The 144179-nt window shown below is 37.6% G+C and overlaps 2 protein-coding genes across 4 annotated transcripts; both read left to right on the top strand.

The window, feature by feature from the left end:
* The first annotated feature begins 39907 nt into the window (after positions 1-39907).
* On the top strand, positions 39908-112974 carry LOC131033641 (pentatricopeptide repeat-containing protein At3g53170). 3 transcript variants are annotated; one of them, XM_057964901.2, is made up of 4 exons: positions 39908-40152; positions 40372-40480; positions 55505-55895; positions 111605-112974. In XM_057964901.2, the coding sequence occupies exons 3-4, from the start codon at positions 55515-55517 to the stop codon at positions 112703-112705; spliced, it is 1482 nt and encodes a 493-aa protein (XP_057820884.2). In that variant the 5' UTR covers positions 39908-40152; positions 40372-40480; positions 55505-55514; the 3' UTR covers positions 112706-112974. The 3 variants fall into 3 exon arrangements, with proteins under 3 accessions (XP_057820884.2, XP_057820885.2, XP_057820887.2); XM_057964902.2 differs by having other exon boundaries at positions 40372-40543; XM_057964904.2 differs by lacking the exon at positions 40372-40480 and having other exon boundaries at positions 39983-40152.
* Positions 65629-67456, top strand: LOC131873901 (uncharacterized). Its single transcript, XM_059216962.1, has 3 exons — positions 65629-66071; positions 66196-66607; positions 66718-67456. The coding sequence occupies exons 2-3, from the start codon at positions 66457-66459 to the stop codon at positions 67044-67046; spliced, it is 480 nt and encodes a 159-aa protein (XP_059072945.1). The 5' UTR covers positions 65629-66071; positions 66196-66456; the 3' UTR covers positions 67047-67456.
* Positions 112975-144179: the final 31205 nt, after the last annotated feature.

Raw genomic sequence — 144179 nt, 5'->3', positions numbered from 1 at the left:
GTTTAGATTCATTAGTTTAGTTTCTTACACCTTTACCTATGCTTTGAGCTAGTTGAAGGCATCTCAAATATTGGTGAGCTCTTTATCCCTCTTCTCAAGTTTACAACTAAGCTTCACAAGGTCTTTGTCCCTATTTAGGAGCTTACCTTTAGATGAAGCCCATATTTTGGTCCTTCCTACTCCATAGATAGCCTATAGAAACAAGAGAAATTAGATAGTGTGTTTATTTAGCTTACTCGTTTCTTGGACTAAGAACATGATTGATAAAGAATAAATTTAAAATGTTAATCCCTAATTTAGTGTGAGAAACACTTTACTATTCATGGTAGGATAAAGAAGATGATAACTCCACAACACCAAAAGAAAATAATAAAATACACAAAAAAATGAAAAGAAGTTAAAACACAAAAAAACTAGTCTTCACAATGACAATTGAGGATGTTCAAAAAACCAAGGAGGTGTAGTGGGATGTTGGAATGCTACAATATATTGTGTAGTTGGAGCCCAATAGTCATTTCTAAAATGCAAAGGTAATAATTCAACTTAAAAAAAGTTGGGTGACCAATGGTTATATTTAAGAATATTTGGAAGTTGAAGTGTCATTATTTGGAAAGAAAATAAATGTTGTGCAACTATACAATTAAAGGATAGTAGTGTACAAACTATTGTTTATGTGCTAGGATAGTGTCCAAGTACAACTGTTACCTAATTTCACTTCCAGCTCAATCAGGTAGAGCTAGAGTAGCATTTACATTGAGAAATTAAAGGTACATATATGATTGTGCTAAGTATTAATACAATCAAGAGATACTATCAAATGAATAATAGATTCAATGCAAGTGTTTTCGAGAAAGACCAGTTTACAAGAATAATGCATTTTTGAATAAAAGATTGCTTTCTTTATTCATGAATATAAAAAGTATAGTGTTTGTAATGTCCCCACTCTAGTCAGTATTAGTTTTTGATGGGTTAGCCTATTACTTGGACTCTCGTAGGCTAATATGTTTGGATAGAGAGTCTTAGTGGTAATTCCACTTCTTCAATTCAGTCTTGGGTTTAGTTCTGGGCCTTTGCAGTCAGTGTGTGGGCTTAGTTCAGGGACTTACTATTTATAGTAATTCAATCTGGCAGTGGTATTATTTTTGGTCAAGGCACTTAGACACATGGGGGTTATACAGTGTTGACCCCAACTTCAAACAGCACGTCAAAAGATTGAATATTGAGGGAGATATTAATATTTTAGTGGTTAAGTTATTTAATTAACTTATATGAATATTATAAAGTCATAAAGTGACTTTATAAAGATTAAAAGACACTTAAAACATTATAAAGTGATTTTTTAAATCAGTCAAGTCAAAAAGTACACCCAAGTTGAATTTAAACTATTGAAAGTAATTTAAATACATTTAAATGTATTTAAATTGGCAAAAGTCGTGATTTTTGGGTATATGAGGCAAAGCAAGTTGACCTCAATTCATTATTGATTAGTTGGCATGGCTTTTCTCTGTGGTTTTATTTGAGACAAGGGTTTTAGAGGTTTACACCATTGAAGAACGAGAATTCTTTGTGGATCTGTAATCTTGAGGCTATGAAAGATCAACTGAATCATTGCAACTGTGAGGGATTCATTCTAGAGTCTTATTTTGCTTCATCAAAGTTTCTTTTTATTTAGTTATTTTAGAATTCTAATAAGGAAGGGGGTTCTTTCCTAAGATGCCTTCAATCAGTAGTAGTTTTCATTTAATAAGAAATCCATACATTTCCATCTGGTTGGTCGTACACTATTAGCTTGATACATGTGGACCTGGAAGGGGCCGTGTGATCTGGAGGGCTGAAACACCTTCCCTCTTTGCTTTTTGATTGCTCCATCTTGGATTCCTATCCTACTTAGGCCATTCCATCTCTTTTCTGGCTTGGATAAATTGCATCCTGGACTTGTACGTCTTGTTTGGTCAATTTCACAGTTTTGGCTAGCAAGTTCCAAAATTCTTTAATTTAAATAAGTTGAGGACCTCCGAGTATGAAATTAGTATTAAGTTCAATTGTAGTAGTTTCTTGATTCATAATATAGTTGCAGTTGCTCTTTACTTCTTGTCATTTCAGTTTTTTGTCATTTCTAGCCTAACATACTTCTATATTTTTTGTTTAAAATATTTCAAAAGCATTGAAAATACAAAAAAAAGACAACTTTAGCATCAGTAGAAGAGTTAGAACCATCAGGGTTCTTACCATTGTATCAGAGCTTTGTTCTTGCCTTCTTGGAGGGTCAGACATTCTTATGCATCAACATCAGTTTGGGCCTCACGGGTTTCACACAAGCAAGAGACCTGATTTATAGAGAAACTAGTACCAGTTTGAAGAGATACCATTGGAAAACATAGGAGACAAAAATGATGGTGATTAACAATTAGGACCAAGAAGCCAGAGTTATTATGAGGGGTCTAGTAGCTGGGCAGGAACAGGTAGCAAATGTGTTGCAGCAGTTGGCTACAACCATACAACAAATCGCCATTCCTAGGGGACATAACCTGGATCAAGAAGAGAATGGAAGTAATGTTAGTCGCCTGAGGGTAAGAGTGACTCCCACACATACCTATGATAGGCCTTCATGCCCTACATTCATGAGAAATGAATCTGAAGAGGGGGATGTGGCTGAGGGGGAAGATGAGGTGGCCTTTACAGATAATGTGTTGACACTTCATGATGACTGGGATACATTATGACCAAGAGTTAAGGAACATCTTAAATTTGACAGGTTCATGAGTCAAAAGAGGGAACATACCAAGAAATGGAATTGGAATGATAGGAAACCATCAGAATAAGACTAATGACCTTAAATACGTAATCAACAAGCTCACACTCTCTACTTTTAATGGCAGTGGTAGAGTCATAGCTAGATCTTGGATTAGCAAGTTAGACACCTTCTGACCCTACATCCTATGTTAGAAGAAGACGCCATTAAGTTTGCAGCTTTGCATTTTGATGGGGTAGCCCATGACTGGTGGCACCATGGGATGGTTACCTTACATCATGATCTTATCACTTCATACCAAGAGCTCATTGATAGATTAGTTGAGTATTTTGACAAAAGAAATCTAGTGTTGTACTTCACACGTCTAGCTCAGCTAAAACAAATGGGTAGCTTGGAATCTTATATAGGTAAATTTCAAAGGCTCTTGGTCATGGTCACAGGTATCTCAGAGGGGAGGCTAGTCATACTATTTGTTGAGGGTCTTTTATGAGCCTATGAAGGGTTGGATCAAGGCCTTTGACCTCCATACTTTGCAGGAAGCTATGAGGAAATCTCGTAGCATGGAATTTACAGCTCCACATAGTAAGTTCAACTCAAACAACTCAAAACCATCTTCATCCTTTAATGACAACAAATTAGATCCAAAGAAATCATAATATGTTGACCAAAAGAAAAAAATTGTAGCCCCTTTGGATAGGGAAACAATTAATGATTTGCGAAGGAGGAAGTTGTGTTTTCATTGCAAGAGCCCTTATGATAAAAACCATGATTGTCCTCTTAAGCCTAAGGGTCAAAATAGGCATATGGAGTGGTTTTACGAGGGTGAAAACATGACTGATAACACAGACTAGCAAGCTGATCAAGAGGATTTAGTGACAGAAAACTCTAAAAATGGAGTTGAAAATGAAGGTTAATTGGAGCTATAGGAAGCTCATATGTCTAACATGCAAAGGAAAGGCTCCTTTAGTTTGCGTGGACTCTTGGATGGTCAAAGAGTCATTTCTTTACTTGATATAGGTGCATCTCACAATTTTATAGATGCACGGTTGGTGGAAAAGCATGGAATTCAAACTCAAGAGTTTGAAGGGATAAGGGTAAAAGTTGTTGATGGTAACACTCTCAATTGTGAGAGAATGATTCTGGATCTACCTATGAAACTCAATAACTATAAGTTTAAAGAAAAATTTTATGTGGTTAACATGGGAAACATGGATGTGGTTCTTGGCATGAAGTGGCTTCATGCAATTGGTGAGTTTACACTCAACATTAGGGAAATGGAAATTAAATTTAAGGTTGATAGGACAAATCATGTACTTAAGGCCACCAAGGACAACAACGTGAAATTCATAACTCTTAGAAAAATGGAGATACTTATCAAACATGATATGGTAGAGTGGGCAGCAGAATGTAAGTTGATGCCTTCATATAAGGAGCAACATAAAACACCCTATCATTCATATGTTCAGGAGCTTAGAGTTAAGCATGCAAAGGTGTTCAATGACATACCACCTAGTAGACCTCCTGATAGAGGCATAGAGCACATCATTGAGCTGGAAGAGGGCACCAAGCCCATCATGATTACACCTTACCAATGCCCAAAGTGTTTGAAGGATGGGATTGAGAAAGCCATCAAAGAACTCCTTGCTATGGGACACAGAACGTCGAGTAAGTCTCCTTTCACTTCATTAGTGGTTTTGGTGAAGAAGAAATATGGTACACTTAGGATGTGCATTGATTATTGGATGTTGAACAAAAGAACAAGTATCCCATCCCTCACATTGGTGAGTTGAAAGATGAGCTTCACGAAGCTTGTTATTTCTCTAAGATTGACTTGAGGACGTGATATCACCAGATCAGTGTTAGAGAACAAGATATTGAGAAGACAACATTCAAATGTCATTGTAGACACTATGAGTTTTTGGTTATGCCCTTTGGCTTAATCAACGCACCAGCTACTTTCCAGTCCACTATGAACAGGGTCTTCCAGTCTCAGTTGAGGAGATTTTTCCTGGTATTCTTTGATGAGGTTTTTGTTTACAAAAGATCTTGGAAGGAGCACTTGACTCCCCTGGATATTCTTTTGGCCATACTTGACATGGAGTCCTTGTACGCCAAGGAGTCCAAGTGTGCATTTGGCATGGCAGAACTTTTATATTTGGGTCACATAATCAACAGAGAGGGAGTTCGCATGGACCCTGATAAGGTTCGTGTCATTATTGATTGGCCTACTCTTGAGACTTTGACTCGGCTTATGGGATTTGTTGGGTTATGCGCCTTCTACCATTGGTTTGTTAGTGGTTTCTCACATCATGTCGCACCACTTACTGATTTGACAAAGAAAGGAGCATTTGTTTGGACACCTCTAGCACATGAGTGTTTCAAGAAGTTCAAACAGTTGATGACTACATGCCCAGTTTTAGCTTTGCCAAATTTCACCAAACCTTTTGAGCTTCATTGTGATGCATGTGGAGAGGGTATTGGTGTAGTGATCATGCAAGATTGTCATCCTATAGCTTTCGAGAGCAGGAAGCTAAGGGGTCCTAAGAGGAGCTACATCATTTATGATAAGTAAATGTTGGCCATCATAATGAATATCAACAGAAGTGGGTGAGCAAGTTACAATCTTATGATTTTGACATATCCTATGTCAAAGGGACTCAGAATGTTGTTGTTGATGCCTTATCTAGCCATCCCCATTTGAGCTCCATGGTAGAGGTTTTCAAGGATTGGAAACACTTGATCTTAGCAAAGTATGCCAAGAATCCATGGGCTATTGGCATTATTGATGGGATAGTACTGGACAACATGTACTCTCTTGTGAATGATATCATCATTTACAAAGAAAATATTTTTAATCCCGAGTTCAAATATGAGGAACAAGGTATTGAGGTCTTTACATGATTCACCTATGGCTGATCATCCCAGATACTTTAAGACTTATAGGAAGGTATGGGAGAGATTCACTTGAAAGGGTCTCAAATTTGATGTTCTTCAGTATGTCAGGGAGTGCTCTATTTGTCAGTAGAACAAGCAAGAGCATACTTACCAGGTTGGGTTGCTTCAACCACTTGCTATTCCTGAGAGGAAGTGGGAATGTGTGTCTATAGATTTTATTACGGGCTTGCTGAAAGCTCAAGGGAGAGACAACATTTATGTGGTAGTTGATCAGTTGACTAAGTATGCACATTTCTTCTTGATCACAACTACTTATTCAGCTACACAGGTAGCAGATCTTTTCTTTCATGAGGTATTCAGATTGCATGGGTTACCTCAGAGTATTGTCAGTGATAGAGACAGTAGGTTTATTGGTAACTTCTAGTAGGAGTTATTTAGACTATGTGGGACAGATCTCACTCTGAGTACTAGCTACCACCCCTAGACTAATGGGGAGACAAAGATTGTCAACAAATGGGTGGAGGGATACTTGCAGAACTACATTTATGGGTAACAAAAGGCTTGGGTGAAGTGGTTGCATCCTTGTGAGTATTTCTATAATTCCACTCACATGACTATCTAGATGACACCTTTGAGAGCTTTGTATGGCTATGATGCTCTGAATTTCTTGGATTTATTGTTGAGCGATTGCAAAGTAGCGAGTGTTGGGGACTTGTTATAGGAGAACCAGGATATCATGAGAACTCTTTGTGAGAACATTCAAAAGGCTCAGAATCAACAAAAGCAATATGTTGATTAGAGGAGTGTTGAGCAATCATTTGAGATTGGGGATATGGTGTATCTGATGTTGTAGCCCTATAAATAGTCCTCTCTTAGGAAGAAGGGCATGGAGAAACTCAAGCCACACTATATGCTAGGATTAGTGTAATCAAAATATGAAAATTAAGACCAAAAGTTAACATACCAATGAAACTTTCGAGTACAAAGACTAACTAAACTTAAATTAATTTAAACGAGTTAATCCCCAAGATGTGTCTCATTGTTCTCTATCTCATAGGATTGCTCAATTCAATGGTTTCTCTTAGATCATTGAGGAATTGACTTAGGAATGACAACTCCAAGAACGAGTGATAAATATGATCTATGTGCAAGAATGCATCTAAGATCTATTAGATATGATGATTAGGATTAAGATGTGATACTAAGCTATGATGAAGATGAAGCTATGATAAAGGAAGTAAAATAAGTTATGCTAACATGATGTATGATTTAAAATCTATGCTATTATATTCCTAAATGATGTAAATGCTATGATAACCAAAGAGAGGCAAGATGATTGATGTAATGAGACTATAGTGTAGATGCATGAAGACTTGGATCCTTTATAATGAAAGAAATGAGACCTATTTATAGAAGAAATGGGCAATTGGATGGTTAAGACCGAGTAATCTTAACAAGGGCTAGGATTGAATGATCTTCAATCCATGTTTACAATTTTCACCAATGAAATGGTGACAATTGTCAACATGTGATGGCTTTAGAGGAGAGAGAAGAGGCATTAAATTCCTGAGAAGATATGGTGGTCACTCTAGGGGGTAAGGTTAGGATTGAGTTATTGGATAATGCTTTTACCCAAAGGATAAACTCTTGTGCAAGGGTTAATGGGATAACCATAGTCAAAGCAATGAATGCTTGAAGAGACACATGGGTTAGATAAGGGTCAGGTAGAAGAGAAAGTCTCTAACCAAGGGTTGAGGTTGAGTTAACCATTAATGGTTATGAAGTCTTTGAAGGTTAGTTTGTTGAAGACATAAAGCCTTTAATGGTTTATGAAGACTTTGAGGGTTTTTGAGAAGTGACATTCTCTTAAGGATTGTGCAAATGCTTAAGGGGGGGGGGGGGGATTAGGCTAATTAGGATGGTTTAGAAGAATCTAGAAGATAACTAGTCATGCAAGTGGATTTATAGGAGAATGCATGTGGGAGTATATTTTTGGATTTAATTAAAATAAAATGATTTATTTCACAAATGTGGATGACAACTTGTATTGGAGGAATATTTAAATAAATTTGATTTATTTAAATGGAAGAGGGTTTTTTTAATTTTATGTAAATTCAATTAAATGGAGAAGGGGAATTTAATTAAATAAAGGTGATTTATTTAATTAAAAGGTAGGATGTGGCCAGATGAATTAAATTAAACAAATTAAATAATTTATTTAATCAAATAGAGGAATGTGAGGGGCATTAATTAAATATGATTAAATCAATAAAGGAATTTGATTAAATGGATTAAATAAACATTAAATATTTAGTTAATCAGATGGTCAAATTTATATGTCTACATTTTGCCCCTCTTTGAAGTGATGTGTGTGCGCACGTTAGTTCAAAGAAAAATCGCTCGATGAAAAAAAATTGATTTTGCCCCAGATGTTGATTTGATGCAATGATGCCCCCTCGGGAGATGAATTGGGGATTTTTCGATTTTTGAGAAAGTTTCGTCAATTTTTAAGTTTTTAATTTTTTTGATATGATGGTGTTGACGATTTTGAATGTTGGATATTCGCAGATTGATTCATCTCCCAAAAAATGATGTGGGTTAGGTTAATAAATGCAAAAAAATGAACAAAGTACGTGCCCACTTATTAACCCTCCCTTTAACCCCCTTAAAAAGGTGAAAAAGAAGATTCATTTGCACACTTGTCTTCTTGTGATTGGTGATTTGAAGCTCTTACGAGAAAATGACGATCCTTTATCACACTCATCGATTCGAGCGCGTCAGGCGGTACCAGCGACCTGCCACATATGGACCACCGGTAAGTGACCAAAATCCGCATATTTTTGTACAATTTTTGTTGGATTTTGTCACGTTTTTCAAATTTTGGGGTCGGTTTATACGGTTTACTGCCTAGGATTGAACTTTTAGCACATACGCAACATAGAGTAGTGCATAGACACCTAGGGTTTTATTCTAGCACATACGAATGATAGATTAGCGCTTATGCTGGATAGGTTAGCGCATAGAGCTAGAATAGCGCATACGCAAGGGTTTTTAGCGCATTCGCCTGGTTTGCTAGCGTATAGGGTGTTTTAGCGCATACACAAGGGTTTTTAGCGCATTCGCTTGGTTTGCTAGCGCATAGGGTGTTTTAGCGCATACGTCCCGCAGGTTAGCGCTTTCGATGTAGGTTGTAGCGCATAACACCATTTTCGTGCATGTGTGTGAAAGTTTAGCACATGTGAGCGAGATTTTAGCACATATAGAGAAGTTTAGCGCTTGTGATGTCTGTTTTAGCGCATTTGAGCGGGAATATATAAAATTTGTTTTGTATGAATTGATTTTTTTGGATTCGGATGAATTGAGGTATGGGTCTGATTGCTCAAATTTATTGATATGGGTCTAGATATGGGTCTCTGATCTGATTTTCTGATATGGTTCCTGATATGAGTCACGATATGGATCATTGATATGGGTCACTTAATGGGTCATGATATGGGTCGCTAATATGGGTCACTGATATGGGTCACGACATGGGTCACTGGATATGTATTTTTGATATGTTGCTCTGATCTTGATTTTGATGTGTTGATATGATGTCTGATATGTTGTTCTGATATGATGTACTTTTATGATGTCTGGTATGTTTTTCTGATATAATTCATTGATCGTTGATGGTGATTAATAATTAGATTCTGATATTACATTTGTGATGTAATTATTTGATTGATTTGATTTGATAAATACAATGTGATCAATGATTTGTTTAACTTGATATGGTTTTAAAATGCAGGTGATATTAGGTGTTCTTTAGTCTCGGGAGCGATTCCCAAAGACATGGAGACCGATCCCACAGCTGTCATAGGCGGATAGAGATATTATTGAGAGATGTGGATTATCATCTCTATTGGATATGCCTCGGCATATGATTAACCAAGGACTATTAACAGATTTGGCAGAGAGGTGGCATAGCGACACCAACACCTTCCATATGGCGACGAGGGAGATGATGGTGACACCTAAGGATATGTACAAGATCTTGCAGATTCCTGTTGTTGGTGACCTTCTTCCATATGAGCATACAAAGGAGGGTGGTACTGAGGCTTTGCGATGGGTATTTCAGGATGAGAAGATTAGTGGATATGAGATCCCATGGCAGGAGATAACAAATAGTTATGCATCACAACCTTCTATTCTTGCAAGTTTTATTGGAGGATTTTTGTGTGTCAACCATAGGTCGAAGGGACTGGCAGTGGGATGGGGACTAGTGCTGGAGGACATGGTGATGGAGGGTAGGAGATTTGCCTAGGGGTCATGCATGTTAGCTCATTTGTATAAAGAGCTCCATCAGGTGGTGTACCTAGAGTACACGATCTTATTAGCAGGGGTTACATTGCTACAGGTATGGGCCTAGGAGCACATAGCAATTACACAATCGCTAGCAGGCAGAGACAGACCAGTCGACCACCCTTATGTTTTTGCATACATAGGTATTGTTGTCCGATGTAAGCTGGGAAAACTAGAGTATTGTGGATACAGTCATCTAGAGACTATATTTGGATTGTGAGGCCTGGCTTGAGGACACACGAGAGATGCCATATACTTTTATGTCACAATATTTGATTGGTCGGACGCCCTTCATCATTGAGAGACTCTTACACAGTCGAGTATACTGACAGTATGGCCGACAATAGGGTATGCCATAGGGAGCCTTCTTATATGCTCGTCACCAACAGGATGTTGCAGAGTGGGGTCCGACCATATCTTTAGATGTAGCATTGGCAGGGTATTTAAGCCTGGGTGTGCAAACTTGGGATTATGCGACTAAGGTTATTGATGCTGGTATGAAAATGAAGTATTCACAGTTTTGGATATCCCATGCAATGCCGTGGTTGTCCGATCTAGCGGAGCCAATGCCAGATTTTGATGATGAAGATGAGGATAGACCAAAGGGTCAAAGAGGGCATAGACACAAAGAGGATGATGATGGAGATGATGATGATGAGAGGAGGACGATGGTGGTGGTGGTGGTGGTGCAGTTGCGAGGGTTAGCCGAGAGACATTGAGAGGAGTTCAGAGGAGGAGATCAGAGATCCTCCCTCCACCAGTTACACAGACAAGGGTAGTAGGTACCTCTTCATAGGTCGCTATTCAGATTTAGGTTCCCATGTAGCAGAAGGATGCACAAATCAGGGCATTTTAGGTCTCTATTCAACGATTACAAGCACAAGTGGCACGACAACAAAGCCATATTGTAGCACAACAAAGACAAATTGCCTAGCTACAAATGGAGAGGGATACTACACTTGAGCGACAGGATCGAGCAGAGGCCTTGGTCGATAGCTTAGATAGAGAAGCAACAAGAGCCCCTCTTAGAGACACTTTGAGAGAGATCCAGTACTCAGCCAAAGAGGTCGAGTACTATAGGCGATTATATGAGGATTTGGTCCCCAGAGAGAAGAGAACACCAAGTTTTGCAGTTGTGGCTACTACGAGATCAGGACAGAGTCACACCAAGACTGACAGTAGGGGTGTGCTAGGGCCATTACAATGAGACCCACCTGGTAGAGATCCCGGGGTAGGGACATCTGGTGGTGATACTGGTGCTGCGAGACCTTCCGCCTCTAGAGGTAGTCATGCCTGATTGTAACATTATAGATCATTCTTTTTGATGTATCTTATATATAGACATGATATCATTTGTATACTTGACTTTGATTTTGAGATTCATATGAGATGAGACAACTATTTTTCTTAGTTCCACATGTGATGCTTATACATGATGATGTGTGTTTCATATGATGATGCTTATGGATGTCATGATTTCTATTTGTATGCTTACATATGTCTATATGTAATGATTCTTGTTCATGAATGCATATGATGTTGTGATTGATTTGATGATGATCGAGCATGGTCTTTTTGATATATGTATGATGATGCATGATCTAACGTATATATTGATGATGATTTTTAGATGTTATGTGCATGTCTACAAGATTCTTATGCAGATGGTGTCTAATGTGGTGTGTGCTTTCTATTTGATAAGTGATTTATGATGATGTGATCTATATGTTTTGAAGGTGATATATCCTTATATGATGAGTTTATGATGTATTTATGATGATGCACAATGTGATGTATTTTCCTATGAATGAATGCTTATATGTTTTGTTGTAATGAATGGATGTATGAAGACGTTATGATGCAAATGCCCCTAATTTTATAGATAAATGATGTTTGTGTACTAATGTAATGATGGACGTGTATTTAGGTGAATGAATGTATATGTAGCTAAAATGATAATGGATAAGTGTTTATGAATGATAAATACAATCCTAATGATATGATAGGCAATGATTTGAAATGATATGCAATTAATGTAGTGATTTAAAATGATATGCTACTAAATGCAAAGATAAAAATGATATGCAATCTAAATGCGATTAAGTGTAATATTTGAGCACTTAAATGCACTAATGATAATGAATGTAACTAAATGCACTAATGATAATGATCATTGCAAGTCTAATTGTGCATCATTGTCATTTCGTCAGTCAATTGTTTGTTCATTTTAATCATCATTGAGCTTTTAAATGTTGAAAGTTAATACAAACATCGATGGTGTAACTGGACCATGATGACCCAAGTATAACTTTCATGAATTTTGATATGGCAATCTGACACAAGCGTTGAGGTATATGTGAACCAAGACGACCCAAGTGTCATTTGCATAAAATAGACAAGAGGTTACCAGTGAGTATATACAAATGTGAAATGTCCTTGATGATATGTTTCTAACCATATCTCGGGACAAATTTGTACAATGCTAATGACTGACTCACAGATAGCAAACAAAGAAAATATCAAACTCCGTCTTTGCTTCTCTAGTTCAAGACATCGTTGAGTTTCTCTGAAGATCTGACAACCAAAATGAAGATACAAACAGTCAAATCCCATGCTAAATTAATCAAACCATGATTCAAAATAGATCATCCATCGTGTTTCATTTTTTATCAATCCTAAAGTTGAGTTTGATGAGTGGTTTGAAATGTTCTTGTAATTATTTATGTCGAGTTGCTTTTGGATTTGAGTATTTTTATGTTCATCATTTGAGTGGTTTCATGATCTTTGTTTTGTAATATATGTCTTTGTTCATGTGGTTGTTGCTTGCTTTTAACCCAAAGGGTAAATTGCCCCTAGCGAGGTCAGGATTTTTTTTGTTTTCCCCCAGCCCTAAACACAACTGTCGATATGGATATAGGCATTGATTACCAAGCCATGGTGAGATATGATGCAGATAATTGTTCGGATAACCAAGGACAGTGACTTTGCTAAGTGTTTCCATGTTTATGTTGCATTAAAAGGTTTTGCGATGGTCATTGGTTTAACTCAGATGGATGTCAAAGATATGATACATGCCCCCATAGATGGAAGAGTCTATCTATCACAAATAGCGCATGTTGCCAGGTTTTCAATACTTGCTTTTTTTGTACATTTTGATTTTTATTTTAAAAAAATTGTATTTTTCTTGATTTTTTATTTTATCCATGCATTGGATAACTTATGTATAGAAATTTTTTAGGCGAATGTTGTTGATAGGTTTGTCAAACAACTCCCCTTCTGATGTAGACAACTTATATGCCCCTAATCCATAAGCCGATATGATGACAAAAGGACCTAGCCAATTTGGTTCAAATTTACCCATCTTTTCCCGATCCTATTGATTGCGGGGATTTCCTTCAGTACCAAGTCACCGATTTAAAATTCCCTTGGTTTTACACTGTGATTGTAGCTCCTGCACATGAATTTTGGATATGCTTTGAGGTGATCAAAAGCACATTGTCGACGTTCATCTAGCAACTCTAATTCTTGCAGTCTGTTTACCTGATATTCCTTATCCGAGATGAGTCCCTTCAATGATACTCCGAGTGATGGAATCTCGATCTCAATAGGTAGTATATACACCTAAAAATGGTCTGAAGATAATTAATTAAATAAGCAATTATTTAATTAATCCCCCTTTCATCTACTCATTAATAAATCTAAGGATTTATTTAATAGGTTCATTTCAATAATCCCCTTTAATTAATTAATTCCCCCCATCAAATTCATTTCTTCTAAATCCCCTAATTAATTAAAACAAATCGATTTATGAGTTGTTGAGATTAATTAACCTTTTCCTATTATTTGAATTTTTAAATTCAAATTCTCCTAACTTCTAACCACCTAACCTAACCCATTCCATCTAACCCTGAGTTTAATTAACCACCCTAGCTTGCACATCCTGACCACCATGTCCCCTTTCCTTGGACACTTTACCCTCTCATGAGCAAAGCTTTGTGACACTTGTCACTAAGTGTTCTCTTTCATCCAACCTCTTCTAGAAGCTTCTTGACACTTGTCGCCATGGAGATGGCATTGTCCCCTTTCATCCAACCCCCTCTCCTACCAACCTCCAAATGTTCCCTTTAATCCAACCTCTTTGCCAACCTCCTCCAATTTAACCATTGATATCTTCAGAATTAATCTTGACCATTGATTCTTGCCACCTCACCCCTGACCTTGGAAATCCTATAAATAGACCCCATTTTAGAGTTCAAAGGATCCCGAATCCCATCTCATTTGCATTTCAAGCATTGTTACTATAGGCATATGCAATCTTAGTTTATTATTTTATCATTGTTATCACGATCAATTTTAGCTTAAATCTAGCTTATTTCTAGCTTAATTTGATTATCATGTAGCTTAATCATTATCATTGCTAGCTTAAATGCATCATTTATCATTTAGATCCTCTATTTAGATGTAGTCAAGTCATTGGAATTTGCATAACCATATCTGAGAGCGAAATTCATACTTGCATTTACTAAGAGGCGATAGATCGATTAGCTATGGTTTATCTTTCTTTGCCTTATTTGCTAACCATGCTTATAATGATCTATTGAGTGTTTTGTGTTGTAGGAACATGTATACACTTCACGGGCATGATAGGTAGAATAGCCTCTAATCCATACATAAGTGAGTATGGTGTAGCTCTTGTAGGCATGCAGATGCTAGTTTTGTAGGCCCATAATGTTGGGTTGATTTGTACATAATTATGACTAGCCTCGTTCACTATTTTATTGAGTATTTTTAGGATGCTTTTGTTTGAGGCCTCCGTTTGGCCGTTTCCTTATGGATAGTAAGGTGTGGAGAATCGATGTTGGATATGGAATCGTTCGCACAGTTCTCTCACGTCTTGATTCTTGAATGGTCTTCCATTATCAATGATAATAGAACTAGGAATGACATACAGACAAATGAGATAATTTAGGATAAAAGAAGATATTTGTTTGTCAGTAACCATAGTTTATGGGATGATAAACTTATGTCCATTTGATGAGGAAGGATGAATCTTTCCCACTAGGTCAAGTCCCCATTGACAAAATGGCCATGATGTAGTGAATGGTTACAACTCCTATGTTGGTGCATGTATAAGATTGCCATGAATTTGGTATTTTAGAATTTTTTTTGGCAAACTGGTATGATTCATTTTCCATGGTCGGCCAATAATATCCCATCATTAGAAGTTTCTTAGCGAGATTAGGACTACTTGAATGTGTGCCAGAAATACCTTCGTGAAGTTCTTGCAAGGCAATTTCAGATTCGTTACGATCGAGACACCGAAGAAGCATACCATCGAGACCTCGATGATAAAGTGTGTCAGTGGTTAGGGTGTAATGGGCTGCTTGATGAATAAAGTTGCATTTCTGGTTTCAGGATAGATCTGGTGGAAGGATATTATCTTTTAGGTATGCATAGATCTTTCCATAGAGTGGTGAGCTGGAACTGACTATGTGACATATGACTTGGTATTCAGAATTCTCAAAGGCCAGTGAAAACAATTGCTCCACCAAGAACTCATAATGACTTTGTTTCTTTGGTATTTGAAGGAGTGAGGCAATAGTTGCCATGGCGTTTGCAACTTTATTATCCAACCTAGGAATCTATTCAAATTTGATGTCCACAAAGTACTTCTTGAAGTCATCTACCATTCTTTTTTAGGGCATCAACTTGTCATCCTTTGTTTGATAATCATCTTTAACCTGATTAATGACCAATTGGGAGTCTCCATAGACTTTTAACTTTGTGATCTTCCATTCTATGACCACTTTGATGCCTGTTACTAGAGATTTGTTCTCAGCTATGTTATTTGTACAAGGAAACATCAATCTGTAAGATCTTGGAATAGTGTGTCCTTTTGGAGTGATGAATAGGATGTCGACACCTGATCCATGTTGTGTGTATGATCCCTCAAAGTATAAGACCCATGGTTGCATCTTTACTGTGAGAATATTTGTGTCTGGAAATTCAACATGAAGTAGATGATTATCTTGTAATGGAGCTTCTGCCAATTGATCTATTATGGCTTGACCTTTGATACCCTTTTTGTCTATGTACCGGATGTCAAAATCGCTCAGAATCATTACCCATTTAGCTATCCTTTCTGTGAGAGTGACTTTGCTAAGAAGATATTTTAATGGGTCAATTTTTGCTACTAGCTTGATTGTGTGAGCTAGCATATAGTGTCAAAACTTTTGAGAAGCGAACACCACAGCTAAACAAGCTTTTTCAATGAATGTGTAGTTGATCTCGTAACCATTCAATGTCCTGCTAATGTAGTCTATTGCTCATTCCTCGTTCACTGAATCTTCTTGTGCTAACAATGCTCCTAGTGATACCTTTGTAGGTGATATGTAAAGAATGAGAGTTTTGCTTGCTATTGGTGGTACCAAGATAGGTGGATTCATCAGATATTGCTTGAGTTGGTGGAATGATTTTTCACATCGATCTTCCCATCTAAAAGGGACGTTCTTGTGGAGTAGATGAGTGAACGAAAGGAACTTGTTAGCTAGTTGAGCAATGAATCTTCTTATGGATTGTAGTTGTCCCTGTAGATCTCTTAATTGAGTGATATTTCTGGGAGGTGGCATCTCCATGATTTCTTGTACCTTTGCAGGGTCCACCTCAATTCCCTTTTATGAGACCATGTATCCCAAGAGTTTGTCAGATGTTACACTGAAACCACACTTTTAGGATTTAATCAAACATTGACTTGCTCTAGTCGCTGAAAGATTTTGTCAAGAATCTCCAGATGCCCTTCTCTTGTAAATGATTTGGCCGATAGGTTATCTACATAATATTCCATGAATGTATATATCATGTCATGAAATATTGTAGTCATTGCTTGTTGATACATCACTCCCGCATTCTTCAAGCAAAAAGGCATGGCATTCCAATAGTAAGTACTCCATGGACATATACATGTTGTTTTATCTTGGTCTTTTGGTGTTGTTTTGATTTGATTATAGCCTGAGAAATCGTCCATAAGTGATAACATAGCATATCCTGTTGTTAGATCTACAATTGTGTCAATGCTGGGTAAAGGAAAATCATCCTTCGGACAAGCCTTGTTGAGATCCCTGAAATATGTACAAATTCTGATGCTTTTATCTGATTTGGATATAGGTACAATGTTAGAGATCCATTTCGCATAATCTATGGGTCAGATGAATCCTACACCAAGTAGCTTCTTTAGTTATGCTTTAACCAAAAGGGTGACATGTTGGTTCATTTTTCTTCGTTTATTCTTGACTGGCTTAGCTCCTGGAGCTATAGATAAGTGGTGCATGATTAAATCTGGATCTAACCCTATCATATCTGCATAGGATCAAAGAAAATTGATTTGCTTTTCTTTGAATAAATTGGTGAAGTTGGGTCTTTCTTGTTTTGTTAATGATTCTTCTAGTTGTATGATCTTTGTTGTTGCTTCAGTGTCGATGTTGACTGATTGAGTTGGTTCAATCAAAATTGATGATCTCTCCTGATAATGTTCAGGAAGAGTGTCAAGTCTCTCATCCTTTGGCACCTCAAAGAGGTTTTCACCATTGGATCAATTTTTGATTTTATTTATTTTGTGACTAAGAGACTTGGAACTCTCCTGATTGAGAACTTCGTTATGAGATTCATTGGTGGAACATGTTTTTGGGTTTACTAAAAAAATGTAATGAACAATAGTGTCATCATTTGGGAAGATAGGTATGTTGAGTTGTTCAAGATGTTCCCAGTCTATGAGTTCAGGATGCATGAGGGGTAAGGAATCGTTAGGTGGATTTAGGTCGATAGCTATAAGGGTCATGAAAGAAATATTGTCAAAGTTGTCAATAAAATGATTAAGGTCTATGATTATACCCTCTTCAGGATTTTCTATTTCATATAGACGCTGCTCGTTCTCACTAGCTTCGTAGATATGTTGCGATCCAAATTCAAATGATCTAGAACCCGAGCTTTGTCCTTTCCTCAGGTGTGGGTGTATGTGTATGGATTACATCTATATCAATGTCTTCAGTTACATCAGAACAAGTATCCCATTCATATTCATGTGACTCTGTTTCAGAATCACTCTCTAGGACTCTATTGCTGTGTATTACATGGATATCTTTTGGCGAGAAGGGTTTGTTGACAATTGGTATATATCATGCTTCTATCTCTGAACTAACTTGCATTTTGTTTGAATCAAGCTCTTCACTTGGTTGCAATCTATTAATCTTCTTATAGAAGTCATGAGAAGCCTCCTCCCTTTGTATGGCAAGCTCTTCTTGTTGTTTTTCATACTCTTCTTCCTTGTGTTTTTGGGTTGCCTCATCAATTGTTTGTTGTTGTACTAATTCCTATTTCTTTTGTTGTTTCCATGTGGTTTCTTGTTGGCAATTTTGTTGTCATGCAGATGCTTGTTGTCGATTATGTTGATCAGGTTGATGTTGATGTTGTCCATATCCTAGTCTAGATTTGTCCTTGGCAAGTTGTGAATGTGTTTGAATTGGTTCTATGATACCCTCTTGCCATTTGCTGATAAGACCTTTTGCCGAGTATCCCATCTTTTGCATGATTCTAAATATATTGCCAAATTGCTTTGTTGGGAGGGTGACACTTAACATTGTTGCTTGTATGTCTTTGTCATCCTTGTACAACCAGTTCAAGACATATTTGTCTTCTATTTCATCTACTAGTGTTCTTGCTTGAATAATCATACCATCAAAGAGTTTGATGGGTTGCGAAGATTTTTGTTTGGATGTTGACGATTGTCCATGAGAATTTGGTGAAATTGGTAATTTTGATGGTTCAAAGGAATATTCTCCCATTCCTTTGTCTTACAACTTCATACTTTTCTCAAATCTATGGAGAGATATTTGAGCTAATCTTTACTATTTGATGATGTGGAAGCGAGAGCTTCCCTGTTGTGTGGTATAAGAACATTCTAAGCTGCTTTCAGATTGTTGCAATACTAAAAGGGATATGTGTCTGCTGTGATGGAAATTTCTTGTCCATCATATGGGAATTTCAGGCATTGGTGGTAGGTAGATGGTACTACTTGCATTTCATGAATCCAAGGATGGCCCAAAAGTATGTTGTAAGATAAGTCTATGTCCAAAACTTGACATAAAGTATCTCTCTGAACTGCTCCTACTTGAATAGGTAATACCACAAGCCCTTTTGATGATCTTTTTTCATCATCATATGCTTTGGTTTTTATATTTTTCTTAGGATAAATGGCTATTTATGAGAAACCCAATGCACAGATAAGTTTTAGAGTACAAATATTTAGATCGACTCCTCCATCTATTAGTACTCGTTTCACTTGATGTTTGTAGATCGGGACATCAATATGGAGTGGGGTATTGTGCGGATGATTCAAAGAGACGTCATCATGTTCAAAAAATGATAGGTTATGAGGCATGGTTAAATGTCTCACCATGGCTTGGAATCGAACAATATCCAGGTTATTTGGAACCGTAGTGTCAACAAGGGCCTTCTCCAGAATATCCTTGTGTGTTCGTGAGATTTTGAGAAGCTCTAATATGGATATGTGGGCTGGTGTTTTCTTCAATTGATCTACCAAGTGATATTGCTCTTTTAGAGGAATGGACATGTTGGAAGTGTTTCCTTTCAAAACATACTTGTATTGGGTCCATGTAGTTACATTTACTGGGACTTGCTCTTGCTTGTCCTTGATCTTTATGACATTCATTTGATTGTCGTATGCCAATATGTGATTGATGACATTGTTGTACACATGATTTATATGGGCCCCTTTGTTGTTTGAGGATGGTGATGCGCCTTTGTCATAATTTGGAAGTGGATTCTTGAAGGCCTCATGATCATCATTGTTTTATGACCGTCTACCATTATGTCACCTTTATCTACTAAGTCTTGAACCAAATTTTTCAATCTTAGGAAATTATTTGTGTGATGCCCTTTATTTCTATGATATTCATAGTAGTGCATGTTATTCCACCATGATGGTTTGACTTTTGGTTCAAAATTCCTTGTGGTTGGAAATGTAATGATTTATTTGTCAATAGTTCTCGAAATGCGGATTCAAGAGTTTGTCCCAAAGGTGTGAAATTTTGTCGATATGGTGCAGGTTTTGTGTTAGTGTTGTTACCTTGGTTTTTGTTCCCTTGATAGATGTTCCCTTGATTGGTTTTTCCTTTATTGTTGTGTGGTGGAGTAGTACCTGATAAGTTTAACACCGGTTGTTTTGTTTTAACATTGTTAGTGTCAACTACACCATCATTGACGACATTATTATTCCTTGTCCAAAATTTGGATTTGTCTAAGTTGTTGTTGTTGTAGTAGTTGTTGCTAGATTTGTTGTTCGATGAACTAGCACCTTCTTTGGAAAATTTCAAAGTTCTCTTTTTGATTAAGGCCTCTTCTATCTAGATGCCATTGTCGATCAACTTTTGAAAACTAGGTAGACATTGTAGTTTAAGTTGATAACTCATCTCGTCATTTAGATTGTCTATAAAGATTTCCATTTTCTCCTTTTTAGGTACAGTCCGGGGATATCTAGAGATAAATTGTCTCCATTTCTGCAAGAACATCATGAATGGTTCATTGTTCTTTTGTTTTGTGTTGCAAAGGTCAAGCATGGTGACCTCATGTTTAATGTTATAAGAGTATTGTGAGACAAATTTGTTTACCAACTCTTCAAATGATCTAATGGGAGGTGTGAGTTTTGAAAGCCATTCCATTGTTTGTCCTCCTAGGCTTCATGGAAATAACCTCATCATGTAAGTATCATTGTGGGCGAACTCGAAGCTCATTGTGCAAATTTCCCTTATATGATCGTGGGGATCACTCTTACCATTGTATTTGTCATACTTTGGTATTTTAGAGTTTGGTGGGAATGGTACCATCTTTAAAATTCTATCAAAGGGATAAGGACAAATATCCTCTAAGGGATATCGCGTTGTGGTCCCTTGGTGCATGTCTTGCATTTGTTGTTGAAGCGCTTGTAGTTGTTTTGTAAGTGTAGTAAGGGGATTGTCTTCATTGTTGGTATCACAATTGTTGGTGTTATCTTTCTCATTAGTGTTGTCTTGGTCATTGGTTTTGTAGGTATATGTTCTTGATTTTGTCCTTTTCATGCATTTGGTTTACTTCGATTGATCCATGTCAAAACCCTCAAGGATTTTAACACCTTTGCTAGATAGTAGGAGGAAGTATTTTTATTTGTCTGTTTCGATGTCTTTCCACGAGTTTTTGTTGGCTCGGGTCTTGTTGGGCCTCCTCGATAATGTCATTCATTATATCTTCCTCGTCTATATTTAGATACTTTTTCTAGGAGTTAGTTTCTCTCTGCCCCATGCTTGATTTAGGTTGGTCATCCCACTCGTTGTTTTTATAGCATCGTGTAGAAACTGGCATGATTTGATTTGATTTAATAAATGATTGGATCCTTAGGTAGATAAGCTAAGTTGTTATTTCCTCCTTTGTTGAGGCATTGAGAGAATGCTAACTTTTGTTCGAAGGTATGTGCTTGCAAGGTTTCCTCATCAAACTCAGTTCCTTTACCGCGTAGATATGAAAGCGGTGTAAGAAAGTACGATGTGTTAGGAAGAGTTTACAGTTTATGTAGAGAAACTTCCTTCTCTTTAAGATTTTAATTTGGCTTAGGTTTCTTTCTCTTCAAATTAGTTTTCTGACAAAGATTATTCCTCTTTAAGTGTTGAGAAGTGGTCATACAATTGGTCAACATTGATGTTTGTTTGATAGGTTGATTTGATAACAAATACCCCATTTGGATACTCAAGTCTACTAAGTCGAGTAGAGGGTTTGATTATGCCCCCTAGTGATATGACTGAGTATGTCAAAAGATGTGATGAAGTTTCCTGATGAAGGACAATATATCCTGATAGTGGAAACTAAATTTGTTTTGACCAACTTGGATAATTCATAATAAGTATTTTGATGTTTGATTTGATTGAACTTTGAAACTAAGATCACTAGTTGATATCCTTGGAATTTTCTTGAAGAAAACTTGTCTGTGATACTTGGATATGAGAGAAGAGCTCAAAGGGTATCTAAAAATGAAGCTAATTTTGCAAAAACGTTGATAACCTGCTCTCTATCCAAGCCAAAATTTAAAACATGAAGGTATGTGCTAAAATATGAGTTATATGCGTTAATTTGTTTGGCCAATGCACTAAGTTGTCCCTCCAATATGCTACTTTGTCCTTCTATTTCGCTACTATTCGCTATTTATTCACTAATCTGGTGTTTGTCTGATTGTTGGAAATTTAAAATTTGTTTTGAGAATCACGTTCTATTGTTGGATATGTATGCACTATTTTTTGACTCCTAAGTGCTACTAAATGTGTGGTACGTGCTAACATGATCTTTAAATGCGCTATTATGAGTTGTTGATGCGCTAAGTTGCCCTCATTTTGGCAAAAAAATTATAATTGACTTGTGTTTGTTAAAATTTTGTTTTTGAGATGGAAGATCTTCTGACAATGATCCGAAAATATCGCAGCAAGTAAAAAGACGGTTTGCATAATCTAAACAATGAGTGTATGTTCAATAGGATCTTTTCGAATCCTTGCTTGTTTTTACTAGTTTGAACAAAAAATACACATCATGTAGACTCTCTTGATCTCAAAGGTCATTTAAAATATCAATAGCCCACACTTGATACTTTGTCAGCTCAAACAACCCTGTCACACCCTAAGGTGTGCCCATTGTTTTGCCTTTTGCCAGAAGTTGACCCAAAGAGAATTGCTTGTCAATTGGATCGTTTTCTTGGGAGATTTATGGTGAGTGTCTTGGGGGTAGATTCTTCCCCACCCTTGCACTATGATATTATAAATGTCTGGCTAAACTGACTCGGCAAGGCTTATAGTTCTAAAGTTTGTAATCAGGCTTCCGTTCGGTCTTCAATGATAAACTCCCATCGGGAGGCTTCCCAACCTTTAGAACAAAGGCTTTACGTATCTCAAGGATACTGGGGGAAGGCTAATGACTAAGCAAAACCGTTGAATATGATTTTCATCACATCCACATTTAATTAGAGTGGGTTGGAATACTTGGCGTTAGTCGTCCCCCACTTAGGTCGTTCTCATCACACTGGTTAAAGTTGTGAAATAAAACCTCACAAAACCCAACGAACACCTGTATGTAAATAACCTGTCACAACAATGGAAGATTCACAAAACACAAAGATTGCTTTGAAAACCTAAAGCAAAAGAATGCAATAATAATAATCAGATAATGAATTACAAAAGGGACCAATCTTTATAAAAGGAGATCAAACCTAAAAAGGGAAAACCCTAAAAGCAATTAATAATTAATAATAAATAAATTATTAATATTCCTATGTTTAGCTTCCCAAATTTAGCTTAAGTGAAATAGATAAAGGCGACTTAATTATTAAATCAATATAATTTAATTAATTAAGTAAACTAATACCTTTTACTCTAACAACACTGGCCTTATAGGCACCTTGGGAGGGTAGGCCTGTTAAAGGTTTGATCTTATTGCTAAAATTGAAAGAAAGCAAGTAATGGTGATTTTGGATTTTTGATCACCCAATTAAGGGGAGAGCATATACCTAACACCTTTGAATCATGGAATGCACTCTCTCTCTTTTTAGCCAACATTGCAATTATTATCTAAATGCTAACTTGGAGATGTTGCTCCAAAAGACATGTGGTTCTTTTTAAACCAAGATAGCAATGACCTTCTAAAAAGGAAAATCATGGCCAACAAAAATGAATCGCCAAAAGATAACAATGATTTTGACTTTGAAAGCCTTTGAAGTAGTATACAAAGTTATCTCGAGATAGTATTGACACTCTAATATTCACTTGATCCTATAGTTCATGCAACTCCTAACTAACCCCATGAAATGTGTTTAGGCCCTCATAGACCATTGGATGGCCCCCACTTTCATGACCGTTACTTTTGTCCTGTCCATCTGTCTGGAATGAAGAAGAGGACCTGTGAGAAGTAGAAGAAGTAGGAATATCAATGTTTCTCTTTTGAAGAAGAGTTGTCAAATCTAAAACCTATTTTGTATATCCATAAATCTTCTTTTCATAGCACTGAGACTCATCAGGATTTGGATTGCTACAATAAGCACACTTAGGTCTATCTTTCTTTTATTTCCCCCCCTTAGGAGGAGGTGGGCCAAATGACTACTATGAACTAGAATCTTTCCCAGGCTCTTTGGTCTTCGACTTTTGTTTTTGCTTTTGTGGCTCCTGAGATGACTGTACAACCAATGCATGGTTCTATGATCCGGTGTGAGAATCCAACTGGGATATTTGGGCCTTCTCATGAGTCAGATGATCACAAAACACCTCAAAAGTGGGCATGGTATGACGTGCCCCCATAGCATCCATGGTGGAGAAAAAATAAGAAGAGAAAATCTGAAAAGGACCTCGAAGCTTAGTGAGAATCAGGTAGATGCACTCTGCATCTGTCTTCGTAGTACCAACACCCTCCAATTGAGATCACAATGATTTGAACTTCATTAGGAAGTCATCAATGGTAGAAAAGGAATCAGGTGCCAAAGAAGTCAACTCCGCCTCAATCTGTAGAGCTTGAAACTTGTTGATGGTGCCAAAGAGAGTCTAAAACTTGATCCACATGGCCTGAGGTGAAGTGAAACCCTCAAGGAGGAACAAAAGACTATCTGAAATATTCAGGGAAAGCATCCCCATGGCCTCATCCATGTGGTTCTGGTGTTGCATGATCTCAAATGCACAAGTCAACTGAGGCTGAGCCTCATCCAAACAGGACCATAACCCCTTCACCATGAGAAGGTGAGTCATATGTGCTTTCTAGGTGTGATAATTTTGTGGAGTGAGCCACTCAATAGAGGAAGGATCTGCCATGTGAAATAGAGGAAAAATTCCCCCCATAATACATAAACCTAAACCCCAGCACAAATTTGAAAGCTGGAAAGTGTGAAAAAACAAAAAAAACAAATGAATGATCTCTGTATACCTGATGAATTTTCTAATAAAATTGACTACAAATCTGAATAAAGCATTCCAACACCTTTCCAATGCCTATTTGTTTGCAAAAAATGGAGTCCATTTGTAAAAGATATGCCCTCGAAAGTGCCAAAAAGTAGTTCTGACTTTGACTAGAAAAAACAAGTGCAAAACAACAAAACTATAAAATATTACCTCCAGATTTAGATCTATCTTGGAAAGATCTTTCCAAGGATATATGATTTGTCCAATTTTGCCTCTGTATGCTCAAGATATCGTGAAAAAACCAACCCTGAGTCAAATAGGCCTTGAAAAAAAAATACCACTCCTCTGGGTGGTGCCACTGAATGTGGCTGAGCAGCAGTGGCGCTGAGGGTTAGAGCGGTCCGTGGTTGGGCAGTGATGACGCATAGGGAGTTGTGAGGCTGAGCGGAGTGACGCAGTAGCAAAGCTGGTGATGGTGATGGAGGTCGGGCTCTATGCCGGAAGATCCCGACCGGTAATAGAGACCGACGACCGAGAAAATTCGGGTGGGGCTGCCAAAGTCAGGGGGGGCCCATGGGCCTGCAAAAAGTAGGTACTGTGGGTACCCAAAAAATAAAAAAGTGCTATGTGCTTTAAAACAAAAGATTTTTTTGTTTTTTTTGTGTACAAAAAACTTTTTTGGGTACAAAAAACTTTTTTGGTCTTGGCAAGCCGTAAAAAGGCCAATTTTTATTTTTTATTTTTTTATTTTTTCTGACGGAAAATCCCGTATGGTACGGCCTATACAGATGTGAAATTAATTTTTTTTGCCTCTGAGATCCCTGCACTGAAAATAGGCAAATTATATATCAAAATTCATCGAATTGGCCTCTGAAAGCCAATCGTGATGTCCTTTTTTGCCCAAATTGCTGCAAAAAATAGGTGCCCCCTGGATCACAAAAAAGCTGAATTTTCAAACCATCACATATCTGATTGTTGAGATTCAAATTGACCCAAGATGCACAAAAAACCTTACTGTAAGGAAAATCTCAAATTTGACGAACAAGGTGTGTCGAGTCTGGAGCTCTGATACCATGTTAGAATTCATGATTGATGAATCTCATAGTGCCCAATAATCACTTGCATGCAAATACCTGCCACATGCAAGAGAAAAACCTACAAACAAGAGAGTGCAAGAATAATTGGAGACAATTGCAAGAAGAATCATAATTGAATTAACTTGCTAGAATGAATAATTATAATGAGATCAATATTTTAATAGAGGAGATCAAAACCCTAAAGCAAACCCTAAGGGTTGAATGCATGAAATAAAATAATTATTAAATGCCTAAAAAAGCTTCCTAAATTTATCTTAAGTGAAAAAAGAAAAGGTGACTTAATTAATTAATCAATATGATTAAATTAATTAAGTAAATAAAACCTTTACTCTAACAATGAAAACTATACAAAAGAGCTCTTAAAGAAGTATGAGAAGGACAAAACCCCATGTGAGGAAAAAGTCCCCCCATAAGAGAGAAGAAGAGAGAGCAAGTAGCCCCCTTCAATGTAGAATGTGCACCAATGGTAGAAGCTCCAAACTGAATGAAGAAGCTACTGCATAATCATCAAACAACGTTCCTCCCCTTAGGAAGAAACAAAACCAAAGGTAAATCCATGAAGTCTCCCCAATCATGAAGGGAAGATGTAGGAAAAAACTCGATGCTGAAAGTTACCCCCTCGAAATTAGGTGTACGGATTCACACTATTGAAAAAGACAATCCAAAATCTAGTAGAGATGAATGTAGAACATGATCTAAAGATTCACATGTATCCTCTAAGGATAAAGAGACCTCCTCTAAGTGTTGTACATAAGAATCCACCATCATGTCAACCTCGAAAGAATGATCATGCCAAGAATGAACAAGAGGGTCATAGTGTTCCCTCGCAACAACTGAAGAAGGATCATCTTCATCAAAAGAAGATGAATATCATCAATGATGTCTCCCAAATTTGCAATGTAGGACTCCACAAACAAACCTACAATGTTTGTCAAGTAGTCATCCCAAGGAAGATAAGGTATATCCTGCTACATTGAATTGCAAGAAGGCAAAACTGTAGCAACATCTGCATCATTAGGTGCAATAGGAGATGTGATATCAATAGGAGAGATGAAATGCAAGGCTCAAGAATGGGGTCACATGTGAGAATCCCCAAGTTCAAGTACCCAAAGTTCTCCTTGATATCCAAGTCAACACAAGAAGTGTGATCATCATGTGAAGAATCAACCTCATCAATAGGAACAAAATCTGCAAAGGAGTACAACTGCGATGCATGATCCACCACCCTTGTAGCAATAATAGCTCTAGTCTCAAAGTCTCTAATGATAACTCAATCAGGTGTGAACTCCACATTTTTCCTTATTGCTCCATGAGTGATCTGATAAATGGAAAGAATATTGTTTGTCAAATGGGGTACACACAACACATCATTGAAAGAGTTATCCCCAATGACAATATATCATTTCCAATCACATTCATAAATGTATGATTTCCCATCAAAATTGGTGGCATGTTGCAAGGCTCAAATGAAGAAAACATAGACTGCGAAGATGCTATATTATGAGAAGCTCCTGAATCTAGAAGCCACCTCCCTTAATCATGACTTGTAGTAGCACAAAGATCTTGTCCCTTACCTTTTGATTGTGAGGAAGGGGAAGGAGATGAATCCTTCTTCTTGTAAGCGGATGGAAAATCAACATCGTTCTTCTTGAGGATGTTGGTCAACTCATCAATCTACTTAGTGTGTCAACGATGCTCATCATGACCACTTTTTTTGCAATATGACAATAAAGCCTCTCCTTATATGATTTTACCTTAGGTGAGGAAGTATAATCCTTTTGTGGCGGAGATGAATATTGTGCTCTATCTTGTTGTGTCTTAGGCTTGAACTGCTTCTACTTCTTGTTGGAATCCTTTCCTTGATTCTCTTGATTAACCACCAAAGCCATGGACTTTGAAGACTTGAGAATCCCCATGCTCATCAACTTAGATTGCTCTAACATCAACATTTCTGTGAATGCATCAAATGTGGACATGGTGAAGGAACTACCCACTGTTAAGTGATGGGTTTGGAAGTTAGAAACAAATGCTGCATATTCTGGTGGAAGCTTTCCCAATAAATTGTAGACCAATTACGTATCCTTCTTATCAATGTCACAATCCTTTAGTTGTGCTCTTAGATCATTTTCCTTAGTGACATAATCTTGGATTGTATCAAATTTCTTGGGATCCAACATGGTGAGATCATTATCAAGTTGATAGCCTCAAATCTCATATATTTGACCATACAATTTTCCCAAGACATCCCATGCATCCTTAACTGTTTTACATTTATCAATGTGAAAGATGAGATCCTTTGATATATACTTCCTCAATGTCCCAATAGCCATAATGTTTTTAGTGAGCCATTCCATGTGAACATTAGGATCTTAGGATCAACTGGTGCAGTGATAATTCCATCAATATAGTGAGTTAATCCCTTTTCCATTAGCTTACTCCATACATCAATTTTCCATGAAGCATAATTATGTGGAGTTAAAAGTAGAAATTTAGGAGAACCCATAGGAAAAAAATGAAAGAGCAGTAATAAAAAGAGAGGCACAATCACACAAGACAACCCCCCAAATTCACTTAATTAAAGAACACCCCCCCCCACCACAAAATGACAATGAGCCACTTGCAAAAAATGGCAAAGTGGACTTCTGATTTCAACTTTACAACTGCCTCAAATAGGCTATAAGAGACTCAAAAAAATATTGCAAGTGATCTAGACTGAGATCCAAGCAAATTACAAGTACCAAATAGGCCAAAAATGATCAAATACTGAAAGTACACTTTCTACTCAAAATAGTGAATATCTTATAACATCACGTGAATGTAGATGAAAAATTATGCACTTTAAAAAAAATGACACCTAAAATGGAGGTCGTATGAGCCCGAACGAAGCCTTTGAAGTTGCAAAATTGAGGATTGGATAGTTACAATTGTGAAAAATTGAAAAGTTAAAAAAAATATATCCACCAAAATTAGAAAATGCCACCACCACTGCAGAGAGCACAAAAAATTAGCCCAAATAAAAAAAATTGCACTAAAAAAGGAGCTAAAACAAGCAAGTTATGGGCCTCCAAAGTTTGCCTCTAAAACCAAAAAGCTCATTGGAGAGGGGCTATTTTTTTTTTTCAAAAACTACTAATGCAGATTGATGTAATCATTTTGTGAGTCTAAAATTGATGGCTTTATGACTGTCACTAGACTTTCATACCCCTAGAGCGTTGTGCGGAATGATGATGTCACCTGTTCAAAAAATCTGATGTAGCACTATTCATAATCGACATGTGGTTGTACGGTGATGATGTGGCATTGACATGTGAACTGATCGTATGCTGAATGGGGAAGTGATTAGGTGTTGAATGTGCATAATTCTATCCAACTAAAGCTTGCCACGTGGTACCTGCAGGGTAAATATAGAGGCCACATGGACAAATTGTTGACCGCTGCGTGGCAACGTCCACGTTGAGGTGGCGATGTCTACAGAGAGATGGTGGATGTTGCATGGGTGGTTGAGATGCCGAGTTCGGTGGGGGTTGAACAATCGAGCACAAAATTGTGGCAAGGAAGGGTGGTGAAGCACGACGCCTCAAATAGTATACAGGTCACCGATAGAGTGTGTAGGTGGCAAAAGATGACAAGAAAGCGGTTGCCAAGTGGCAGCGGCTGAAACAGAAGTCAGAGAATTAGGAGCATGATGGAGGTACGAGATGTTGAGCCTGCAATAACGTAGGCGTTGTACAGTACGAGGGTCAGGGTTAAAGAAACCCCCCCAAATATATTATTTTTTTGATTTTTTTATTTGAAAATTAAACTTTTACATTCAAAAAATAAATTGCGAGATATTTAAAAAAAAATTGAAATTAAAAATAGGGAAAATCTTAAAATGGCTCTGCAAAAGTTTGCCCAAACCATGAATAGTGGTAAATAGAAACTAGCGATTTGGAATTCACATCCAGCTGCGAAGTCCATCCTTCGCCCAAAAAGAAACCATGGGACAAAGAGGAAATCCCCATGGCAAGCTAATTCATTTTTACAGAATGCCCACAAGAACAAGGTGGGATCAGTGAACAAATTTGGAGCTCTATCATCTATGCAATCCTGCGTTACGGGAGCAAATTTGATCCCGATTACTCCGAATCAAACCTGCAAGGATGCGGCTAGGGTTCCAAGGGCCCCCCCAATCAACCAAAATAAATCTAAATTTACTATAAATAAAGATATCTCTGCATCCGCCGTAGTAGATACTGAATGGTCGGGGAAACAAAGGAACCCTAGATCGGCACTGGAAAACTACATGGATCATCCGATGAGGAAGGACAATTGGTGGCCACCACAAGGACTAACACGATATGCTGCAAATTCTATTGCCATAGGAGCAAATAGGGTAAAACTAGGAAAAAAAAGGATTCACGTGGAGTATTTGCCAAAGCCACCAATGGCCCTTCCTCATGCTATTAACTTAGCAAGCAAGACTCAAAATCATAATATCGAGAAGAAAGCCAATTCTCATATTAGCTCAAGTCAGAATATAATTATCATAAGTAATCAGTATACAAACGATATCTGGGAGGATTACAAAAGATAGGGTCTTTTTGGCAAATGGTGCGGATACGATGCTTCCACCCAAGAAATTATCCAGTGGTTGATCTCTGCAACCAAAGGGCAGGTAAGTATCACAACCCTAGAAGACAATTATATGTTTATTCATTGAAATTCATCATAATTAAGGGATAAAATACTAAATTTTCAACCTAGATTCTTTAAAGGATATTGTTTCTCCTTCTTTAAATGGCAACCAATTTTTTCCCCTAAGATTTTCGAAGAACATTCTGTTCCAAGGTGGGTAGAGCTACCTAACCTCCCAGTAGAGCTTATTAACGAACATTGCCTTGTTAGAATAGGTGACTCACTTGGGGGTTTTGAAGGATTAGAAGAAAATTTCAGAGATTCTGCAACCATCAGGATCATGGTTAAAATGCCAATCAAAACTATCAATATTGAGCCTATTAAAATTCTAACAAATCACTCTTTGTATTGGATTAAATCAGAATTATTTAAGGGTAGAGTGGATTCAAAGGAAGTTATCTTTCCAGATCTCACCCTTCCCAACCCTAAACTGGTAAAAAAGAGTCCACCTTTACCCCCTAAGGATAAGATTGTCTTAACTCTCAATCTTGAAGGAGGAGGCTTCACCATAAATACTATTAAGGAGGCTATCATAGATAAATCGGACCTCGGGAAGAATACAATGGGTAGGATAGAAAAGGATACCCTGATTCAAGAATTAGAGGAAGGGGAAATTGCCTGCGGAGATGGTGGCATATTTGAGACACCCTCACTTATGGACATAGACACCCATGTTCCTCTCATCGAAGAGCTTACCCTCTTGGAATGGTGAATAGAGGGATCTCCCAGGGAGAAATCATAAATGACAATTAATGGAGGGGATATCGGCCAGGTAGATGGCAAGGATTGCCAGCCTTCTGTTATGAGCGATAAAGCTTTTCCAGAATCACAACTTAAAGACCCCCTAAGTATGGAAACCAAGGAAACTGAGGAGGAACATTTAAAGAGAATTGAAGAAGAAAATAAGATCATCCTAGAATATGTGGGCAATGAAACAGTTAACTATCTGATGGATACTTTCATAGTAGAAGTTGCTGATGATGATGAACTAGCTTATCAAAAAAGGCTTCTTATGTCAGGGCTCTTGAAGAAAGATATTATGGTGGATGTAGTTCAAAAGGTTATTGATATCATGGAAACATAAAAGGAATTAGACAATGGCAACCTAGGATTAGCCAAAACCATAGAAGATATTGGATCCCCAGATTGCGCCAAAGAAATTAAAAGGAGGGGTAGGAAGCCCATATCGAAGCTTCTCAACGAGGCAGGTAAGGTAGAAGGCCAAACTAAATTGACTAATCCTTTTATGTAGGGAAGGGGAAGGTCCTTCCCAAGGAGAAATGAGGCTCTTTATGTGGAATGTTAGGGGCCTGAACGCCCCTAACAAGCAACGAATCATTAAATGCTGCATAACAAAATTTAGCCCAGAATTAATTTTAGTACAAGAATCAAAACTAAATAAGGATGATTTAGAAGCATTTAACAAAAAATTAGGGATAAGAGAAGTAGTGGGGCTCCCAGCGGTGGGGGCTTCTGGAGGATTAGCAGTAATATGGGACCCTAGGGCAGTCTCCCTTGAATTAATATATAAGTCTCCCAACTGGATGTGTGGAAGGGTTAATAGTAACAAGAGTAATTTAAAATTCCTCTTGATAAATGTGTATGGGCCCATTCAGAACAAGGATAAAAAGAAAACCTGGGCTGAAATCGAGCAATTCCTTACTTCGGTACCAGATCAATTGTGTATTATAGGAGGGGACTTCAATGCCACAGCGGATCCTTTGGAGAAATGGGGGGGTTTGAATAAAGTTTCCCAGGCCACCATAGATTTTAGAGAATGGATTATAAATAGAAATCTAATGGAAGTCAAAACTGAGATGAACTCTTTTACTTGGAATAATAGGAGAAAAGGATTCTGCGATATTGCAAAAAAATTGGACAGATTTTTCTTATGGGGAAATTTGGCCAACATTTCGAACACCTTTGAAGCAAATATCCTGCCATTATCTGGATCAGACCACTTCCCAGTCCAACTCAACATCTTAGAAGTCATCCCTACTACCCGGAGCCCATTTAGATTTGAGCTAATGTGGCTAAGAGATGAAAAAGTCTTATAGTTAATAGAAAACTGGTGGAAGGAATCCGAAGCAACAGGTTCCAAATCCTTCAAGATATTTACCAAATTAAAAATAATAAAACAAAATTTAATAGCTTGGAATAAGAACCATTTTGGAAATATCTTCAACAAAAAAATTGAAATAGAAGAAGCTTTAAAAGAAATAAACAAAGAGGTTATTAGGAAGGGTATGGACAATTACCTCTACCTTAAAGAAAGATCCCTACTAACAAAATCTGGAGAAATTTTGGCCAGAGAAGAAATTTTCTAGAAACAAAAGTCAAGGGAACACTAGCTAGAATCAGGGGATAAAAATACCAAATTCTTCCACAATAGTACCAAGCAAAAAAGAATAAGTTACTTCCTAGGCTGATCAATGAGGAACAAACTGGATTCGTGCCAGGCCGCTCAATCTATGATGGAATTATCATTTCCCAAGAAGCAATACACTCAGTACAAACTAATAAAGAATCACGTATGCTTATTAAGTTAGACATCAAAAAAGTCTACGACAAGGTAGATTGGCATTTCTTATGCAAATGCCTAGAAGCCTTTGGCTTTGCAAAACAATGGATCAACCTTATTTACGAATGTATTTCCACACCTAGAATGTCAATTCCTGTGGGATTTTTTGATATCTCTAGAGGGCTCAGGCAAGGGGACCCTATATCTCCCTTTCTCTTCATTTTAATGGCTGAATCTCTGGGTAGACTGTTCAATAGGGCCAGGGAGCAGTCGTCTATCCAGGGCATCAAAATTACCAGTGGACTTGAAGCCACCATGCACCAACAATTTGTAGATGAAACTATGCTCTTTGGACATAGTGACATGCTAGAAGCCAAGTCTATCAAACAAATTCTAAACACTTACTCATTGGCTTTTGGCCAAGAAATCAATACCCTAAAGTCAAATATATTCTTCTTCAACACAGAAGAAAAACTAGCAAATAATATATGCAACATCCTCAATTTCAATAAAGGTAATCTACCCTGCAAATACCTAGGTATACCCTTGGATGAGGGATGTAGATCCTCGAATTTATGAGACCAAATTCTAACAAAAATTATAAAAATAATAGATACTTGGAAAGGAAGGCAGTTTTCCTCAGCTGGCAAGGCAATATGATAAAATCAGTTCTATCTGCCATGCCCATATACCAACTCTCCTGTATTGACCTACCTATATAAAAAAAGAATGAACTGAACAAACACCTAAGGACCTTCTTTTAGCAAGGTGCCAATGAAAAATTCATAATGCCCCTGGTGGCATGGGATAAAATTTGTAAACCAAAAGAAAAAGGGGGGTTGGGGTTAAAAGACATAATTCTCTAGAGCAAAGCCCTAGGGGCAAAGTTGGTTTGGAGAATGTATAATAACTCCCATTTAAAGTGGGCTAAATTTCTTTATAACAAATACCTCCAAAATTCTAATCCAATCAGCATCTTTAGAATTTCTTCCTCCCCAAAGGGTTCAAGAATTTGAAATTTCATGATGGACTGTAAGGAAATCATATCAAATAAGCTTACATGGAATCTAGGGATGGAGAGAAAGAATTATTTTGGATGGATTCTTGGGGAGGCTACCCTACAATCAATAGAGAACATAAATTCGATACTGCCAAAACAATCCTAGAGAGACAGTGGGGAGATAAGGTTTCAGACTATATAGAGGAAATATCCGTCGATGGCATTAAAAGCTATAGAGGAAATATCCGTCGATGGCATTAAAAGCTGGAAGTGGAAATCCTTAGGAAACTTAGATCTCCCAACTAATGAGTTAAAATAACTGGAAGTGACATTGGCTTCAAGAAAAATCTCCTTTAGTCAAAAGGAGGATGGATTAGCATGGGATGGATCTAAGAACGGTAAACATAGCACAAAAGAAGGCTACAATGAACTCATTAGAAAAGGTCAAATCAAAGATACATACATCCCACTAAAACTATGCTGGGATAAAAGATGTCTTCCCAAAGCTGGGTTATTTGCTTGGCTGGCACTACAGGACAAAATCCTGACAGCTTCCACATTCAGAAGAATGGGTTTCGAGGGACCAAGTAGATGCCCACTCTATGAGAAGATGGAGGAAACCACCAACCATCTATTGCTGACCTGTGATTACTCCCACAATTGTTGGGGTTGGCTTAACAAGCAGATGAATTGGTACGCCCCCATCCCTGATTCATTCCTAGCCACGTTCCAAGCATGGCCAATAAAAAACAAAAGCTATATACATGAGGGTTTATGGGTTATAGATCCCTCATTAATGATTTGGGAGATTTGGAAAGAAAGGAACAGGAGGATCTTTAAAGATTGCAAGATGGACTGGCCTCAACTAACAAATAAGGTTGAGGCAACCATAATTGAATTAGTCAACTGTCACTCTATGAAGGGTCATACAAATTTGGAAATGACTGAATGGGATGGGAAAATGAGACTAAAATGGATTGGTCTGAAAATTCCCCCATATGTTGGAGATGGGCCATCCATCAACCAACAAAAACGTAAAGAGTGCAAGTGGACCCCCCCTAAAGATGGCCGGATTAAGCTCAACTTTGATGGGGCTTCTAGAAGAAATCCTGGTATTGCGGGAATTGGATGTTGTATACACAATTCGAATGGGGAGGAAATTGCAGCCCTAGCCTCACCAACGGGTATAAGATCCAACAATGAAGTTGAACTAAGAGCCCTACATGAAGGTATAAAATTATGCAAAATCATGAAAAATAGGAAAGATCAACATAGAAGGGGACTTGACTATCATTATTAATGCCCTCAGAAAAGGAAATATGCCTAATTGGAAACTCAATGCTACCCTTTCAAACATCATGATTGATATTCGATCCTTTTATGAAATCACCTTTAACCATATTTATAGAGAAGACAACTCTAGAGCGGATCAACTAGCAAATAAAGGTGCAGATGGCTACTCCTTCATCAACATTATGCTAGGCCACCATCCCTAAACTTATCATTATCCCCTGATGTATCCTTCAAATTCAAATTTTATCCAGAATTATAACCTTTAGTCTTATTAACCTTTTTTAAACTGAGAGGGGGTTTGGATCATCATCCTCATCAACTCTTAAAGTTAGCCTTATCCTAAGATTCAGCCTTATTTAGAGGGATGTTTTTAACTATGTGTTCCTCTCCCCTTTCTTCGAGTGTGTCTAACACATAAATCATACACTTAAGCTATTGGTGGGCATAAGTACCAGTATGCAGTTACTACCTTGATCTTTAATGATTACAAGACTCTGTGATCAACAATAAAGCTCTGTCATAACAATAATTTCAAATCTTAATTGCATTGGCATATCACCCAAAATCTTAAGAAAATGATCTAAGTGTCACAATATCATTACTCCCAGCCCTCGTTATTACAAATGCATCGATTCTCCCCTTATTAAATAAGAGTTCACAGACCGGCCATTTCAATTTTCTCAGGCTTATCAGAAGTGAATTCCATCCATGGATACCTGATTAGATTGAAAAGTTTTAAAAGACAGATGGCCTTTTGTGGGGAGATCACGAAGGATAGGTTGAGAAGGATTATCCATTTCCCTCATGAGGTGGTGATTTACGCAGTCGAAAGAGTTCTAGGGCAAGAATATCTCATTAACGAGGACCGCACTAGGGCCAACCAGGATATAGCGGCCATGTTCCTAGCTGTGACAATGTATTTTGAGAAAGACAGAGAGGTTACGACTGCCCTATGCAAGGAAGTCTTCAAAGCATCCATTATGGGGGAGATGGAGAGGGTTCTTGCCAATATTAGTGATGAACTGACCATCCCAAGGCCTAGGCATTATGACATCTTGATCATTGATAACAACCCGGTGCCTAGGAAGCATATTCTGGTTATTGAAGACCCAACCGCCTTCAATGCTAGAACTGAAAAAATTCGTAGGAGCCTTGAGTGTTAGGATTCCCAAAGATACTGAGAGGGGGGGGGGGGGGGGTGAATCAGTATTTGACCGGTATAATAATTTTCTTAACTTATAACATGAAAAGTGTATCAAAACTATGTACCGGTAAACCAAAAATAATGCAGTAAAGAAGAATAATAACCACAACATAAGAAACACAACATAACACAATATTTTAATGAGGAAACCCGATGTAGGAAAAACCTCGGTGGGATTTGTGACCCACAATATTCACTTACTGGCCAATAAGAGAATATTACTGCTTACAATAGGGGCCTGCACATGCAAGAAGGCCAAGTGCCTAGAGCTCACTGCTCAATTACAAATAAGTCACACATTGACTTACTAATGGATTATACAAATCCAATGTCTTGTACTGCTTCAGATCAACATCTACTATGCTAGATTCGGTACCAGTTTAAGCTCTGCTACATACATAAACCTTTATCCAATATCTACCTTATAATTCGCATATTAGGTCTGCATTAATCCTTCCATCTCTCTATCACTTAAATGATCTACAATGATCTCATACATATATGAGTCATATTACAATCCGCTAAGTCGGCTTACAAAAGATTTTACAATAAATTACAAAATATATTTATACAAAATTCTTGTCGGTCAGGGTGCTGGTAATCTTTCTTTTGGTGTCAGTGATCTGTATGCTGGTGTCGGTGCCTGTGTCTGCCTGCCGGTATCACATGATTGTAAGGTTGCCATAAATGACAATACCTTCAATCACCTACAATTTCTCATTGGAGTGTGCATTTGCCAACATTGAGTTCCTCTTCTGCCTTTTTCACCTTTGCACTCCAAGCAAGGACTCCTGGTTTGAGGATTACCTGAAACTGCAGGGTATTGAGTTGGATGGGGGGCCTGTAGTCCCAAACTCCCAAGGACAAGAGGAATAACTCTCGCCGCTTTGTCCTCTTGAGGACCCAAAATTTTGCTCGATCTTGTGACATTTAGATTCTACCACCCTGTAGGTTGTTATTATGCTATATTACTCTTTACTTCAGTGTGGTCTAGGTTATAGTATAGTTGTTTCAAAGGTCTTTTCAATCTATTAGTCTCTATTATCTAGACTTAGTATGGGTTTTTCAGTTTGTTGGGGTCCATTGATTAATATGGGCAAAACATGCTTCATTCGGGTCTTATTTTTTGGCTGTGTCTGCTTCAATTTCAATTTTGATTAGGCAGTATAGACAACTATGGTTTCCAGGCCGTACTAATGTTTTCTTAATAGTCGAACTGCTGTTAAATGTAGGAATGACATTTCGTTGGTTTAAAACTAAGAATTGTATAGATGGGGTAACCTATGATAGATGAAATACAAGGATTATATTCATATGTAGTTATATGCTCTGTATTCGTCATTTTGTGGACGAGTGGTCTATGAATCATATTCTAAATTTTATAATTCTCCTAAAATTTTTCCTGAGATAAATCCTCAAATTAAAATGCCTAATTGGAGCATTTTCTGATTATCACTATATCATCCACTATACTAGGGCGGTCCAATTTCCTTTATTCACCAAAGTGTTGCTTAATCTCAGACTAACATATGCTGACATGTTAATTTAAGATGTATGGCAGATTTTCGAGTGCATGGTTTTGTGTTTTTGGGGTGGTAGGTCTGTTTTGCAGGGCAAGGATACCATGAAGCAATGATCGATTCTTTTAAGCCACACCCCAGGATCAAAATCAGAAAACAAAAACAATGCTTCCAAAACTTTCAAAATTCCACAACATTTGTATAATTTTTTAAGATTTTTATTTTAACGGCAAAATTACCAAGCAATGTAAGGTAGAAATACCATCAAAGGATTCTGTATATTTTTCTAGGAAGTCAATCTTCTTTGGGCTAGACTGGAGGTTTTCTTGCCTCGGTTCTTTCCTACCAGTGCTCACACTGAACCGAGATGTAAAATATTTTATATTAATAAAATTCTTTTGGCCCTTGGCCTATTACCTATAAAAATAAAAATAAAAAAAACTGAAATTGAAAAATATATTTCACAGAAAAAAACAATAATTAAAAAATAAATAAATCATATCGTACACACCCAAATTGGGTAAATTTTCCCCCAAGGCACAAAAATTGATTTTCACCAAATATAGGCAAATTTATACTTAAAATTCATGGAAACAGCCTTTCAGACGCAACAGTGAGGTTGAAATCTCCATAGTATGCCCCCCCAAAACGTGCAGCTCCCCAATTCCAAAATATGAATGCTCCAAAATGTCTCCAAATAGACTACTCAATGAAGCTCCAATGGCTCTGATACCATATAAGAATTTGTCAAATATAGCCAAGATCTAGAGCACAATGAATAACACAAGAGATACAAGATATTGATAAGTATAAACTGTATTCTAATCAAGATGCAAATACTATCAATTGGACCATTAAAAATTACATACAATGTAAGATGAGCCTGCTTATAAAGGCAAGGCCATATAAAGGTTTTATTGATATTTTTTATAAAAATATTATCATATAAAATTTATTTTATTTTATTAATATACATAAAAACTAAAAAGTCATGACAATTAATCTTGAACTATGATCTATTAGGAATTATATTTTATTTTTTTAATATATATAATTTATCATATATTTATAATATTAAATAAAAAATTCATATTGAAAATTTACTTGATAACAAAATTAATATAAAAATTAATAATAAATCAATTTATTATTGTAAAACGTAAGGAGAGTAGAGGTCTTAGCAAAATGAAATACTAAATATTAGCTCATGATTGGATTTTTTTTTTTTTGGAAAAACATCATTTTTAGGAAACTCTTCAAAGTTTATACAAGTAACTTTGGTCCCCATTACAAGTCACAAACAATAGCTAACGATATTTTAAAACATCTTTTATGCATATTTGTAACATTGATAATATTGCTAAGTATCTTACATCCAATATAGTTTTTCAGGACAATTCAAGCTCTCAAAGAATGGCTAGACTAGTAAGTACAAATGCAATAAGACTTATGCATGGTGAAAATTGTATACCAAACAACACAACAAATAGAAACAAATGCATTTGATGTAAAATCACTTATATTGTAAATGATTATTGCTAACAATGTGAATATTCATTTCTTGCCACTCTTCAGCGGTCTAATATACAACTCAAATTATTTAAGATTTCAATTACACTCAATTAAAAAATGAACAAAGTCAAGTTCTCGCCACTATGTGGCACTTGTTTAAATTTTATATTGAACAAAACAATTATATAATTTTACAAAATTATGTTCACTCTCTTTGTATAGACGGACCATGACACGTTCATGTGCTTCTGAATATTTATCCCCAGGTTTAAACGGTGAGCTGCTATTACTTCATCTTGCCCGAGCAACATTAATACAGCAGCGACATCTGCATAAGGATAATTTATCGCTGAGAATGGTTTAGAATGAGGGTTTGTTAGCCTAACTTTTCTGTGAATCATCTTTCTTGTCATTTTTGAAATCACGGTGTACCTTTTCGCATTTAGTTTTTCAGAAATTGCCATAAAGTCTTTATAATACTGCAAAATCATTGAAGTATTTGGGAAAAAGCTGTTATGTGTGGTAAACTCTGCCAATTATTTCTTTATTACTAGGGCGGTAACACGCCTATTTCATTGTTTTTAAAATAGGTAATTGGCAAGGTCTGAGAATTATAGGCATGGGTTTGTGCAAGATATATTTCAAGGAAATTGGCATCGGACATAGCGCACATTTACATTGAAGCGGTATTCAAGTGGGGTATATTCCTAGGACTGCTGTTTATTTCCCGGGGCCATTTTCAAAAGTTCCATTGTTTTCAAGGTTTAGATAAACAAGTTTTTTCCATTCTCTAAAATAATTGAAGGCTGGGTAAATGCACATGATAATTGCAACTGGTTTTGGGCTCTATTTGATGGTTTCCTGGGTTTTATATCAAACTAAGTGCTTATGTATTTGCAAATTGTGGTGTGTGCTAGATTTGTCTTTGATTCGGATGTCTTACGTTGGCTACCATGTCCCTGGGTGTGTTGTATTTTAATTTACCTGCTATTTGGTCCTGGTTTCGGATTTTGTGTATTATTTTTACTGAAGTAGAACCAGAAAGGTGCAGTCCCAACTGAGTGTACAGTACACTGTTTGAATAGTTTTGTACATGGTTACTATGTGTCACTCACATAATGTTACATATCAGAATTCGTACTGAAATTTTATTCTTGTATACACATTGTTCCTAAGCTGTGTAAGTGGTGCCAAAAACTAAGGCTTGTGCTATGCTTTGTTACTTGAGCATGTGATATCTATGCTCATGTATAGTTCACCGTCAGTACTGTGGTCTATGAGTTCTTAAAAATCTTGTCTACCTGTTATTTTGCATGTGTTTAAAGCCTGTTGTTTGGATTATGCTCTATATTTTGTATACATACTAATATCACCATAGAGCACAGCTACCAGACTTGGACTTGTTATAAACTTGGTAAATTAAAAAACACCATGAAATATAGAGATTTTCTGATTTTGTAAGGAATAACGTTGTTTGCAATGGAAAATTCTTTAAATAAACTTTAAAGACATAAAAACTAATCAATTACAAGCTACTTTGATCACATATACACTTGTATATATCGAACAAATTAGTACAAAATGGTTTTGAGCTGAAGGAAACAAGGTTCTTAAACATATTAATATTGTCAAGTATTTGTGGTAGACAAAATTCATGCATTATGAAATCCATGACATCAAAAAGAAATTCATGACACGGAGTTGTAAACAATGGTAGGGAGGAACCTATATCACTTGGTCTATTATCACAAGCTCTATTCTGTGTTTTCTGCTCGTGTTTCAGATAGGTCCTTTTGCTGCTGCAGCCATAGTAAAGCATTTCTCAGGAATGAGATTGACTTGACAAACCAAAAGTTTGATTCTAATTCAATGATTTGGAATTTATTGAGGAAAAAATTGGGAAATAGGAAATTGAAAAATGCCAAAAAATTCGTAAAATAGGGTACAGGCTCCATTTTGTCGTTTAATCACAGATAAAGGAAACAAATGCTGCAATTCCATCCAATTTACTCCAAAACAATGTTTATGTTTTCTTTTCTAAAACCAGTGTGGGGGTTTTGGGGCAGCAGCCCCCAGTGGGGTTGAGGGGCAGTGCCTCTTGTGGGATCTTTTGACGCCACACGGATCTTCATGCAAATATGCCATTTTTAATAATTTTATCACTTTTAACTTTTGTTCCATGGTACTTGAGGACAAAGGGATGCAGGGATTTTTTTCAGAAATCTGGGTAGAGCTGGGGGATGACAATGCAAGTATAATATAGTACTTGAAAAATTAGTTATAAAAGTTTGTAAAAGAAATTGCAATTTGTCTTTTATGTAAGTTCAAGTGTCAACACGATGAAACAATTGAACCAGCAATGTATTGAGAATTTCAATTGTCAACTTCTTATTCTATTAAAAATCATGATTTCATCAACTTTCAACTTTCAAGTACAATGGGCCAACGCCACAATGATCTAATAATCATCCACCAAATGTTGTGGTAAACTCCTCATTACTAGAATTGTTGGACCCATCTACCCAACATTCCTCCAAATGGACAACAACCAACCTTGTTTGTGCAACTTGATTAACATCAGTTTATGCTAGCTCCTTTGGGTCTACACCCACTGTGCTATTGGACTCTCCTTGTACATAGGTGTCTCGCGGTCCTTGAGATGCAAGGTACTATGTACAACCACAAGCTTCTTCGCACTCCTATCGTTAAGTTTGTTCCTCTTGATAGAGTAGATGAAGCTCTATGTGGACTAGTTTTTCTCATCAACAAAGGGACTTTGAGCTTGTGATAGGAGGTGAACAACTAGTGTGGTTATTTGTGATTGAGGCCTATCCAAATACCCCATAGCATTGGGGTTTTGCTATGTCATAATCTCCCTATCCAACTTTGCTGCATTCACATAGCCCTTGAGTGTGGTGAATTTGAAAGCTCATGACGAATGATGTTGGTATCTTTTGCATTGTACATCTTTAGAATTATCGTTATGAAGCCTCTCTTCACCCCACTATTTGCCACAGGAACAATTCTACTAGGCCTTTGCACATACCACTTCATGTTCAATGTGTGGGCAACCACATGCAAGGGAGTGTTGAGCTTTTCCTACCTTCATTCATGATAGGTGCTCATTATAGAACTACAAGGTGGGGTCCATCTTTTGCACAATGATCTTCATTTGGATAAAAATGCTATCAATGCACTCACACACCTCACCAAGGGTTGGAGGGTTAGAGTCCTCATATTTGATCATTGTGAAAAATAGAGGATATGATGTAGATGATCCATTTTGCATCAACCTAAAAGTGTTGCTCTTCACCACTTCATTCAACCTCTTCCCATGTGCTTGGACTTATCTCACTGATTTCATTCCGGTACCATGACCATTAGTTGCAAGAGCTCTTGTAACAAATCCCTCTTCAAGAGAATGAAGTACAATACATATTTGGTCTCAACAAGTTTGAGAAATCCCTTCTTGGAGAAGACCCAAAATAGTGCTTGTGATGTGTGTTGATTGCAAATAAACTTTTGGACATCTCTTGCATCAACAACAACCTATTTGATCTAATCAATTTTTCTCATGTCCTCAAGTTCATTGCATTTGCTCAATGCAAATGCTAAATTGATGATGATGATTTCAATTGAGGGTGGGTTGTCATGTTTATAGTTTTTTGGGGGCCTTGCACATTACAATTACAATTTTCACTTTAGTTTGTTTTAAAAGTGTTTTTTTTAATAAAGTGGGTGTTTTTTGAAAACGTAGGAACACTTTGTCAAGACCTTTTTTTAAAGCATTCGGAGCTTGGTCAAAAGCATTGATCTACAAGGATACAACCCCTGTAAAAACCCCACGATTCTAAGATGGGGACATGCTTAAGATAGTAAGACAAGAATGGTCCCTAGGACAACTCAAAGTAGATAGCAACCCCAACAAGGTGTTGACGTGTATTTTGTACACAACCAACACAGAATAAAATACCCAGAGGTATCTTATCCTCTCTTGAGCAAAGTTCCCGACTGCTGAAGATCTCGCTGAAGGATCAGTCGGAGTAACTCCAAGGTTCTGTTATGTAGGATCTCTACTCATGGATAAGCTCTCTGTGGTATGATGTGATTTTGCTGGAATCACAAGGGGACTTACACTTGACGACCTAAACGTCTGATTTGCTTTGAATATTGCTGGAACACAGGATTTCACTAGCCTAGATTTTTGAAAAAGGGAAAAAGGGATGAGAGCAAGGAAAGGATCTAATTCTGACGCTAAGAATGTAGGAGCAATGAATGATCTTTGATGAAATTCTAACTAAGTCTTGTTTTGACATCCCATGACCATCTCCACAAGATTAGTGCGATCTTCGAAGGAAAGCTTTATGATGTTCAAATCATCGGTACAGGCATAGACACCATCAGGTTGATGCATATCAGTGAAGAAGCGACAATTGAAGTTAAGCTTAAGCTGAATGATTCCAGTTGACTACACAAGACAAGTCTGCAATCAACAAACTGCTAGTAGTATGGATAAACAAATTTCACCGTCAATCAAACACATTTCTTCCACTCATCTAATAACATGAAATCAAATCTGAGAAGTATAAAGACCATGCAAATTGTTGAATTGACCCATAGATTTCACCATTTCTTCAATGAAGTTTACAAGCCTTTTACAACAACATCTTGGCAACAATCTTTGCCTTCTCTTGCTATTCTACTCTAATTGCTATTCTATCAACTGACTATTCACTATTAGCTAACTATTCACCTACTATCAACTATTGACTAACTATTCTCTATTAGCTAACCACTGACTAACTATTAGCCTTTACAAATGAGGAGCCAGGGCTTATATAGTGCCCTCAATACAATTCAATGGCTTAGATCAACTTGAGATCAACGGTCGAGATTTTACAATGAAAACCCTAATTAGGGTTTGTTACAACAAACTCAATTTTGGCCAATGAAATAATTGCATTATTTGGACACATGTCTTCTCTGGAATATTCGACCAATGGAGAACCAGGGTAGGTACATTGAAGTTTGTGTCGTCTTTGATGAGTCAGGTACATTGAACCTGGACACGCTGAGGTGGACCAACCCGACTGGAGGAGTGATGATTGGGATGCCACCTTGTCTTTCCTTCAAATGTTGGACTGGAAAAGATCGTCCTTGATGAGGCTGGGCTGGAGAAGGTCGTCCTTGTTGATGCTGGGCTGGAGAAGATCGTCCTTGTCCTGGCCTGGTCTTCTTTCATTTGCCAAAACAAACCAAAAGATGATTAAGGACACATGATAAATTCATTTCGACATAGCATTTTCAACTTAAATCATCAACAAAATGATATTAACATGAAACTTGCCCAAGATTTTCTCCAGGAATAGACCCTATAAGAATTTCGCCCTGGACCCTTTGGAAGGGTCAGGAGCGAAATTCCAACTTTAGCTCAAAATTCACATTTTTGAAGGTCAAACATCTTTTCAAGGCATTTCAAATAGCTTCTCTCATCCTAGTCTAGGCCTGACTTAGCACAAAATTTGGAGAAAAGGATGGTTTTAGTGTTTTTCGCTCTGGACCCTTTGGAAGGGTCAGGAGCGATTTTCAAGTTTTGAGCATGTTCCTCCATCCTTTCAACTTCAATTCACCTCCAAGACTAAGGACACATTGCCTCACTCCTGTCTAGGCTATAGAAATCAAAATTTTAACTTGTCTTGCAAAGAAAGTAGGTGATCCTAGGATTTTCGCTCTGGACCCTTTGGAAGGGTTAGGAGTGAAATCCTTGGTTTGGGCTAATTTCCATCATTTTTCAACATCAATTAACTTGAAAAGGCAAGAACATGTCTCCTCGCACCCATCCAAGCCATGAAAACCTAACGTTTGACTAGACTTGCAAGGAAAATAGGTGATTTTAAGATTTTCGCTTTGGACCCTTTGGAAGGGTCAGGAGCGAATTTCTTCCCCTAGCCCAAAATCATCATTTTTGGAGACAAAAATCCATTCAAGGGCAATCTCAAGGACCTCTACCATCTTTGTCTAGGCCTAGCTTGGCATAAATATGAGAGGAATAGATGGATTTTAGAATTTCACTCTGGACCCTTTGGAAGGGTCAGGAGCGAATTTCTTGTTTTAGGGCTATTCTTCCATCTTTCAACCTCAACCAACTTCAAAAGGGCAAGAACATCAATCCTCACACTCATGCAAGCTATAAAAACCCAAGTTTGACTTGATTTTGCTAGGAAAATAAGGGATCTTAGGAATTTCGCTCTGGACCCTTTGGAAGGGTCAGGAGCGAAATTCTCATTTGGCTTCAAAATTTGCATTCTTGGCGACCAAAATCCACTCTAAGGCAATCCAAATGACTTCTCGCACCCTTGTCCAAGTTTAATTTTGCTCAATTTTTGGAAGAAAAGATGGTTTTTAGGATTTTCGCTCTGGACCCTTTGGAAGGGTCAGGAGCGAAAATCACTTTTAGGCTCAATTCCTTCATCTTTCATGATTTCTAGCAACTTAAAGTCACTCTCAGGGGCAACTTCTCCTTGATTTTACTTTATCCCACACTTGATCTAGCAAAAAATTGATAGCAAAGAGAGGTTTTGAGAAAATTCGCTTTGGACCCTTTGGAAGGGTCAGGAGCGAAATTCTCATTCTTGACCAAAAATCATCATTTTTTTAACTTGAAACTTCATTGCAAGGTAGAATCTCATCCTTCATTGCCCTAGGAACAAGGTTTCATGTCCAAGAAAGGTCAAAAAGTAGGCTTATAAGGAATTTCGCTCTGGACCCTTTGGAAGGGTCAGGAGCGAAATTTCCTTTCCTAGCTAAAATCCTTCATTTTCACCTTCCAAACACTCTCAAAGGCAAGATCATGTCCATTTCCCCTTTCAACATGCTTTGGACATCACAATTTGGTCAAATTGGGAAGGAAATGATGTCTAGGAGGATTTTCGCTCTGGACCCTTTGGAAGGGTCAGGAGCGAAAATCATGATTTGGGCTTGATTCTTCCTTTTTCCAACTCAAAATCACCTCAAGAGGTAACTAAACATCATCCTTCACCCAAGGGATAAGGTCTTAAGCCAAAACAAGGTCAAAAGATTAGGTTTGCAAGGAATTTCGCTCTGGACCCTTTGGAAGGGTCAGGAGCGAAATTCACCTTCTTGGCTAGAATCCTTCATTTTTTCAAGGCTTTCAAACATTTCTAAAGTCCAAACATGTCCACACTTCCCTTCAAGATGCCTTGCAACTCAAAATTTGGTCAAATAAGGAAAGAAATGAGTCTTAGGTTGATTTTCGCTCTGGACCCTTTGGAAGGGTCAGGAGCGAAAATCTTGATTTAGGCTTTAATTGCTCATTTTTCAAACTTCAATCTTCTCTTGGAGGCAAATATAGATTGTTTTCCACTTGAGGAACCAGGCTTTAAGCCCATTCAAGGTAGCAAATGAGGATTATAGTGAATTTCTCTCTGGACCCTTTGGAAGGGTCAGGAGCAAAATTCCTAATCTTGGCCAAAATCCTTCACATTTCTACGCTCCATCACCTCAAAAGGCAGAGACATGTTATTTCCTTCCCAAATTCGCCCATGGAACAAGGTTGGTATCCAAAACAAGGGAGCAAATGAGGCTTATAAGGATTTTCGCTCTGGACCCTTTGGAAGGGTTAGGAGCGAAATTCCTCTCCTGGGCTAGAATCCATCATCCCAAGGTCTAAAATCTCCTCTCCAAGGCAAAGTTGCATCAAACCTTCTCAATTATGCCTCAAAAGTCTACAAACTTGGTCAAGCTAAGGAGAAAAATAGAGGAAATATGAATTTCGCTTTGGACCCTTTGGAAGGGTCAGGATCGAAATTCACCTTAGGCCATGATCCTGACTTCATTTTTTCGCATTTCTTCATTCTAACAAGTGCTTTTGCCTTCATTCAAGCCTAGGAATGCGTTAGTTCTAGGTTTTGGTCAAAGTAGAATGTCTTATGGAGAATTTCGCTCTGGACCCTTTGGAAGGATCAGGAGCGAAATTCGCTTTGGACGCTTTGGAAGGGTCAGGAGTGAAATTTGACGTTTTGAACTCTCCGTCAGGATCATTTTATGGAATATAACATTTAAGTATAAGAAAGAAACTTATACTTTAAGTTATATTCCATATATACTTTCAAGATGTTTGAGAGTGGTTTCGGACCTCCAGGAGTTATATTGCAAAATCTAGTTTTTGGAGGATTCTTCAGTTTTCCAGACTTAGTCAAATTCCAGGATCAGGACATTCCAGACTTAGCCAAATTTCAGGATCAGGGCATTCCAGACTTAGCCAAATTTCAGGGCATTTGAAGATCAGGATGACATTCCAGACTTCATCACTCACCAACTCGACCTAACTCAGACCTTCAAGAATGATACCCACTCACAAAGCAAGACACAATTAGCAACAAGAGCAAAACCAGGCCCTAAAGAAGACTCTCAAAGAAACCCTAATTCTGGGGCTCGAAAGACTCACCTCGCTCAAGCAAAGCCTACCATCCTATTGATCCCCTGGCGACACTCAAAATGCAAAGGCTAACAGACAAACCCTAAACACCTAGAAAGCGAACCCCAGAAAGCAAAAAAAAGTAGGGGTCCCCATTTGCAATGGGGCGATGTGTGAATACCTCACAACACAAGGGAGGGATACTTCTCCTTTGAGCTGCCATGGGGACCATCCTTATCTTGTTATTTGAAGGATGTCCCATCTTACAATTGTGGGGTTTTTACCGGGGGTGCGTCCCTATAGAACAATGCTTTTAACCAAGCTCCAAATCCTTAAAAGAAAGGCATTGAGGCCATAAAGAAACAATTAGGCTCTAGTTTATTGGGAATGAAACAAATTTTTGTTGAAGAATGAGTGCCCTCAAGTGTGCCTTAATTGATCCACTATTTGGTTTCTTCAATAAAATCCAAATTTACTTTAATAAGATCCAAATCTGGTTGCTTTTTTTGTATTTTTTTGGTTTTTTTGTATCTATTGGCTGATTAAGTCTGATTGGTAGGATTTGCAGGTCTCGATGAGTTTTTTGTTTGGCAAGTTTGCAAGCCTTGTTTGGCCTCCTTTGTGTTGGGATATGATGAGTTTGTTGGGTATTTGGTGTGCCCCATAATTATGCTATGGAGCATGTCTTGAGTCTTTATCATGCAAGCATGGATGTTGTCATAGTTTGAAAAATTGTTGATTGCTTGTGTAACGTGCAAGTCCTCATGAGTTGGGTGTGAGTTGCTATGAGTACCCATCGGACTTGGTGCATCCTTACTTGTGACAAGTTGCCATATTTGTAGCGAAAATGCACTAAAAATATGCTAAAACACTATTTTCCCTTTTTTTATGACTTGCTACCTTCACTTGTTAGTAACATAGCAGTTAATCTTTTTTGGGTTCTTCTTGTGGCGATTTAGGTGATAATGGAATTGAGATTTTGGTGATTTTGAAAAATCTTTAGGTATGTTTCTTTCATTTTTTTCTCCAAGTTTTTTCAAATTTGTTTTACATTTCTAAATTCTTCCCTTACATTTTCATTTGTGTCTCACATGCATTGAAATTAATCTACACTAGCTATTGCACCTAAAAATTTGTTTTAAATTTTTTTTAAGGGCCCTACTGTTCAACAATTTTTTTTATGCTAGGCTCTGCTGCAATTGAATTTGTTTTTTCTCATTTTTTCAATGTTATGGTTCACACTTTGTATTCAATGTCATCAACTAGTGGAAGTGAAAGTGTTGACAACTAGGATATCACTTGGAAGTATGTTGTACTAGGATTGACAGTTGTGGGTTGAAGACGAGTAGAGGCATCAATTGCCTCAAATATCACTTTTCATAGATTGTTGTTCATGATGTCAAATTATATTCATATGTTGAGCCAAAGGTTATATGGGAGATGAATGTGACCCTCACTTTGAGAAAGCAAAAAAATGGAAAGGATGAGAACATTTGCAACAATTGTACTAGTGGTGAATCCCAACATGATGTAGGAATCAAAGATGGATATGACAAATATTGTGGCTCCACTCCTCTTCTTCACAAAGTGTTGCATCCACTTCATTGACCTTCATTTGGATGTTGTCATAGGGATTTTTCGTTCCATGAAACATGCCATGTTCACAACCTACACTTGAACGTACAAGTTAGAATAAGGATAAGCATGAAAATCTAAGCATGATATGTGTGAATTTTTGGTACTACAACAACCTTCCTATTCAACATGGTGAGAAACCCATATTGAGTGTATTTGATCACAACCTTGACCTTTGTAGGGAAAGTGTTCAAGGCTTGTAGCACATATGACTTAATAAGCCAGTGCTCCATAAAGTTGTGGCAAATGCAAAGGCAATTGTGGAGGAGCAAAAGAAATATTGGTGCGAGTATGGATACACCATATTATTAGATGGGCAAACAAATGGAAGGACTAGCACACTCATTTGCATTTTAGTGGCTTCAAATGGTTATTGAGGTCCATTGATTTGTGAAAGAAAGTCAAGAATATTGAAAATTTGAGTCTAGTGTTGGAAGACGTTGGTATAGATAATGTTGTCCAAGTTTAGATAATGCAACATTGTATGTCGGGGTAGAGAGACTACTTGAGGAAACACTTTATACTTATTTGGACCCCTTGTGCTGCCCATTGCCTTGATCTTCTATTCGAGGATATAGGAAAACTTAGACGTCAAGAACATCACTAATCACCGTGGGGTGCTTAGCTTGATGAGAGAGCACACCAAGAAGGAGTAGCTTGTGCAAGTGGGTGCCCCACAATTTGCAATTAACTTTGCTACTTAGTAGAGTATTTATGGCTTGTTAACACCTCTGAAGCACATGTTTGTGAGCCAACATTAGGTGGATTCTTCTTGTTTGAAGAAGATAGATGGAGAGGGAAGAATAGAACAATTTTTGATGGTCTTTGCATAGAGCACTAATGAGATCATTAAAGTAACTTAACACTTCTATTAAAATTTTAAATTGTATTCTTAAATTTTGCTTCTTCTATATTCTAATTACTAGATATTGTTAAATTTTTTGAGCTTCTAACTTTTAAGTACAACTTCAATTTTTTTGTAGGTGTTGGGGATCTTAGTTAGGCTTTCACTTTTGATGGATGGGGAGCAAGACTGTATAGGGTGCTTTTATGAGACCATGGATAAGGCCAAGGAGGCCATCCAAAACTATTACAAGGGAGATAGAAGAAAATGTGAAACCTTTTGGAACATTATTGATTTGAGATGGAGCAATCAATTCCACCAACCCATTCATGTAGTGGCATGCTATGTCAACCTTGAATTTTTCTTTGCATATAACTTTCGGGATGTTGATGGTGAGAGGATGTTGCTTGACGTTGTGGTCAATGACCTAATAATTGAAGAGTTCTAGAGATACAATAGGTTGATAGAAGATTCTTCTCATTCCCACCAACAATTCGAGAGAGAATTGCCCAAGCACTAGGTACCAAAATATCTTAGTCTCTACTTCACTTTAAATACTCTACTTGGTTACCTTTTAGCTTGCTTGTTATACAATTATTGCTTACAAACTTGTTAATGTCTTCTTTGTAGTTGCTTGGTGGGAAAATTGGGGCAAAACTTCCAAATATTCAAAAGCTACTCCTCTGAAGTTTGTCCTAACCTTATAACACTTCTATATGCTAATGCAATTGGACCTTATTTGATGCCATTCAGATGAAGAAGAAACATGTCATTCACATGAAGAAGCAACACGTTGACACAAAAGTGTCTCAATGTCCTCTTCTTTGTGTAATACAACCTTCACCCAAAAAAGGTGGAGGGTGTTGGAGTTGATATTTAACCCCACAATTCCTAGAAATCACCTACAACCAAATTTTTTATCACATATGAAGAGAAAAAGTCATGATTGATGCTATGCAACCTTGAGAGAGATTTGATCCAAAGAGGAATTTGATATTGAGATTAACCTATAATAACTTGGATAGATTACAGTGAATACAATAAATGCTTAGAAAAGCATAAAGATAAAACCCTAGGAGAGGATTAAGTTAGAGCATGACAAGTATCTTAATCAGGACTTGAGACAACTTGGCCTATAATTAGCTCAATCTAATAATAGAAAAGCACTCCAAGTTTAGCTTAAGTGTAATAAAGTAATAAGGGGCCTAAGTAATCAATGATTGATTAATTAATTACTAAGGTGATATCCTAATTACTCCAACACCCCCCCTTAAGATCAACTTAGGGAGAAGTTAAAAACCTAATGATGAATGCAATGATGGATGCATGGATGGGTCCCAGCTACAAGGCCTGATGAGATAGCCATGTACAAACAAATGCCATCTCTCATAATTGGAGATAAGGGGAAAACCACATGCGAATAAACTCCTCCAAAAGAGAGAAAATGAAATAGCTACACTAGTGAGAGAAGGATAGGACTTAGTGTGACCCCCTAAGGACTGCTTCTATCAACATAAGTACAATATATGCCCCCCCCCCCAGGAGAGAGAAAATTAGGATAGGAATCCCCCCGTAATGAAGTAGCTCTGCCTTTGATACCATGTTGGAGTTGATAATTAGCCCCACAACTCCCAAAAATCACTTGCAACTGAAATGCCTATCACATTTGAAGAGAAAAAGCCATAGATTTGATCCAAAGTGGAAGTTGATATTGAGATTAACCTGTAATAACCTGGATAGATTACAATCAGTACAACAAAGGCTTATAAAAGCATAAAGATAAAACCCTAGGAGAGGATTAAGTTAGAGCGTGACAAGTGTCATATGATATATGATTAAGACATTTGTTGTGCTCTAACTTAATCCTCTTATAGGGTTTTCATCTGGGGTTTTATCTTTATGCTTTTATAAGCATTCATTGTAATCTATTCAGGTTATTACAGGTTAATCTCAATATCAGATTCCTCTTTGGATCAAATCTCTCTCAAGGTTCAATAGCATCAATCATGGTTTTTTCTCTTTAGATGTGATAGGCATTTTGGTTGCAAGTGATCTTTGAAAGATGTGGGGTTAAGTATGAACTCCAATAGGGGAGCTAGATATTCTTGATGTGATTGACTTGGATGATGTTGATACATATAGTGACTGACTCCCTAGATGAGGACCACATGTTTATAGAAGACAAGATTGCATTTTTGAGAGGCAAATAGAGAGGGTGTAGTAAAGTTAAAGTAGAAGGCCATGGATTTGATGACATCTGGGTTGAGGATGATGGTGATATCAAGGAGTCATCATTACCTTCTATTGCGAGGGTGGAGCAAGCATCACAACCAACACCAAGAGTAGGACCCAAGTAGGACCCCAACCATCTCTAGGATGTATACATGGAAGAGAAAATTGTGAATTCATGTAACTTGGATAGATTTTTAATTTTGGATTATGATTTTCTATCATCATGAGACTAAATATGTTATTAGGTCTTGTGTTCTCATATCGATCCGATATTGCACTCTTCATTTTTTCAAATGTATAGAAAACACTTCCCGAAGGTTACATAGACTTATTTTATATCTTTTGCTGTATTTTGCATGAATTATATGCCTTTTATTAGGGAATTCAGGTATATTTTTTTAATTGGCTAGGTTTTTGCTGAGTTCAAGTTAAAATTGGGTCTGCCAAGTTTTCCTGAGTTGCAAGTTTTTGAACTATGGATGCTTTCTCATAATTAAATGCACATGTGATTGCATTGCAGGCATATCCATCTATGAACTTTGATATGCAGCATGCGGCTGCAGTGTTATTGTTTCTTTTCTTTTTTGGTTGATTACACCTCTTTTGCCTTCTTTATTTGTAAATGGTATAAGCCTATAATAATTATGTGTCTAGGCATACTTTTTTCCTTTATAAATCAATAATGTTAGGAGATATTCTCGGACATTTTATTGGTCTTTTTTCATTTTTTTTTTTGTTAAAATATAATTATGTGTTTCCAGCTGTGTTTGCCAGTAATCCCATGAGATTTAGGAATTTTGTGGCTGTTAGTTGAGAAATGCCAAAAAATGTGATGATTGGCCTTATAAACTTTACTGCTGTTCCATCTCTATTTTCTAGTTTTCCCCTAGATTTTTTGTTTTGTTGACATAATGAATGATCTGAGTTGACATCCATGTTTGATTTGCAAATTCTGTTTATTACATTGCTATCTTATCGATTTGTCAGCCTGCAGGCTTAGATCTGGGTCTGGTTCTAGCACTGTTCAGATTCCAATTTAGTTTGCCTGTGGAAATGCACAGGGTCCTGGAAAAAAGACATGGATTTGTCCCAACTGAACCCAGAAAGAACTGAGGCAAATAAAAAATGAACCTGTGGGAAAAAACAAACAATTTTTTATTTAAATTTTTTGGTCCAAATGCCAATAGGAATTGGTTCTCAGGTCATCCAAATGCATGTATGCAGAACAAATAAAATATGCCTTGTCTCTTGTGACCATAATTATTCTGAGAATGGAGATGAAGCCTCACTTTCCAGATTTTCATCAGGTTTATCAGTATTTTTGTTTCCGTATGGGATGAAAGGTTTTGATAAACAAGTTTGGTGGAAGCCTCTGGTCGAGTAAATATTTTCTGTAGAGACTGTTGCCTGTGGTCATCTCCACCCCTGCAGAAAGAAAACAATGGAATGCCTCGTAAAAGCTGCTGATATCCATACCTGATGCCATCTGTGTTCTCAATGGTGGTATTTTGGTGGTGATGTTATAATTGTTGCGGCTGTTGATATAGGTCTTGAGAGGTTTTATGGCTTGTGTTTTTAAGGCAAGTCTTGGAGTATATTTTCTGCTGCATCTCTTTGTAAACAACAATTATTACTGGCCTAACGTTATTTAAAAAAACACATGTTATACTTTTTAGTACCTTTTTAGTGTTAAAACAAAGGGGGTTACAGCTTTTAATAGTAAAGACCATGGGATCTTATAAATCTGTTATGGTTGTTTTTTGTTTATAATACATTCTTTAGACTGTCAAAATTTAATTTTGCTTTTTAAGTTAAAATATGTATATATTTAGGATATATATATGTTTTTTTCTACAACCGAACCCAAAACGAACCCAACATCAATACTTTTTTCCGCCTTATCCTCATATCAAACTCTGGTATCCGAACTGGAACTGGTAAGTTAGTTAAATATATATAATAGAAATATTTAATGAGAGAAATCAGTCACAGGAAGTGGAATTGCTTTAGGTATAGTATGACCAGATACATACATCTTAGGAGAACCAACAAGACATCACACTAACATAAATACTTATTTAAAAAGTAGGGAATACTACTTTGAGTGAATTTGATTTGTTTTGTATTTGGAATGCATGCTATAGAGTATAGAGTAACCCTTGCCCGATTTACCCCTTCTCTTGATTTTTGTATGCCAGAGAATACTCTCTTTTCATTTATGTCAATTTTTAATCTGACAATTGATAAAGATATTTATGTCAAATGGGATGATCCAATATTCCCAATTTGAAAGAAATCTTTGTGTTCTGATGTTGGCGCATTAGCTCACAATGCTTAATTTTTTCTTGGAGGCAAAAATTGATTTAAAATATTAAAGCTTCTTTTATGTATTGTGGTATATTCAATTGGGAAGATTTAGAGTTACAGGGTTAAAAATTAAAATGCAAGGCTATATTATGTTTCACGTGAATTTGCATTATCATATGATATACGATGCATTTGGGTTGCTTGTGTTAACACTTCGCTATGCAATTAATTTTTGACTGAGAATTCAATCCAATCTACTTAACTGCAGGATTAGAACCATGGATTTGTTGTGGGGCATCTCTCTTTCTTCCCACTCCATGGGACTTTCACATGCGCAGCCTCCATTATTCCCTTGCAAACATACCAATGAAAAAAGAAAACAAAAAAGAAATGAGAAGAAAAGGCCTGTTGGAATCGTAGTCTGTGAGAAGATAGCAGATCCTAGTACTAGTACAAGTACCAATGAAAGGCGAGAAATTGTAAATGCAAAGAAGGCTTGGAGAAGAACAACATCAGCCATTCTCAGAATGGAGGCTGCCAAAGCAGGAGTTGAAAGGAAGGCCAAGGCAGCTAAAAAAGCCACAATCCTCTATCCAAAGGCTCTTCTTGAGGCACTCACTGATAGGATTCATGACAAGCAGTGGCAATCTGCTCTTCAGGTATGCATGCTAAATTGCTTAATGAATTATCATGTCAACTTTTATGAGATCCATCTGGGGCTGTCAAAATACATCTCGTGTGTTGTAGTCTTAGTCCTTAGATCATATTATTGACATGAATAAGAAGACTAAATGTAATCTCCCCAATTTTCGAAGTGACCATTAATTAAATTGATTTTTATTAAGTCATCAAAAAATAAATTAAATATTTAAACAATGACTTAATATTAATTAATTTAATTAAATAACAATAAAGTAATAAAATATTATTTTAAGGTCACTTTATTTAATAAAGTTCCCCAGTTGGCTTGATCTTCTAGACGTTTCCTGGAGGGATTTATAAGGAGGTCCAGGGTTGTAACAAGGGCATGCTTTTGATTTGATAAATGATTTAATATTTCTGGAGACGAAAACCTTCAGGAGTATAGAAGGGCTGGACGGAAACCTGGTTCTTCCAAAGGAGTGGATTCATGACAGGGTTCACAGCTGGGCCAAATTTGTGAAGTCTCCATTGGAGACAAATTTGTAAGGGTTTGTTTCAGAAGTAGAGATATTTGCAAATAAATTATATTCTGAATCTTGTAGGGTATATCAAGATTAGATTTCTGGAGGCGAAAATATTATTATTCAGGAAAATAATAGTCTCATTGATTTGCCTCAATATTTGTATTGCAATATCTTCATATCTCTGGCTTTACAATAATCAAGTGATTATATTATTTGTTGAGCTCCAAACATTTCATTGAAATAGTGGCTGGAGGAGTATCCTAGGAGCTTAATGAATCGACTCTTTAGGAGTCTCATATATAAGCTTGATGGTGCGGGTAAATATTTATGTGGACTTCTATTATCGGTTCAATAAAGAAAAGACTATTCTTCGAGCCAAATATTTCTTTGAACTTTGACATCGGAAATAATACGAAGGTTGCCAAATATCTCGGTGTTGTTACAATTGCGCTTGAGTCCTGGTTGCATTGCTTAATTCGAGTGATCCCTTTCTGGAGCCGTAAGGACTAATTTTGCAAGCCAAAGGCATTCCCACGATTCCCGTGACGTGTTGAGGTACCCTGCAAAGCACCGCAACTCAGAATAAAGGGCATAAATTCTTATTGAAGGTGTGGTGTTTCCTGTCAGTGTGTGGATATATTTGCTGAGCGTGGAATTAAGATATTGAAGCCAGTCTATATCAGTGTTGAGTGCCAATCACTAACCTGGTCCTATTATTATCAGAGAGGGTTGCCCAAATGTAGAGAAAAGTTTGCGCCTTCAAACGCAAACCTTTTCTAATTCTATATCGCATCAAACTGTTCTTTAAGATTTGCATTCTCTATTTTCAGTGTTCTGCATATTTAGCATTGCTGGGTTATGTTGCTTGAATCGAATGATAAGGTGGTCATTTGATACCTGATTCTCAATACATAGCTGAATGTCTGTTCATTTTAATACATTGAATGACATTGTGATGCCAACTGTTGGTTGTACTAAATAATAGATTCTGCAATCTGAAATTAGTGTAGTGGCAGATTTAATCTGTGGTAAGTGAAAATTGTATGTAGTGAGGAGTGAAATTTGAAAGATATTGTTATTTTCTATTATTTGTACTTGGGGGATATTATAGTGGTATTACTGTATTAGAGCCAAAATCCTGCCAGCCTGTGGGATGTTGAGATTGTATACAGAAATGAAGGAAAAGAAGATGCTAGAGATGATTACAGAAATGGAAGAAAGAGATAATGAAATTGCAGCCTCTAAGATTGCTGAATGGTATAACAGATATCAAAGGATGGAGGATCTTCTAACATTTCAGGAATTTCAAAGTCTGTCAAGGTTGGCTATAGCTGTGAATGAGGATGTTATCAGAAATTTTGATGAGTATTTAAGTGAACCTGAGGAGGTCAAGACTATTGAACTTTTTGATAGGTACTATATAAGAAAAAGGAGGGCAGAATTGTATCCTGAAACAGAAACTCAATCAGAGTCAAAGAAAGATCAAATTGTGCCTAATCAAGAGAAAGTTGATTCTTGTGGAGAAACTGAAATGAATGAGAAAAGTAAAGAGCTGTAGCCAAAAGAAAACTTAGATGTCTTCATTGAAGAAAGGGAGGATGAAGCTATGTTCACAAATTCACTTCAGCCATATGAGGATATGAACCAGCAAGAATCAACCATTGCACCTGCTAGTGGAGAACATATAAATCTTCATGTTAACCAGGTTGAAGAAAATGCTATATTGGGGTTGGCCAACCCAGTATTGATTGATCAGCTATGTGAAGGTATGAATCCTACTATTGTTTTTATGCATGAACCAACTCTACATCTTATGGGTAAGGAAACAATTTGTGATTTGGATGGTGATGATATTCAAACATATGAAAGCAATACAGAAATTTGGCTATGTAGTGAGGTTGATGTCCCTTGTTTCATACTCATGATTACATTGGAGAAATTCTTGTTAAGGTCATATGATGCATATTGTCTTAAAGAGCTGATTGTAGAGACTGAGAGATTGCCCAATGAGAAGGTCCTATAATTTGAAAATGTTTGGTTTGTCATGGGCACTTCACCATGGAGTTTGATGAAGGCAAAAAACATAACAGCTAAGGAAGTGCAGGTAAGGATCGGTTTTATGACAGCTAAGGCAGCTAGGAGGACATGTGACTTTCAGTTGGACATACCCCATATACCAGCACTTATAAAAAAGCAACCTTACCAGGGAAGAAGATGCAATAACATACAACGGAGACACTTTGAAGAAGCATGAATATGATTCTGAATTTCTGGGTTTGACCAGAAGTCCTTGGTTATTACATGAGCCTGGCATGGAGAACACTCAAGAGTGGATTGATAAGTATGAGGTAAAAGATAGAAATTCAGATTGTGTACAGTTAGTTTGTTTCCGTATCAGCAGTTGAAGAAGAACATTTAAATGTTTGTACTCATAGTTATGTTAGTAATCATTTGATTGAGCATGATGATGGCCTAACTTCATAATATGAGTTTTGCGGAAGAGTTGTTGTGAAGGGAGTTGTGTTGGAATGGCACGAACGTGAAGACAAAACTTCTATTTGGAGATGTTAGAGCTCAAGAGTCACGTCACTTGGAAGATCGATTGATGTTTAAGGAAGACATGATTATTTTATTTCTAACTCACATTGGTGATACTCATAAAATAATGGTAGATTATTTGTGGAAAGCTCAAGGGGAACACAGAAGCCTTGACGGTGAACTATCTCTTGCAGACTTACAGGAGCTTAGAGAAGCTTTGGTTGTGATGAAATCAAATTTCTTACACCGCCTTTCAGATAGAGATCCTCTCTTCCAGCCTAATGGGATATATTTTGATGCATTAAAAAGAAAAGGTGGTCGAGTAGATAAGCTAAACTTTGAGCTAAGGCTATCATGGACTCCTTGAAGAGTACTCAAATGGTCCTTCGGGAATCAAAACATTAAGTTGATGAGCTTTGTTTGAAGTTGAGTTTTACTCATTCTTCATCATCTGAATCAGAAATTCAGTCATCTATAGCAGCCATATCTAAAGAGCAACAACTTGATATGAGGATTGTGAAGAGGAGACATAGGGATGAAGAAATTCTGGGACAACAATATGAAGTTATTAGTGGAGAAGACAAAGATATAACTTGCAATTATGGGACAGAAATTACAGATGGTGCACTTGGTCTTCAATTTGAGACATCTCTTGAACCAGCACTTCTAGATAATCATTCACTCATTAAAGGAGAATTGATCAAGATATATGATGCCATCACGCAAGGGCTTGAGGAAAAGACCAATTTTCTGATTTGGAACAGCAGTTCCTTATCTTTGCAAAATAATGAGTTGGTAGCCCGTCTACATGAATATGTTGATGGAACTCAAGATTTGAAATTCAAGCATGAGGGATTTGTTATGGATTCAAACCACAAGAGGTCTGAGTTTGCACAGTTCAGCATGGAAGTTGTAAAAAAGACACAAAGTACGTGTGATGGATGGTTACAAAGAGCTCAGGTGGCAAAATTGTTGGCTGCCCAAACAAGACAACATTTACAAGGTGTCAAGGGATGCTGTAATCATATAGATCAAGCGAGACAACAAAGAGAAGCCTATCTTCATTCACGATTTCTTCCAAGTAAAGAAGATATGGAGATGGAGTGTATAGGGGATGATCCTCTCGAGTGAAGCAAGCAAGAAGAACATTCAAATTGGTGTGAACAAGAGAAGAGGTATGATTCAGAAATTTTTATTGGTGGATCTAACTTGGGTCACGAGGTTCATGAGTTTCCTCTTTTAGGGAATCCATTGGAGGCTCAAATCATAGAGGAAGATGGGATAATTGAGTACACACTTGGTGGATAAGCCACTAGTGTTATATCAACATATGTTGAGGAAGGCATAAGTAATTTGGTTGGATCTTTAGTCATTCATGGGGAATTTGTGGAGTTATCTCACCTAGCGGCTTTCATGTTAGAGCTTTCACTTGTTGGACCAGCCTATGAAGGAGTGTACATGGATGGGGGCATTAGTAATTCAGCTTTGTTTAAATATGTGGACACTTTTGGAGAGGCTCTTGTTACACTTCTACTTCATTGAGCTATCCAACTCTGAATGTATGAAGCGTGCATCATCAATGTTCTTCATGATGAACGGTATTTACTTGGAATGGATAAGCCTCAGCTGAGCTTGGGTACATGGCAAGCCGAAACCACAAAGATTTCAGGGACAGCTGCTGATTGGAGGAGTTGGGAAGGATTGTATTGTCTTTCTTTAATTGGAGGTTGGCTTTTTGATGAACTCCCAACATCCATTGTCCTTGGAGTTACTTGTTGCTTCACTTGGTGTGAGATTCTCAGTCAAATAAATGCTGTCCTCATCTACAACAGCAACATATGGAGTGTTGTCATATCTGATTATACACTTAGGATGATCATTGATCACATCCTTGGGAACTCATACAAATTTAGATGGACATTGCATGTTGATGGCATGATAAGAGACTTCTATCCCTCCACCTTTCATTGGTACGAGAGTATGATGATTTGGGATTCGTCAATCAACTTGGTAGCCCGAATGCTTCGGGATAACAGAGTTGCAAGATTCAGCATTTCTATTTGCATCAAAGTGGAGCAGCGGAGTGATGCAATATTTTTCATATGGCTAGTTCAGGATAACAAAATCAGATAAAAAATTCGAACTAGACAGGTGTGAGATGAGTCCGAACAAACAAGAAAGCACAGATCCAAACATTCGATCTAAATAGATATAGGACAAATCTGATCAAACATGACATCAGACAGCCTGAACAGATACTTGCAACAACAAAAATTGCCAAGTGGACATCAATGACAAAATTACCAACAATCTCCCCCTTTGTCATTGATGGCAACCAAAACTGAACCAAAAAACCAACTTCAAAAACAAATGCTCCCCTTGTCTTAATACTCCCCCTTTGACATCAATGACTAAAGCAAGTCTGTATACCTGAAAGCACTCTGCATAACAGAAAATGGGGCATAGAATATGTCAATAAACACTCACTGTCATGTCCCCACCATGTCACTAGATCGAAACAAGTAAACCAATATGACATACCCATGAGGAAGCTCCTTATATTATCTTTATAAAATATTAATAGCCAATACAACAAAGACAAGAGATTCAATCTGTCCGCCTCATAATGAAGATATAAGGGCATATAGTCTATGAATATACACAATGAAAAGGTAATCATAATAAATAACTCTTATATCAATCTATAATATCTATCATACAAGAGAAAGACGATAAGAGACATATTGATCCAATAAACATGACCAACTAGTGAGGGTCATCAACCAGTAACAGATCAACTAATCTGCAATTACTAAATAAAGATTAAGTAATCAAGGATCCATTTTGACGTTCAAGGGAGGAGAAGACAAAACACAACATAGATGGATATAATCGATTGTAGGATTAATGATGATGGTCAATAGCAGTCATCAAAGGTTCTCACATCATCATGACCGGCTCGGGCACGAAAGATAATGTTTGGTTCGATATCTAAATAGCATTATTCATCTACTATCAATCTTGACATGGGAAAAAACAGTGATCAAAATGCATAACAGAACTATCATATGTATGACTAGATAATCTGATAGATGATTATGATTAAGTTGTGCACAATAATCAGTAGTTACAAGTCTGGGACTAATCTCAATGTAGAGACACGATGATAGCCCAGATTAATAATGAAAGGGTGAAATGCTTTATCATGTTAAGGATGCGGTTATCATAAGAAGAATCCGATCAAGAGTACAAAGTTAAATGGCGCGATTACTAAGTATTATGAAGGAAGACGACCACCGAAAGATATGAGACATGTCTCATCATGCCAAGTGCATGATATAAGAGGATATTCACAATCTCCCAATTCCAGAGGAAAAACGGTGAAGGAAGAGAGAATTAAGGAAAGGTAGATACATGGGAAAAAGAAGAGAGAATAGTGACGGTGCAGACCTTGTTTGCTGTCTCAGACCGTGTCTGCTATTCTGGTCCACATCTACCATTTGATCAAGTTCGATTAGGCCATAAACAGTTAAAAGAATTTCAGGGAAAGACTGTTTCAGGTTATTATGAATCGGTGGGCTGATTGAATGGTCCCCACGTCTGACCATGGAGGGCCCCGCTTGGCCAAAGGGTAGCAACCCCTCATAAAGCACTACCCCAGGGAACTGACGTGGCTTTCCACCACAATGATGGGCAAAATAAATGCCCCCCCGTGTAATGTCCCCATTTAGGATTTACGTTAATTTGGCCCTGAGACAACAATTCCAACTCAATGTGAGAATTGTAAAATATAATTTCATCAATTCTAAAGACATTTTATTATAATATTTAATTTATAATACTAAGAATAGTTTGAAAGATGAAACTTATCTTGCTAACATTCTCTGAACTAAAGATATTTTTATTACAATTAACTTAAGATTCTAAGGATAACTTAAGAATAGTATGGAAGATAGCACTTATGTTGCTTTATTGTAATAACCATAATAACCTCTTTCCACGGTCTATTGTTCCCTATAGGTCTTAATGCAAAGTATATACTGATATCACTTATAGTGCTATGTCTGTCCCTGTTATGAAGATTTATGATTGCAATAATGATGAATGATGTTGTCTTTGATCGCATCGATCTGTATTTACCACACTGTCGTTGTCTCTGATATTTCCCTATATACAGACCACTGTATTATTGGCACAGAATCCAATGCTCCATTTCAGTGATATAAATAAAAATCTGTATAAGATAGTAGAACTCCTAATAGTTGTATCTCTTCTTAATGGTGTCTTTCCGTTCACGTCCTTTCAATCAGTTTGCTTATCATAATCGCCTCTCCACATAAACTATTCTAATTTGTTGTCTTATTTATGATCAATCATTCAATTAGTCAACTACTCAATATCGATTTGCTTCAGCTTATAGACATATTCGATCTTCTTGTGCCTTGATGATCTAAGGATTTATTCATTCGATATACTGCTTGGGAATCACGTTATGCCGAGTCTAATGATCATAGTTATCTCTGACTTTGCTGTGATATCAAGTCAAATCTGATGTTAACTATTGTTCGACAATGTTCATTGACTCCTTCAATGGATGGTTTTGTCTAACCATGAATCATCGAATCCTCTTTGTATCACCCCTATGGGAATGATAAGAATATTATTGCATTCGTCCTCCAGTGACGCAGTAATGATTCTTCCTATGAGTTGGATCAGAAATAAACCACGATTGTTCCTTTTTTTTATTCCTCCGATCTTTCTCCGCTTAATTGATATTTCCTTCTTCAATAAATATTCTAAGCTCCGAATGGTTGTATCATACAGAGCATAGATGACACACTGGCCGAACACTCGGCGAGTGACAAAAACTCGCCGAGTTTTTGGACCTGGTGAGTAGTAACGACTTCTACTCGCCAGGAAAACTTGCCGAGTTTTTGCCAAAAACTCGGCGAGTTTTAACCAAAAACTCACCTGCGTTTCCTTATCAGCCGAAAACGGCTTAAAAATGCTTTCATTTTTTGTTTTCCAATATTGTTTTGGGCTGAGAAGGGGGAAACTCACTTGGAAGGGCTTGCAAGGTGATTTGGAGTGATTATTGAGTGATTCCAAGTGGATTTGAAGGGGATTTGAAGGGAAAATCAGATTCTAGGTAAGTTTTTTAATTTTTTTTTCTATGCTTTTTTAAAACAATTTGTTTATTTTTTGTTGCATTTAGATTGATTACAAATGATTCCTAGGTAGTCTAAATAATTTCTAAGTTATTTACACAAGATTTAACACAAGTTTTGTTGAAAATTCACAATTTTTTTGAAGAATCTAGTTTTCAAAAAAAAATTCAAACCCTACTTTAAAAAAAAAAAACTTCAAATGATGTCTAAATTTATTTAAACTAATGTAGATAGTTTGCTTAGTGCTAAATTGTTTAACTAAAATGTTAATTTTTTTTTTCACTTTGTATGGGTAGGTTAAGTAAGCTTTAATCATGGCAAGGGAGCAATGGCCACTAGATCCATGCCCATTTGGATTTATAGGCACCCGTCCTAGAGGTGCTAGAGATGGGGCATGGAGGTATGCCTATGAGGGACCCGATCTTGAGTCAATTATATGCATAAAGTGTGAGAGAATACTTCATGGAGGCATCAACCGCCTCAAATACTACCTTGCAGGAATAGATAGGCATGATGCTAGAGCATGCCCTGGGACCAGTGAAGAAATTAAAAGACAAATGAATGCCCTACCTGTAGCTGGGGAAGAGAAGAAATTGCAAAGGGAGAGGGCAAAGCTAGCCATGAGATCAACCATAGCTGAATCTCAAGGTGTTTCTATTGACCTTGAAGAGGAAGAAGAAGCACTTGAGGGCATAGTGGGCTCTCGGTGTGGCCCACGTATCCGCAAACCCACCATCAGCTCGCCCATTGCTTCTGCTTCCTCTAGTAGAGTACCTGGCAGTGTTCCACTTCCATCACAACGATCAGGGTCGATAGGTGATTATTTTGTGCCCAGAAACACACCTGGAGCACAACCATCATTAGAGGCTAGTGGATGGAATAAGGAGGTACATGAGAAAACTGACATTGCAGTTGCTGATTTTTGGTACTTCAACAACATTGCATTCAATGTGGCGGAGAATGCTTATTGGCTGAATTTGGTGACTGCTATGACAGTTTTAGGAAAGGGGTACAAGGCCCCTTCTCGTAGGGATTTGAGTGGGAGGTTAGTAAATTACTACATAGTCCACTTGATTTCATTTTTAATTATTTTTTAGATTTCTTGTTTATTAAATCAAAATTGTGTACTAAGACCTAATTTTACTTTGCACTTACAGGTTGCTTACAAATGCAGTTGCTAGGGCAAGAGAAGTGATGGAGGATCAAAAAATTGATTGGGCAAATTATGGCTGCACCATTCTTTCTGATGGGTGGACAGATGGCAAGAACTGCACCATCATCAATTTTTTGGTCGCTTGCAAGGACAATGTAGTGTTCTTGAAATCTGTTGATGCCTCCAACAATGTGAAAAATGCAGAAACATTGGCTGGAATGTTGGAGCATGTCATCATGGAGGTGGGGGTAGAGAATGTGGTGCAAATCATCACAGATAATGCAGCAACATATTTGTCAGCAGGTAGAATCCTTTTGAATTATCACCTTTAGGCATTAGCAATATTCTCATCTGTTGTGGGCTTTGTTTTACTTGGTTGCATATTTCTTAAGAATAAATTCTTCTTTTGCAGGAAGAATCCTCCAAGAGAGGCACCCCACTCTTTTTTGGACACCTTGTGCAGCACATGTCCTTGACCTTCTTTTGGAGGACATAGGAAAACTTGAGTGGGTGACTCCAGTTGTGGAAGATGCAAGGAGGATCACCAAATATATCTACAATCACCCTTGGGTCCTAAATTTGATGAGACAACACACGCAAGGGAAATATTTGGTGAGAGCTGGTGTCACAAGGTTTGCAACGATTTTCTTGACGTTACAAAGCATTCTTGCTGCATTGACTTCTTTGAAACAAATGTTTGTGAGTGGAGAATGGCTTAACTCACCTTATTCAAAGAAGCCCGAAGGAGAGGCTGTCGCATGCATAGTCTTCGACAACCAATTTGCACAAAGGGCTGCAGAGATTGTGAAGGTTGTTACTTCAAAACTTTAATTTTTTCAATTTTAGTTATTCTTGATTCAAGTCTCTCATTACTAATTTGTAACTTCATTATTTAAATTTTGATCTTTTTGTAATTTGTATTTTTCAATTGTAGGTGTCAGAGCCCTTGGTTTGAGTTCTTCGCTTGGTGGATGGGGATAAAACCCCAATGGGATATCTTTATGAGGCCATGGATAGGGCCAAGGAGTCTATCAAAAATTACTACAAGGGGGATAGGCTCAAATTTGATCCCATTTTGGAAATTGTTGATAGGAGATGGAACAATTAGCTCCACCAACCCATTCATGCAGCAGGGTACTTCCTCAACCCTCGTTTTAGGTTCGGGGGTTCTTACTCAGATTCGAATGGAGAAGTCATGGAGGGCCTCAGTACATGCATTGAGAGGATGGTACCTGATGTTGAGGAGAGAGACCTCATTGTGAGTGAGCTCCAAAATTATGAGGGAGGAAGGGGTAAGCTATTCTCTTCAGAGCTGGCTAGGAGAGGAAGAACCACTCAAACCCCAGGTATAACATTTGCCATTTGGATTTTGGGATCTAAAGACTAAAATGATTGATAAATTATGTTTTCTCTTTTCTCTTTGCTTTCTAACTTTTCCATTTTATTTATTTTGCAGATGCTTGGTGGCAAAATTGGGGTGGAAACACCCCACATCTCAAAAAATTTGCCCTCAGAGTCTTATGTCAGCCTTGCAGTTCATCCAATTGTGAGCGCAATTGGAGCTTGTTTGAAGCAATCCACACGAAGAAGAGGAGCAAGTTAGCGCAAAAACGGCTCAATGACCTTGTTTACGTGCAATATAATCTTCGATTGCGCGTAAAGAAGGTAGAGGAACTAGAAGGTGGTCCAATTGACTTGGATGATATAGATCCTTACAGTGATTGGACATCACAGGAGCAACCTCCATTGTTTTCCGACACTGACATCACTGATTTGGAGAGGTAGGGTATGGAGGAGGGGGGTGGATTTGGTTTCAGGCTGGATGACATTGAGGAGGATGAGGATGAGGATGAGGATGAGGATTCATTGCTAGTGCCAGAGGTAGGTGGAGACATAGCTTCATCCAGGATGGAGGATGAGTCTCAATCAACCATACCGAGCGAGGAGGCACAGTCACGCCCAGTCCCACAACAGACTTATACGACTAGACAGTCTAGACCCTCTAGTTCTACCTCTCCCCATGTTTTTGCTAGAGTTGGGAAGAGGAAGTTGTAATTGTAATTTGTAATGATGTATTTACTTTTGTTTTTACAAAAACTATTTAGTAATTTACTATTTTGCTTCAGGCTTCCAGCCATCAGCATTCCTCATGAGGATGCGATTTTGTAGACACTTTGCATTTAAATATATCTAGAATCAGCTTGTTTCTTTTGTGTTATCATTTATTGACTCATTGGATGCATCTTCTCATTAAAAATTGCAAAAAAAATGCATTTTTTACTAAGTTTAAGCGTGTTTTTAAGTTGCCGAGTTTTTCGTCGAGTTTTTCCGAGTTTGTCCTGAGTTTTCGCTGAGTTTTTTTCCCAGGGGCTTGGCGAGTCGAGCCGAGTCGAGTCGCGAGTAGTTCAACTATGATACGGAGAATAGTCATGCCATTTAATAATGATTAATTAATCCTTATCCTTTCTGTTAATTGCCTCCTTATGATAGTCCATAATAATCATAGGTTTATTTTTAATAATCATTGGCTTTTAATTAACTGATTAATCACCGTTCTTAATATTAGTTTAACCGTTGCCATTACCAATCCGATTCGTGCCTCTTTATAGCATAACCTAATCTGTATTAACATAGTTGCTGTCTTCCTTCGATACTTTGAGGATTGGCATTTATTAATTATAACTGGTATTGATCCCTGATTAGTCATCTTCACTTATTGCTGCCCTCAAGATAGTTGGCTGATGTCTCTATGTACGTATGTCTTATGTTGCAAATGGTGGATCGGTACCGCCCTCCTTGGCTGGGATACCCTGGCCCAAGCTATCTTGTTATATACTCCAAAGCAAAAGGGTCACACCTTTTAATTATTTATGATATTATCCCTAAACCAAGTCAATTTTGATTAATTTTGATTATATTACTGAATATTTCTGTCTATTGTGAGTGGACAATCTCTGACACAGCAATTTCTTATATAATTAACTTTATTTATTGTATAGGATGATTGCTATCCTATTATATATTGTTTTTATTGAATAATTGTTCTTCTGAATTTATTTATTATTATATTTGTTTTCTAATTACTTTGTTATTTTGTCAATAATATAATATTGTGTTGGTGTCTTTTTTATGCACATGCAAACACAAAATAAAATACCAAAGTATCTTATTCTCTCTTGAGCAAAGTTTCCCCGAATGCTGAAGATTTCGCCAAAGGATCATTCGAGAAGACTCCAAGGTTCTATATGTAGGGTCTCTACGTGTGGATAAGCTCTTGTGGTATGATGTGATTATGTTGGAATCACAAGGGGACTTACATTCGACTGCCTGCTGGAACTTGAATCCTATCTACTAGCTAGAAGATAAAGAAATATCAAAAGATACAGGGCTAAGAAAGACTACTCTAAGACCTAGAATGCGAGAGGATGGATGAATGACCAGGTGGAGTCCTACTGGGCTGGGTCTCACCATCAGGTTGAACAATCCGACACCAACTTAGTGCGATCTTCTAAGGTAGTTTTGAGGATGTTCAAATCATCACTATCAAACACTGATCACCATTCAAGTTAATGCATGAACAATAGACTCGTAATGATTCGAGATTAAGCTCATTCAATGCCAGTTGATCACGCAGAGCGCCCTTATAGTTAGCAAGAGGCTAGTGGTTTGGACTAGGCGGATTCCACGCAAGTACAGTCAACAATTTTTTCCATTCAATCTAATTATTTACCATCTCATACGAAGATTCAACAAGAGACCATGCATTTTGTAAAGAAACGACACATTTCACCATGAATTAATGAAAATGGAGTTTATTTACAATCGAGGGCAACAATTTCTTGCCTTGTCTTCCTAATCTATTCTAATTGCTATTCTATTCAATATTCTAGTGACTAACCCTTGACTAACTATTAACTATCAACTCACTATTAACCTTTACAAATGAAGAGCCAGAGCCTTATATAGAGAGCTCTTTACAATTTGATGGCTCTGATTTATTTAGAATGAATGGCTAGGATTACAAGATGGAAACCCTAATTAGGGTTTGTTATAAAAAACTTCCTTAGCCAATGAGAAAATTACATTCAAGGAGTGTGGACCAATAGGAAGCAGGGGTAGGTACACCGAAGTTTGTGCTATCCCCGATGAGTCAGGTACATTGAATCTGGACGTGCTGAGGTGGACCAATCTGGTTAGAGGAAAAGTGACTAGGATGCCACCTTGTTTGACGTTTGTGCCTTGGTTGATCTGTTTTCTGTCTCAATTTGATGATGCGATGAATGATGTACCTCTTTGACTTCCATGTGCTTGATGAGGTCTCCTCACTGTCAAGTTTTTTCTTTCTTTGGTAGCACACCTCGCCTTGAAGTGTTGGTAAGGTCATTCTTCTCTATCATCCTGTGGTCTTTATGTGGTAGAATGGAGTCCATGAGGATAGCTTAGAACTCATTGGACACTTCAAATCTCCCAATGCTTTTCTTGAACACTTGAAGTCTTCCTCCATGCATTTGGAGTGTCCTTGATGATGATGGGACTGGAATAGGTCGTCCTTGTCTTGGCCTGATCCTCCTCCATCTGCAAAACAAACCAAAAGATGATTAAGTACACATGATATATTTATCCCGATCATAGCATTTCTTACGTTAAATCCTTACTCAGAAGGCATCAAAATGGAATTCGCTTAGGATCCTCTCTAGGGACAGGCCTTATAAGACTTTTGCTTTGGACCCTTTGGAAGGGTCAGGATCGATTTTTTTGATTTTGCTCAATTAGACCATCTCTTTCAACATTCACAATCCTAGACTTAATCTTCAAACCTCCTCCCATCATGATCTCACAACTAGCCTTTTGCCCAGCTCAAACAAGGTGAAAAATAGAAGTTTCAAAGGATTTCGCTCTAGACCCTTTGGAAGGGTCAGGAGCGATTTTTATGACTAGGTCCAAATTCCATCATTTCTTTACTCCAAATTGCCTCCCAAGACAAGCATACACTAGTCTTCTCTCCACCAAGGCCTAGGAATCCATATCTTAGCCTCCATCATGAGCAAATTAGGTGATTTTGGGAATTTCGCTCTGGACCCTTTGGAAGGGTCAGGAGCGAAATTCATGGTTTGCTTGCTTTCCCTCACTTAGCTCTATCTTTGCTACCTTGTTTTCCTTTGACTCTCACCTTTGGATCCCTCTCACATGAAGACAACACTTGTTTGATCCCAAGAAAGGCTTGAAAGGAGAAATTCGCTCAAAACCATGGCCAGGGACAGGACCTATTTAGAATTTCGCTCTAGACCCTTTGGAAGGGTCAGGAGCGAAATTCATGCTCTAGCTCAAAATCTTCACTTTTGGTGGTCACAAGTTATTCAAATGCATGCCTAGGGACATCTTTAAGTCCAAATCACCTTGGTCAACGTTTGTCTTGACACAAAATTGGAAGAAAAAGGAGATTGTGAGAATTTCGCTCTGGACCCTTTGGAAGGGTCAGGAGCAAAATTCAAGATTTAGGCTTGATTCTTCATTTCGTCAACTCCAATCTACCTCAAAAGGCAAGAATACATCACTCCACTTCTATCCACGCCATAGGAACCAAGGTTTGGACCTCATCTAAAGAGAAAATAGGTGTTTTCAAGAATTTCGCTCTAGACCCTTTGGAAGGGTCAGGAGCGAATTCATGTCTTGGACGAAATCCTTCATCTCCTTCACCTTCAATCACTTCCTAAGGCAAGAACATATCAATTTACCCCCATTATGTCCAGGGAACAAGGCTTTTGGTCAAAACAAGGAAGAAAATAGTGCTTATGGAGAATTTTGCTCTGGACCCTTTGGAAGGGTCAGGAGCGAAATTCTTGTTCTAGGTTGATTTCATACCTCTTCCATTCAATCCTCCTTCAAACTTGATCAAACTCACCTCTCTTCACCACAATCAAGTCGATTTGCCATCCACTTAGCTCAAAATCCTCACTTTTCAATGTCTTAGGCAAAATACTGTCAAATTGAGGATTTCGCTCTGGACCCTTTGGAAGGGTCAGGAGCAAAATTCCTAGTTTGGGTTGATTTTCACTACTCCATCGTCTCAATTCACCTTTCAAAGGTAAGAACACATCAAAGTCTTTCCAACCATGTCTTAGAAGTCCAAAAACTTGGCCATAACAGAAGGGTCCAGAGCGAAATCCCTAGTTTGGGTTGATTTTCACTACTCGCCTCAATTCACCTTTCAAAGGTAAGAACACATCAAAGTCTTTCCAACCATGTCTTAGAAGTCCAAAAACTTGGCCATAACAAGTAGGAACATAGAGGCAATGAGAATTTCGCTCTGGACCCTTTGGAAGGGTCAGGAGCGAAATTCACCCTTAGGCTCAAATCTTGACTTCATCTCCCACATTTCTTCATCCAAACAAGTGAATTGCCTTCAATAATACCTGGGACATGGATTGGTTCATAGTTTTGGGCAAGGTAGAGTGTCTTATAGAAGAATTCGCTCTGGACCCTTTGGAAGGGTCAGGAGCGAAATTCCTCTTCTAGGCTCAAATTGACTTCTCTTCCACTTGGCTTTGCCTTAGACTCAACCTTTGATCCCTTTCCTTGCCATGTATGTCCATTGTTTGATGTCCTTAGTGAAGAAATAGGTCTTTTGGGGAATTGCTTTGGACCCTTTGGAAGGGTCAGGAGCGAAATTTGTCTTTAGTCTCTCTGTCAGGATACATCTGGAATATAACATTTAAGTATAAGTGACTTATACTTTAAGTTATATTCCATATATATTGTCAGGATGTTTGAGAGTGGTTTCGGACCTCCAGGAGTTATAATGCAAAATCTAGTTTTTGGAGGATTCTTCAATTTTCTAGACTTAGTCAAATTTCAGGATCAGGATGACATTCCAGACTTAGCCAAATTTTAGGACATTTGAGGATCAGGATGACATTCTAGACTCTTTAAGGAGAATTCGCTCTGTCCTTGATGTAAGGGATGGGACCTAGGAGGACATTATGCATTCAACCAAGGTTTGATTTAGCAACTTGAAGTGTGACCAAATAGTACACAAAAAACACCCTAGGAATGATCTAAATAACCCCTAATCACTGAATTGACCTGACCTCTTGAGGAGATCCACCTGACTCAATCCCTTTTACTTAAGCAGAGCCTGCTATCCTAATGATCTCTTTGACAACTCTCCAATGCAAAGGCTAAAAGCCAAGACCAGACAACCAAGCAAAGAAAACTAACCCTAGAAAGCAAAAAGTAGGGGTCCCATTTGCAATGGGGTGATGTGTGAATACATCACAACATATTGTAAAATTTATATTATTATTTGATAAATATGAAATTAATATTAATATTAAATAAATATAAATTATATATTAAATCTTGTTTATTATTATTATTATTAAGATTTTATTTAGTTCATTTCATTCATTTATTTGGTTTTATATATATATATTTTTATATTCTAATTTTATTATTATTTATTTTTAGAGTGGGCATTTATCATATTTTGATTGTTTAGATGGGGACATCACACCCCGTGTGCAAGTACGGATAGGAGGAAAAAATAGGAGAGGACTCGCCTAAGCCTGCTAGTAAGGAATAGAAGGGAGCACGAAAAGGAATTTCCTAGTCTGTTAGTGGGATAAGAAAGAACAGTCGGAGCAGTAACATGTATGTATAAGCATGCATTTTCTGAATTAGCATTAAAATAAATATATAAGCTAGTATGATATACATATTTAAATTCTGATCTGTGCATCAATGAATATAAATTAAAGGGTGATGTTCTTAATCAAATCAATGATAGTTAATATCATATTAAGTTAAGAGGGTAAATTTTATCTATTTATTCAAACAACATTAAAATAACAATAGTGTTAGACATAACATATAAATATATGTATCTGCACATAATCTCAGGAATACATAATACAATCAGATTCAGGTTACACAAATTATGTTAATACTGTAAATTCTTATAATATAAGGAATAACAAACTAATTATGATGGAATAGTGGCAATGAATGGTTAATACTGATACAAGGATACTAACAAAAAATGTTGATGATAACACAATACAAGATACTAATGTAATATAATGAGGTAATTATATCAGATATAATGGATTATCATAATGTAATGAATTGAATAAATATAATAAATGATTCATTGCGAATGAGGGGCTCTCTTAAGTACGCCACTCTATAGTGGATGCCTAACACCTGCCACATGGAGCCAAGAGGGGTGAAGCATCTGCTCTTGGGCTTAAGAGAGAAGGTGGTTGTGATGAGGGGGAACGGTGATAGAACACCTCGCTGAGTATGCCACTCCATGATGGATGCCTAACACCTGCCACATGGAGCCAAGGGGGATATGGTATTCCACCCTTGGGCCTAGGAGGGATGGTTTCTTGGACATCCTATCCAACTAATGGACTGAAGGAATTGATTAACCGATTTACAAACTGACTTTATATAATAATTTAACCTCATTTAGGAAATATAATAATCTGATTTTATCCAACAATTATAATTCTAACAACAATTAATATAGCAGATTTGATATTATTTAATATAATTCATATTTCAGTTTTAAGTATTATTTCATATATGTTCTCTAATTTTGTTGCAAGAAAAGAGTATACAAAGGTATGCCTATAAAACTCAATCACCTATTTATAGATTTGGCCAAATTTAGGTTAATTTAAAGTATAATTAATTAGGGGACATTACACTCCCCCTGAGTTGAAATTGCATATAAGTGATGGAGTGAAATTACTTCTAGCTTCTGCCTTAAAAATTCAAATGCAATCTGTTCTTTAGAGGACACATATTCCAACTTAACTTGCTGATTAGTAACTTGCTCTCTCAAAAAATGATATTTAATAGGAATATGCTTAGTCCTAGAGTGCATAACTGGATTTTTTGAAATATTAATAACACTCGTATTATCACAAAAGATGGAACTGGGGTGATCATACTCAACCTTTATGTCTTGTAATGTTTGCTTCATCCAAAGTACTTGAGTGCAACAAGATACAACTGCAATGTACTCTGCTTCAGCTGTAGACAATGAAATAGAAGCCTGTTTCTTACTAAGCCATTAAACAAGATAGCTACCAAGAAAGAAAGCACCGCCACTTGTGCTCTTTCTATCATCAACTGAACCTCCCCAATCTACATCAGTATAGACTATTAGTGTAAAGTCTTTACCTCTAGGATACCATAAACCAAAATCCATAGTACCCTTAAGATATTTGAAGATCCTTATTACAGCTTGAACATGAGTATCCTTTGGTGTTGTCTGAAATCTGGCAACATAACCAACAACCTGCATAATGTCAGGTCTAGTAGTTGTAACATATAGCAAACTGCCTACTATAGACCTATAATAAGTTTGGTTCACATTAGGAGACTCATCATCTTTATTAAGCTTGCATCTTGTTACCAGAGGTGTACTTATAGGATTGCAATCTTCCATCCTGAACCTCTTTAACATCTCTTTAGTGTACTTGGTTTGAGAGATAAAAATACCATTTTCAGATTGAAGAATTTGTAGCCCAAGAAAGGAGGACAGCTCACCCAAAATTGACATTTCAAATTCCTTCTTCATGTGAGCAGCAAAAACTTTGCACATATGTACACAATTTCTTCCAAAAATCAGATCATCAACATAAACCACTACAACCAAAATGTGCTTACCTTCTTCTTTCACATAAAGGTTGCTGTCTGCCATTCCTCTTTTGAATCCTTGTTGCTATAGATATTTATCTAATCTATCATACCAAGCACGTGGGGCTTGCTTAAGGCCATAAAGCGCCTTTTTCAGCGTACACACATAGTCATGTTTCTTTGAGAAAACAAATCCACCAGGTTGTTCTATATACACTTCAGTCAGATTTCCATTAAGAAAAGCAGATTTGACATCCATTTGAAAAATCTTAAAACCTTTGAAAGAAGCAAAAGCAACAATCTAATTGCTTCAAGATATGGAACTGGAGCAAAGGTTTCGTCAAAATCTATACCTTCCACCCAAGCATATCCTTTGCAAACTAACTTTGCTTTGTTCCTTACCACTTGGCCTTCTTCATTTAATTTGTTTCTAAAGACCCATTTTGTGCCCATCACGTTCTTATCCTTGGGTCTAGGTACAAGCTCCCATGTTTCACTTTTTTGTATTTGGTCAAGCTCTTCTTTCATGGCTGCTATCCAATGCTTATCTTCAACTGCTTCTTCAAAGCACTTAGGTTCAAACATGGATAGCAAAGAAATATCCTCATCTTCAAAATAATTTACATTTCTTCTAGTTGCTCTAGTTCTATTCTTAGGCAGAAAATGATCAATAGGATGATTCTTTTGTACAAACTTAGGAGTCTTAAATGTAGTCTTACCATGATCAATATTTGATTCATTTTTAGAAAGAGTACCTGCTATTTCAAGTTGAATACTTGAAGAAGTGTTTGTTACCACCAGTTGAACATTTTTAGGAGTATTCTTTGCATTACAACTTGCTGTCCCAGCTTGTACATGAGAGGAAGAAGGTTGAACAACACCTTCTATTTCATCTTTTTGAGCACTGCTTTCACCATTTTCATGCTTGTCACAAGTGTTAGTAATCTCATGAATTTTTACATTAACACTTTCTACAATTTTACGTAACCTTTTATTCAAGCATTTATAAGCCTTACTTTTAGAAGAATAGCCCAAAAAGATACCTTCATCAGCCCTAGGATCAAACTTACCCAGGTTGTCTTCTTCTCTTTTGATATAACAGGGACTACCAAAAACTCTAAAATACTTAATTGTAGCTAGTTAACCTTTCCGAAGCTCATATGGTGTTTTATTAAGCTTTGCTCTTAACATTCCTTTGTTCAGAGTATAAACAGTAGTATGAACTGCCTCTCTCCAAAAAATATCACTCACCTTTGACTCATTCATCATACTTCGAGCCATTTTTTGGACTGATCTGTTTTTTCTTTCAACAACACCATTTTGTTGAGGTGTTCTAGGTGTTGAATATTGTCTTCTAATACCATTTTTCTCATAAAAATTGATAAACTCGTTAGAAGTAAATTCACCTCCATTGTCAGAGCGTAAACATTTTAATTTTCAGTCCTATTTCATTTTCAACTAGAGCTTTGAAAGTTTTGGACTTTTCTAATGTTTCTGATTTTTCTTTTAAAAAGGTTATCCAAGTCATGCGTGAATAGTCATCTATCAAAAGCATGAAATATTTCTCACCTTGCACACTTGCAGTCCTTGTAGGACCACACAAATCATTGTGTACCAGCTCAAGAGGTCTAGTGCTAGACAATTCCTTTGATTTGAAACTAAATTGTAGTTTGTTTGCCTATCTGACAATCTTTACACACAACATCTGAAGGCTTGGCGAATTGTGGCATGTCTTGAACAATTTCTTTCTTGCTGATTTAGATTAGATTTTCAAAGTTCATGTGCCCAAATCTTCTATGCCATAACCAAGCTTCTCAAACAACACTTCTCAGTTCTCACCATTAGTATCATCAAAAATATACAGATTGTTTGCAGCTCTACTTGCATCAGCAACATGTTTTCCATTTTTACTAATAACACAACAATCTGAATTGAAAATCAAGTTATGTCCTTGATCACACAACTGGCTAACACTCAATAGATTGTGTTTCAGCCCTTTAACATACAAAACATTTTCAACTTTGGTTTCACCATTATTTAACACAAGCGTGCCTTTACCTGCAACTCTTGCAGAAGAATTCCCATCAAATCTAATCTTACCTTCATTCATCCTTCTAAGAGTTAGAAATTTATTTTTATCTCCAGTCATATGTCTGGAGCAACCGCTGTCAACACACTAGATGTCCTTTTCATTTTGTGCAAGAAACGCTGTTTGCACAATCGAGGACATTTCCGTACTTTGCTTCTCCCACACTTTAGTGCTCTCTTTTGTGTTTCCCTTTGCATCATCCTTCTTAGAGAAATCTGCCATGCCACTGTTACACACTTTTGCAGAATAACCAAAGTTATTGCATTTATAACAAATGATATTGTAATTTCTCAGGGGCGCAAATGGATTCCTATTTACAAAATCAAAATTTCTGCTAGCAAAAGCTCTACAATTTATGGCTTTGTGACCAAAATAATTGCATGTAAAACAATATCCATAAAAGTAAGAGTTGTTTGACCTGAACATATGAGTTTGTCCATCAAAAGAGAACCTTTTGAAAGCTCTATTTCTGTTTTTAGAGAATGAATTCCTTGTTTTATCAGCCTTGAACTTCTACTGTTAATTTTCAGAAAATTTTGAGCATTGACCTTCTTCATGGCCAACTCCACACTTGTCATAAGACTGTTTTTGAGAGCTAAGCAGACTATCCAAAGTTATAGTACTTTTCTAATCACACTTTTCATGATTCAACAACTGTGAAGATTTATATACTTTTCTCAAGGACACGACTTCAGCTTCAAGCTTCTCACTGTTTTGTTCTTTGTTCTTGAGTTGACTTTTGATTTCTTCCTCAACTTTCTTTGATTCTTCAATTTGGAGCTTCAAATCAGCTAATTGCTTTTCTGCAACTTCTAAAGTTTGAGATTTTTCAGATTTTTCATTATTCACTTCTTGTAACAACAACTTTAAATTCTGACTTTTCTTTCTCAGCTTCCTAATCTCATTTAGAGCACTAATAAGTTCTTGCTCAAGATCAACTTCAATGTCTTCCTCATCAAAAAAATCTTCTTCTTGTTGATTTTCAATGAGGGTGTCTTCTAGAGCCATGAATAGGATTTCGTCATTCAAGGACTGTTCTCCACTTCCATCTGATGAACTACTTGCCTCTTTAGAATAGAAGCTTTTTTTGGAATTACGAGACCTCTTTCCTTTCCTCATAAACTTCTTATTGTTATATTTAGGTTCCCTCTCACAGCTGCTATCCTCTTCTTCTCATACAAACATTTTGATGCAAAGTGTCCTATCTTTCCATAGTTGAAACATTTTAAGGGCAGCTTGCCCTTATATTTACCAGAACCTCTCTTTAATTTTCTAACAAAGTGGGCTTCTTCACAATCAAATTCTTCTTCTAAACTTTCACTAGATTACATGTCCCATTTCTTTGCTCTTCTTCGAAGCTTTGAAGGTAGTTTCTTTCTTTGAAAAGGTTTCAACGTTCTTTCTCATTTCATAAGTGGTCAGAATACCATGCAACTTGTCAAGTTCAGCCATCTCTTCAATAGCTGAAACTTTAGCATCAAATCTCAGAGCCAATAAACATAAAATTTTTGGAACAACAATTTTATCCTCATTTTTTTCTCCTAAGCCTTTAAGAGAATTCACAACTTCATCAACTCTCAAAGAGTAAGAAGCAATACTTTCTTCTTCCCTCATTTTAAGACTTTCAAACATCATCTTGTGTGTTTACAACTTTGCAGTTTAGCATTTTTAACTTTCTTATCTCCTTCATAAGCAATCTGAAGTTTTTCCCATATAGCTTGAGCTGTATCGTAGTGCATAAGTTTTACAAACTCTGACTTAGATAAACCACATGGTATTGCATTCATGGCTTTTGTATTGTTTTCAAAAGCCTTCTTCCCATCAGCATCCATTGGAGGTGTAGTATAACTATTTACAACACTCATCTAAACATCAAATCCCACTCATATAGCACTTACAAGCCCAATCACTTCCAAAATTATGATCGATTTAGAGGAGTCACACTTATCAAGAGAGTATCGGATACTATTGCTCCCAAGGTTACCGACCTGATGGCGAACGCTACTCTATTCACCAAGGCAGTCACAAACAAGCTACACACTAGTCATGAGAAGTTGAAGGAGGCACATATGCAAAAGATAATAGAGAATCAACAACTTCTTAGGAGAATTGAGATACTAGAAGCAAGAGCAGTCCCTATGACTCAGATACCTGCCATTCAAGCGCCTGATTTCTCAGATAGAGAATCTTTGGTGGTAGAGGTTAAAGAGCTGAAAGATGATTTGGAGAAAGAGAAGACATCCAAAAAGCAATTCACAGTGGATGTAGTGACTAGTCTAGTCAGTCATAGATTGTCAAGGATTAGTTAGAAGATAGATGATGCATACAAGGGATATTGAGACCTTGTCAATGGAAAATTAAAGTTTGAACTAGATGTGCAAAGTTTTGATCTTCTTAAGGAACAGTGGCTCAACAAAACCCAAATTTTGGCTGACATGAACAAAAGGTCAAAGCATGATAAGGATAAGCCATTAGAGTTGAAGGAAACTTTTGACAGTATCAAGATCCTTGAGGAGGTGGTGTTGGCTTCCATGAAGTTGAAGGTGCAATTGGAGCAAAAGCTAAAAATAATTGAGCAAATGGAATGCAAGGTGTTGCCAAATATGAAGGATGATCAAGGAGGTCCAAAGTCTTTGGACCAATGAAAGTCAGAGGTGAGTTCACTGTTGGTAAGAGCAGTAACCATGATGTTTGAAGATAAAGAATTGAAAATGGAAAAGTTGAATCGGCTGCTAGATGAACTCTATGCTTTTGAGGTCATTTGTGATAACTGTCAGAAGGATCCGAGAACAGTCCATATCACATATATCTGTTAGACACAATGTGCCACTGAGAGGGGGGTGAATCAGTAGTTTACAAACTTTTCCCTTTATCTATCCTATGTGTGTATATCGGTTATTAGAGCTAACAGAAAGCAGACTTACCGGTTAGATGGGAGACCATCTCAAATGCAATCACATGAAAGGGACATCACATAACACCAACATATACGAGGAAAACCCAAGATGGGAAAAACCTCGGTGAGAAATGCTGCTGGAGGCTACTGCTCCAATCCAACCTCACAATGAATCTCTGATTACAATGTTTAAGGCACCAATCCAAGGAGCACCAACCCCTGCATCGAGCTCCAACTCAGTGATCTTGAATAAACATAATTAGTTATACAAGTTATAGCCTTGTTACAAAAGAAGCTTTGTAACTCTTATGCAACTCTCTACCGGTTCTTTTCTCTCCAATTCTCTGCCGGTTCTCTTCTCATCTCTCAGCTGCAACACAATCTCCTGAAGCAACTTACTCTCTGCTGCACCCTTGTCGGTTCAACCTCTTCTCCTTCTCTGCCGATTCTGCTCTCTGCCGGTTCTCTCTTCTTTCTGCTCCACTGCTGCTCTCCACCACCGGTCTTGATAACTTAATCAGATGTCTACCATTTGATTCCTGCCGGTTCTCTCTTGCCTTCTCTGCAGTCTTCTGCAACTCTTCTTTGCCGGTATGGTCACCACCAGTTTACTCCTTTGTCAGACTCAATGGCTGACTACCGGTAGCCTCGCTGATGCTGGTTGAACTCTTCAGCCTTGTTCTTTCTCACACTCAATCTCTTCTTCTCCTTTCCCTCTTGTTGAGCACTTGACTGAATTCACTTCTTCAATAGCAACACCCTCTCAATCAGCCGCAACCTTCATAGATTTTGGCTTGCATATTTATAAATTGGTTTTCCCCCCAAAAAACAATTCAAACTTCAGGCCGTTAGGGTTTCTTCACTGACCTCGAGGAGAACCAAATCCAATCAAATCTCATCAGATCTGATCTCCTTGATTGATGAACTTCAACTCATCAATCAATGCCGCCATTGTCGTGCCTTCCAGAACACGTCTTCCTCATTTAGCAATCTACTTTTTAACCTGTCAGCTGATTTCTTGGTCGATCGCCAAGAATGGTTTCGCGGTTTCCTTCACCTACCTCGATATGCTCAAATAGTCTGTTCTGGATCTCTGTTGTCCGTTTGACCTCAAGCCGCAAACCTTTACTATGCATCCTATGAATCACGTAGTCGACATAAATGTCGACCTGTCGCCAACTACCTCACCAACACATCACACCGACTTGTGCATGCTTGCCACTTCACCTCCACGTGGCCCCTTTGTCGGCATCCACCTTTGCTAGGTCGGTTATGTTGGTCCAGACAAGATCACCGACCAACCACTCACTCGGGTTATCTACCGGTTCACAAAATTTGCCGGTTATACCCTAACCGGTCTGCCATCACCTTGCACTTGGCTTTTCTTCCGGTGGAGCACCTTTGCCGGTTGCCAAACATATCATTCCACCATATGCTCATCTTCGTCAAGAAGGAGCACATCACTTAGCCTTTTTGCTCTCTTACCGGTTCTCATACTTACCGGTAGGCACCCTTGATGACACCATGTCATCAACTTCAACTGTTTCCATCTGAGGGATCTGCATACCGGTTGCACTCTCTATCTGCAACTGCTTAGCCTTGCCTTCTTCATCATCAGCCCAGACCATATCTCAACCAGTTTGTCAAAGTGACAAACCCATCACTTCTTTACTCTTCCTTTTTTGTCCCAGTAGCACAACATGCCAACCCTTTCTGATCCAGTGCACATCTCTGATTTCTTGCACCTGAGGCACCCTTTTGTTTCACTGGTAGATCTGGTATGAGCCTTCAATCACCTGCCTTTTACTCTTCCCTCTTTATCTCGGAGGACTATGATGCATTCCATGCATAATAGGAGATAAGCTCCACTTATTGGTGGGAGTGGATCCTTGTCATCTGCATCCTGCAATGCACCAAAGTGGCTTCACTATTTGAGCAGCACATCTTCAAACAGGCACATGTGATCCGGTTGGGGCACATTCACTGTCAGACATCTCTTCAAATGGTGACTGCACCTTTATCTGGTGGGAGTCTGTTGATTGACATTCACGCAGCATGTTGGTGGCTTGCACATACTTTACCTCCGGTGTTGATGTGATTTAGATAACATTCCCCCTCTTCATCACAATCAACTGACCAACATCTAGCTCTCATACATATGTCATCATTTACCGGTTGTTATATCATACCGGGCTCCTGTCCATATCTTCAACACAAGTCTAACACTAACTTGTGTACCGATGACTCCAATGGCCTTCTTTCCCTTACCGGTGACCTGCCAAGCTAGGTGACATCAAAGACATCACATCCGGTATGCATCAATGACAGTGTTGCACATACATCTCTTATACCGGTAGCCATCCTATACCGGTCGACATCAATGACAACACAATGCCAACAATATCTTGACAAGCTGAAGAGGATGATGGACTACTCATGGACGGATGATGCTACATTTGCCAAGAGGGATGATAGATATGGAGAAAATTGACTTTAAAGTTTAAACCCACAAGTCAACATGCTTTTTTGAGGAGTAGCCATCACTCTCTTTCAAGGAGTGGAATTTCAAAATTTTGTAACTGAATGTAGAATATTCTTCCTCTTCGACTTCTTCTCTATTTACATCCTAATTCTTAGGATGATGGTCATTTATGATCTTTAATGTATGAATGACACATGTACAATGGGCTTGAAGCTTGTTTTGTTCCCTTGTTTCTATAAAAGGGAAATAAGAGCCATTGTACTTCTTCTTCGACATAGTTTTGAAATTTTGACCTCTTCAAGAACTTGGAGTAGTGTTGTATTAGGACCTAATAGTAGAGATAGACTGATCATTCTGCTACTATAAAGCATATTTCATATCTGATAATGAAAATGGAGTTAATGAAAATGGAGTTGAAGACTATTCTTTAAAGGGTTCTAGGAAACTTCGCTGGAAAACACCAACAAGGCTCATAAAAGTGTTGACCCACTAATATTAATCACTTGAGATACTACTTCCAAGCCACGAATTCAAATATTAATCACAAAAATATTGTTTCACCCACCCAAGTTGCCCCCCAATAAGGAATTCATGACGATTCTTCCACAAATAATTCGAGCCCTTATCTTTAGGAAACTAAAATATGAATCGGCCTCCACAATAATAATAATTGCAAAATAAACCAACCACGACCAATAATGATTATTCGAACAACAAAATATATGAAGAAAATTGGGCAATATAATCTTTTCACCTTTGATAGCCAGAAATATTAAACATTCAAAAAACAATAATTTTATTTCTCAAATAAGCAATAGAAACAAATATCATTATTTCTCAATCTCTTACAAATTTGTCTCCAATAGGGACTTCACAAATTTGCCCAGATGTAGGCTTCGTCATGAATCCACCTGTTGTAACCTAATCACACATCACCCCATTCCAAAAGGGGACCCCGTACATTTTTTGTTCACTTGGTCTTTTGGTTACGAGTTTTTGGGTAGTCTGGCAGCAATTTCCTCGATCTCCTCAAGTGCCCAATTGTTTTGGTGAAATTTGGCTGTCTGGAAGCATGTATTGTCTATTTTAGGGGTTTTTATCCTTTAGACTTAGAAATGAAGTCAACAATCTAGGGCATAGTGAAATTTGAGCTAAGCGTTGAAAAGAGAATCCTTCAAGGAAGCTACCAGTGAATTTTGAGCGTTTTTTCAGGACTTATTATTTTTAGTAAGTTCCACTGCTGTTCAGATTGGCCTAATTTTTCGTTTAAACAAACTTACTATTTTTAGCAGTGTCTATTTTTAGTTTCACTATGTCCCGGTTTGCCCTAATTTTGTGTTTGGAAGAACTTACTATTTTTAGTAAGTCTATTTTTGGAAAGTCTATCCTTGGCAACTGGCAAAGCACTGATTGTAGAATGTTCCTGAATATCTAGTTCTAAATCCAGAAAAGTAGAAGAGCGAGCGGGAGATCAAATTTTGACTGTCTGGAAATCTTCTTGAAAAGGACAGAGCAGGAAGAAATCTATTCGTGGGTGCATTTCCCAAGAAGAGGAATTTTCCTCTTTTCCCAAAATCTTCCTCTACCTCCAAAATGCACCCAAGATAGCTTGGTGGGCGCAATTCCCTAGACAAGGAGGAATTTTCGAAAATTTCTAAAATCCTTGACCAGGCCTCTAGAGCGCTCAGACAGCTTCCTTGGGCACATTTCCTAAGGAGAGGAGGATTATTCCATTTTTTCAAAATTCCTCCTCACCCAAAGTGCACCCAGACTCCCTCCTTGGGTTCAAATCTCAAGGCAGGGAGGATTATTCCTTGAGAAAGAAATTCCTCCTTCAGGCCCAAAATGCGCCCATGCATGCTTGGGGTCTTGGAAATCATGAAAATGGTTAAGTATGAAGAATTCTTCCTTCACATTAGGAATGCGCCTAGGTTTGCATGAGACCATGGAAATGTCCTTCAAATCCCCCAAATGTGCCCAAGCACTCTCATGGCATGGAAAGGATGAGATTCCACTAATTTAAGAAGATTCCTTTCCTAGGCCCCAAATGCTCCCACCTCCAGGAAGGAAAGAAAAGATCATGGAATTTTTCTAAGGCAAGAAAATCCTTTAGGATATCTCATATGCGCCCAGGATAGAAGGAAAACGTGTGGAAGGAAAGTTTGAAGCATGCAAAATGGAATATTCTTTATTAATGACGCACAACTCAAGACATAATGGATGTTCCTATTTTTGAAGTTGAGTATGATGAACGAGGTCCACCAGAATGACAAGTCATCTCCTCCTCTTTAAGGAAACATGAAGTTTGTTAGGAATGGAATTAATGCAGTTGCTAAAATTGTCTTAGTGCCAACTTAGCAACTTGGTGGATGAATTTCGTTTTTAAACAAGGCTTAAGATTTCATTCTTCACAACACGTTTATTGGGAATTCAAGCAAGAGCAAGACGTGAAGAACAGCCAGGGTGTGGTTTTTCATCATCCAGAAGTTCTTATCTTTCGAGGTTTTATTTATTCCAAGTTTGGAATATGCCGCATGGAATTCTTCTGCGGGTGGATTTAAGATTTTCTTAGCATGAATTTAATGTTAATTATTTTATTTTGCAGGGATGTGTTGTGACGTTTTCACACATCGCTCCATTGCAAATGGGGACCCATGTTTTTTGCTCATTTTTGCTCGTTTTCGCTTTGCTTTTTTTTTAGGGTTTTGTTAGTTTGTTAGTTGTCTGGATTTAGGGTCAAGCCTTAGGGTTTTAATTACTGTCTTTTCGGACCAAAATCCAGTCGGTTTTGAGAGCTTTTTGAATTTCCTTTTCTAGAATGCAAATTTTGAATGCAATGAATTCGCCAGAATGGTCTAATTTTCAATTGGAATGTTGATGCAGAGCCTAAATTTGTCTAAGTATTGAAGATGAAATGTGAATTTTTGTCCAATTGAATATTTTTGACCAAATTTTGACATTTTTGATTTTTGATCCTAGGCATTTCAAATGATTTGTTTTCGCCTTGTGAAGTGTTAAAATGTGTAAAATCATGTTATTTTGGCCTGTAGGAGCAAAATCGCTCCTGTCCCTCAGTGAAGGACGGGAGCTCGTTTTCAAATATTTTACTATTCATGTAGGGTCAAGATGAATTACGAATTGGAAGTGATGGAGAAAGGCGAGATCTTTCCATTGAATATAAATTGAAGATTTTCATGAGCACAGAAATGCCTCCAGGGGAAAAATCGCTCCTGTCCCTCAGTGAAGGACCGGAGCTACAAATCCAATTTTGCTTTGTCCTTGCAAGATTTTAACGTCTTGACGATGTGAAAAGGTCCAAAGAGGTGCATTTTATCAAATGAATATAACTTGAAGCGCTGTCGGGGAGATCAATAGGGTGGCAAGTCCGGCTTGAGTGAGGTCCTGATCCTGAAATTTGGCTAAGTCTGGAATGTCCTGACCCTGAAATTTGACTAAGTCTGGAAACTGAAAAAACCTCCAAAAACTAGATTTTGCAATATAACTCCTGGAGGTCTGAAACCATTCTCAAACATCTTGAAAGTATATATGGAATATAACTTAAAGTATAAGAAAGAAGAAACATAGAAGGAAATGTCACTTATACTTAAATTATCCTGATAGAGAGTGCGAAAAGTCAAATTTCGCTCGTGTCCTTCTCCAAGGGTCCAGAGCGAAAAGCGCTCCTGTCCCTCTCCAAGGGACCAAGGCGAGTCGCTCGTGTCCCTCACCAAGGGACCAGAGCGAAAATGCTTAGTTGAGCCATTCCTGACCTTGTTTGGACGAATCGAGACATCAAAGGCAAGGAAAGAGGCGAAATGAACGCGTTTAAGACAAATTGAAGATTACCAAATGCCAACAAGGGACCAAAATGCCTAGGTTCGCTCTTGTCCCTCAGGGAGGGACCAGAGCGATTTGCATAGGATCCTTCATTTTCCTTCAAATGCATGTCAAGGCAAGTTTACACAAGATCAAGGACGTCCTTTAAGAGGCAATGAACGAGGAACCAAAGTTGAAAGATGACGCATTTCGGCTAGAGCTTCAAGATCGCTCCTGTCCCTCTCCAAGGGACAAGGGCGATGATCCTTCCAGACATCCATACGCCTTGTGGAAGCCAAGTAAGACAAGCATGGAATGAAGAAATAACACTAATGTTCGCCTTATGAGGAAAATTGGAGATCGAAGATGCAAAATCAAAGAGAAAGCATGAAGTTCGCTCCTGTCCCTCTCCAAGGGACCAGGGCGATATCACCACAAAAGGACATTCAATCGCAAGGATAAATCAATCAAGTTCGAAGATCCCAAGGAAAATGGCAAATTCAACGTAGAAATGAAGACCTTGGGCGTAAAAAATGCAAGGATCATGACCAAGGTAATGGATCGCTCCTGTCCCTCAACCAGGGACTAGGGCGATAAGGTTTGCATTTTTCATCTTTAAAATTTTGGCGCTCAAACACATTTTTGAATTTATTTAAATGCTAGGAAAATCGATATTTAATTAATGGCATTTAAATTTAGCGCTTGGTATTAATTGATTATTTTTGCCTTGTAAGAAAATCGAATTTATTAATTAAAAATGAAGGCATTTAATAATTAATTATTAATTCATTAAAAAAATTAAATAGAGCGCTTGGTATTTATTTGTTTTATGGAGGTCGGCCCTTGTTATTCATTTAAAAATCGTTTAAATTGCCTTATTTTTACAAAAGTCGGCCTAGAGGGGATGGGTGGTATGAGCGCTTATAAAGGGAGGTGAAAGATTTTTATTTTCACATTATCATTTTTATCATCTCAAGTGCGATTTAAGGAAGACAAAGGGAGAAGTGCGAAGTTGTGTTCAAGGTGGTGCGAATTTCATTTCAAGCTAGGAGGTGCGAATTTATATCCAAAGGAAGGTGCTGGTATTATCCAAGGAAGTGCGAACTTGTCCAAGGCATTGGAGATCACGTCAAAACTTGAAAGGTGGCGAAATTGCTATTTTGAAGGGAGATCACGTTGAAGACCATCTTATTTCAAATTTTGCCTAGGCGAATTCCTTTATTTTTAGAGTTAAGCTCTCAAGTAAGGTATGGCAAGATCTCTTGTTTTAATTTCGAATTTTGATCGTCATTGCCTTAAGCTTGAATTTTGAATTTTGAATTGTATTGGCTCAATTGTTTTTTAGGAAATAATAACTCAAAGATTTATTATGAAGTTTCCTAAAAATTAATCTAATTTATGTTATGTATTGCAAATCATGTTACTAATTTTGAAATGTTGTGTAGGCATCAAATGGAGATCTCTTCAAGGAAAATCAAGCCGGATCAAGGACGGTCTTCTCCAGGACGATCAAGTAAGGACAAGGGCGACCTTTTTCAATCCAGCGTTCCAAGGCGAGGTACATCATCTTCTTGCACATCAAGGACACAAGGAGTTAGAACAAGGGCTCGTTGAAGAAGCAAATAATTCCAGATGAATTAATTAAAGATAGCCTCTCAACGACATCAAGTTGAATATCTAGCAAGCTACAAGTGTCAGATGAGGTGGCATCCCAGTCATCACTCCTCCAGTCAGTGTGGTCCACCTCAGCATGTCCAGATTCAATGTACTTAACTCATGGAAGGTGGCACAAACTCCGATGTACCTACCCCGGCTATCCATTGGTCGATTTTTCTAGAGAGGACATGTGTCCATGCAATACAATTTTGTCATTGGTCGAGCATTAAATGTTATGTAATGGTTGTAACAAACCCTAATTAGGGTTTTCATTGTTGAATCTTGGCCATTGATCTTGAATTGATCTGAGCCATCGAATTGTATTGTGGGCACTATATAAGCCCAGGCATTTCATTTGTAAAGGTTAATGAGCAATAAGTTAGAGATAGCATGTAAATAGTTGGAAGAGTTAGAAATTGATAGAATAGCAATTAGAGTAGAATAGGAGGACAAGGCAAGAAATTGTTGCCATTGATTCTAAACAAACTCCATTTTCATTGAAGTAATGGTGAAGTGTGTCGTTTCTTGCAATTTGCATGGTTTCTTGTTGAGTCTTCAATCTTAGATGGTAGATGATTAGATGAATGGAGGAAATGTGATTGATTAATGGTGGAATTCGTACATCCATACTACTAGCAGTTTGTTGATTGCAGACTTGCCTTGCGTAGTCAACTGGAATCATTCAGCCTAAGCTCAATTTCAATTTGTCGCTTCTTCATTGATATGCATCAACTTGGATGGTATCTATGCCTGCGGTGATGATTTGAACATCATAAAGCTTCCCTTAGAAGATCGCACTAGTCTTGTGTAGATGTTCCATTGATGTTAAAACAAGACCTAGTTAGAGTTTTGTCAAAAATCAATCATTGCTCCTACATTCTTAGTATTAGGATTAGATCTTCTCTTCGCCCTCATCCTTTTTCCATTTTTTCAAATCCAAGTTAGTAAGAGCCTGTGTCCAGCAAAGCAGATCGGAAGTTCAATCATCACATGTAAATCCCCTTGTGATCCCAGCAAATCACATCGTACCACGAAGAGCTTGTCCACACGTAGAGACCCTACATCAAAGAACCTTGGAGTCTACCTAACTGATCCTTTACGCGAATCTTCAGCAGTTAGAGACTATTTTCTCAAGAGAGGATAAGATGCCTTTAGGTATTTTATTCTGTGTATGATGGTGTACAAAACACACGTCAACAGGATGGTAGAGTCAAGCAAGGTGGCGAACACTTCCAGGCAGACGCAGATAAAAAATGAACATAAAGGATTCCTCCCCGAGTCAAAGATCATTTCAAAATGGAGGGAAGTCAGTGACACCAACTTAGGAACATTCAAGTTGGAAGAATTTAGGAAAAGGATATTTGGTCATGATGGACATGCTCCATCAGCTGTCGCCAAGAATATAGTTAGAAGTAGAATTGTAGTAGTTGTCAATTTCCCTCCTGCCATCTAGTGCCTGAAGATGATCATTGAATGTGCAAAACATTACGACGCCGAGAGAAGAGCAATTGTGGCACTTGATGGCAGACTCTTGGCAAATCTCACCGCTGAGGCAATTGGTGAGGCTTTTGGAGTCCCCACATTCTAATTTATGATGTTCAAGAATAAGGAAAGGGTGGCAATGCTTTATGACTCCGGGATAGAAAGGTGCGCTGGAATCATCAACAAAAAGTGGATGCAAAAGCCAAAGCCTCACCATATTAAAATGCCCAAGTAGCTCAACAACATGGACTTCAAGCAAGAATACGGTGACCTTGTGTTGATGATGAGTCGGATTATAGGATGTCCACAGGCATTCATCTTCGAGCCATGGATGTTTTACTTCATTGAGGAGGTGATGGATGTGATGAAGATGGTGGATTGGGTGAGAATGATCAGTAACAACTTGGACGACCAGTTGAAGAATTTGAAGCAGTCCCTGTCCTTCTACATGAGCTCATACATTGCCTACATGTTGGCTAGAATGGGAAAGTTCAATGGATTATCAAGCAATGGAGTCATGGGATGTGGTCCAGGATAGTTAAAAGTCCACAAATGCTATCCACAGTTGCACTTGTAGAACACTACTTATTTCAGGAAAGCAAATGACACCTTCACTATGCACATTGCCCGATCCTTACAAGGCGGTGTTCACACAAGGCTATCACAAGAAGCGAGGAAGTTGGTAAAGAAGTACGGGGCTTGGTACATCCAGTTTCCGTGGTTCACATACATTCAGGTCTAGGGATTCTCTTCCCAACCCTATAGGCTCCTAAGATACCCAACAAATAAAATGGTGTTGCTTGAAGTAACGAGACAATTGACTGCCTATGATAAGATTCAATCAAAGGAGAAGAAAGGTGGGCTCTAATTTCCAGTTTTCATGGAAGATTATGATGAATTTTGCCCATCATTGGCAACAACAGAGAATTTAGTAGAGGAACTACTATTCTACCACCTCGCACCCCACACTGCAAGATCAGATTTTGATCCGTATGATAAGATAAGAATGGTGGATGGCATGAGGCACATGCATATTGGGCTAACACCAAGGATGATTACGAGATCAGAAAAAGAATGTTTTCAAGGTTGCCTCTAAAGATGATAAGGATATGCAAAATCATCCAAGTGCCAAATTAGGTAGAAGAGGATGTAAACACCATTCACCCTGATTATGAAAAAGAAAAAGATAAGCCGATCCAAGCACTTAACTGGTCAAAACCATAAATTGTTTATCTGGATATCCTAAGCCAGCCAATTACAAAATTCATGAGGCATTAGGTTGAACGTCACATCAAAGGCAAAGAACGCCCGCTTGACTTACAGTTTGATGGGAGACTTGGAATCCCAAGATGAGGCCATTGAGGGGTCATTAGGAGCTCAAGCCAGAGAAGAAGCAATTCCACAGGAAAGGACAAATCGTGGAAAGGAGAAAAGTGTTCTTGGGGATTTGTGAACGAAGAAAAGGCAAGAGGCTCAAAGAGAGGAACCACAATAGAAAAGACGAAGGTTAGAAGAAGCGCAGTCACTTGACAACTCTTCAAGTGTGTAGGAAGTTGACATCTTCACAAGAGAAGTATCAGGAAATCAGCCACAAGAAGAAGGCCAAGACATTTTGCAGGCACAAGATATTCTTAGTGTTAATGCTTCCCGAAGACCTATTCATCAAAGAAATGAGGAGCATGAACTTCCCTCGGATACAAAACAACATATTCAGGATTGTTTTAGAGAAACAACAATGGGCGACTTAGGACCCGTTGAGGAAGTAACACAGGAACATGAACAACTAGAGACACATGATCAATAGACAGCCACTCTAGATTGGCTAAAAGAAAGAATGAAAAAGGAGCCAGAGGAAGAAGTTGACCCTGTGCTTGAGATTGAAGAATTTTTGAGTTGGATAAACAAGCCAACAAAAAAGGTGGCAAAGAAATTCTCCAAAGTCATGAAAAACTAATTAGGATCTAGGACTTTGCTTGTGGCATCACCCAGGGTAGACAAGGACAGAAACGAGATCACTCCAGAGGAGTATGATGTTACAACAATTGATTGAGGATGTGCTACTAGGGCACAAGTGATAGAGGATTTTGATGATTCCTCTCAGGCACTAAAGGAACGGATGAAGGAAATGGAAGAGAAAAAAAGAAGTTGAAGAATGAGAACAAAGCTTTATGTGAATACGTGCGATGCTTAATGCGTCCGTTCAGATAGGAATATCAGAATTTTGTTCCTCCCTCTTCTCTTCCAAAGGAATCAGTGGATGGACTTGAAGAGATAAGGAAAATTGCCCAATGTTCTAAAGAATGGGTAGAGAACATTTTCATTGCAGCATGTAAATCATTGAAGACTTGGCTCAGTTATTGGAGAATCTTGTCTATCCTTGGCAGATTGGAAAGTGTGGACCAATCATTGGAGGACACACACATCTATCAAGACATGTCTATTCCACATCTTGATGCGCTAATGGAAATCCCCAAGCAAGCGTTGATAGATGGAGAAGTCATTAGAGAAAATGAAGCATATGACTTCCCTCAATGGTACTATGTGGTAAATACTGGGAAGGAATTCTTCGAAAGATCAAATATGGAGTCAGCTCTATTGAGGGCGATGGTCAAGTAATTTTAGGAAGAAATCCTCAATATTGTTGAGGCATTGTTTGCAAAAAGACTAACTAATGAGGCACTGACAATGGATAATTTGAAGGATAGGCTGCATGAATTTTTCTTCGTGGAATCCTTCTTAGAGGGTCATTTGGAGAATGTTTCCTTATTCTCAAGCATAATGCACAAAACCTAGGAGACAATGCCAAGATGGTAGAAGGTTTTCTCCAAGTGAGAAAAGGCTATTGCTATTTTGGAGTATAAGTTGGAGACTGCGCCAAGTGTCTCCGTAGGGGAGCTCAAGGCCACATGACTAGGTTCATTGCATTCCCTGTAAGAGAGAGAGATAATGGTCGCCCTATTTTGGGCGAGAATCTATGAAATGCATGATGGAGGCCTTATTTGACGTGGTGGGCTATTAAATGCATGATGGACGCTTTGCATGGAGTGATGGCCATTTAATGTATGGTGGGTGTTTTGCTTGGAGTGAGTGGTTATTTAATACAAAGTGGGCGTGATTCCTCATTTATTACTATGCCCCCACTTGGTGCTCATATGGTCATTTTGGGTCAAACCCTAATTAGGGTTTTGCATGGGGAATCTTAGCTTTTAATTTCAATGTAAACGAGGTTGTCCATTTTCATTTTGGGGCCTATAAAAGGGGTTCACCCCTTGATTTGTAAGAGGGGGAGAATGAGATTGTTGCTATAAGCTATCAAGATAATAAGAGTATTACATTGGATTTTGATGTTTACTTGTGTTATTTTGAAGTTTGCATGGTTTCTCTTCCTCAAGTAGTTAGATTTGTTTTCAAACAATTAGATGAATAAGACAGATAACTTTGTTTCATGGTGAGATCATTCACTCATACCTTTTGCAAATAGATGATTTCTATTTGCAGTGCAAGATTGGATGGAGCCTCTTAAATGTGTATGTTTAACTACAATTATCGAAAGAGCATTGTTCTTTGATGGTGTTTATTGTTGATATGAAAATCTTTTGCACAACCCTTGAAGATTGCGCCTCCCTTTGTGTAGTTGTCTAGAGTTGGTGAAACAAAGTGTGTTCGATTTCACTTGAGCCTTTGTTGTCTTTTGAGTTCTTTACATTTAGATTAGAACCTCTCTAAACCCTTTCCTATTTACTTTCTGCATATTTAATTGAGAAAACGTTCCAAAAACACTTATCATTGCTGAATATTTCGCTATACTTCCTTGAAGTCTAAATTTGTTAAGTCTCCTTAAGGATTGTTCCATTTTACGAAATGCCCCACTTGGATTACCGGCAAACATCAAGCCAAACGAGCTTGTATCCATCACAAAGTCGCAAGTTCGCAGTAGGAACCTTGGAATCACTTGTATGATCTTCCACAATCTTAGCATACACGGGATTTTGCTCAAGAGAGGATAGAGTGACCGTTGGAAACTTTATTCTGTGTTGGTGTGGTCATAAAACACCCATCAACACCACCCTTTTGGAAGTACCAACTTTTTGTCTAGCTCTTTTGTCGAACTTTTGAAGGTTTCCGTCTCCAGAAATCATAAAATGTTTATCAAATCAAAGCATGTTCTACTTCCTCCATTTAACCTCCTTATAAAGAACTCCAAGAAGCATCTAGAATATTAGGTAGATTTAGCTTACTTTAATATTAATCATATTTGGAGAACTTTATTATTTAATTAAATTAATTAATATTAAGTCATCATTTGAATCATAGTTGAAAAACTCGGACTCGCCAAAAAACTCAAGAAAAAATCGGCAATAACTCGGCAAAATTATCAAACATTTGAAAATATATATTTTCTTAAAATATTCTAAAAAACACACACCGAATTTTGGAACATATATTGATTTTTTCCCTTCAAATTGTTGCTATCATATTTTGTATCCTGCCTTTAGAACTAGATAACATGTAAAACTTTCAATTCTCTTACCTGTGCATTCTTGTTCACTCTCTTGCCTTGATTTTTTGAGAATATAGTTAATTATTTAAGATATTTTAATTTATTAGTTATCATTTATACTGGCTAAGTTGAGAAATATATTTACAATGTTAAGTTAACAATTTTAAACATATTTTTTAGCAATTTTAAATGTTTTTTAACATATATTTTAAAAATGTTAACAATTATAAAAAAATTAAATATACTAAAATTGTTAACCTAAAACAATTATAAAAACTTTAAATGTAACAAAATTGTGAACTTTAAATATATTAAAATTGTTTACAATAAAATCGAAACTTTATTGTTGAATGTTGAAATCAAGATTCGATTTTTAAAAATAGAAAAATTGTGTGATTGTGCTAGACGAATCCCTTCTTAGTTGTGTCATGCCCTTCCAACCGTGTCGTGTATGTTTTTCCTCCGTCCCTAGCTGCATCATGAAGATAATAAAAACCAAAGTTACAAGACTCAGACTCGGCTCAGACTCGGCAAGCTGATTTTTGACTCAGACTCGGACTCGGCGCCGAGACTTAACAAATTGAAAAACCCAATAAATTCAAAGATTGTTATCGATTTTAAACTTCTTTCATGCATTTTTTAATAAATAAACATTAAAGACACAATAATCTCATCAAATAGAAGCACATACACAAGTTTACATTGATCACATAAGTATAAATGCAAATTTTAGACTTGGGCTGAAGGAAATAAGCTAAACTAAATAACACATTAGAAATATAGATAGTGTCAAATGTCTACAAGATTCATGGAATATGAAATCCATGTCATCAAAAGTTCAAAACATATATCAAGTTCAACATTAAAGCTAGAGCCTAGAAGTCTAAGGCTCAGAGGAGCCAATATCAGTCGACCCTGCAACTGTCCTACGTGTGCGCCTAAGATATAGGTCTCGGAACGTTCTATAGCAGATTAATTATTCAAGATCCTTTTTGGTTATTAAGGGCACTTGTGGCAATTTCTTGGCAGACATAACTTTGTTGCTGGTTTTTTAAGTATTTTATAGTGAGAGTTCAATGCTGAAGAGTTTGTGTTATACAAAGCCTTACACAGACACAATTCCCAGCTTATATTCTCTATCAGTTTGTCATTTTGTTCTTATATATTAAGTTTCTCATTTGGTAAACTATATAATATCTCCTTGACTAACTTTTATACTGTAATTACTTCCACGCAAATTAATGTAACAAATAAAAAATGTGTCCGAAGAGATTTCTTATAGAATTATAAATATTCCTTTACACAATAGATGATACTGCGCTAAATATATGATGGTAATGTTCTTAATTCATTTCTCTAAGTCTAGAAATCAGATTCTTGGTTAGTTGAGACTTCGGATTTTTAATTGTCTCCTTCCAGGCACACACTCATAGTTTTAGAAATATCCTTTTAGTTTTAACTATTACTATCAATTAGATGTTGCATAATTTAGATGAATAATTATGAAACCTTTTATTAATAATTCCAATTTGTAAGTCTTAAGTTAGCTGTGATTATTAGAGCTAAGTGTTTCTTTGACCACTGGAGTGCAGGCCCATGTGCACTTTATTTTATTTTATTCACTTTTTAGTTGCTGCCTGGGTGGCAGAGTCTAGCCCACGGGACTTGGCGAGTCTGCCAAAACTCGGCCAGACTCGACCGAGTCCGAGTCCAGAGGCCATTGACCTTGGTGAGGGTGACCCGCCTCGGGACTCTACGAATCTTGTTCAGACTTGTAGAGTCTTGTTACTATGATAAAAACACTTTTGGTGAGTTTCTTGCGAGTATATTAGCAAGAGACTTGCCCATGGATTGAACCCGTGACTACTTGCGATTTTGGCGAGATTTGCATCTATGGGTAATATCATACTTCAAACAATTGCTCATTGATTAGTTCTTACTGGTATTTCATGTAATTCCTTTCATGATATCAAAGCAGGTTCTACTAATCATTTCTTTGTTGGAATAGGTGCAATCGTATGGAATAGTAAGAAACAACAATCTACTTCTCTTGGCTCTACATATGCTGAATATAAAGGTTGTACCAATGCATCCAAAGAGGCACTATGATTAAGAAAGTTACTTGAAGACTTGGGTCTACCTCAAGAGGCTCCTACACCTTTGTATAAAAAATTCAAATACTTAAGGAAGGTTTTTTTGCTTGTTTGTGTGCTATGTTTGCATTTGCAGCTATCATTCACATTTTCGACTAAAATAAACTAAAAACAACGAGCACTAGCAGCAGCAATGAGGGTAGTGAGGGTTAGAAATTGAAATTGAAATTGAAGAAGCATGCCATGGTGATGGAAGTTCTTCAAGGAGTGCAAGTGTTTCAAATAATCCATTTCAATGCCCTTTTAAGCTATTGAAAGATATGCAAAGGGCCCATTTAACCCAAAAAACCACCTCTACAATTTGCAACAGCCATAGATGTCAAGACAAAAAATTGGGGGGGGGGGGAGAGGGGGGAGTATAGTATGATTGTGTCATATTTGCAAGTAGACCAATAGGGGCAGCTACACAACAATTTACTCCCATCTTGTAGACGTAACTTGTCAAGGGGTGAAATTTTGTAAAACCATAACATTAGCTTAGAAGGCTGATGTGACTTGTTTGCACATGAAGGGTGAAGCCAAGAAAAGGGAATATCAATTGTTTGCACATGAAGGGTGAAGCCAAGAAAAGGGAATATCAATGAAGTCTTTGTAGCCTAATATGTCATTGTTTAGTGTTGATGCTAGTACCACTGTTGAGCCTGAGAGTCAAAGAGGAAAGAAAAGGTTCACTAGTGTTGCAAGCATGTTTAATAGGTAATCATGAGTTGCAGTTGATAATTTTGTTGCCAAATTTTTCTATGCTAATGCCATAGAATTTCATGTGGCACACTCTCCATATTTTAAACAAATGTTTGAAGATGCACTTCCTGTTGATCCTTCATATGTTTTCCTTGAAGATCATAAGCTATGCAACTCCCTCCTTGATAAGGAGCATTCCAAGGTGAATATAATGATGGAGGAGACGAGACAAGATTGGATAAGGTATGGCTGCTCTATCATTATGGATGGGTGGACTAATATTAGACATCAGCTACTCACCTGTGTCATTGTCACATGTATCGCAGACTCTTATTTTCTTAAAGCTATTGATTGTTTGGGGAAGAGGAAGGATGCAAGTGTCCAATTTCAGATTTTGAAGGATGCCAAAGAAGAGTTGGATCCTCTAATGTTGTACAAGTAGTGAACGATTCGGCCCATGGATGCAAATTAGTTGGATTGACAGTGGAGGGTACTTACAAGCACTTTTTTTGGATCCCATGTTGTGTTCATGTGTTGAACAACACATTAAAGGACATTGGAAAAATTGATTGGGTGAAGGAGGTGGTGTTGGATGCTAGAGCCATTTAGATGTTTATTTGCAATCATCACACGTCACTTGCTTTGTTTAGGATTTTTTTGAGGAAGGAATTCCTCAAGCCTGTGGATGCTAGATATGCTAGCTACTTTATTTTGTTGGAGAGAATGATTGAGGTGTAGGAGCCTCTACAACCAATGGTAGTTAATTTAGAGTGGACTAGATGGGCAAAGGCAAACACATCCAAATGAAAAAGTGAAACGAAAAATTCTCAACAATGATTGGTGGTCCACAATGAGGTAAGAGATTGTTCTTTTTAAAATTTTAATGTATTGCCAATTTTAGTATTAAATGCTGATTTTATTATTAACTAATACATCGCTGATTTTATAATTTTTATTGTTTCTAAATTTCTAAGTTTCTAACTTGTAAATTTACTAAATTATTTTCATTCTTTGTAGATATATTTTCTCCATCATCTCACCTATTGTGGGTCATAAGATATGCCGATACCGATTCTCCTAGCCTTGGAGAGATTTATGAGACATTTGATAGCATGTTTGGACAAATGAAGCATGCAATTCATAGTAGGGACCTGTTGTGACGTATTCACACATCGCCCCATTGCAAATGGGGACCCCTACTTTTTGCTTTCTGGGTTTTTTTTTAAAGGTCTTTTAGGGTTTTGTCTGTTAGCCTTTGCATTCTGAATGTTGCCAGAGGGATCACTAAGATAGCAGGCTCTGTTTTAGCTAAAGGTGAGTCAGTGGATGCTCCGGGTTAGGGTTTCTTTGAAAGTCTTCCTTAGGGCTTGGTTTTGCTCTTGTTGCTAATTGTGTCTTGCTTGGTGAGTGAATATCCTCTTTGAAGGTCTGAGTTAGGTCAAGTTGGTGAGTGATGAAGTCTGGAATGTCATCCTGATCTTCAAATGTCCTCAAATTTGGCTGTCTGGAATGTCGTCCTGATCTTGAAATTTGACTAAGTTTGGAAAATTGAAGAATCCTCCAAAAACTAGATTTTGCATTATAACTCCTGGAGGTTCGAAACCACTCTCAAACATCCTGATAGTATATATGGAATATAACTTAAAGTATAAGAAATCTTTCTTCTTTCTTATACTTAAATGTTATATTCTATATATGAATCTTGACGGAGAGACCAAAATGTCAAATTTCGCTCCTGACCCTTCCAAAGGGTCCAAAGTGAATTTCAATTTCGCTCCTGACCCTACCAGAGGGTCCAGAGCGAATTCCTCTATAGGACATTCTACTTTTATCCAAACTTAGAACTAACTCATTCCCAGGCATTATTGAGGGCAAAACACTTATTCGGAGTGAAGAAATGTGAGAGTTGAAGTCAAGATTTGAGCCTAAAAGAAATTTCGCTCCTGACCCTTCCAAAGGGTCCAGAGCGAAATTCTTAGATGACACCTTTTTTCCTCCTTGTTTGCACTAAAAGCCTTGTTCCTTGGTCATGGTGGGGGTAGATGGATATGTTCTTGCCTTAGGGAGTGACTAAAAGTGAAGGAGTGAAGGATTTTAGCCTAAAATAGGAATTTCGCTCCTGACCCTTCCAAAGGGTCCAGAGCGAAATTCTTCATAAGCCTCATTTGCTTCCTTGCTTAGACTACCAACCTTGTTCCTTGGGCGTATTTGGAAGGGAAATGATGTGTCTTTGCCTTTCCAAGTGATAGAATGTGAAGGAGTGAAGGATTTTTGACCAAGACAAGAATTTCGCTCCTGACCCTTCCAAAGGGTCCAGAGCGAAATTCATATTTCCTCTATTTTGCTCTTTAACTTGACCAAGTTTGGAACTTCTAAGGCATGGTTTGGAAGACTTGGATGCATATTTACCTTGGAGAGGAGGTTTGAGGTGATGAAATGATGGAAATCAACCTGGAAGGAGAATTTCGCTCCTGACCCTTCCAAAGGGTCCAGAGCGAAATCCTCCATTTGACCTTCTTTTTGCCTTAGGCCCTAGAGTGACCTTGTCTGGAGCTAGTTTGATATCAAATTGCCTTGATTAGGATGAAAGGAAGTTGAATTGATTGTGTTTGAGGAAGAATTGGATGAATGAAGTGTAAAATCAACCTGGAAAGAGGATTTGGCTCCTGACCCTTCCAAAGGGTCCAGAGCGAAAATCCTTATAGCTCTTATTTTCTTCCTTGTTCTGGCTAGGCGTTGGCATGTTGGAGGGTGGATTGGTATGTTCTTGCCTTGAGAGGTAGTTGGACGATGTGAGAGATGAAGATTTTGCCTAAAACATAAATTTCCCTCTTGACCCTTCCAAATGGTCCAGAGCGAAATTCTTTATTAACCTCATTTGCTTCCATGCTTGGGCCTCAAACCTTGTTCCTTGGGTGAAGAGTGATGGAATTTTACCTTGCAAATAAGATTGGGATTGAAAAGATGAAGAGTCAAGTCTAGAATGAGAAATTCGCTCCTGACCCTTCCAAAGGGTCTAGAGCGAAATTTCACAAAACCACTCTTTTCCCTCAATTTTATGCCAAGTCTAGGGTGGTTCAAGGTGAATTAGGATTGGAAGTGTCCTTAGGTGTGACTTTGACTTGCTAGTGATTATCAAATTTGAAGGAATTGAGCCAAATCAAGAATTTCGCTCCTGACCCTTCCAAAGGGTCCAGAGCGAAATTCTCAATTTCACCTAGTTTGCTCATGATGAAAGTCAAGAGATGGATTCCCAGGCCTTGGTGAAGAGAGGACTAGTGTATGCTCACCTTGGAAGACATTTTGGAGTGGAGAAGTGATAGAACTTGAGCCTAAATGAGAATTTTGCTCCTGACCCTTCCAAAGGGTCCAGAGCGAAATCCTCAAAAACTTCATTTTTCTCCAATTTTGCATCAAGCTTGATGTTGGTTGAGATTAAAGGGATCCTTAGACATGCATTTGAGCAAGTTGTGGTCACAAGTTGTGAAGGTTTTGTCCTAAAATGCAAATTTCGCTCCTGACCCTTCTAGAGGGTCCAGGGTGAAATCCTTTGAAACTCCTATTTTTTCATCCTGTTTGAGCTAGGGAAAGGGCTAGTTGTGAGATTATGATGAAATGAGGTCTAAATTGGCTAGGAATGCAAATTTCGCTCCTGACCCTTCCAAAGGGTCCAGAGCGAAATTCTTATAGGGCCTGTCCTTGGGGAGAATCTTGAGCAAACTTCATTTGATGTCTTCTTGTTGATGATTTAAGGTAGAAAATGCTATGTTAGAATGAATTTATTATGTGTCCTTAATCATCTTTTGGTTTGTTTTGCAGATGAAAGAAGACCAGGCCAGGACAAGGATGACCTCTTCCAGTCCATCGTCATCAAGGACGTTCTACAGGCAAAAGGGAAGACTCAAGGTGCTTTGAAGCATTGGAAGACTAGGGGTGTTCAAGGAGTTTGAGTTAACCTCAAGACTTCATTCTTTCACAAGATGACAAAGAAAAGGCTTTGCCAGCACTTCCAAAAGGAGGTGTGCTATCGGAGAAGAAAGACTTGACAATAAGGAAGCTTGGTCAAACAAAGGAAGTACATCATTCATCATGTCAAAAGACTGAAGAGGATCAACCAAGTCACAAGCGTTAGACAAGGTGGCATCCCAGTCATCATTCTTCCAGTCGGATTGGTCCACCTCAGCATGACCAGATTCAATGTACCTAATTTATCGGAGGCACAAACTTCGATGTACCTACCCCTGCTTCTTATTGGTCCTCACTTCTGAAATGTAATTTTCTAATTGGCTAAGGAAGTTTGTTGTAACAAACCCTAATTAGGGTTTCTATCTTGTAATCCTAGCCATTGGTTCTAAGTCAATCAAAGCCGTCTATTTGTAAAGGGTTCTCTATATAAAGCCCTGGCTCCTCATTTGTAAAGGTTAATAGTTAATAGGGGGTGAATAGTTGGTTAATAGATAATAGTTAGAGATTGATTAATAGAGAATAGATAGTAGAATAACAAATAGAATAGCAATTAGAGTAGATTAGGAAGAGAAGGCAAGAAATTGTTGCCTTGATTGTAAATGAACCCCCTTTTCATTGAAGATATGGTGAAATGTGTCGTTTCTTTGCAATATGCATGGTCTCTTGTGGAATCTTCATTGTAGATGATAAATGATTAGATTGAATGAAAGAAGTTATTGAATGCACTTGCATGGAATCCCCCTAGTCCAAACCACTAGCCTCTTGTTGACTGTAAGTGCGCCTTGCGTGGTCAACTGGCATAGAATGAGCATAATCTCAAGTCGTTACACGTCTATTGTTCATGCATTAACTTGAATGATGATCAGTATCTGATGGTATCTGATTTGAATATATTTGAAGCATCCCTTAGAAGATCGCACTGAGTTGGTGTGGAATTGTTCAGCCTGATGGTGAGACCCAGCCCAGTAGGACTCCACCTAGTCGTTCATCCATCTTCTTGCATTCTAGGTCTTAGAGTAGACTCTCTAAACTCTGTACCTTTTGCCATTTCTTTATCTTCCAACAGTAGATAGGACTTGAGTTCCAGTAGATCAAATGCTCAGGCAGTCAAATGTAAGTCCCCTTGTGATTCCAACAAAATCACATCATACCGCAAGAGCTTATCCACGAGTAGAGAACCTACATAACAGAGCCTTGGAGTTTCTCTGATTGATCCTTCTGCGATATCTTCAACATTTGGGAAGCTTTATTCAAGAGAGGATAAGATACCTTTGGGTATTTTATTCTGTGTTTGGTCGTGTACAAAAGACACATCAATAGGACCCTAATTGGGGATTTTACGAGGAGTACTTTAGGTCCATTGTGATACAGTAGTGGAACACTATGAACACCCTACTTCATATGACAGCCTACACTCTAAATCCCAAATGGTATGTAGATAGACCTACAAGAGTGCCTCCATGTGATGATGAACAGGTGAAAGAAGGCTTAACAAAAGCCCTTGCAAAAATGTATACTGAGGAGTCTAGCAAACTTAGAGCATAGTGGCTAGCTTTTGTGAATCTTTGTGGCCCAACTTTCAGTACACCGGAGGCAAGGATGGATAGAGCTAAATTAGCTCAAATGATTCCATTGGATGGTGGACATGGCATGGCAAGGATGCACTAGAGTTGAGGCTACTTGCCACTTGACTCCTTTCACAAGTTGCTAGTTCCTCTATTGTAGAGAGGAATTGGTTTACATATAACATCATCCAATCAGTCAAGAGGAATAGGCTTACCTCTAGACAATCGAAGAAGGTGGTGCTATACATAGTGCCCTGCGGCTCTAGGATCAACAAACTCTAGCTACACATTGGGATGTTGATCTCGGAGATATTGAACAGGTTGATGATGAGGAGGGACATGATGTATTGCTTGGGGTTCCATTGGATCATGATGAGATAGCCTCTCATAGTGGTAGTTGCAGATTCCTATTTTGATGCAACGTTTGGAGATGCTGATTAGGGACAGTTGCATAGTGCATATTTTTATACTTATGTCATTTTGTAGTTGAAACTTGCAGCCTTTGGGCATTTTGTTGTAATTTTTATATAATACATATGCACGTTACTTTCTATGAAATGAAAATCTCAATTGAACTCTAATATTATGTAAAGTGTTGATACATGATAGCCTTGGTAAGATAAATGATTGAATGAGAGATAAATGAAGTCTCTCATTCAATCATCTATCTCATCGATAGACTATGATAAGACTTCAGTTATCTTATATATACACATGAGATTATGATCATGATTTAGTTATTATATATTTTTCATCGATTGTATGCATGATATACGATCTAGCTATGATCGTATCCCTCGATTCATATCTATAACCTTGCATATAAATCCCGATTAACAATTGGGTTCTTAACTAATGTCTATATACCGATTAACATCGGTTACTAATCATAATGCACAGGATACCGGTTGGTATCGGGTTTATTGTTAATACTAACACACCGATTGGTATCGGTTTTAATGTTAAATGCTTACACACCGATTGTATCGGGTTTAATGTTAAATGCTTACACACCGATTGGTATCGGGTTTAATGTTAAATGCATACACACCGTTTATCGGTTTAATTCGATTAAGGTTTGGAGAGGCATGATCAAGTAATATCTTGATCGGTCATGTCTAATAGACATGACCGGTCAAGGTATTGCTTGATCTCCTATGTTTGCATATATATATCAATTGGTGAAATGTAGGAAGGGCATCGAAATTTATAATGCTCTTTCTCCATCTGCAACATACCATATAAATCAGATTTATTATTTTGCGAATTAACATATACTTGATAGGAAGAATAACTTGAATATAACTTGCACCTTGAATTGAAAATTGAATAACATTTACATTAAGGTTCTATGATTTACATGATGATTCCCTTATCAATGCTATCATATGAATATTTGGAATTCTCTATATTTTAAAAAATTTCCCTATTTTTTCAACAATCATCCCCTCATTGCCCCCAAAATATGGCTCGCTCATGTCCTCATCCCTAAAACGTGTCCCCCCATTTGTGTCCCAAAAACTTGGGTTTAACATAGGCTCAAACCATACTTTTCTCCACTTTTGGAGCTAACACAATCTCGCATCTTGTAGTTTTTGATCTTGCTAATAATATCAATGTAGTTGTGACGGATGAGATCATCAACACTAGGACGATTCATACTCATGTTGGTGGGCATTGACTATTCTTCATGATCAAGACTAGGTAGTAAGCTAATCATGCCAAATGGTATAACTTGTAGCAACTACATGTGCGATTTCCTCATCTTAGCACTGATATAATGAGGACTGGTGCTTTTCAATAATGGACAAATTATCTAGGTGCAACCTTCATGCAAGCTTACTTTCTTACATTTGTGCAGGCTTAGTCTCTTCCATTCCATTGAGCAATGCCACATATGTGCACATCTTCACTCAATGCCACATAGTACTTGCACGCAACATTGCCCTCGTGCATCTGTGCACAATCCTCACTCACCGTTGTGCAACAATACTTGCTTGCACATTACAGCCTTGCATGTAGGCTTAGTCTCTTACATTTGTGCAGCCTTAAGTCTCTCTTCCATTCCCTTTAGCAATGCCACTTACGTGCACATCTTCACTCACTACATGCCATGCAGTACTTGCACACCATGCAACACTGTCCTTGTGCATTTGTGCGCAGTCCTCACATCCCATCATGCAACACTACTTGCATGCATATTACAGGCCTTACACATGTTTGCACATGCCAACATTCCACACGAATGAGTGCAAAATGTCGAACATTCATACCTGTTGTGACCTTTTCACACATCACCCCATTACAAATGGGGACCCCCACTTTTTTGCTTTTAGGTAGGTGTTTTGCTTAGGTTGTCCTAGTTTAGCATTAATTTCCTAGTGTTTGCCTTTGCTTATGAGAGGTTGTCATGCCAAGATGCAAAAGGTTGTTGAAATTGCAAGGAAATGATCCTAAGTGTCAAGTTGCTTTAACATGTCAATTTGTCCTTCTGAGGTCAATTTTCCACTTTGCCTTAGAAAGTTTGAGCAAAAATGGTAAAATTATTGCAAATAGATGTGATTTTTGTGAAAATCCAGATGGACTATGATTTTCCACTCTTGGGGACTCAAAACAATGCGAAACAAAGTTAAAAATCCTTAAAGTCCTGATGGAGATCATTTTTCCACTGAGTAGTTGAGTTCAAATCCATTAGTCCCGATGGAATGGGATTTTCCGCTTCACAAATGAATGAACAAAGTCAAGTTTGAGCAATGGAAGTCATGAAAATCTGCTTTTTCTCGATGGGAGGCGTTTTTCCATTGAGGTATTAAGGTAAATGCACCTTGTCTCGATGAAGGTTGTTTTTCCCCTCCATTTTGAGCACCAAATTACCTATTTTGAGTTTGGGACATGCGTTTGAAATGTTTAGTCCTGGTGAGGTTTGTTTTTCCACTTGGAAAGAAAGTTTACAAGGCAAAAAATACATTAGTCCCGATAACCCATGTTTTTCCACTCTTGGGACTTGGTTAATAAAGGAATGAAGATGTTCGGATGGAAAGTCCCGATGACCTTGGATGTTCCACTCAGGACAGAGCAATGAGTTCATAAGGACAAAGAGTCCTGATGGAGGTCGAATTTCCACTCCAGGGACTTAGCTTACAAGGAGGTAAAGTGAGTGGAATGTAGAGAGTCCCGATGACCTTGGAATTTCCACCTTAAAGGCAAAAGTCCCTATGGACTTCGATTTTCCACTTCAAGCAATATTTTGTCCCACATGCATCACGATGTTGTAGGAAGTGGAGGAAAAGTGAATAAAGCTGCAAGTGGGTGAATGAGTGAAGGTAATACAAATATTGATTAGTCCCTATGACCATCAAATCTCCACTCAAGGACAAATCAAGCAAATTTTTTACAAGGAATGAAGTGTCCCAATGGACCTCGATTTTCCACCAAGCTGATATGACATTTATCCCACATTCATTGTGGAGTGGAACAAAATGAGGTAAGAATGATTAAACATGCAAGTAGGTGAGCAAAAGTAATGTAAGTGTTTCAAGGATGAATTTGTCCTTATGTCCATCGATTTTCCTACCTTGCTGGTTTAATATTTATTTATCCCACATTTGCTGTGTGATGAAAACAAGAGGTGAAATGCTGAATAAAAGCACAGGCCAGCAAGCAATATAATATCATTAAGTTGCTGATTTGCCTTCAGGTGAGCTGGAAGGGAAGAAGGATTGAGATTGTCTAAGGTATAGAGGAGATTGCGCCACCATTGGAGACCATGTGGCGCCACCATTAAGAGAATATAGAGCCACCATTAAGGAGGTTTTTCAGCACCATTGAAGGCGACACCATTACTAACTGAAACGCCATCACTTCAAAGGGAAGATCGCACCATTTCCAGCCAGCATAAAAGGCCACTTGAATTGCATAAGGAAGGAATTTCCAGCTGGTCAAAGACCAAAGCCCTATTGATTGCAAGGGGGACAATTTTCAGACTTTGCCTCAGACCTTTGATACTCAGAAATCAGACCCAGATAACTGAGCTTTGCAGATTTATCATTCCACTTTCAGAGCTAAGGAATTAGTTTCAGATTTCTGAGACATTATCAGACTTTTACACCCAGAAATCAAACTTGGACACTGAACTGGATTGTAACATCATTCAATTTTATTAGTTTGAAGGATATTTTAGACCTGCAAATTAAAATCAGACCGTTCTTAAGTCTGAAAATTGGGTTTCCTTAAGGCAAAATTTCCAAATTTAGATTGAGACCTTCACATTTTCCAAAATTGGTGTTACATAGTTCCAATTTTCTGATTGAAATTAGAACCTAAGTTAATTCTGGAAAATTAATTGTTCAAATTACCTATCACAAGCTGGGACAATAGTTGGGAGCAAAAAGTCCCTATGAGGTTCAATTTTCCACTCAAGAATAACAATCAACTAACCCATCGAGAATGAGATTGAAATGTCCCGAACATTGAAGTGTCCTGAACATTGAAGTGTCCTGATGGGGTTTGAATTTCCACTCCATCAAATGGTGATCAAATCAACACAAAATTTTTAGGGACAATGAGTCCCGATGAGGGTCGGATTTCCACTTGAGGGCAGAATTACAAAGGAAGAGCATAAGTCATGAAGAATGAGGAGTCCCTATGGAGATCGAATCTCCACTCCAAGAGTAAGGCATCAAAATGAAGTGGAATTCGCTAAGAGCAAGGAGTTCCTATGGCCTTCGAATTTCCATCATGAGAAGTAATCATGTAGACAGTGATGATAAATTTCAAGAACTGAATTAGTCCCTACAAGGATCGATTTCCCACCAAGGTTGAAACAAGGTTTATCCCATGGGTGTTGATTCAATATTTGTTTGTTTTGCAGGTCTGCTACAAGGAAGGGAAGCACGATGATCAAGGCTTGCAAATCAGCTTGCAGGGATACCAAGGGCTCAACACTTCAAAGCAAATGATGAGGGATTAGCTCCAAGAGCATTTCAAGACAACGATTTTAAAAAGCAAAGATGAGGACTAGCTCAAACATGAAGAGAAATTCAACATGATGGTGCACAAATGAGGGAAAGACAAATCCAAGACGTGATCACATGGAATTCCATGCATCATGAAGATTGTTCAAGGCAAATTGATTAAGTCTACAAGGTAAGTTGAGGTGGCATTCCAATTATCATTCGTTCAATCAATGGGTTCCAAGTCAGCATTCATTCAAAGATGGAATTAGTGACATGTGGCGCTACATTAAATATTATTTATCTTACCTATCCTCATCTCTCATTGGCCAATGTAATGGTGGTTGTAACAAACCCTAATTAGGGTTTCTATCTTTCAATCTTGGCCATTGATTGTGAATCAATCTGAGCCATTCATTGTAATAAGACCTTTATATAAGGCTCAGTTTTCTCATTTTGTAAAGGCTAATGTTCGAATAGTAGAAGAATAGTTGCTAAGGCAATTGGGAATTAGAAGTTAGAGTAGAGTAGAGTAGGAGAAGAAGAAATTGTTGCCAAGACTTGTAAATAAATATACTCTTTTCATTGAAGATATGGTGAAATGTGTTGTTTCAACAAGTCGCATGGTTTCCACTTCTCATTTGTTTTAATGTTGGTTAATTGAATGAAAAATCTTGTGGATGATTAATTGTGGTATTTGCATATCCATACTACTAGCAGTTTGCTGATTGTAAACTTGCCTTGTGTGGTCAACTGGAATCCTTATTCAAGCTTAACTTCAATTGCTATTCACACATTGATATGCATTGCTTGGATGGTGTTTATGTTGTTGGTGGTAATTTGAACATCATATATTTACCTTAGAAGATTGCACTAGCTTTGTGGAGTGTTCATTGATGTCAAAGCAAAGTCTAGTAGAGTTTCACCAAGTCATTCACTACATCCTACATTCCTAGGATTAGATTAGACTCTCTAAACCCTTTCCTTTTGTTTTTTCTTTGTTAGATGAGTTAGTCCCAAGTTCCAGTAAACATTCAAGCATTCGTATGCAACGTAAGTCCCCTTGTGATTCCAACATTATCAGATCAAACCATTGAGCTTATCCACACGCCGAGACCCGACAGTAGAAACCTTGGAGTCTTCCAATTGATCACGTAGTTTAGCATTTGGGAAGACTTTGTTCAAGAGAGGATAAGATACCTTGGTATTTTATTTTGTGTTAGAGGTGTCTAAAAAAGATATCAACAATACCCACATGAAATGCAACTATATGTGGCCGACCTATAGCTGTGCCCACACCACATGTTCATGCCAAACAATTGGCCCCATAGAGGTTTGACACCTGTCATCACCCAATCCATATGATAAGAGTGCACCATTCACGTATAACACCTGTCAGCTAATTGTGAAGGCTTAGCTGATCACCCATTTGTACAAATTCCTGCACCATACAAGGTACAGGCAGGGAAGAACCTAGTAGCATCTTTTCTGCGCATTCCACGGTACATAGTTTCTCCAATGTAGAACTTCCCTTTCAAAATTTTCTGTGCCAATCAAACCTGATTCAAGCTTAAGTTTCATTTGCATATTCTATAAATGTGGTGATTATCTATGGGTTTGCAGGTTTGCCTGCTGATCCATCTGGGCATTAAATCACTTATGGTATATGCACAGATGATGTGTACATGTAATGTTACTTATGTGTGCTTAGGGTACTTGCAAACAATATGTACATGTGGGGTACTTTATGGTACTTGATATTAACCTTTTATAAATCGATATTACATGTCTGTTAAAAATGCTTTAGGTACTTTTTGTTGAGGCATCATTCTTTGAGGCTATGGTTTTGTTTTATAAATGTACTATTTCTTTAAACATTGACATGTTGAGCACCACCTCTATTGACAGTGAGCATTGTCAGGTTAAAGAAGCAGAACCATTTATGAGGAGACTTGACCTGTCTTATGAAGATACTCAAAAAACAAAAGGTCTGAAATGTGCATAACTTATTATCCCTTGGGATGGTAGTTTTGTGCTTCATTTTCTTGAACTTTGAACAGCTGTATGCATTTGAAAATTCCTTCTGGTATCAGGCAGGGTTTTATAATTTTATTTTAAACTTTATTTTACAGCTTAATGCACATCTGTTATCTTTTACGTAGAATCTGCTTGTCAGAACTCAATTCACTTCCATTTTGCCAATCTTATGTATCTGTTTCTGAAATACCCCATTATAAATTATTGTACCTAACATATTTGTCTTAAATAATTGAAGTAAACTGTAAATCAGATTTTAGAATGACCATTTCGAGGAAGTACAGATTTATTTCTGTTGAAACCTTATAAATGAAGACTTGTACAAAAATAGTAGAGAACTCTATCCATTCAGGCATTTTTGAAGTATTTTATGCTGTGTTCCACAAGGACATGTCCCTGGCCCTCAAATCCCTGTCCCCATCCCCAATATGGTGGGACAGCAAGGGATGTACCCTAGCTGTCACCAAAAATAGGAAACACTGCAGGGATGTTTGGCCATCCCTGAGACGGCCAGAGACATATGAGACATTCCTCACCTGTCCTAGGAACAGACAGACGTCTCCAAAGCAAAGCACTTTTTAATAATATTTAAAAAAGAATCATTCATAACATTAAAAATAACTGTTAATGGTTAAGCCTTGGCACAAAGATTTCAATCCCTCTTCTGAAACTTTCAACAAGATGCCTATTTGGGTTAGGCTCCCTAACCTTCCACTTCATCTTTGGGTGGATTCTCTTCTGGAGGAAGTGGGTGAGGCTCTTGGGGACTTTCTGATGTTTGACGCTGTTTCTTTTAATATTCGTCATTCTACCTATGCTTGCATTTTGGTGGACATTGATGTGTCTAAGGGTTTGCCTGCAGAGATCAAGCTTAAGTCTTTTAAGGACCATTGGATTGAGCCTTTGGACTATGAAGGGATTCCCTTCAGGTGCAGAAAGTGCTTTAAAACAGTTCATGTGGCTGCTAAATGTGACCTTGGTGTTACAAAGAAACGTTCTGTGTCTTGGTGGAATGGTGCTTCAGATCAGCATTATGTTGTTGTGAAGAACTCTTCACAGCGAAGTTTCTCCTAGGTGGTTGCTCAGGCTAGCTTGGCTGCTACTGTGGCTCCTTTGGCGGACGGGGTGGCTCCCTCTAGGGAGGGTGGCTCTGATTCTTCACGACCTTTGGTGGTTGCTGGGGCTTGTGGATCGCAGGCTGGTGGTTCTTTTGATGAGGTTGTCCTTCCCATTGTTGACAGGGAGGAAGTTGATACTGCTGGCTCTTTGGATGCTGGTTCTTTGGGCTTGGATGAATCTTTCTTGGGTCCTTTGCACCCGACTTCTTGGATGGATTCCGCTGCGAAGGTGGAAGAAGGGTGGATTTCGGTGAAAAGGAGAAAATCTAAATCTGCTACTGCTTTTGATATGACCCTTCGTTCCCATAAAGGGAAGAAGTAATGTGTTATTTGTTATTTTCTGGTTGAGGGAGCCAGCTAAAACCCTCGTCCCCCCTGGTTCAGGGTGCTTGTATTTGGGATAGTATCTTGCTATCCTTTTTCTTGTGTTGGTCAGAGTTGCTGGTGTTTTATGTCTATCTATTTGGGCAGCCTTATCTGTTGGGTTCCAGTCCCTGGTTCTCTTTTGTAAGGGGTTTCGGGTCCCCTCAAAACCTGTTTTTACCTTAATCGAAAACATTAAAAATAACTGTTAATATATTGTGACAGCATTATAACAGCGGTATAACATGGCAGCATTAACAGCAGCAATAAATATATCATGACAGCATTATAACAGCAATTAAATTAACCATGACAGCAGTGACAGCGAGATCAGTGGTATAACAGCAATGAAAGTCATGATTCAGATTCATAGCAAATGATATAAAATTATACGACAGTTAACACTTTCAGCAAAAATTTGGATTTCTCATTTATTGTTCAAAAAAGGCTCACACTTTAAAATTCTTGATATGGTATTAGAGCTGGTTATTATTGTCAATTGCAAAAGACATTGAAGGTGCATTGGCCATGGTCTGGTACAACGTGGTATTGTGTGATAAGTGCAGATAAACAATTTTTTTTCTGGAATGTGATTGGTATGCAGGCTTCTGCAGACATCATCCTACATCATTTTAACCGTGTCATGTTATATTGCTGTCCAGTAACTTGTATACATGTTTTGCCATCCCCCAAAAATGGCTCTCTGACTGCTGTCCCGAAAATGCATTCCCTTCCATCCTGCTTTCCTGTCCTGGAAACACCTTGGAATATAGATTTTAACAGATCTTGTTAAGAGTTATTTGAATTAATTGCACCAAACTTGGAAAAGTACCTTGCCTACTATACCTTTGCTATTTTTAGTTGTTAATAACTTAATATAGTCTCTCCATCAAATTATTCTACTTCTAACTGTGATTTCAGTTTGGCATTGACAGGTATTTGGATTGCTGCGTGAGCAGCAGTGGTATCGACCAAACACTGATATATACATAAAACTTCTAGTCATGCTTGGCACGTGCAAACAACCTGAGAAGGCTTGCATTCTTTATCAAATGATGCTTCAAGAACGCTGTAATATAACTGTTGAAGTCTATACTGCTCTCCTTGCTGCATATGGGAGAAATGGTCATCTTGACAAGGCATTTTCTGTTCTGGAGGAAATGAAGGCTATTCCTCATTGTCAACCTAATATCTATACTTATACTATATTTATAAAGTCATGTGTTGAACTTGGCCATTTTGAACATGTTGATAGGCTACTTTCTGAAATGTCAAGAGCTGGAGTCAGGCCTAACAATGTTACTTATAATACTATTATTGGTGGGTTTGGGAAAGCTTGCATGTTTCAAGAGATGGAAAATGTCCTTTCACTCATGTTAGAAAGCCAGGACTGTAAGCCCGATGTATGGACGATGAATTCTACTGTCAGAGCCTTTGGTAATAGAGGACAGATTGAGAAGATGGAGAAATGGTATGAAACGTTCCATGGCATTGGGATTCAGCCTGATGTAGTAACATTCAACACAATTATAAGTTCATATGGTAAACATTGTTTATATGATAAAATGACTTCTGTGATGGAGAAAATGCAGAAATTTCATTTCTCATGGACAATTGTAACATATAATACTGTCATTGATGCATATGGTAGGGTTGGTGAAATTGAAAAAATGGAGTATTTTTACAATTTGATGATAACTGAAGGTTTTAAGCCAAATAGGATAACTCTTTGTTCTCTTGTCAGCGCATATAGTAAAGGAGGCATCTTTAATAAGATCACAAAGGTTCTACGACAAATGGAGAATTATAAAATAGTTCCAGATACTCCTTTTTTTAATTCTGTACTTGATGCCTACCAAAGGGCAGGAAATATGACAGAAATGGAGCATATGTTTCATCAAATGGAGGACAGAGGATGTCAACCGGACAAAATAACATTCGCTGCCATGATCAGTGCTTATCGAAGTGAAGGTATGCTTAAAAAGGTTCAGGAGATGGAAAACAAGATGCGGAGAATGCAAAGAAGTACACACTAACAAATATTTCTATTAATACCATTCACTTCATGTTCTGGTAATAATTGGTGAATAGATAAATTTGCTTACTCTTTTGATAGTAATCAGTCCCATGAATATGTAGTTTAATTTCATTCCTTAGAATTCAAGGACTCCATATTAATCATGAAAGTTGTTTCCCATTGATTTTTACCTAAGTTGTTTGAGAGCCCTTGCAATTAACTATAATGTGAACAACGGATACAAGTGATATACCTATTTACCCAATGCATGAGCTAATTTTTCCTGTTTACGTTGGATTTTGGTAGTCATTTGTTGACACTAATTCTCAGGATCGAGAGCTTTTTATCATTTTTAGCCTTGATAAAATTCTTCCCATAAAATATATTTTATCATAACGAGACAATTGTTGGATTATGATTTCCTGCAGCAGAAGTTGCCCGTCATCCAATTTTTAGACTTATTTAACTTACATTTTTGAAGCAAAGGTTGTCATTGATAAAGAGCAGTCATTAGGAAGGTACTAAGGGCAGTGCACGGCTCTTGTACAAATTTGCTGCTTGATTTAAAGTTACTGCTTTTGAAAATAAGGGCTTCTCTTTGGTTTGCATTAGATTAATGGTGACAATGTATAAAGACTATCAGCTTGAGATCAAATTTGTTGGGAAGTTGAACTGAAATTTCTTCCTTTATCCATGGACACTACAGGTGATTCTTTGACTCATAAATCTTATCAAGTAAATGATTGATCAAGAGTGATGTATCATTTCTTTAAATTGATCTCTGTACTTTTGGTTTGTATATTTCTAGGGGTCTCACATTTAGAGAATATGGATTCAAAATTTTAATATCATACTTGGTTTCAATGACAGCATCGTATCCTGTTGTTACCGGGGTGCCTTTACTGCATAAAATAATTCTGCAACTAACAATAGACCACATTTATTTTTACTGAGTACATTTATTTTTATTTGTTAATATTATCTGACCACATTTATTTTTACTTGTTAGTAAAATATTTATTATCTGAGCGTCCTTAGGAAGTTATCACCATATTTATCTAATATTTATATTTAATATTGTTTATGTTAAAAACAAATCATTATATCAAGACATATCTTGAACTCGCAAATATAATTATATTAAATAACATTTGTTTCTCTAAATCCACGGGGAGGGTAGGTTCTTAAAATTAATCACTTTTTTCATTAGACGAGTATAAGAATGCTTAAAATATATATAACTAAGATATAATATTATTTATTTTAATTTAAAAATATTTTATTTTAATTTTATTTTATATTTTCGTAAAAAATATTTTATTTATAAAAGATTATATACATAGAGAAATTTAAATTATTTTATTTACTTAAAAATCATCATATCTAGAAGATTATATAATTTATTCATATTATTGTTTATCTATTACATAAATGGTATTTTAGTCATATTATTGTTTATCTATTACATAAATGGTATAAATATTTTAAATGTCTAAGAAAATATAAAAAAAGATCATTTTAGAGTTATTTTATTTTATTTCAAAATATTATTTTTTTTTAATAAAGGGGTAAAAACTTTATTAAAAATGAGACACAAGAATTACAAAGAGAATCAGAGCCCCAAGGCCCCAGAAAAGAACCACAAACCCATCCCAAGATTAGCGAACTTCATGACCATCCATGTCCTCAGCAAAAATCTTTTGCAAGTCCTGATAGTAATTCGAGGAGAGATGCTCCCAACCTTAAACTTTCCAATCACTACCATGTTTCGAGGCCCACTTAGCCAAACAATCAGCTGCTCTATTACATTCACGGGGAATGTGGATGAAAGACACCTGCTCCATTAACGAGCTAATATGAAGGATCTGATGAACAATCTCTGCCAGCTGCCAATGAATCCCACTCACCTTCTGCTATGTCAACAAGTTCACAATAATTTGTGAATCCGATTCACAGATAACCTTCCTTCGATCCAACTCCCAAGCCCGCTCCAAGGCATAGAGAATTGCAAAACCCTCCATAAAATTATTAGAATGCAACCTTTTATGCACCGAAAAAAAGAAGACCACGTCCCCCATACGATTCCTACCAACACCACCAACCCTAGCAAGGTTGGGTTACCCCTAGAGGAGCCATCAGTGTTAATCTTGATAAACTCATCCTGAGGGGGCATCCACCTTCCCACCCTTTAAACCTTCTTCAGAGTACGTCTACCTCTCCTAACACAAGTTGAGGCAGGAGACAACTCCTGCAATCCCAACCTACTCACAATATCCGCCTCATCTCTATCCAGAGGGAAGTTCACCACACATTTAGCTTCCACCATCTCCCAAATCATACCAATGATTCTATTCCACACTTGTTGAACTAACAGTCTGACCTTATGAAAGATCCTCCTGTTCCTCTCGAGCCAGATTTGCCATAGTATAAAAATGGGCCCAATATACCAGATAGTCTAGAGGAAGGAGGACGAGATGGGAGGTTTGCCTAAGCTGCTCCAAAATTCCACTAGAGAATCCGCGTGAACACAAGAATGCTTCCACACCCCCCACCAGTAGTGCCAAATAAGCATAGAGAAGGGGCATCTGAAGAACAGATGTGAGGAATCTTCCTCCCCATTACCACACAAAGCACAAATGGAAGGCCCCAAGAATCCTCGCTTGCGAATGTTGTCCCAAGTTAGGCATCTATTCAAAGCCAAAGTCCAAGCGAAGCAGTTACACTTCGGCCAAGAAAAATTATTCCACACATGCTTCCACTAGTGCACCTCTCTTACCTCAAGTCTTCTGTTCAACAATTCCCGGTATCCACTAGCCATAATAAAGACGCCCTTAGGATTCAGAAACCAAGCAAGTCCATCCTGACCCTTGAGGGAACTACAGTGTCTATTCTTCAGAATGTCATGCAACTCAGCACACTCTTCCTCCATCCCAACAACCAACCACTCATTATGAGCCTTCCACTGCTCCATCTCCAACCGCCCACACCTATACACAACCTTGAAGTCACTTACCCTTGACCACCCAATCTCCAAAAACCTCTGGCAGAGATTCCCAAGGTTAGGAAACTGATCAAGGATGGGGGGATAACCATCCCAAGAGTCAATCTAGAATAGGACCTCTTCCCCCCTCCTGCAAATCCAAAAGAGAACTTCCTTAATTAGAGAAGCCCCCTTCTTGAGAGTACACCAGATCATAGAGCCTTTTCCCTCAAGCAGATATCTTGGAATTTCCTCCATCGGGACCCTCTGCATATATTTGCAGGCCAAAATCCTAGCCCAGCCTCTATCCTGATCAGCACACCACCTCCAATACAATTTAGCCGCCAGAGCCTCCCCAAATAAAATAGACTGCCTTAAACCAAGTCCCCCCAATTGCTTCGGGCTACACACCAAGTCCCAATTGACAAGACTCCATTTGGAAGAGGAAAGATTGCCTGCCCATAAGAATTGCCTTGCCAGAGAGTCCAATCCCTTCAGGAATCACTTAGGAGCCACTTGAAGCATACATCGATAAATCGGAAGAGCCTGAACCACCAACTGAATCAGCTGAACCCTCCCAGCAAAGGATAACCATCTATTTGTCCAGTGATCAACCTTCGTGCGAAATTTATCCAAGATACCCTGCCATGATTCCCTAGGAGGGTTACCAGGAGAAATAGGAATACCCAAATAAATCAAGGGCAAAGAGCCAATTTGGAATCTCAAGATAAGAGCAATCCTCCTTTGAATAGTACCAGGAGTGTTGAAGAAGAGGATAAAAGCTTTATTCTCTTTGATCAGCTGGCCCGAGGCTGCAAGATAAACATCCAAAACCTTACGCAGATTAGTAGCTTCTCTGATCTGAGCAAGTCCCATTAGGGCTGTGTCATCAACAAACTGCAAATGGGACTGCGGTTGCAAGTCATTACCCCAACTCCAACCCTGAATAATACCTAGACCCACATTATGCTTAATCAACCTCCCCAGAACCTCAGCCAGAAGAATGAATAAGTAAGGGGATAGGGGGTCCCCCTGGCAAAGACCCCTAGAAGCACCAAACAACTCAGTATGATCACCATTGATTAGCACAGAGAAAGAGGTAGATGTAACACAACTCATAACGCATTGGATCCATTCGTCAGCAAAGCCAAAAGCCCCGAGGATCTTCTGGAGGAAGGACCAACGAACACTATCATAGGCCTTACCCATATCCAGCTTAATAAACATAGCTTTTTCCTTGGAAGTTGCCATAGAATGAATGGTCTCCGTAGCAATGACCACCCCATCCAGGATTTGGCGCCTTTCCACAAACCCGCTCTGCTCCTCAGAGATAACATCCCCCAGACACTTCTTCAGCCTATCCGCTATCAGCTTGGAGACGATCTTATAGATCACATTGCAGAGAGAGATAGGACGGAACTGGCCTAACCGGTTAGCCCCATCACACGTGGGGATAAGTGCAATAAAAGTCGCATTCAAAGCCCGAAGCATCTGCTTATTCCTCAGGGACTCCTGAACTACTTCCCATAAGTCCAGTTTGATAATATCCCAGAAATCTTGAAAGAATTCAACCGGGAACCCATCTGGTCCAGGAGCCTTTCCCTTTCTCATGTGAAAAACAATCCGCTCTAGTTCTTCCAGCAAAATGGGACCCATAAGCTGCTCATTCATCTCCCTAGTAACTAGAGAAGGAATGCAATCGAGAACTTGATTCTCCTCCACTGATTCCCCCTGAGAATCCTCACTAAAGAGGGACCGGAAATAATGTAAAGACTCCCTAGAGATCTCCTGCAAGGATAAAAGTTGCTCACCTCTATCATTGACCAGTACAGGAATGGAATTTCCATGTCTTCTTGCTTTCACTGAGTTGAAAAAGAAAGCAGAGTTCTTATCCCCCTCTTGAAGCCAATCAATACGAGCTCTCTGTTTCTAGTATATTTCTTCCCTAAGCTCCCATTCCTCTAAAGCCTTGACAGCCCTGTCTTCCTCCCTAAGCAAGGCTTCAGACAAACCATGCTCTCGGATTTCATTGGTGATGCCATTCAACACTATTTGAGCAGCTTTCTTAGCAGGAAAAATATTCCCGAATCCCTGACGGTTCCACTGTTTAAGCTGAAACTTAACAAATTGTAGCTGCTTGGCAAAAGTGTACATAGCAGTGCTAAAGACATACCTCCCTTTCCTCCACCACTCTGCTACAAGAGTCTGCAAATCAGGATCCCGAAGCCACATAAGTTGGAATTTGAATGAAGGAGAGCGAGCGACCCGAGCAGAAGAAGAAACCATCTTGATAGGCAAGTGGTCTGACCCTCTCCAGTCAAGAATCTCAGAGCTTGTGGACCACCCCCCACCAACCCAAAAACTAGAAACCAGAAATCGATCCAACCTTTCCGCAATCCAATACTCCCCCACCCTCCTTTTGTTCCAAGTGAACAAACCATTACTGGGCTTAATGTCAACAAGATGCAACAATGCTATACTATCCCGAAAAAGGAAAGAAGAAGGTTCCAAACGCATAACACCCCCCTTCTTCTCACTCAACTCAAGGATGGTATTGAAATCGCCCGCCATAATCCAAGGAGGAAAAGGGACCATGCTTCGCATACAAGAAATATGAGACCATAAGTTTTGCTTACCTTGAAGATTAGTGGGGGCATAGATGTTAGTAAACAAGATATATTCCCCAGTCTCAAGACTAGAGACAACCCCAGATAACGAAGATCTGGAGGCCACCCACCAGACAGGGCGAATCCTTAAAGGGTTCCAAAGACAGGCCACCCCTCCCGAGGAGCCCACAGCCCCAATACACTGACACTGGCTTCTCCCCCATAACTTTGGCACCAAATCCATCATACTTCCCACAAGAGGTTTTGTCTCCTGCAAAAAAAGGATATGAGGAGAATGACTCCTTATCAACTCCTGAAGAACTTTTTGTGTAGGGCCACTGTTCAAGCCCCTCACATTCCAAGATAAAACAATCATTTCGGGGGATTGAAAAAATGAGAATCCAGAGTCTTTATTGACCTTGACTCAACCAAATTCTCCCCCATCAATTTGATCTTCTCCAATTCCTTCTTTCTGGCAACCTTTGAAATCTTCTCCGTTGATCCTTTCTTAATGTCCTTCTGATGGAGACCCAAATGTAAGACCATCTTGTTACTTTTGGCCCCAACAGATTCCAATTTATGAGCTGTAGGAGAAACATCCCCCCTAGCCAACTCCACTACAACACTAGACATGGTCCCCAACTGAGCCGCTACTGGTAGATCCATCTCCATTTGCTGACTCCCAGCAATTTGCAGAGCCTGGGCCGAGTCCCAATTCACACTATCATTGACCAACACTGGTGCACCCTGATCCAAAGGAGTCAGCCCAGGCCTCACCTCTTGTTGGGTGAGGTCATCCAGGGCTTCAAATCTGTTAAAGGTATCCTCCTCCTGTCTCTCCTATAGGGGCCTCTTTTGTCCTCGATTCCTGTTCTTTGTCTTAACTGGGACAAAACTATCAGTACCCACAACTTCCTTAGTTATGGCGGCTTTTCTTTTGTCAGCCCCATCTATGTTACGGGTTGACTGTTGAGGTTGACGCACCATCGGTTTAAACCTAGGACACTTGCGCTGTAAATGACCATACTCATGACACAGACGACACCGAAATGGTAGTCTCATAATCCAACTGCTGGACCCAAGCATAAGAACTCGCACACATATCTATAGCATTTGGCAGGGGCTTACTAAGATCGATTTCAACACAGATACGAGTGAAGGTCATTACCTTTCTCCCCAAGGTTTGCGATGAGGCTCCAACTGGCCTCCCAAGCACTGAAGCGAGCATCCGTAGCACATCCTCCCGACAACATTCCACCGGAAAACACAGTAAACGAACCCACACTGGGCCCTATTCGGAAGCTCCTCCGATGGGTTGAACCCTGCATGCCAAGGTTTGATGAGCAACCCCACCTGGTTGTAAAAATATGGCCCTCCTTCAAAAACCCTACTCCGATCCTCCATGCAGTTGAAAGTAACCATGAAGTAGCTGTTTGCTAGTAACATAATCTTCATTTCCCCTTCCGGTGCCCAAGTTCTTTGAGCCCAGTTCTCCAAAAACTGCAGAGAAACCCTCATCCCCCAAAACTTGCAGTATAACGAATGTTTAGAAAAGTAATCAACATCTTCCGCTATCATTTTCAGAGGAATAATCAACCTTGGTCTCTCGCTGCACCTTTCCAGGCAGCCATTAATCTTCGAGATCCGAGAGCCACCAGCACTACCAGCCCCAGACTCTGAGGCAAAAAGGTTATTATCAAAGGTCTTGACATTTTGGGATGGAGGTTTCAAACCCACCGCAGCCCGGAAATCCATATCGAGAGACGCCTTCGAGGCCTCTCCTCCCGATCTAGACGTAGCACCCCTCAGAGAGCCCACCTCCCGAAAGGAAATGGGCTCGGACACCACAACCCCCTGCAAGGACACACACACCTCCCCTACCTTGCTTCGCCACCTGGCAGATCCAAACCCCATTGCCCTTCCCCGCAAGCAGGTTGCGAAACCGCCGGAACCCCGAGCCCTTACCTCCTGCAACACCACCCACCATCCGCAGCCATCGCGCCTCCTGCCGCCCCCGTAACCCTGAAGCTAATCCCTCCCGTAGCACCACCCACACACGCATACACCTCCCTCCCTCCACCACACCAACATGCAGGCACCACTCACGTGCTAGGGCTGCGATGCCCTAGCCCGCACACAACACCCACCATGCACAACTCCATTTCCCATCTATATGATATGAACTTTCAAAATCAAAATATTTATTATTATTATTATTATTATTATTATTTTACAAAATCTAAATATTATTTTATTAAAAGAGATTATTTTTTGTTAAGGTCTATTAATATATATTTTAGAAGTTTGTTGATAAATTTTAATTATAAAATAATAAATTCATTTTTTAAATTTTTATTATTATTTATTTTCAATAGTTTTGATTAATTATTTAATTTTAAAAATTGTATTTCTACATTTATCTAGAAATTATACTTTAATTTTAAGATTTTATTTCTGTTAGTTCTTTATTTATTTTGAAATTATTATGTATATATTAAATATTAACATCTTGATGTCTAAATGGTTGTCAAATTGAAGGTAAAATAAAAGCCTTTATTAAAATATTCTTTTCCTCCTATATTCACAAATAGGTTAACAAATAATTACCATGCTTGCTTAATGATATTATATAATGTGAAGTTGTATAAACAACTTTTACAAGTACATATTGTTTTAAAAAAAATAAAAAATGTTAAATTTAAATGAAATTTTAAAAAATAAAATAATTAAAAATTGTCTTATAAACAATTCAATTTTTTTGATAGTATTTATTGTAATGGAGTTAATTTTGTTTATGAAGTGATTGGTTCATTTAAAACATATGAACCTTAGGGAAATTGTTAATAGGGAGAATCTCATGGTTTTAGGTTTTCTACCTTATAACTTTTTTATCCATTGACAAAGCTTCTAAGATATATAGTGACATCACAATTCAATCAACATATTATATAAATTTTTAATTTTAGTTGAATTATAGATAAATTTTTTAGTCATTCAAAATAATTGTAATAAATTTGTAGTAATTGCTAATCTTAATCTAATATTCATTAACAACAATATTTATTTATAATCTAATAACACTCATTTTCATCAATTAAAAATAAATATTTTCAACCACATGAATATTTTAATTAAATTTTGGTAATATTCATTTTCAAATACTAAAAAGTAATTTCAATACCTTAAATTAAAATTTGATGACATTAGCATCTCTCTCTCTAGCCCTCCCCCTCTCTCTATCTCCTTATATCCCTATCTCTCTATCCCTCTATCAAATATCTCTATTTCTCCCTCTCCCTCTCCCTTTATATCTATCTATCTATCCCATCCTCTCTATCTTTCCCTCTACCTATATACTTATCTCTCTCTACCTTTATCTCTCCCTCTACCTCTTCCTCTCTATTTGTTTATCTTTTTATCTCTATTTCTATACTTTTATATATCTCCTTATATCCCTACCTCTCTACCCCTCTCTATCTCTTTATCTATTTCTTTTCCTCTCCCTCTCCTTTTCTATCTTTATCTCTACTTTTATCTCCTCTAAACTGACCACACTATCGCAGGAACTTGACACTTTTGTCTCTTGTATAAAAAATCGTGTTCTTGTTGTGAAGATCCATATGGTAATGATCTCTAAACATTAGGAGATTGCATAATGAGTTTGATGCATCCATATGTCTCTTATTAGCATGCCTTGAAATTTGAGAAACTTTTTCTAGAGGTTTCTTTGATGTTACACAAATTACATTGGATACATGGCTTTCTCGAAAGTGAAAGAACTAAAGAAACACACTATAATAGGCATTTAATTTTTTTCCTTTTGTGCAAAAGGAATTTTTTAATTAAATCATAAAGAGGTAATAATATAAAGAGAAATAATAATAACATTTAAGATGCGGACATGCATTTAAGTGTTATCAATTGATTGAAAATATAGTTGATGCAGGAGCATTTTGGTTGAGTGCAATTGTGCATCAACTAAAAATATTTGTGTGCTTTGTAGTACCCCACCTACAAGCCTAGCTTGTGCATGCATTTTATGTTGCATGGTAGTTGGTTGTGCATGTGTGTTTGTTTTGTTTTGTCTGGGTTGTATGCATGTTGGTATAACACTATTTGGTCTCACATAGACAATGTTTGTTTGACTCATCTATATCTAAGTGCATCTTAGCTTGCGTGCAAAATTTCCCTTGCTTTGAGCCTAGCACTGATCGTGCTTTAATTCTTATGCTTCTTCGCACAACTTGTGCGACCTCCATGGAGTTTTTTACATGAATGCCATTGAAAAGTCAATAAGTGTTAGAATGTCAAAATAGTTGATTAGTGTTGTTTTGTTAGCTATAGAATGCTAGAGAAGTGTTGTATCTTAGGTTAAAATTTAATAAGAAATGATCTAATTGTTTTACATGCAAATTGCACCTCTTTCTTTTGATTAAATTTTTTATTTATGATGATGACTTGAATCGATTCTCCACGTAAGTGGCAAATTAGATTTGGAGCTTATGTTATTTATAGGAATTTAGTCATTAAAGGGTTTAACCTTTAATTGACAAGTGTGTCTTCAAGTTAGAATTGACATGTAATTAGGTTTTGGTTGGAGATTAAGAGAACTAATTATAATGTAGAGTCTTTGTGCATATTTCTTAAGACTTGGGTAGGATGGTACTATTGGGTTTCACATATTGGTGGACTATTTATAATTCTTTGAATTTATTGTTTGGTTTGTTTGACCCCCATTATTCTCTGTAAATTCTGCTTGTGTGCTTTGTGCTACTCACTAGTTGTTCTCTTGACTTGCATTCAATCATTGCACGATTGTGGTATTAGAGTGAGCGTTTTGCATTTTAGAGGTGAGCACATGAGAGTTTTCATTAAACTAAGAATTAATGTGAAGTTTTGTTGCATTGTAGGTGAATTGACTTACATAGTTGGATGAGGAGGTGTAAGAAACAATCAAGTTTTCATTTAGATTGCACTATCAAGAGGATTGACAATAATGGAAGATATAAAGAATAATAAGAGGGATGGTCATAAAATGCAAGATGGATTTGTAGGTCTATATGATCATAAAGATGACATTACAATAGATAAAAGATTTGCAATTGCCTAGATGAAAGCTAGGAGTAAGTTGCAGTTTGATATTCCAAGCTTTTTATGAAGTTTAAATTGAGAAGAACTAGTTGATTGGATCATTGAATTACAAAATCATCATGAGATTGAAACAATAGATGATCCAAAAGAGAAGTATGTTTTCTTGAAATTGAAAAAACATGCCATCTTATGGTGGGACTCAAAGCAAAAGAGTTGCATTCAATAGAAGCATATGATCTTATAGTGGGATCACATTGTGGCTGAATTAATTGGGAAGCATATGTAAACCAACTATGTTGGATTTACATAGGAAGCCCCAAAACTTATGCCAAAAGGAGGCGACCATGAAGGAATACACAACAAACTATGCATTCATACTAGACATGTGAAAGATGACACTAAGGTGGTTTCCAAGTATGTGAATGGTTCGCCCATCTCAATCTAGGATGATATTTGTTTGATAATAATTTCTTTTGTTGAGGATGCATGCTAGTTGGTGCCTTAAGTTGAGGAGTTGTCTTGTCGCTGACATACTATACACAACATTGGTAAGGGGAAGGACAAATGGTAAGCAAGGAGGAAAAAGGTAGACCTATGTTTGGAAGGATAAAATACAAACAAATGGCACTATGCAATGTGTAAAGAGCTAGCAAGTCTTTGACACAGGTGGAGATAGAGGAAATCAAGACCACAAAAAAGGCTTCATTTGAACTTGTTTTAGGTGTGGAAAAGTAGGCCATTGAGCATATGAATGTCCAAATGTTGTTGACAGAAAGGTCACATATAAAACATGCGCATATTACCAATCCTAATGAAGAAGGCACATTGAGAAGTAAAGTAGAATCACAAACCTAGAAGTTGAACATAGCTTGATGATGCACAAGGTTACATGAGGACACGACAGTGATTGAGGAAGAACCCCTTAAAACTAAGTGAAAGTTAAGTGGAAAGTGTTGCAAGTTGCCCATTAACAGAGGTAGCATCAACAAGTTAGTATTCATGGAGATGATATAGAAGTTGGTGTCAAATATTTTTGCACCCCACAACATATAGAATCTTCTAGTTGTAGAAGGAAAAACAATGCACAATGAGAAAACAATATTAAGATGTGTTACACCTTGGAGGATACACATATGAGGTATGCTACAACATCATTTGGATGTGCACATGCCATGTGTTATTGGGCAGGCCATGGTAGTATGAAAAATAAATAATAAATGATGATCACAAGAACACCATCATCATGAAGGGTGATAAGAAGTATGAGCTACTTCCTATGAAGGACAAGGAGGAAGACACACAAAATGCAAGGTGACGTTAGTAAAAGACTTTCTCAAGAAGGTTGAAGACTTGTAGGATTGCTATGCACTAGTAGTCAAGCCTACATAGAAGTCATGTAGCTTTGAGTAGTTGCAAGTTCTCACTTTGTTAAAGGAATATACAAATGTGATTGGTGTACAAATTATAGATAGATTTTTTTTGTGTGCAATGTCTTACATTGCGTGGTTTGATTCTTGGTTCCAATTTTCCTAGCAAGGAACACATAGAACAATCTTGACATGAGTGTAGAGTTACACTAGGTTGAAAAAATGTTGGAATTAGATTTGATATGGAAAGGTCCCAATTATTTACAAAGTGCCCATAATATTGCAATAAAGAAAGATAGATAATGGAGGATGCATATAAACTTCCACACAATAAACAATATTAACATCCATTATAGGTTTCTATTATCCTACATGGATGGTGTAGAAATCCTAGATGGATTGCCATTGATGCACACCATCTCGAATTGCATAGCTTTGATTTTTGGTTCCAATTTAAGTAGTAAGGCACATACAACAAGTTCTAACATGAATGCATAGTTGAATGAATAGGTTGAAAATTTGCTTGAATGAGGTTTGATAAATAAATTTCTAAAATCTTGGTACATTGAAGAATGATATATAATGGAGGATGCATAGACTTCCATGCAATCAATAAGAATACCATCCATTATAGGTTTCTATCGTTGTGTATGGATGGTATGATAAATTGCTTAACTAGTGTATTATACTTTTCTAATATAGATTTGTTATTCTCAATTTTAGTGTTGCAAAAATCTAAGGATACCCCACAAATTTTTCCCATTTGTGATTTTAAATCTCTATGCACGCTTTACGAGATAAAATTGTCATCTCAAGTGCGTTTCCCCCTGGTTTTCCCATTTCTCACTAAGTGTGAGTATTAGGTGTCAATTAGGTTCATAAACCCGATTTACACCAAGTGTCCTTCCAAGGTGCAAATTGGGTTTATAATCTTGAAATACACCTTGGCAAGTGCAAATTGGGTTTATAAACCCAATTTACACCTATTAATGGCACTTTGAGTTATTAATTGCCTCATTGTTTAATTTGATTGAGAGTCTTATACTTGGTTTTCAATCTCTTCTCCCTACATTTCCATCCTTACTTTTCATTCCAAATTGATTAGGAGTCGTGGGAGGGGGAGTTTTTGCTTAGATTTTTACTCCAACAATCCATGTTTTTTGGGTATGCTTTTATTTCACTGTTATTTGTGTTAGGGTTTAGAAACACTTTTATTTTCAATGCATTTTGTTATTGTATGATTTTCAAATGCATTTTATTCAATTTTTCATGGCTTTACCACATTTAGTAGTGGTGTCGCGCGGGTTCATTGACCCAAATGACACCATGTTTGTGATGTCGTTCGGGTCAATGGACCTGGGTGACACTCACTCTTTTCATGCTCTTGTTTTTGTTATCATTTTTGTATTGTACCCCAAATGTGGTGGAGCTTGGGTCCAAGGACCCGCACGCCACCATTTTATAACTATCGCATTGTTTTCCTTTGTGGTGTAGGGCAGGGTCATAGGCCTGCCACACAACACATTTCACATTGGTGTGTAGCGGGTCTGCAACCCCTGTCATGCACCAAGTCTTTGTTTTACCTTGCGCACTGTCATATACTAAGGATGGTGCTTGGTGGGGTCGTAGGGCCACCATGCACCAAAGCTTGGTGTATGGCGGGTTTACGACCTCGCCAAACACCAATGTTATTACCATGCCTTTCCTATGATGTAACGTGGGTTTACAAACCTGCCCTACACCAAAGTTACTAAGTTGTTTTAAAGGTGTGTGGAGGGTTTGTAACACCGCTTTACACCTTGATTTACCATTTGATTTCACATGGTGTATGGCAGGGATATAAACTCGCCTTACACCTTGATTTGTTTTAAATTCTCTTTCTTATGTATAATTTGGGTTTGTAAACCTGAATTACACCTATTTTTGCATTTTCCCAAGTGCAATTCAAGTTTATAAACCCGAATTACACTTGTTAGCCACACCTTCTCATAAGTGTATTTTGGGCTTATAAATCTGAATTAAACTTATCACACACACGCAAATGGGGTTTTTAAGCCCGATTTACCTCAGAACTACTAAGATACAATGAGGGTTTTGGAAATCTTAATGGCCTCAAATGCATCATTTTCAAGAGATTGTTCAATTCAAAATAAACAAAATGAGTGATCAATTGCACTTCCACAATACTTATGATTTTTCCTGTCACAGTGTTGCCATTATACAAATGACAGAAGCTTCTCCGAGAAAGAAGGCAATGAAGTTCAAGAAACAAGATCCCCATCTGGTCTTCCCACCTTCTTTAGTCTCGTCGAACATAGATCATATAAGAGACATAGAGATAGGTCATGTTGACCTAACCGAATTACTAAAGAGGGTTGAGTAGCCTTCTTCATACAAAAAAATGGAATCTATCATCAACAGTGGGATCCATCTAGTGGTGGCCTTCACTATGTCTGCTCAAGACCTTGAGTTTGTCATGGCACCCGCAAGCCACTTTGATCCTACAACTAGAATTTTCAAAGATACTAGTGATAAGAAATTGATCAGGTTGGATGAGGATTTCTTTGACTATATCTTCAAGTGTCTCAGCATTGAGAAATATTCACATATCTCTATTCAATCAGCTCAATCCTACTATGATACAAATTCTAACAAGTGTAGGAGGAACATGAATGATAACTAGTTGAAGACCTCGAGGCCTACCATTGCTAGATGGCCGAAAACTCTTCCAACAAGTGACTTTATTGAAAAAGTTAATGATTTGATAACTCTCCTGAGTAGAGTAAAAGGACTTCCCACTTCTAACAATTTCTATAAATGGATGTATCAATACATCCATGTTATTAGACAGAATAAGGAGAAAATATTTTGGGGAAAATAGATTAGTGATGCCATTTGTGAGTAGCTTACAAAGGTTCCTACCACTCTCAAGCTCTACATGACCTCTTACTTGGTGTATGTTGCGGCTTTAATAAGACACTTTCCTGGACTATCTGCAACGAGAGACATGAGGCCTTCTTTGGTTCTTTAGAATAGTTTCAATCATTTTCGAAGAGTCAATGATGCCTTGTTTGGGTATCATATGTGCATGTTAAATAAATATTTGTAAAATAAGAGGGTGTCTGATCATGCCTGGGATGTGGTAAACCAATATTGATGTATGTTCTTGCAATTTCCAACTTTCACATATCTTAGGGTTGTGTGTTTCAATGGCAAACCTTTCATGCTCCCTAGATACCCCTTAGATGAAATTGTGTTGATGGAGCTAGCTCGTCAAATGGTGGTGGTTCATGAGGCCCAATCCAGTTCTCATAAAATAAGTTTGAAGTTCACTCTTACCATTGGCAGGTATTCTATCAATTCAATCTACAAGGCTAGGGCAATGGAAGAAGAGATCAGGAGAGTGACTATGAAGTTCTTCAAGGCCAGGAAAGATGTCGATTACAAGGGAATGAGGAGTAAACTGAAAAAAGGCTTATATTCATGTTCACTGTATTGAGGATGTTTGGGCTGACTGCAGGACCGAGCATGACATAAGAAAGCTTGATTATAGTCAATTGACAGTTGATCAAATCTAGGAGTTCAACCTTGTCGATATTCCAGATGATCTAGAGGAAGATGGTAATATCTTGGACCTCGCCTATATTGACAAGAAAAATGCTTCTACCCCTTTACCTCTCATTAAATGGTTGCAAAAGGAGCGCACTTCCATTTGGGATATATTTCATTGTATTCTTGTGAGTAATAATGTATGACTTTCAAGCAAGGGAATTCAATTGAAACCCTTCTCATCTAGCTCCAAAGATGACATGACTGGTTCAGTTGGAAAGAGGTCATAAATCATAATCAGGAAGAAATAAGATCTTGCAAATCTAGCAAAGGATCCCAAATTGAAGTTCACAGTTGGAACCAAGAAAGGGAAAGCTCAAGGAGAGCCATCGACCTCTAATGTTCATGAGACACGTCTCAAGTACCAGATGAATAATTGGAAGGTGCGCATCCTAATGAAGAACCTATTGATGTTGATCAACTAGGATATGGCCATGAAGATGATCAAGAGCAAGAAGAATATGATGAAGGACTACCACAAGCAGATAAGTCCTTACCCCTGATTTCTCTTTCATCACCTATAATGCAAGTTCTTGTTTTTACTTTTGATTCAGAGCCTTTAGTGGTCACTTATATTTCTCCTAGCAATGTTGTTCATGTCTCTTCTGCCAGTGCTAGTGAGTCAGCCCTAGATACCCCTCATGATAACATTGATAATTTTTTCTCCACTTTTCCCAATTTGTCTGAGGTATCTATCTCTATGTTAGTTGTCTTTGATAAGTTAATGATAGAGAGTTCTCCAAAGACAATTGGTTCGTGTCTTGAAAATTTTACCAATGTTTTTACTATGACCTCACATATTGTAACTACAATCATTCAAGATTCAACCAATCCTTCTCAAGATGTAGTGGCAGGTGAGGATGATGATTCAACTTTGGCATAGTGATTATTTTCTAATTCTCCTAAAAGAAAGAAGTAGGCGGTGTCTCCCGGTGACTTTGATTTCAGTCAACTTGTTCCTGTTAAACCCAAGACCACTAAGAAGGCTAAAACCTTGTCAAGGGTGAAGGTTGACAAAGCAAGGAATAAGTATGTTGAGGTTTCTATTCCTCCTCCAAATTCAAATATTGACAAGATCCAAGATTCAGACTATGTCATCAAAAGGATCGAGTTGGGAAAGAAAACTCATGATTTTGCTACACAAGATGCTCAGTCAACTCTAGAAGCTCTTGTATTCATATAAGGTTAAAAAGGATCAACTCAAGGCACGAGTTGAGAAGATCACCTCAATACTCATCAAAGTGACAAAGTGCTCAGAAGTTATCGAACCAGTGAATTCATCACTGGATGAACAATTTGTGTGGAGAGTCGAGAAAACAACATCATAGAGTAGAGCTATGGGAGAATGGATGGATCAAATTCTAAGTCAAGGTACACGAATCTTAAGTACAAATTTCACTATTATCAATAATTTTGATGCCATAAAGACAAAAGTAGACAGCACCATAGGGGCTTTCTCCCAAGAACTTGAATCACAAGAGAAAGAGTTTGAGGCATGGTTGAAACTTGAAGATGTTGATCTAGATGATCTCATATAGAACAGTGCTATTCATTCACGACGTATGTATGTTGAACAACAAGAGGCATTGGAACATCAAATGAATATTGTAAAGCACTTAGTCAAGGACACGAGGAAAGCCCAGAAAGAATGTGCTGACAAGAAGAAAGAAATTGTTGATAAAATTTCTGAAATTCTGTGTGCTTTCCTTGATGAAATTGAAAAAGTTCTTGATATTGACGAGGTCATCAAAGAATTCATCTTTCTTGTGACTGTTGAAATTGATAGAGAGGATTTTTCTTTGTCCTCAATTGATAGATTGCTTGATCTTCAATTCATCTTGGATTTTCTGGACTCAATTCTAAAGAAACACAAGAAGTGCTTCACTTAGAAGATTCCATCACTAGGGTCAAGATCAGAACCAACCATACCCATGGACCCGATGGAGTTCAGATGGAGAATGCCTTGTAGGAGTTTGAAGAATTCCAGAAATGAGATTCAGCTTGAGGAAAATGGCACTTAGTCATTCCCGTGTTTTTCCTAGTGGTATTTTGTTATGTCAATCGACACCTCAGGTGTCATTTTGTATATGCTAATGTGTATGTGTTGAGTGCACAAGTCATAAGTCAAATTGAAATCTACTTTTGACTTGGTCTTAGAATTAGTTGTAGTTTCCTATTTTCATGTTGCACCCATCTTCTATATATATGAGGGTTATTATTGTAATAAGGATCTTTTTTCCATCATTGTTTATGCAACAAAGCTCTGCCAAAGTGAAGAGCAAATTGAGACTTGGTGTTCATTTTGTAAATTTACAATTTAATCAAAGAAAAGATAATTTTGGCTTTCAAACTTTGTTTTGAGAGAAATCTTGTGTATGGTATGAATGTTCTTATGCCATTTATTTCATATTTTCTTGAAAGATTAAATTTGAGTATAGTTCTTGATGCTAGATATTGAAAAGTTATTTGAGTCTTTGCAAGTAATCTTTGAGTTACTTTGAAAATTCAAAAATTGGAACTTGGTTGAGAGGGTTGTTTAAAGTCTTTGAGCTTTTATAAGTTATCTCTAAGGTTTGTATCAGAAAGATAAAAAGTAAAGTCTTTGTGTTGTATGAATTATCTGGTTAGAGTAGACAATCCTTCAATATATCTATAAGTCTTTGAGCTAGCAATATATTTGGGTTACAACGGTTGATAGGAATTGGGTATTGAGAAAAATCTTTGAGTTATTGGTGTACACAAGACCTGTCCCCAAGTCATTTTTAGGAAAGGGAAGTAACGAAAGACTTTGTTGTTTCATAGACACTTAACTTCCTATTAAGCTTATTTTTCAATATTACTACAAGATTAGAGTTGTTTTGGTTAAGGAAATCTATTCTTAAAAGAGAATTAGATATAACTGGATCTGAAAAAAGAGAACTGAGTTGTTGTTTCATCATCCTAGAATAGTGTAAAGTTAGTAGGTAGAAAAAATAGAAAGTAATTGCAATAGAAAGGGGGAGCCTTCCCTTGCAATTAGGAGAGATCATATCTTGCCTTCTGAGAGATATTATCTCATGTGCTATTGTGAAACTCACATTTTGTGAACCTTCATCAGTTTACAAAATTTTCACCCAACAAGATTTCAAAAGCAAATATCATCAAACCAATATTTAGGAAGAGGATAAATGGAAGATGACATTCACAAAAAAAGAATACCTATACAAATGGTTGGTAAAGTGATTTTTCTTGAAAAACACACATTGACATTTGAGATGTTGATGAATCAGGTATTGAAGCCATTTATTAGTACGATTGTAGTTGTATATCTTTATGATATTTTGGTGTTTAGAAAGGTCAATGAGGAGCATCTTGCACACCCACAAGTGTTAGTACAATCAAAAGAGAATAATTTCACATCAACCTAAAGAAGTGCATGTTCATGTAGAAGGAACTTGCATACCTAAGTTTATTATTTTCGAAAAGGATTGAAGATGGATTCAAGAAGGTTCGTGCAATCATAGAGTGTCCCACGAAGTTCAAATTTCCTACCCTCTAATTGGAAACACATGAAAAGATCTTAGAAACACAGCTCAATTACTCCTAAAGTAGCCATTAGACTCCCAAAACAATATTAGTTGCACCTATATGAATGCAAAATAAAAGAATATCTAATTAAAATTCTCCAATGGAGAACTTATTACTCTGCCATTTCATAACAACTGAGTGTTCCACCATCTACAATCATGACTTGAAATACTAGAGCTAGCTAGATAGATAAAATATTTTAAGCATATAGTTAATTTATTATCGATGAAGTTATAAGTACTACTCATGTCAATTAATGCTATCATGTTCTATGTTTTAGAAATCCATTTCCTTGAGGGTTTGTGGAGTTTCGATGCCTAAAAGTATACACCAATAAATATTTCGTTATGTTTCTTTGATTTATTCCCTTTTCTCCTTATTTTCCAAGTCTTCATCCATCTTCATTGGCAACTCTAATGTAGGACAATTTACTTTATCCACACCTATGTCCTCAACTTTTCTTGCTATCATGATAAAGTGTAACTTGTTTTCTCTCTTCTATTTAATTCATTGAGAAGTTAGTGTAATAGGCTAAGGAAATGACTATACAAGAGTTTTATTATCTCTTATGGTTACAAACCTTCAACTTATATTGACTGTAACATTTTCCTTTACTTTGCCATAATCATTGATTGGGACATAGAAGTTGGATTATATATGAATACCTCATATTTGATGTTGTAATTCAACCCTCTTATGTATTATTCGTTTAAATAATCCTATGTAACATGCTACACTCTTAGTTGGATAGATGCATTTTTTTCCTAGATATTGAGAGATGCGTGAAAATTGGGTAAAACTATAGAATTTATGGATGAATTACAATATGATGGAGTACAATAGAAGGTGGGCCTCAACTCTATTAAGGTGGAATGAGGGGACCTAATGAGGTTTATGGTTTGTATACCTTCAAGGTGGGTTGCAACAACTTAAAATATATAAGTAGGATTGTGGCCTAGATCCAAGTTTGATTTGCTGAACAAGGGGAAAAATTCTAGTGATTGTTGTTGGGGGTCATTCTGAAATAAAGTTAGGAATCCTAGCTGAAAATCTAAGGAAATCAGCTTAAAGGAAAAGGAGACAATTTGAACCCCCTAGTTGCACCAGTTGTGGGACCAAGCAAAGGTGAGTTTTATATTTAGATCCTTGGTGTTATTATTATGATGGAAGTGGACTTGATTAGTAAATTGTGGACCCTCAACAAAAATTGATTTAAATAGGTCCTTGACTTCAAAAAAATGGTATATCAAAGGCTAGTTGGAAAGTTGCAATGTTAAAGGGTTCTTTTACTTTTCCTTTTCTTGTGAGGAGGACATCTACAATATTCTTGCTAGGGGACATTAGTTTTTGGGGAAAGATAATTTAGTCATAAAAAAATGTTTCCTAGTTTTGATCCCTTAAAGGAATCCTTCAATGTTTCCCCTATTTGGGTTTGGTTGTCTATATTTCCTATAGAGTTATTGTTAAGACTTGGACCAGCTAGGACTCGAACCTACGAACTTCCATACGCTGTTGGAGTGCTCTACCACTGAGCTACTGGCCCCTCTTGGACCAGTCCATCGTCGGTTCGGTTGTGGCTTATTTCCAACACCAACAACCCCCCTTAAGCGACACCTCTCGTGTGCTTGGGGATCCTAACCTGAACCTGGCTCTGATACCATGTTGAGACATGGACCAGCTAGGACTGTTTAAACTCGGTAAAATGCTTAGGGATAAACTGGATCGTATAATTCTTAGTTGATTCGTATTCGTTGGAGCTTACACGATAGTCTTCTCTGATGTATATGTGTAGCGTATGAGGGGTCAGAATCTCTCAATAGATATCTCTGTTCTTATATATTCAAGTTACAATCTGCAACCTGCAACTTCTTGTCGACAATGTTCCATCATCAAGGTTGTCAGCTTTTAATTATTAATCTCATTATTCCTTCATCGATATAGGAATATGTTGTCTCCACCGAACCTGGCTCTAATACCATGTTTTTTTTGTGTGTGCTCATTTATCCACGGGCACTGATCCCTCCCAGCCATAGACAATTAACAATTATCTCCCCCAAGCACTATATAACAATATGACAATAGAATACAATTGCAAATTGAATATATAGTGCTCGGGGGAGACAATTGTGAATTGTCTATGACTGGGAGGGCAAATCAGTGCCCATGGATAAATGAGCACACACAAAAAATATCGTATCAGAGCCAGATTCAGTGGAGACAACGTATTCCTATATCATATCAATGAAGGAATAATGAGATTAATAATTAAAATTTGACAACCTTGATGATGGAACATTGTCGACAATGAAGCTATAGGTTGCAAATCGTAACTTGAATCTATAAGAACAAAGATATCTATTGAGAGATTCCAACCCCTCATACGCTACACGTATACATCAGAGAAGACTATCATGTAAGATCCAATGAATACGGATCGACTAAGAATTATATGAGCCAGTTTATCCCTAAGCATTTTACTGAGTTTATACAGTCCTAGCTAGTCCATGTCTCAACAGTTATAAGATAAAGAAGTCTTCAAAAGGATCAGTAATGCCTTTGTCCAACTAGTGGCTATTGTTCCCATGATAAAATCTATAACATTTCTTTTTTTTGATAGAATTTATGTTTGTATGGACCACAAAACTACCCCTTCTTCCTATATTTTAATTTCCTCCAAATTGGGTCTTTGGAAACAAAAGCTTGAATTTAATTTAATTTTTTTTTCTTCTTGTTTTAAACGAAAAATAATGGGTCAATGTGAAAAAGAGCATCCCTATAATAATGTGAGTAAAGTATGAAAGTCAAGAGATCAGGGTAAGGTTGGAATACACACTCCAACAAAAAAACCTGTCTTAACAAGACAAAGAAAAAACAAGGAAAACTACAAAAAAAAACAGACTCAAAGGACCAAGCTCCCTTTTATGGTGGGAAGTGTTGAAGCTCAAATTTGTATATCCCCTTTTCACTTAGGATCCCCTATTTTTATTTTCCCATTTTATGATCCTTCACTAATAATTTATTTGAGATAATTCATAAAGGTCATCATGTTAAAAATTGCCCCTAATTGTGTTTTTCCCTCCCATGTCCTTAATCATTTACCCAATATTGAAGAATCCAAAATATGACTAAGTTTGGGGTTGGTCTAAGTCTTCCACCTTGTGAAACAACCAAAACAACCAAATGTGTATTTATGGTTCAAATTTGGCGAAAATTGGAGTTAAGGTGAGAAAATTATGGCTGGTTAGAGCTTTTAGTGATTTGTGGAGCTGCATCGGTGTCAACAGCTATTCGTGGAGCCTTTAGAGCCGCAAAAAGTTCCAAGTTCTTGGCTTTCACTATTCACCAATTAAGAAAGAAGCAAAGTTCAAAGTGATGAAGGCATCGATAGTTCCAATGGTTCTTAGAACCAAGGGAATCATCAATAGGGTTCCTGGTTCTGCCTCAACCAATGAAATTTTGAAATCACCTAATTCTTATAGGGGTTAGAATTTTAACAATTTTGTTGTCTCCTTTCCAACTTCTTCTTATGGTATGATTTAGGGTCGACACCCAATGTTTGGTGGAGTAGATTATTGGGTTGTTAGTGATTGGTTTGCTTTTATTTTAGGTTCAAACTCCAATGGTATGTGGTAGGCCCAAAGGATGATTCTCGATAGGTAAGATCCTCTTAGTGGGGTTTTATTTTTTCTCTTGCTTGGCTCCTTGACTTGATTGACATGTGTTCCTAAGGTAGGCCAAAAACCCGACCCTCGATGATGTGTTATTTTGTTGAGGGTCTACCATATTTAATGCTATATCCCTTTTTGGGCATCTATCAATGCTGGATGAGTATTTCTTAGGGCTTGATAGTGGGTTCTTATCCAATGCCCGCTTTACCTACTCACACTAATGGCGCCCATTTTACCAACCTCCCAAATTGATTGTAGGTTTTTTCCTTCCATGTGAGGCATCTAATATAGTCGTGATTTACCTTCCACAATGGATTTGAATTTTCTACACTAACGTTGATTAGGGTTTTGGCACCCATAAGTTTATGTTTGGTTTTAAGCCTAATTTTGAAGAGGTTGGTACTTTTGGTGGTGATTCAAGGTTATTTTAGTGCATAAATTAGTCTAGGATTTCAATCATGCCATATCAAGTTGCAAGAAGGAAGCTACATATTAAAATAATTGCAAAATAACATTATAGAGATATATTATAGAGGATGTTTCTATTATTGTTTTTTATTTTTCTTGGAAAGTATTTGATGGTTGTAGAGGTTTTCTCTTGTCACACTTGTTGACATGATTGCAATGAACATTTGATTGTATGATAATATTCTAATCTATAACAAGCTTTGTAATAGTCACGTGTTTAGTACGTATGGAATGAAAGAAAGTTAAGGTAGCGAAACAACTTCCTACACTAATCTTGAAGGAGAGTAATACAATTATTTAGATCTTTACAACAATTACAAAAGATTCATAGAAATGGACATAAATACCATGCATACCATAGCACAATGATTTACGTGGGGAAAAGCCTTTCGAGAGTGTTAGTGAACGGATTTTGCCTTTCTTAAAATGATCAATTTCACACTCTGTCGCCTTCTTTTAAAGACAAGTGTTCAAATAAACAGTTGGGCAAGTGTTATATAAACCACTTCCCTCTGAATTTTCCATAGGCACAACTCCCTATTTTAGTTATTCAGGGAATAATCTAATTGATTTTATTTGAGTAGTATGCTTTTAACCTGAAAGCATGTAAGGCTGCCTACTTCATTCTTGGATGAGAGGCCAATATTTCACACATATTTCAGAGAAAAATTATCTTTCCAACCTTTTCAATACAAGAGATGGAAGTCACTGAAACAAAGTTCAGAACACCATCCAACAATTTAGATAAGAAAAGAACAGATAAGAGAAACCAAATCTATTCTCAAGCACAAATCTTTTCCTAAAAACAAACACTCATAGGAAGGAGTCTCAGAAAAATAATAATTTTCTGTAGTAGAAAGGTCATTACTATTGTTTGATTAGATAAACATATGCAAAGATATGTGTCTACACAGATTCAAAACCCACATATTTTCCTTCTCTCAAAAATAGTATGATCTTTTATATGTATATATTATGCGACAAAGGCACGACAATACATCTATAAATCCTTTCCAATTCCAGATTTGAAAATCTGATCCTTCCTTCCAGCAGGATTTTTACAAAACAGAGGAATATAAAACCAAAAATTAACTAAAATTCTTTACATAATCTAACCCTTATTCCATCTATCTTCCTTTAATTTATAGTTTTTAGAATAGGGGAGATCTCCCTGAAAAACTCGATCTCCCCCAAAACAGTTATGAAACTAACAAGATATAATTGGGACAGATGTCCTGAAGTCTTTGCATAAACATGAAAATCACATAAACAAAAACAAGGCCTGAATCAACGCATTATGCCGCTTTCCCATCATCATCTTCTTCTCTGCTTTCCTGGGCGTCGTGGGCGGCTATGAGTTCCTGGATTATAGATTGGTTCGGAACCTTCATTGCATTGAGCTTTGCCTTCACCGTTTCCTTGTTCCACCGATGCTTCACCATCTTTTTGGCATGTTTTGGTAGCTAATCATTACCAATAAAGGTCATGGACTCGATCCGAGCAGTCTGTGTTATATCGTCTGGAGTGAAATTGCCCTTGGCTTTGATTTCTCCATGTATATTCGGAAAACTTTAATTGCATCCTGCGTGTTCAGCCCGCAAATCCCCAACTGCCAATCGTGGTCAGGGTTAACCACCTTGTTGTCATTAACTATACTGCATTGGAGGTCTTGGAGTTCATACACAGAAGTCTTAGCATCGAAGATCACAGACTTGAAGGTAAGCACTCACCACATTATAGTCTTTTTCAACACGAAGAGTTGACATTCATCTGTCACCAATTTGATTGAATGCTCTGTCAGAAATCGGGTAACTCCATACTCTTCTATTTTCGTGAACATTGACAAGACGTTCTCCCATTTATGTTCCTCTTTCACCCATGGCGAAATCTGATTTTGAACTTCTGCGATGAGGCTCTGTATTTCATCACATAACTTCCGGGAGTCAGTGATATACTTCTCTCCATCCTTGACTATTCCTTCAATCCATCTCTCCATGGCCTCTGCAATACTTTTGGCTCGTTGAACCTGGCTCATTAACTTTTTATTTTCTGGTGAAGTCGGGTCAAAGTTCTTCATAGCATGAGATATAGGGAGTGCCCCAAAACAACCAATGTTGTCAATGAACTGGGCAAGAATATTTATGTGTCGCTTTAGCTCTCTCTTTTCCTGCCCGTCTTTCTCCGATTTGGTGAGAATTTTCTTTGCCGATACCTAGAAGAAATGATTGTCTGAGTCCCTACTCATGTTTCCCAGCTCCACCTTAGTGATCTCAAAATCATCTGCACCGGCCTCCTTGTTTTCATCCTTGGGCTTGTATGAGGCAATTTAAACAACCCATTTTTCGGTTCTTTCATCATTATCCAGACGAGCAGCTGTTTTGAACTTTTTCGGCTTGGGTCCCTTCTCAGTATATTTCACGACCATCTCTTGAATTGGAATAGTCACAGGAAGGAAATTTTGCTTTTTGTTTACCGAAGTGGTTAACCACTTGGGAGTTGCACTGGAACTGGTTGTTCCTTCGATGGCTTTGGAAGGTGGTGTCATAGCAACAGTTACCACATGGGACTCCAGGGCATTAGCTACATCGCTATCCAGGTCTTCAACTTCAAATATTTGGGCATCAAGAATCGTATCCTTCACCTCTGCATCCTTAGCTTGATCCATCCTTCTCTGAGTAGCACTTCATGACCGGGTATGTCGAGGAGTACAGAAATCCAAAGCTGAATTAGGCTTGTGTCTAACCTGAGGTGGCCTTTTATCTTTACCTGCATGAATAGGCATAGAAGCATTATTAGAAAAATGCTTTGGTGAACGCAGAGGAACCTCATTACTTCTCGCAGGATCAGACTTGACGCCTAATTTCACTGCTTTTTTCCTAGCAACCCATGCCACAGTTCTCTCCAAGACTCCTTTGGTTCTTAGTTGTATATCATCTTCCTCTTCCTCATCCCAGTTGATTGAAGGCATCTCAATTTCCGCTCGAGCTAAGTATCGAAGATCAAACAATTCTAGATAATCCTCTTCAAGCCCTTTAATGTCCAGCTTTACCTGAAGTGAAATAACTTGTTCTAATACCATCCTCATGTTTCCCCTTTTGAACATCTCGAGTTCATCAGTACTATCTTCCCAGAAGTCCTCTAACTGTGGCATTGGGAGATATGGCATTAGACCAAGACTTCGAGAAAAGCCCTTATTATCGAAAACTTTTCTTTCGGGATACAGGGAAAAATTGAAGTTCTTGAGATTTGCTCCAATGCTCAAGGCGTCCGACATTGAACTGCAGGACAACACACCTAATTGGATGGGAAAATGACCCTCCCATTTATCCCTAGGTTGCGTCTTTTTAACCACAGAGGTTAGTTGCCTACATATCTCCGCTAAAACAAAGCAATCTGAACAATAATGAGGGAATTTGAAGGGTTCCTCTTCAAAGCCACCTATTCTTATATAGCAGAAACGAGGAAAATGAATAAAGAAACTGCCAAACCTCTTTATCAACATCTGCGCATCCTCGAAGATTCTTTTGGTTTTCACATTTTTCAATTCATAGCACAAATTACCCAGAAAAGCATTATGTACCCTTCTAAAATCCTGCAAGGCATTATCCTTTTGCAGCATGGGATAAAAATCGTACACGGGAACATCTTCCTCCATGAGCTGTCTTGGTATTCCAACTAACTCCTTGACACACGCCAAATAGTATACAAGATACGAAGACATGAAGAAATTCTGCTTAAACTGTTTAGCCATACTCAATTACTCCCTCATTGAATCGGCAATCAGTTCTGCCCAATCAAGGTATTGCTTCCCCTCTAGTACTAACTACACATAGCAATAAATCCAGTTGTCGAAACTGTAGGCTTCTACAGAGCCTCTGAATCGGTGCAACAAAAGCATGGCATCGTGAATGTGAGGCAGCATGTGATTCTTATTGGGATTCTTAGGCAACCTGGAACCACCCATTTGAGGAACTTTCAGCCAGTATTTTGCTACATTATTACGGTGTCCGGTTCTGTCCGCGTTGAACTTGGTGATTGACTGAGCAGGGGAAAAATTGGAGAACTGGTAATCAGGTATCTTGAAGAGAGAGGAAATTACTTCACGGTTTATAGCAAGAAGGGTTTCACCATTGTCTCTTCTAATGGTCTCAGAGACTAGATCATACCTAGCGATACATTCCCTAACCAATTTTGGGCAAGGGATAGCTGGGGGAAAAGTTGCTGCCTCTATGAGACCGCTACTCAAAATCCCTACACCAAAAGAACCATCAATTCCCTTGAATACCCTTTCTTTTAAAACTTCAATATTCTCCCCTTTAAGGTCGGTATCGCTAACTATGGGCTCTGTACATGCGAGGCTAAAAACATTCCCGAACAAGTGCAGTGTGGACTTCATAACTCAAAGTAATAAGCCTTAATTTGTTGCAGCAACCCTACTACGAGAGAAGAAATACAGGTAAAAATTACTGGAGAGAACAAGAAAAGGACTCACCTTCACAGTTGAGCAACCAAACGACTACCGGCGATTAAAACTTCTATCCAGGAAAAATAACACCGCAGCAGCAAGGAACAGATTTTCGGAAAGTTAATCCTTCATACCTTATAGGGAGAGCAATGATACAAAACTATTAAGTGCAATAATTCCAATTGTCAGTTTGAGTGTATTAAGTTTGTGGATTGGACATCGCACGCATGCATTAAATGCATGGCGGCGTTTTTGAAGTAACCACCAGTTCCCGAAATGATTACTTACTTCGAAAAGCCAACAATTGACATCACTTAAGATATGGTTCACCTTCCTCACATTTGGCAATCAATGCACCATCAAATAATTTAACCCGCGGGACCCACCAACTTTGAACACATATGAACATCCTAAACAGACTATATTGGGGTTCAAGTAGTTCAAGGTATACACTGCGCTAAGGGGAAATCCTTTATGAGAGTATTAATTATGCCAAGCTGTTGACCATTTGTGCTGTGTTGAACATGTTGAACACGTTTGAACCTTTTGAACTCGGTTAAATGAGTTCAACGCCTAGAGAGAGATGATGTAACAAGTTACTGAACAAGAAAACTTTAAAGAGCCGCTGCAAAACACTTAAAGAAAATGTTAGTATGAAAAATCCCCTGAACACCTAGGAACCCGTGGAACCTAAATGAACCTATTGAACCCGGTTCAAGATGGTTCAAAGTGTTCACAGAGTTCAACCAATTACTAAAACTCAACATCTTTTTTTTGATTGGAAGACAATTTGCAAACGGACTAAGGGCTTGAACCAAGGTATTACAAAAAAAACTAGGACTCCGAAAGGAAAATTCCTTTTTTAAAAAGGAATTTGTTCTTATTATGAAGGAAGAATGATGCGGTAACAGGGAGAAAAATAACGCACTCCAAAATCCGCCCAATATATTATCCATAAATGAACAATATATTACAATATACTTGTAGAGAAAGCTTCTCATAGGAGTATCACCAATGGAGATTCAATGGAAACTTGACAACTATTAGACTCTTAGAGTACATCACAATACACAACCATAATACAATGCCCTCATAAAATAGGGTCAACTTGAGAACTACTAGACTCTTAGAATACATCACAATACACAACCATAATACAATGCCCTTATAAAATAGGGTCACCTTATAGGGAAAGTAAAATACACAAAATATCCACCATTAGATCTATGACCTAATGATAAATAATTAAGATTTACAATTATGTTGTAAATAAAATGTGGCTTTTGGTGGCTTTTGGGGGTGTTGCCTTCAGACCCCCTGTTGGGCATCACTCTTAGACCACACAAGGGGGGTACCCCCTTGCAACTTGCTGCACTCATTTATCAACAATAACCTTTTATTATTGCAAGATTGAGAAACAGATTTTCTAACAAATATCCCACTTGTTGAACACCTTGCAAGAGAAATAGGAGGGCTACCAACATCATGTTTTAATTGCTACATTTTATTATTGCAAGATTGAGAAACAGGTTTTCTAACAAATATCCCACTTGTTGAACACCTTGCAAGAGAAATAGGAGGGCTACCAACATCATGTTTTAATTGCTAGGGGTTGAGAGGCTCATATACTCCGAACACCATCTAAAATTATTTGTGCTCACAACCTTAGTTATAGAGTCTACAACATTCATCAAAGTCTCTACCTTAACCAGCTTCACTCCGCCATCCTCAACCATATCTCTAACAAAATGTTATTGGATATCAATGTGCTTGGTCTTGGCATGAAAAGATGGGTTCATAGCTAGGCATATCACACTCTATCACAATAAACTATGATTGCATTTTTTTATTCCAATATCTGAACATAGTATTTTAAGTCAAATGCCTTCATTAGAAGCATTAGTAGTTTCCATATACTTTGTTTCAGTAGTGGACATAACAACCATATCTTGTCACTTACTCATCCAATTGATTGCACCGCCAAATAAAGTAAACACATCAGCATTGGTGGATCTTTTTCTATCAACATCACCTACCCAGTCTAAATCTACATGACCACATATTAAAGGAAATTTTATCTTCTATCAAATTATCATGATAACACAAAGAATACTCTAAGGTACCCTTCAAATATTTGAACTATTTTAATTACATTCCAATGAACTCTAATAGGATTAGATATATATCTGGAGAGAACTCCCATTGTTTGGGCAATTTCTCTCGCATTATTTGGGTAATGTTTGGTCTAATGTAGATCATAACATACATTTAAACTTCCAATGACACTCTAACAAGGCACTCTTCTCATGTCTTCCATCTCTAACATGGATGCATGACAATATGAAATAGATAAATTTGTTCCAACTATAAAGGGAACACATAATGGTCTACAATCCTACATGTTAAACCTTTGTAAAACTGAATTCACTTATTTACTCTATCCTAGCCATGTGTTTCTATTCGTTATATCTCTTCTAATTTCCATCTCAAGAATGTGTTTAACTGCACCAAGGTCTTTCATTTTAAATTTAGCATCAAATTGAGACTTTAGTTCTAAAATCATACATTTTCCTTTACTAATGGATAACATATCATCAACATATAATTAAATGTATAAGAAATGATCACCATCAAAATTATAATAAACATAGTGAGCTAATTTAGGATGCTCAAATCCCAAACTTATCACATATGTATCAAATTTCTAGTACCATATCCTAGGGCTATGTTTGAGGCCATACAAAGATTTCTTCAATTTACAAACCAAATTACTTTTACCATGTAGTGCTTTGGCTATACCATATAAATATCCTCCTCCAAATCACTATGAAGGAAAGTTGTTTTCACATCCATTTGCTCAATCTCTAAATCATGAGGAACAACAATAGAAAGAAAAATCTAATGGATGTCATTTTTTCAATAGGAGAAAATATCTCACCATAATCAACACCCTTAACTTGAGAGTAGTCTTTTGTAACCAACCTTGTTTTATACTTCTCAATACCTTCATCTAAACCAATCTTTTTCTTGAACACCCATTACAGCTGATAGGTTTAATTCCTTTAGGCAATGGTACAAGATTGCATGTATCATTCTTTTTCAAGTTGTTGTTTCTTCATCTATAACATTTTTTTAGGATTTCTTAGTATTCATACCTAATTCCTAGACTATAGATCTAGATTTATCCACATTATTATTCAAAGAAAAAATACATCTCCAGTCATCAAGCGAGTACCTTTCAGGTGGTTGTCTATGTCTTGTAGACCTTCAAGCAAGTTGAGTTGGAGGTTATTTTTCTTTGGAAGATTCAAAGATAAATGATCTCTCCTCAACTTCTTGTCTATCTAGGGGTCTCAATTCAATTTTTCAGGAATAAAAGGAAATTGAATCACATCTTCTTGTTGAGTTTTTTTTGGTTGGAATGTAACAAAAGGGGGCTTAGTTTCTCTAAAAATAATGATTCTACCATGTATTAACTTTTGTGTAGTAGGTTCCCAAACCTTATATCCTTTCACACCATAACGATATCCAATGAAAATACATTTCATAGCCTTGTTCTCCAATTTTGTTCACTTATCCTTTGACACATGTGCATTTGCCTCATAACCAACCTCTAAGATGTCTCAATGAAGGCTTATGAATCGGTCATGCCTCCATAGGCATTTTATCAAT

The sequence above is a fragment of the Cryptomeria japonica genome, chromosome 3 (assembly GCF_030272615.1).
Source record: "Cryptomeria japonica chromosome 3, Sugi_1.0, whole genome shotgun sequence".
Taxonomy (NCBI): domain Eukaryota; kingdom Viridiplantae; phylum Streptophyta; class Pinopsida; order Cupressales; family Cupressaceae; genus Cryptomeria; species Cryptomeria japonica.
Note: the sequence above shows the minus strand (reverse complement) of the source record. Positions and strands in the feature narration are given on the sequence as shown.

Excerpts from the sequence above, each read along its gene's own strand:
- LOC131033641 (XM_057964901.2), top strand. The coding sequence starts at position 55,515 with ATGGATTTGTTGTGGGGCATCTCTCTTTCTTCCCACTCCATGGGACTT. Across the intron at positions 55,896-111,604 it reads AGTGGCAATCTGCTCTTCAG|GTATTTGGATTGCTGCGTGA; the intron begins GTATGCATGCTA and ends TGGCATTGACAG.
- LOC131873901 (XM_059216962.1), top strand. The coding sequence starts at position 66,457 with ATGGAGGGCCTCAGTACATGCATTGAGAGGATGGTACCTGATGTTGAG. Across the intron at positions 66,608-66,717 it reads AAGAACCACTCAAACCCCAG|ATGCTTGGTGGCAAAATTGG; the intron begins GTATAACATTTG and ends TTTATTTTGCAG.